A 136,299-nucleotide genomic window follows, 5' to 3' on the forward strand; every position below is an offset into this window, starting at 1 on the left:
GTTATTGATCACAGCTGAAAGGTGTATTGAACTCCTCTGAAATAAACTAATTAAGAACAATTCCAGTGACTAGAAAGCATAAAATTCATCACAGACTTTTCTGAAGCCAATACAGAGAGCTTATGTCTGAAGCCAGACAGAAAGCTTACGTAGCTTTCCCCACGGTTTTTACTGTTCTCCTGCTTTAATTTGAGGACCCATAAGTGGCTGAAGAGGATGTATGTCTGTGGAACTATAATTTACTTTTTGGAGGATGGACATAATTTCAATCATGCAGGAAGACTGTAATAAATGTAAGGAGAAGGAAAAAGAAATAATACTATGCCACAATTAAAAAACGCACCAATTTCCATGACCAGGTTTAGTACTAACTCTATTATTCCAGAAACAGAAACAACTGAATTCTTACCTCCAACTGCTACAAAGTCTGATGCCCAGACTTCACACTGATGTTCCAACAGCACCTTAGTTACATGTATAAAAAAATCAACCAAAACACTATAAAACACACATTGCAATAAACAGCAGACAATCTTGCTTTCCTCTGCATTAGAGTATATGCACCATTAAGGATTTTACTGTGAAGGTGCTTGAAAAAGCCTCCTTATTTGCTAGAGAATTCAGCAATTTCACTAAAGAGCTATCTGATATGTTTGGCAATGCAAAGTAAAGGCGCTAATCCCTGGCAGAGAAAAAAAATATTCAAAAAAGTACTCACCCCCTCAAAAAAAGCGATGTGTTGCTGTTGCATGCCTCTAGCTCCTCTGTGGAAATGGATGCAACACTATACTGTTACGGGTGCGATGGGATGACAATAAATGTCCCCAAAAATGCTTCAGATGAAAGATACAAAATTGAGATGAAGGCACCCAAAACAGAATACCATTCTAGTAGCTAAGAATCATTAAGAATGAACAACCACCCTCCAAACTGGCTAATACTCCCTTGCATGAATTCTCCTAAAGATACTTGGGTTTATCCCTTACTTCTGGGAACGCTACTCTTAAGCATTAACTACTATGAAGAGAAGGTTTTCACATTCTAGGAAGAAAACAAAACCCAGAACTTCCAAATCACTTCAGGTATATATTCAACGCAACAAAGTGACCTTACCTTCAACAGTAACAGGGGAAGTTACTAGTTAGTGTGAGCTAAACAGAACATCCTGAAGGTTAGGATGGAGATGAAACTAAGATGCCAAATCATTAATAATGGCTATTCAGGACAGAAAGCAGATGCAAGAATTAATAATCTGAATTTTGCTCCTGGGAAGAGTCTGCTACAACACTAAGAGGTGTGCTCCATTAGCCTCAGTAAGGAGAGCAAAAGGAAGATTCTTTTAATTAAGGCTGGTATTTGGGATGCAACTGAAGCATGTGGATTTTGTGTCCAACTGAAACCTTGCAAGATAGAAATCATCGCAAGAGTACCTATAATTGACATGGTTCTTGGTATATTCTTTGATTCTCACACATCTACTAAACTGATGTTATTTAGTAGACTGAACTCCAGCACCTAAATCACAATAGGTTTGAACAGTACCAGCTTCCCTTCCTGAGTATTTTTGATTCTCAATTCCAAAAGCTAGGGGAAAAAAACCTTATTAACAGTCTGTTTCCTCCTTGCAGAGCACTGCTTTAAGATTTGAGACAATCTCTGGGGCTGCAAAAAAAAAATCACCTGTTGTGAATTTTGAAGGCCATGTGGTCTCAAGTAATTACCATATTCTTAAATGGATGTATTGATAATTGCTTTCCTAGACTCAAAGTTAGTTCCTCATGGTTACTTTTCCTTAATACACAATTTTTCTGGCATTATATATAGACTTATAGACAGGTACGAGATACTTGGTCTAGCATGTGCAACCATAAACACACAAAGCTACAATTAATGTTTCTCATAGAATTTCTTAAGAGAAAGTAATAGAAGAGAACTTCATGTATTTGTCACAAAGTTGCTTGGTGAATAGAAGCTGAGTAGTAAAGGCAACTATTAGGTCCTACTTATATACAGAATTGACTGCTGTGAAAAAGCTAAATGTTACGCAGGTAAAGGACATTTTCAAATAGTTGCTGACATAGTTCAGATTCATATTTCTCTGTCTGAATCATGGCAGATAGTACAGATGTGAAGAAATAAATTTATGGAGAATGTGACTCAGTATTACAACATGTAGAATTTATCCTCAAGCTATCAAACCCCTCGGCAGCCGCAGATGTCTCTTTTAATGGCTACAGTCTACTCACAGAGTCAGGGCAGTGATGTACCTCACAGGGTTATTTTGAGGGGAGGAAGAGAGCGAATCCATCCTCTAAGATAAAACAAAATGACTCTATCATTCTGACTAGGAGACAAGCTTTGTATGGCCTGAATTTTCAAAAGGTACCAACAAGAGAACAAGACTGAATAAGAAAAAAAATTACCGAGCACACCAAATGTTGGTCACATCAGTGAAATAAAATTTCCAGGTGTTCATGTGACAATCAGTGATTAAAAGCACACTTTTTTTTCAGGAAAACATATGGCCACGGCTGCTATCTCAGTTTTGGCCATAGGTACAAAATGACGAATTCACTATTAGATCTTTCCCTGCTGTCAGTGCTGGCCCTCATGAGAATGAATCTACATGAAGAACAACCTGGCTATAGTGACAGCCTTTGGTCAGTGCTAATACCTCTTAGATGAAAAAGCTTTCCTAAGCAATTAATTCTTACAATTTTCCATGTAATTTATAAAAGTAACTTAAAAAATGACTAACTAAGGTGGGCAGAGGCAATTGAAGAGTTTTTTCCTATACAGAAAAAAAACCATAATGATAAGACATAAATAAATGGAACTGATGGAACTGACTTGGATCTTCCAGTTGTTCTAATGGAATCATGAGAAGTCAAGGCAAAAGGTAATTTTAATAATAAACCGGCCACATTCAAATAAGTTAGTCTACTTAAGACAATATAAATGAAGACTGACAGACACACAGAAGGAGATATCAAAGAGGTGTATTGGTTTAATTTTCTTCATAATTAGTACAGAAATATATGCATCTTTATAAGAATTACATACATTTTATTTAGATTAAGGTATGTAATGAGAAAAGTATGATTCTCTATCATAGCTGGGAAATAAGAAAAGGACAATATTAACAGTTATGTTAATTTTGTAACTTTCTGTCTACAGCAATTAAAACACTGGTGTATTAGCAGTATAATAAATCAGTATATTGATGTTAAGTAGCTTGCAATGTTTCAATCATTGGTTCTGAATTAACTGAAGTTTCTATCTTCTCAAGTTCTTCACTGCTGCGGTAGATGATCAAGCAGTTCAGAGTTTGGCGTAATCTTTCAGGATCATTTCCAGTTTCTGGCTCAGCATGATGTTCCCCTTCACTTTTAGTTTACCAGAAAAGAATGCCTACAAAAAGCAGGGAAAGGAAAAAAAAAAATTAAAAAAAAACGTATTCAACTGTTCACCCACAGAACACCAAACAAGAAGACGAAGATAGGTGTGGCTGTTCAGTGCTCAGAAGAAAGCCCTCAGTTCACAATGCTCCCTGGATTTTCAACACAAAACCATCCAAGTTCAATTTTAATAGCATCCAGAATGACAGTTTTCTATCCAGAGTGCAAGACCGAGTCTATCACTTAGGGGAAGAAACCAAGTACAAAGCAACTTCATTGGCCTCCACTTCTTTTGTAAGTATAGCACAGAGGACTTCTGGTATAAAAGAAACTTCTTCACAGAAGCTGATGGCAAAACTTCACAAGGGCAGGATAAAAAGCTCTGATTCCTCCCCTCCCTGTGCTGTATATATCCACATATCCTTATATGAAAGGAGAAAATGGAAAGAAAAGGTCAGTTACTGAAATAAAAGCCCTAATGAAAAGGTCAGCTACTCATTCAAATTCGTAATAAACCCAAATACGTACACACATGTTGCAAATAAATGCACCAGCTTTATATATGGCATACTGCTACAAACTGGAACTAAAAAAGATTTCATTGTGTTTGCAGAATCAAAGATCAACCAATACTTTCACTGAAATGCTGGTGTATTACATTTTATTGTCCCTACTTCAAAGAGCTGTATACCCTGTTTGAACCTAGTTCAGTATTTTTTAAAAACTAGTTTTGCTTTGCTGTGGCTTTGCAATTTGAAAGCTCTTTGAAAGTTCTGAAACAATGTGCTTTTGCATAGTTCCATTAACTTGAAATACATTCAAATAAGGAATAGAGAGAGCCAGCACAAAAGAATTTGAATAGATGCTTTGCGCTTCTTTAGATGAAGAACTTCACAGGAACTCAGAGGAAATACTAATGCCGAAGAATAGACAATGTTCCTGAATTGCAGTCACTTTTCTTTAGCATTCTGAAGATTATACATCAACAACTTGTTTGTTTACACTTTATGCCTGGTACATACAGAGGGTCACAAAGGATTTTACTCATGTGGTACGCAGGACTTCTAACAAACATTTGCCATCATTATTAGTCTCAAATTTTACAATCAAAGTCTCTGACAACTTCTGCTTGGGATCAAAGAAAGGGAACTGTTTGATATACAATGAGCTTAATTAACATTTTCATTTTCTCAAGCTTTAATCTATAAGCTGACATTAAATTTATGACAGTTTAATTTACTTTTACACAAGGCAGTTTTATTAGTAAATTAGTATTTTTAAGTAGTTGATTAAGCCAAGAAGCTAGAAGTGCAGACTCAGACTACATAACTTTCTTAAATTGTTCTATCCCTTAAAAATCTACCCAGTTTGGGTGAATTTTGACCATTTTCAATGGATCTACATGCCTGCACTGTCCTAGACTTCTCTTTGCTTCAGTATTAGCAGTAGATCAGAATACTGCAATATCAACTTCCTGCAACTTCACCAATCAAAACAGGCTCAATGATCAAACTGACAAACCCCACCCTTGCAAATCATGTACTGTGAAGTACCAGGAAACAAACAACCAACTAACTTTGTACTGCTGGGCTTTATGTCATTTGAGGTATCTTTGTCTCAAGATGATAAATTCCTCATCATGTCTTCTGCCATATTCAGTAAAAGGTAATGGATGTGGCTTTGAGTAACCCGGACTACTGGAAGGTGTCCGTGACCATGGCAGGGAGTTGGAACTAGATAATCTTTAAGGTTCCTTCCAACCCAAACCACTCTACGATTCTACAAATGATGTGCTTATACCTCATCTGATTCTGCTTTGCACTGCCAAAGAGCACTGCAGATTTCAGAATGCAAACATTCAGAAGCAGAGCTTGATTTAAGGGAAATAGTATGACCCCATGTAAACAAGCATGACTGTGAGGCACAGGTTTTTACCTTCTGGGGGTTGGTCTTTTGTTGTACCACATCCATGAAATCCTCATCTGACAGTGTGAAGGTGGTATCAGCAGAACTTCTTGCAGGTCCTTGATATACTGCTCCAGAGCCATTCTTTAAGTCAATTGCTGAGAAGAAGCAGCAAAGATAGTTTTATTCCAAAACAAAGATAAAATTTTCAGTCTAAAAAACACTACTCTCCTTATCGACTATTATAAAGCATCCAATGTGAACATAAATCTTGAGCTAACAGCCACTTAGTAAATAAAAAGGCTTTTTCTTCATTAATAAAAATAATTGAGATTAGAATAGGAAAAAAAAAAAATCCATACTAAGGGAGAGGGGGTTTACAGCAAAGACTGACATTTGAAAAAGATTGCAGAGATGGCAAAAAATTTTTTAAACAAAACTTGGGATGCACAAGATATTAATTGATGTAATTACTGAAAAAATGTCATTTAGTAACAAAGCTCTAATGTTTTAAAACAGCACCCTGTATTCCGAGAAGGCCAATGTGGTGATGTTCAGACATACTGATGCATTTTCTCTGTTCTGCCCTACAGGCAACATAGCCTGTTCTGCTTTATGCAAAGTGCATTTAAAGCCTTGCCAAATAACTGTCTTTCTCTTCTGGAAAGCAAAAAATTCCTCAAAGTGTCTGGAGACTTAAGAGTGTTCTCTTCCTACACTCAAATGACCTGCCAAAATAATCAAAACTAACACTATCAGGTATTGTGTCATTTAATTAGAAGAGTATTAGAAGGATATTTTGACAGGATGTGCTCTGCCGAATCATACTCAGATTTGCAAATTCCCAGTCTTTCCCTTGCCGCTGGATGTAAGTAATATTTATTCAATTATAACAAAACTAGAATCTGGGAATCTCATGTCCCCAGCATAAAAAGTCTTCTAGTATCTGAAGGGGGTCTACAAGGTTATGAGAGAGGGTCTTCATGAGGGAATGTAGTGATAGGACAAGGGGTAATGGGTTCAAACTTAAACAGGGGAGATTTAGGTTAGATATAAGGAAGAATTTTTTTGCTGTGAGAATGGTGAGGCACTGGAACAAGCTGCCTAAGGAAACTGTGGCTGCCCCATTCCTGGCAGTGTTCAAGGCCAGGTTGGACAGGGCTTCTGAGCAACCTGGTCTAGTGGAAGTTGTCCCTGTCCATGGCAGGGAGGTTGGAACTACATGATCTTTAAGGTCCTTTCAAAGCCAAACTATTCTATGATTCTACAATTCTAATTAAGTGTACAATGATGCTCAGACATACTGGATTATTATCCACTTGATTTTAAGGTAAATTTTCATTTCAGTAGCAGGTTTAACAGACATCACAAACTTGATGCAATAAGAGCAGAAGAAAGAAAAATAAGTACTGATCACCAGATGAACAATCTGCATCTTCTGTGTTTGTGGGTAGGAGCTGTGTAACACTCTTTTTATCCAAGCCAGCTTACTCTATATAGTCTAACATCATAACCTAGTGTTTAAACTTTGCTCCTCTAGGTTATGCAGGCACAGTCTATTATTAAAAAAAAAAAAATATATATATATATATATATATATATATCTATATAATCTAGTGAATCATAAAATGCAAAATTCACAGTGGATACCAGCTCCTCAGATTAAGTTAACCAAGGTTAATTGTCAGTATGCTTTTAAAATATACCTCTACTCAAATGCTAGATATGTTATGAACCATTCTGGCATAGCCAAACTTAGCTCCCTTTAAGCCAAATACCACTGGTCAGAAAGCCCCACATAATGTGACTCGGGCAAATTCTGACAACTCCAATATTTTAATCTAAATATCATAGTACATAGGTAATATTGGTACAATCCCTGTTCTCCTCCTCCATTTCCTATCCCAGTCTCAAAAGTATTGCTCATCAATCCACATCTGTAACTAATGGTAAACTCTCAAAGTGCTAATATGCCTGTAAATATTGCATAATCATGGTACCATGGGCAAAACTTGTGTTTAATCAAATCCTTAACTCATCCGAAATTAAAACTTATTAGAAATTCTACTAAAAAAACAACAGAGGACCAACCTAACAGTATATTCTTTTCACAAATATATGAGAATACTATTTCCATTTGCTCTTTATTGTTTTCAAAGAGCATTCATATTTTTTCTAAGGAAGAAAAAAAGAAAAAAAGAAAAATGAACAGAGCAGCCACAAAAGAGAAGAGCTCTGTGGCAACAAATACTGTCTTTTTCACAAAAACATGACGGACTTTCAACTGTTACTTGACCCACCTTTTTTTTTTTTTTTTCGAGCTTTATCATAAATGTGCTACAAAGAGAAAAAAGACACACAAACTTCCAAAGGAACTAGGAGGAGGAAATGAAAGAAATAAAACCCCTAAACTTGGTACATAAGCCCTACTGGGTTAATTCTGGTGAATCACAAGGGAAAGTGATCCAAAATATACCATATGTTGGTATGTTCAAGAGGAAAAGGAACTTCCCTTGTTACAGAGAATGGAAAATTTTCCCAAAACATGTTCATTCTTTTTCTTTGCTGGGGGAGTGAGGGGTGGGGATGGGGATGAGAAAGATCAGAAACACATCACTCGATCATTTTTCTTGCCTCCTGATGTATACCTAGCATAAAGTAGTCAAATGACAACTGAAACTAAACTACAGCACTAGCACACAAACAAATATAATCTAGCAATGAAAGAAATGATCCAAGCACCAGAACAGATTCCAACCTTCAGAGAAGAAAACTTCTAGCTTTCCAGAATGATCAGAGAGAGTACCTTCTTGTGAAATACAACTTTACGACATAAACCTATATAACACAGCTGCTTGCTGTAAGAGGAGATGGTCTTGATGCAGGTCTCCTATACCTGTTTTCCACACTTATCTGCCAGATACACACCTCTACAGTTACAGCTACTATACACTTACATACTGTATACTTATGTACTATATACTATGATTGCAGCAGCTTGATAACGATTTGGTACTGGCATAGCTATGTCAGTGCTCAGCTAGGCGACTACCTCACACACTATTAGTGCTAGCAGTAACAGATGAGTAGCCTAAAGGTGCCTCTGGTGTTCTTTGCTCCTGAGATCATGTAGCCCTTTGTGGCTGCTACAGATACAGCTCTTCTGCTAGACATTCACATGGCTGATCCACCCCATATGAAAACAGAAGTCTAAAACACAACCATGTGTGCAGCAACACAAAGCTCAAGTTCCTTTTAAAAATCAACTTGTTTCTCAAATATGTAAAATTTTTGCATTACACACCTGGCAGAAAAGCAAAATGAAGCCACTTCAGTGGCTGAAACAGTAAGTATCCTTCAAATTTTTGTTTTTACTTTTATACATAAGTGTTACAATACAGTAATTAAACACCTATGAATTCTTATCATCTGTAAGTATGCTGTTGTCAGAGATAAAATAAAAAGGTCAAAAATGATACATATGCAGGCTAAAACACTAGACTTTGACATGCTTAGCCGGTAGCCAAAGAGCCTAAAAATCTAAGATTTGGGCCACAAGTTTTGCTTTGCTTTTGAAGATTGCTTTACAATTTCTAGGAGAGAAATATTAAGAGGTCAGACTATTTTCTGTTTTGGTTTGGGTTTTATCCTGCTTTACAGGGGGTAACTGCAAGACAAGACTCATCCTCAATCAAATGAACAAAGTGTCATTCGCTCTTCATTGCCTGAAGTCATATCCTATTATAAATTATTAAGCAGTTTGGCTGTAATTTGTCAGATGATCACAATCAACTGCACATAACAATTTCTCTCCAGGTCTCCTAACAGAGAATTGTAAAGGAAGAGGAGTATCTTCTTCCTTCAGCAGTATCTTCAGAAGCATGATGAAAAGCAGCAGATGGGTACGGTTCTAGACAGCCATTAACTATCAGGTAACAAATCTCAATGGCCAAGTCTTTTCTCTATGGAAAGAGAAGTTGAAATGAAGTAACATAATCCTGAGGAAAAGATAAATATTTTATAACTATTGAAAACAATGGCATTTCTTTCACAGTAATAAATATGCAGAAGAGAGCAAAGCATGCTTTAGATAGTGAAGCCAACTGGAGAGGTAAAAGCTAGGGGGCTCACAATTAAGAATTTTGTTTACAAATTAAAAAGATAGCTCCAGTACTGCTAAACTTACTCCTTGAGTTTTGATCCTGCCAAAATTTTATTGCTTTATATTCTTAAAAGGATTTTCAGCATCCTCTTAAATTAGAGAATCTTGTTTCTATAAAGAAACACCACTAAATAAAACTAGTTGTTAGTGGCTATAGCTCAACATTGTTCAGACAGCAGATGAGCTGCCCAAAATTTCAGATACTTAGTGCAAGATCAATTGTTCTACACCTCCCCATGGCTTCACACCATCCACACAGAACTACATAAAAGGAAAGGTCATCACTAGTTTAAAAGATTAGCATTACTGATATTCCTACTACCATAAAGAAGTGTCTTTGTAACAAAAACAAAAGCTAAATTCAATTCACAAATCCCACTTCATTTAAGAAACAAATACAAATCTCGGCTTACTGCCAAGATCAAAGGGTTACAGCTGCAATTAAAACAAAACACTAAAAAAATATGAAATAAATAAAAAGAACCACAAACAAAACAAACAAAAATAAACCCCAGCCAAACAAAACCCCCAAATATTCTGGTTCCTGAAAGATTGGGAAGGACAAGAATGACTGCATACATGAGAACAAATTTCACAGCGGCCCTTAATACTGCTGCTTTCTCTTCCAGCCTCCTCCCAGATCTTAAGAAACTCAAGGACATTAGCAGAAGATACTGGAGCTACAATCATTGTGTAAGACACCAATGAGCTGCAGGGCCCAGATTGTTTCTAGGGCTGTCAATTGCTGCAGTTTTCACAACAGCACAAAGCTGTGCAGAAGTGACAAGGCAAAAAATTAAAAGACACATCAGCACAACTATGTAACAAATTTAGTAAGGGAAAGAGGCCTAGCAGGTTACCCAAGAGAATCACAAACACTGCCTGTAAAGGCCTGAGAGGCCCTTAAAAAGAGAGGTCTAAAAAGAAGAGAGATAATAAAATAATTAGCATCAGCTCAAGGCTTTAAAAAAACTGTCCCCAAAATAAACTACTTCTTTACATTTCAGTTGTTTCAATGACAACTCATCAAGAATTTTGACCACACATTGAAGGAGTATGTAATATTTATCCACTGGAACTGAATTCTAAGTAAATTTTAATGTCACCTTTTCCTCCTTGCTTTACTATAGGTACGTACAGTATGGAATCTAATTCTCAAAGCAGTAATTTTAAGAAAAAAGATAATTCAAAATTGTTACAATCTAACTTACCATAACATTTAAAAAACTGATTTAAAATTATTCTACCCAGAATATTTGTAACAATCAAGTCACAAATAGTTTAGCAATAAGATCAAGTAATAATCAGTGGGCAAAATTTAAATGTAGTGTAAAGCAGTGCAATTTCAACGTCAGAGTTGACGAACATCAAAATCTGAAGCAGGCTGGAAAACTGGTCAAAATAGTGACACAGAATTAAATTTAAGCTATAGCAAAAGTAACATTACTGTCACACTCAGTTTTTAAAGTAAAAGAATTTTTTTTTAAGTGTACAGAACTTCCTTTAACAACAGAAAGAGTCAAGCTTTCAAGTCAGCAAATGTCAGTGTTACATATCTAAATTGGCTGTCTAAATCTAATTCTAATCTAAATTGTTCATGTGTGTTACAAAAGTCTTGAATATATGAAGATCTGTCAGAAATCTTTTGCAGTTAAGATACTGTCGATAACCCAAGAAAGCTATCTTCCTTTGAACATACAGCCACAAACTACTCTCTTCTTCCACATTCACTATGCAAAATTAATTATGCTAGCATCTGGTAGAAGAGACAGCATACGATGATGCTCTTGAACACTGAATAATAATGTATGCAAATAAGCAAAAAGAATTAAGTTGGCAATTGCTTAAAAATCTTCAATGCTTGCCTCTGGAAGGTCTTTCTTCTGCTTTGTGTTTGTTTTTTTTTGTAATGACTGAAACATGTTCAAGAAAATCCCAAAAATAAAAATTCCATCATGTACATACATATATATATGCACATATATACACACACACCTCATCATGAGAAATTTACCATCAGAGTTAAACAGAAAGCAACAGTAGTATGCTATTAATCAACATAAGGACAAACTGTGAGAGCTGTCACAACTGCTAACACTCTGTTTTTGAATTTACATAACTATTTTAATATTACAATAATTTAGATTGTTATGGCCATCACTTATATTACACTTAGTTACACATTAAACAATAGACATGACTGATGTCATGTACAAAGTGATCTCTAACAAACACAAGTATCCACTTTAAGTGTTTTGGAGTTTAATCTATGTACTTCTAATATACCTGCTAGAAGTGTAAGCAACAACAGAGGAAAGACTACACAAACTTTCTGCCCAAGTTCTAAGCAGGGCCATCACTTAAAGCACTGAGTGTTAAAAATGGAAAACTGCAGACATTAGGAATAATTAAGAGCATTAAGAAGTTTTAAGACAGATGTTCTGAGTTAAATTATGTAGTATTTGGCCTCCTTCTCATTCTGATGTATAGGTACTCAGCCTGCATAATCTGCGCAGGTATATTCAATATATTGATAAACTGCTATCCAAGTGGAAATCACCCTTTATCCCTCAGAAATTGCTTATAACTATCATAAATATTATAAGAATTATTATTATGATTATTACTGTTACAAGACAGGTAGAACTTATCTTGATAAATCTACATAGGGAATTTTCATGAAACGTAGCAGTTTTGCTACTCAGAATCACTGCTAGTTAACATTAAGAAAAAAGAAAGTGGAATTATGTGTTTCTAAAACTCTCTGTAAAAGAAGTAACAGTTTCTTAACCATAATAACCATTTATTGAGAACAGACATTACAAAGACTTAACAAGAGTTAAAAAAAGTCACAGTCAATGGAACAAAACACTATACAGACCTGCTGACTTACCAATGTCAGCCTCTTCCCTTAGCTCATCAAAGGGCAACCCATCTCATCTGCATCTACCCCAAAACTATTCTTTTGACTAGATCCAACCATTTAGACCAATCAAAATGAAGTAGTCTCAGTTACACACCTGACCCCAAGAGTTGCCCTTTTCCACAAATTAAAGGCCTGGTAGTTACAACCTGACTCTATTCCTTTGGAAAAGCTTTACATTCTGCTAAGATCTTTCAGGACACCTCTGCGGGAAAAAAAATAAATTCCAAAGAAAATTAGATTTATTTCACCACTAAAATTAAACTGCTTTTTTCAAAAATACCTTTCCTTAGAAACTGAGCACAGGAGAATTTAAAAAAAATAATTGAGGAAGTAATTTTGCTCCCATCAGTCCACTTAACTTGTATGATCCATTTCAAAAGGAAACACCATCACCACCACCACCCCATTGCTATTATAAGCTTCATCATCAGTTCATCAACACAGTCGCATGCTTAAATGATGGGTAAGCATCACTATACCTTCATTAACCCTGATCTCAAAAAACTTTATGGGAAGAAGCTGGGCTACATTTTAACTGAAATTAGAAAAACAATGCAGTAAAAATAAACACTTCTTTGTTTAGATTAGTTAGCATGTACATCACCAGCAGACTGATTACTGTAACACAGAGCTCCAAGTAGGTTAATTTCGCCTGCTCATCTAAGTGCAGTGATAATGCATTCTGGAAACTGTAAAGAGAAATGTACTGAAGTTCTAGAGGATGGTTTGACTCTGCCTACATCTAGACAGGCAAGTTACAGAAGAATGTTCCTACCTAGAAAGGTTAGCAACTGCCATTACAGAACTTTATTTACCTCCTTGTCCCTTGTGCTTTCAGTGCGCATTCAGATTTTGAAGTCTTAGTGAATATTCATCCACTATCTTATGCTTATTTTCAAGGTATCAGCTTAATTAGAATGAGCATTATTACTCTCATGTATCACAGTATCACAGTATCACAGTATGTTAGAGATTGGAAGGGGCCTCGAAAGATCATCTAGTCCAATCCCCCTGCCGGAGCAGGAACACCTAGATAATGTTACACAGGAATGCGTCCAGGCGGGTTTTGAATGTCTCCAGGGAAGGAGACTCCACAACCTCCCTGGGCAGCCTGTTCCAGTGTTCCGTCACCCTCACTGAGAAGAAGTTTCTTCTCAAGTTTAAGTGGAACCTCTTGTGTTCCAGTTTGTACCCATTACCCCTTGTCCTATCATTGTTTGCCACTGAGTAGAGCCTGGCTCCGTCCTCGTGACACTCCCCCTTTATATATTTATAGACACTGATAAGGTCACCCCTCAGTCTCCTCTTCTCCAAACTATAGAGACCCAGCTCCCTCAGTCTTTCCTCATAGGATCTTTGTTGCCCTGCGCTGGACTCTCTCCAGCTCCCTGTCCTTCTTGAACTGAGGGGCCCAGAACTGGACACAATACTCCAGATGGGGTCTCACCAGGGCAGAGTAGAGGGGAAGGAGGACCTCTCTCGACCTACTAACCACCGCCCTTCTAATACACCCCAGGATGCCATTGGCCTTCTTAGCCACAAGGGCACAGTGTTGGCTCATGGTCATCCTGTTGTCCACTAGTACCCCCAGGTCCCTCTCCCCTACACTGCTCTCTAACAGGTCATTCCCCAACCTATACTGGAACCTGGGGTTGTTCCTGCCCAGATGCAGGACTCTACACTTTCCCTTGTTATATTTCATCAAGTTACTCCCTGCCCAACTCTCCAGCCTATCCAGGTCTCGCTGGATGGCAGCACAGCCTTCTGGTGTATCAGCCACTCCTCCCAGCTTAGTGTCATCAGCAAACTTGCTGATAGTACACTCAATTCCCTCATCTAAATCATTGATGAATATATTAAATAATACCGGTCCCAGTACTGACCCTTGAGGCACTCCACTAGTTACAGGCCTCCAACTAGACTCAGCCCCATAGACTACAACTCTCTGGCTTCTCTCCTTCAGCCAGTTCGCAGTCCACCTCACTACCTGATCATCCAGTCCACACTTCCTCATTTTAGCCGCGAGGATGCTGTGGGAGACTGTGTCAAATGCTTTGCTGAGGTCAAGGTAGACCACATCCACCGCTCTGCCATCATCCATCCACCGTGTTATTTCCTCATAAAAGGCTAAGAGATTGGTCAAACATGATTTCCCCCTGGTGAAGCCATGTTGACTGCCCCTCATAACCTTCTTATCCTTGATATGCCTTAAGATGGTACCAAGGATAAGGTGTTCCATCACTTTCCCAGGGATGGAGGTGAGGCTGACCGGTCTGTAGTTACCCGGGTCCTCCTTCTTGCCCTTTTTGAAGACTGGAGTGACATTTGCTTTCCTCCAGTCCTCAGGCACCTCTCCCGTTTCCCAAGACTTGGTAAAGATGATGGAGAGTGGTCTAGCAATGACTTCCGCCAGTTCCCTCAGCACCCGCGGGTGCATCCCATCTGGACCCATGGATTTATGGATGTCCAGATTGCTCAACTGGTCTCTAACCCATTCCTCATCGACTAAGGCAAACCGCTCCGTCGACCTGACTTCATCTAAGGTCTCAGGGGTACAGGGCTCTTCAGGACTGCCCGCAGCAGAGTAGACAGAGACAAAGAAGGCATTCAGTAACTCTGCCATCTCTTTATCTTCTGTCACCAGGGCACCCATCCCGTTCATCAGTGGGCCTACATTGCCTCTGGTGTTAGTTTTGTCTGCCATGTATTTAAAAAAGCTCTTTTTGCTGTCCTTGACCCTTCTTGCCAGGTTTAATTCTAAGGATGCCTTAGTCCTCCTAGCTGCCTTCCTACATCCTCTAGCAGCAGCCTTATATTCCTCCCAAGTGGCCAGCCCCTCCTTCCATGACCTGTAAACTCTCCTCTTCCACTTGAGCATACCCAGCAATTCCCTGTTTAGCCACGCAGGTCTCTTGGCCCTCTTCCTTGACTTCCTACGTGTCGGGATGCTCCGATCTTGAGCACGGAAAAAGCAGTCCTTGAATGTCAACCAACTATCTTGGGCCCCTTTACCTTCAAGCAGCCTTGCCCATGGGATTTCCCCTAGCAATTGCTTGAAAAGGCCAAAGTTTGCCCTGCTAAAGTCCAGGGTTGCAATTCTACTTGGTATTCTACTAGTCCTGCCACACAAGATCCTGAACTCCACCATCTCGTGGTCGCTGCAACCAAGGCAGCCCTCAACCCTTACTGCTTCGACCAGATCCTCCTTGTTAGTGAGGATGAGGTCCAGCAGCGCTCCTCTCCTGGTCGGCTCATCCACCATTTGCAGGAGGAAGTTATCATCCATACACTGGAGGAACCTCCTGGACTGCGGCTGGGTTGCCGAGTGGTCCTTCCAGCAAACATCAGGGAAGTTAAAATCCCCCACGACGACCACGGCCTGTGACTGTGAGGCCGCTCTCAGCTGCCTGTAGAAGGCCTCGTCAACTTCCTCACCCTGATCCGGTGGTCTGTAACAGACACCTACAACAGTATCCCCCCTGCCAGCCTGCCCCTTAATTCTCACCCACAGACTCTCAACTCGCTCATCATCTGTCCCTGGACAGAACTCGGTGCACTGTAGTTCCTCCCGCACATAAAGAGCAACCCCACCACCCCGCCTGGCTGGCCTGTCTTTCCTGAAAAGGACATAGCCTTCCATGACTATATTCCAGTCATGTGAGCTGTCCCACCACGTCTCTGTAATTGCCACCAGATCATAATCTCCTGACTTAACACAGGTTTCCAACTCCTCCTGCTTATTTCCCATGCTGCGCGCATTGGTGTACAGGCATTTCAGGGAGCGAGCTGAGCACACCGATTTCACCCTAGGATTGTAGGAGGCCTCCCAGTCTTCATTAATTCTGGAGCGCTGCCCCACTGGGGCAAGCCCAGCTGCAACCCCATCCCCCTTCGAATCTAGTTTAAAGCTCTCCAAATGAGCCCTGCTAATTCGTGCCCCAGCATCCTCTTCCCTCTGTGAGACAAACCTTTCTCACTTGTCATTGTCCAGACTGGTGCCCTATAAAACCAGCCGTTATCAAAGAATCCAAAGCCCTGCCTGTAGCACCAGTCTCGAAGCCAATTGTTCATGAACTGAATCTTCCCATTCCTTCCCACATCATCAGTGGAAGATGGAAGGAGAGAGGAGAAGATCACTTGAGCCCCAGACTCTTTCACCATCCGCCCCAAGGCCCTGTAGTCTTTCTTCATCCCCCTCAGACTGCGGGAAGCAGCTTCCTCCCCACCTGTCTGGAAGACCAGCAGCGGGTAATAGTCTGTCGGGTGCACCAGGTTGGGGAGCGCCCTGGTGATATCCCTGATCCGGGCTCCAGGCAGACTACACACTTCCCTATGATGAGGGTCAACTCTGCATATCGGGCCCTCTGGGACACCTGGGGAAGCAGGGCAGGAAGGGGGGAGGGTTTCCCACGACGTCGACCCGGAACTAGCTTCCAACCCTCGTCGTCTTTTTGGTCCCCTACCTCTGCGCAACAGCTACAGGGCAGGGGCTGCCTCAGGCCATCCCCCTCTGTGTGAGAAGGCAGGGGGTCCTTCCCCTTTGGGGGGTATCTCCCTGGAACCGTTTCGACTGGCCCGCCAGGGAGTTACTCCACCAGTCGATCTCCCTTTCACACTCCCTGATGGTCCTCAGCGTCAATTAAAAAAAAATAAATCATCAGGGTATTATATAAAATCTACAACTTACTCCACTGCATTGCTGTTTTTCCATCTTTAGTGATGTCCCATTGGAATATGGCATTTACTTTCTTTACCAATTCATTTCCAAGCTCTTTTACACGACGACCAATTTCTTCAAACACAAGATCACTCTGCAGTCCTGTAGTCTTTAAAAAGAGAGTGTGAATCATTTAAAATTGAAACTCTGCTTAAATGTACTAAATAGGTTTATTAGTTCAAGTACTGTGTCCAGGAAAGTCTTTACTGCAGAATTACTAAATGCAATTGAGATTTCTTCCACTCTAAATAATCAGCTCTAGCAACTGCCCACATTAAAGAAAACATTCAAGTAGAAAATGCTTCATGGACTCTTCTTGAGAATTACTTCAAATCTTGCAGTTTTTGTCATTCGTCAGTATAATTTAAGATATGTTTAATAATTAGGGCTCTAAGGGCTTCTAAATAGTCATTTATTCCCTCTGGAGGATAACCATTGCCACTTTTTTCCATGGTGGATGCCATGTTAGTTTTTAGAAGACAAAAATGTTTTTATCAGTACATGACTTTAACTTGACATGGAACATGTTCAAAACATACTGCATTATGAACACAGTCAAAACTCCAGTGTAGACACTTACCATTTAAGAGTAGGATTAGCTACAGTTACATTTGCCTTTCCAATGTATTATTTTGCAAGCCTTTCATGTCTTTTTTTAACAAGTATACGCACTGGGTAAAATGCTACACTTGAAGAAGCTGCTCCAGTAACATTTTTCATCTAATTGGAATTGGACAAAAAAGCTCCCACAGCTTTAGTTGCTCTGCTGTATCTACATATACTCTAAGGTGCAATACTCCTCACGCTGCTACCTTGTTACCTCTTTGTTTAAGCCTAACATTTTCCATTACATAACAGAGTTTCCAATGACATCTAAATTTGCCAGTCTTCACTCACTCAGGCTCATCTTCCCTGGTAGATTTCTGTCTCTCTCACCAAACTTTTGCCAAAGCACTTTTTTTCAGAGTAAGCTTGAAGAAAAAAATGCCCGTTCTGCCCATGTTAAAAAAAAAATAAATCTCTGTAACTGTTTCACTGAAAAGCTGTAATGCTTACATGTTTGAACTTCAAATGGAGATCTGGCAACAGTTTAGAATGTTAGAGGACTAAACACAACCAGCAAAAAGAAAAAAAGAGATTCCAGGAATGTATCAGCAGCTTTCTATGAATGTCACTATGTTAGTACCTCATAAACTTCAATGCACTAAAGTTTCATCCTTTGCAGGCAGGAATCAATAGGGGGCAAATGACATTTTATTAAGGCAATGCATTGAACACCCATGTCTTTTAGACAACATTAAGAACCCAGGACATCCTTGGCACTGCTTGTACCATACTGTCTGTTGTCTCAAAAGCCATACCTGAGGCTTAATGAAGGCATGCAGAGGGGGTTTTTAAATATATATAGCAGAAAGTGTGTATTGTGTGTTAGGCCTATCCCTATGCACGAACAGCTGTCAGAGCCTTCCTTCAAAGTGATTCAATGACAAAACTGTTCTTTTCTATGGGTACACTAGCTCATTTTCATTTGTTCTGTTATTCTAATGGATTCCTGCCACTTCCCCATGTCTCTCTGAAAAAAATTAAAAAAGACCACATGCTGTCGCAAGTTACATTGAGTTTGATACTCAACATCTATAAAATAAAAACAAAACGCTCTTTTTACAGGTAGAACCCCAAATTATAGGGACTAATTTCAGTTTTAAGTTATGCCAGTGCTCAAAACTCTCACCGGTGCATGACCTCATTAATTTTGTCACATACATTACAATGCTTATCCTAACAGTTCAACTGGCATCAAGCACTTCAAACATCAACCAACCTGTGTACCTTAAAACATCTTTATTTTTCCCAAAGGAGATCCTTCACCTTCTGTATATACAACCACATGTGTGTTTACATCTCTGAACTTGTATACTCATTTAATTACTGCAAATGAGACTAGAGAGCTAAGTATTTTTCATGTTTTTTTCACGAAAATAAACCTTAACTATTCTGCTTTGCAAGTCGACTTCTATTGCTTCTCCCTACCTTCAGAGGCTCCTGAGCAGAAGTTTTATTCATAGCTGGTACTATATCCACATAGCCTCCTGCAATAGCAACTTCTCCAGTCTCTTTGACCTGTGGTGGGGGCAAAAATGCCATTAACGTATTTGCAAAAAATCACAACAGAATGACAACCAAGGAGTTTGCCTTACATTTTAAAATCAAAGATGAAGACAAGAGCAAACACAAAAGATCCAGAGTGAAAAAAATCCACACAAATGTGTTTTAGTTTTGAAGCCAGTCAGTCTACTATGCTTTATAACAGTTCTTCAATGTAATTATTTGCTTCATGAGAAATTATACCAAAATATATTTCTGTTGTTATGTTCACAAAATGGTAGAAAAAAAACTTATCTGAAAATTTACCTCCAGTGTAATACGTTACTGTTAACATTATTTCATAAACAGTCTGAGAAAGATATCGTTTTCCTTGAGGTAAATATGCACTTGTCAAGAGTTCATTTAGACAGTTTCACTATCTCCAGGTGCCTTACACTGCAACTTGTACTAGAAACAATTTTTCAAGCATTGTAAAAATAGACTCAAGAAGAAAGATGAAAAATAGCTGAATTAACTTCTGCTTTAGTTTTTTAAAATAGTCAAGTCAGAGGATAAAACAAGTTTCATTTTGGCAGTCATTTTAAAGGGTCTGACAAACCAGTCTGACTTACAGCAGCAAAAAGATGATAGCAAAATGATTCATTCACAACGCATAGTTACATGATAAATAGCCAAAGCAGAGAAATATCCAGCTGACCTTATTGCACAGGTGAAATTAACACAGAAAGACTATATAGTAACGGTTACTCAAATAATGCCTAACAGTTGTCACCTGCTGCCACTGCACTTCAGACAACAGTGAAAATGCTTTTAGACCTGCACATTGAAGTCACATATCTACCTTTAGTTTAACTTGAGTTTATTGCAACTACAGTGATAGCTTTATTTCAGACTAATCCAACATGCAGTAAGAAACAGGATTCCGAACAATTCATAACTGCTGAAACAAGGCAGTTTTCCATAATCCTGTTTAACATTGCCATTTCTCTCCAAAATTACTCCACCCTTGTGGGAAAAAAAAAGTACCAAAATCCTACAGAACTCTACATATTGGCAATTACTAACCAAATCCAGCTTTTAAAAACAACAAAACATCCTACTCTGTTTACAAATACCAAAGGGCTTGGAATTTTGTTAAACTTCACATGCAAAGCCTCTAAAATAAATACCTGAAGGCTAGAAATTTTATTAGGACTGAATATAGATATGCCATCTCCATTATAGTAATCTCCAAATTTCATCTGAGGCACCAAACTGTCTAGTACCGAGAGACAAGAGTTTCTACACAGTAGCCTTGATGTTACTCTCATTCAGAAATTCTATAGCTGCTAACGATCACCAGGTCTGCACACAAAATTTACCTCCTTCAGTCAATTTTATTGCTCAAAGCTGTACTGCCGTGGAAACAGCAACCCCATGTCCTTACAATGAGACTCTCCTCATTTGATTTTGTCTTCCCAATCCTGCCTCCAGCTGCAACTATAGTTGCTGCTGTACTCACTTATCAACATTTTTACAGACATAGGGCTGCAAAACATTGGCACTCCAAAGCAATGTAAATTGCATCTGCATAAGCCCACACATATTGACGAATACCTATAGCAACCATAGTTTAAGAAACTGACAGTTTCAGAGAATGCTATGACTGAAGCAAAGGGTATTTAACTTTTACTCGGCTCAGAGTATTTTACCCTTAGCTTCCAGAAAGTATCCTACTAAATGTAGGAGAGGATTACAGGATACCCACACAAAATGCTAACAGCAATGCCAAAAAAAACAGAATAATAAAACCCTAAATTTATAAAACTGTAAATTCTGTTTTCTTGTAGTTACTATGTCCAACTGCTATGAAACTTCAGTTTTTACGTAGGTTGTTCTGTATTGAACAGCTTAAGTTTAATTCAAGCTAAGCTAAATATGTAGACGTTAACCTGGGTAAATTAACTGTCAGCAGATATGCAAGATAAACAGATGTTAAAAAATAAGTATATCCATGGTCATGATTAACTGTACAAATCAAGTACAAACTATGCTGACCTACGAATGACTGCTTTTTGCTCGTCCACAGTGGAAAACACAGAAAATGCAATACAGTAAGTAATATGAGAGCTCATTTCATTGTAACGAGTGTATAAGTTGTAAGTCATATGAGTATAATGGTATTTTTACTGGAATCGCAGTGACACAAAAATATTTCCTTCTATTCACATAATGTCTTTACAAAACCTTCTTCAATGGTGTCCTTGATAAGCCCCTATTTTTGCTTCCCTTCATGCCCCCAGTCTTTTAACTGGCATATCTTTCCCTTAAATCCACAATGGTGAGTGTATTCTGACCTTGGTCTGAAAATTGATTCTATTTCCTTCCTTCCACATTTCCGTTTGTAAAGTTTGCCCTGGAAAGACTGGTTTCGCAAAGCGAACCTAAAGAAAGGCACAGAAGTGTGGATATGAACAAAACTATAATATGTACATGCAAACCTTAAAAGTACAGGCTCTACTGAAACGAGAAAAAGGAAAGAGAAAAAAATCGGGCAACTAGTCAATGTAGAAAGCCTAAACATTTAAGTAACCATACTAGAAAGAGGCATTAAAATGCAAGCAGCAATAAAAAAAAGCAATTGTGACAGTTAAGACAGTGCAAAAGCCTTTTCCCACCCTGAAGATTTTTTTTTTACACTAAAACCAGAAAAATACAGAAAATTAAGTGCAAAGAATGAACTCAGACCTTGATCGCCTTGAATCTATTCACATCATTATCTGCAAACTGCTTCAAAATGTTTCTAGCAGCAAACCCAAAGGAACATAATCCATGAAGTATAGGCTTCTTAAATCCTATTGAAGAAAAAGTAACATTTTGCATTCTTAGTATTAGAAGTTTGCAAGTTGCTTCTCAAATACAGATATTTTATTCATAATATTTTCCTCCAATAATGTTCTTAATACTTTTTAACCTTATTTATCTCACTGGAAAAATATCTGTTACCATTTATTGTCTCCTCTACTTTGTGTCAAAGTAAAGTGCTCACTGAGAACTGGCACCCCAACACCTTGTAAGACTCAGAAGTAGGATTAGTCCCTGTCTGTAGAGGTGACAAAATGAAAAATAAGGAGATTGACCTTTTTAGTATACATGCATAGGCACACCAGATACACAGTTACATGGAAGCATGCATTTCAAGGGTAAGAGGTATGGTAATGATCAGAAAGTGGTGATACTAAGATTATTTGATGCTTCCCATTTTTAATTCCTATTTAAGGTTGCCAAAATTCTTCAAATGTTGTGCACACTTCAGGGTTAACTTTATTAAGGAGTAGAAAGCTGGAAAGATTGCAAACATTTTGAACACGTCTAACGACAACAAGAAACCTGCAGTATTTATTTATACTGGCGTTTTTGGTCAGGTTTTGTTGCAGTTCTGTGCTTTGGAACTGGCGCTGAACCTTGGCAGAAGATAGTCTTTGTATTAGTGATGAATCTTTCTCTAGTTCTGTCAAAGTCTGAAATAATAAACCTTTGAAAACTGCTCTGATATTTGCTAAATTGCATGGTTAAATTTTAAAGATTTTGTTGTACAGAGTATGTTCTGATCCCTTAACAGGTTGCTCTGACCTGACAGGGCACATGAACAGTATTTGATCATACTTTCAACAGCCTAGGGATTCAAGACAGGTCTGTTCAGCTTTGGCTCTGAAAGCAGCTCTTTTGCCTGAAACTCATCTGCCACTCTCAGCTGCCAGTACAACTTTTTCTGAGCTCCAAACAGTACCTCACGGCATCTACACAGCATGAAAATTTGTCCCAAGGGACAACAGCTGGGTGAAAAAAAAAGCAGAACCAAAACCACACCCAAAGAAACAAAAAAAGAGGAGACAAGAGAAAGTCCAGCCTGCAGAGATAATCAGAAGACGTAAAAGAAGAAAGCACCTTCAACACAGACCCAGAAAAGCCACTAGACTTCAGAGCCAGAAAAGCTGAGAATTCTGAGACACAGCCCAAAGGGAAGACAAGGCTAGTAGTATAGTAAGGATGAGAAACGAGTAAGGAAGAGAAACAGGAATTTTCACTCATTAGGTTAGGATACACGACAGAAGACAGGCTAAAAGAAACATAACTCTGTATTCTTGCTTTAACTATTCCATTCTGATAATTTTGGCATTTCTCTCCTGCAAAAAATATTTGAATATAGACACTTTTAATAGCACTTTGTTTTCTGAACACTGTGCAGAAAGCATTTCTGAAAGCACAAAGGTACCGTGCAGTCAATCTTAAAACAGCTTAGTGGTATTGCTGTAACAATATCACTACTATCTTTCTTACAGAATGTTATAGAGACATTCAGTTCTTTAAAAACCTTTGTTCAATTCACCATGAAGAAACCAAAATCCACCACTATTTCCAGAACTCAGAAAAATACATACAGTCCTGTTCTCCCCTTTATTTTCTTTATAAAACTAACGCATACTCAAAGAAAAATCCACAAAGCAATCAAGTTACTTTTATCTAGACTGACCTGAGAACAAAGTGAATGTTGCCTTCACTTTCTAGTATCTCAGAAATACTCAGAAGCTACAGGCATAAAAGCACAAGAATATAAAAAGGTGTTTTCATTCAGCACATCTCCTCTGAAACATTACCCACAAAAAGGCTGAACAGTAATCCGGGAACAACCTGTGTGCATTACACTGACTGGTTGCTTCCAGTCCATGCTGGTGAAAGCCAGTCAAAGAGAACATACACAGAGATTAAAGACAAGAAGGTGTGTGAATATGCCCAAAGAAAACAGCTTTTCTATAACTACAAAATATTTGTGGAATATCCTCATAGTAATATTTGTTGTTTGAACCTACAGTTGGTATAGATATTTGAACAGGATACTGCCAGAGTTCCTATTCCACAAAATCCAGTGCAGCAGTTTTCTGTTCAGGTAGAGACTACCTCATCTACAGAGTTAGCTTCATTTTTCACTGTCTAAGTGCCGGTGCTCCTTGTCTGAACAGGCAGAAGTTTTCTACTTTTCCTCTCTTGTAACATTTTTATAGGATCATTATTTTACACTCTGTGGTTTCAAATATAATCGTATATTTTTCTCCTCTACCATCTTCAAGACTAATTGGGTGATTCCCAATCATCAAAAAATCCCAATCATCAAAATTCCCAAAATCATCAGATGAACAAACAAACAGAAAGGTTTAATAAACCATGGAAATCTCTTTACTGACTGGTATTTGGTTATCATTATTTAGTAACACAAATTTATGTGGAATTATACAAAACAGTTAACCAAACAATTAGTATGTATTCACGAAAGGAGACTATTTGGGGAAGTACATTAAGCATGATATGAATAAAGAAGCGTAACTGCTCTATTTATCTTGGTAAGAACATCATATAGTGATAATTCTGTTTTAAAGTCACTGGAAAACTGCAGACCAATTATTACAGACCAGTATTTTCATGTAAAGATTATGATGATAGCACACTTATTCAGGGAAATTTCTTAAGTAAATAAAATTGCTGTCTGCCTGGAGTAATCACACTATACTACTAGCATGGCCTGAAAAGAACTCTGAAAAATACCTTTACAATAGAAATTTGAGACAACAGACCCTTCTGTAGCAACTAGCAACTCTTCTCTGCAAGAATCGGGTAATGTAGTCTATGGTCAATTGTTCTGGATGTACCGTTACATAAATGAATAAGCTACTGCACTAGCAAGGGAGGCAGTTAAGCAAGCTAAGCATCTAAGACCAACATACTCTCAAAATTATTTACTTAGAATTATCTACCAAAGACCTCATGCAATTCTTTCTGAAGCTTTTAATAGGCAATTATTTCTGCTTATAGGTATTTGAATATTTAAGAAATTAATTTCTTATGAAACAGAGACTGTAAAGATGGGAAAATGGCAACAAGAAAGGTCTAAAAGGAAAATGGGATAGGAGGCTGGTTTTCACTGTAGGTAATGCTTACAGTGAAGTGTCTGCCACACAGAACTCTGAAGACATCTAATGGTGACTCTAAGAATAGCTAAAAAAAAAACCACTTTTTTTCCAAGCTTGTTAAAAGTCATACAGATTAAGTGGGAAAAAAACCAAACTGTGAATACATTTACACCATACTTCATCCAAACATTAATACAGTGGTATCCCTCAGCTCACCTCCAAGAGCAGCAAAACTTGGATCAACATGTAAAGGATTCCAATCCCCACTCAGCCGATATAAGGCAGCCTGCAGAAACAGAGAAATCAAAAATGAGAGGCTAGCTGTGTTTGGCAGAAATAAGCAGGAGTCACTCAAAAAATGACAGATTAACAAACATCACAATTTACTAGCCCTTAGATAACTTACCCTAAACCAAAGCAGGTAAAATAGAAAAATGTTATTGTGTAGCCAAACTGCCAAAACTCCAGGGAAATGTGCCATGAACTGTGTGTGGACTTCGCACATAAGAAAATAATGCAGCTGCTTAGTGGGAGTTAAAAATCACCTACTCTGCTGGCATACAAATCCAGCTTCACTAAAATTTGGCAACAGCAAAGTACAGCATTTTCTAGAATTTGCCCGTAGATTCTTTAGCTTGAAAGGTAATTTAAAGGAGTCTTTTTCCATGACAGATCCATCCATGGCTTAAATAAAAAAAAACTTTTTTTTTTTAACAAACATGCAACCATCCTTTTTCAACATGTGATTCATCTTACAGAGATCAGAAATATCCTTATCCCTTTGCAGAGTAACATGATTGACTAATATACTTCTCTCTTAGCAGCTTCATTGGTAGCTGGTCCCAATATTACAAACAAACAAATAAAACGTCCAAGTAACAGGCCAAGCTTTCTAGAGAACTTTTGCTTCATGTTAAGTATTCTGTTTCACTAGTAAAAAGTAGAGAAATACAACCTCAGTGTCTTGTATGTACTGTCAATGTGAATAAATCTGAGAAATCATGAAGATTATGACTACTGTACTTCAGTTTTCTTTCTCTGTGTGACGTGAACATTTTCATTATCAAGTTACATTTGCTGTACAGTGGTCAACAGACCACTGGTGTGGCAAGCAATCCTGTGTTTGTCTTTCTGGACTAAAAGCTTATTCATCAGATTCCAGTGAAACCCAGTGAATAAATGATTGTAGAGTACTCTCTAGTGCGGCATTCCTAAAAGTACAGAGGAAATCAGTACACATTACTAACACTAGTGAAGATTTAAAGAATTTAGTATTTTTGCATGATGGCATATATAAATTGAATATGAATTTAACCAAAATGAACTTTTAAACCCTTAGTTTAATTGAGTACATTACTGGCCTTTGGAACCACTTATTACTAAACATTTTCTTCCAGGATTTCAGACTGGGATTGTAAATTATTTTTTATTCTTTGTGAATCACTTTTTCTTTCAAAAAGTAAGATGGCATCACTAGATCTGAAATTTCTAACTGTAATTCTACTTTCACCCAAAACTGCTGGGTTTTTTTTTGTAATTATCTTCCAATGGATCCTATACATTCTTAGGAAAATAGTAAAGTCTGGAAATTTTGTATTAATGTATGACTACAGTTCAGATGTGTCCAAGTCTGTTCCTCGAAATGGGACAAAATAGAGGGAAAATAATTGGCTGAAGTAACAGCTAACTTAAATCAATCTTACAACATCATCAAGAAGTAGAAATAGCTAAGGTATCTCACCTGGTGAGAACAACAAAGTCAAAATCTCCTGAAGGCAGTATCCTCCAGTGCTAGGACTCTACAGCTAGCAAACTACAAGTAAAATCAAGAACAAAAAAGCAAGCCAAACTGACTGGCAAACAATCCTGTGCCACAGAGGACATTCTATAAGGGGCACCCAGGTAGTGTGTGGTGAAACACAGTGCTGGTTGAGGGTGGCACAGGAAAGCAAACCGAGATAATGTAAGTATTTACACCCTTGTTACACCGCTAAGGCAGCCGGAGTGAAATGATGAGTGGGAAGAGACAGCTACCAGTATCAAAGTTATATGAAAGAGACTTTTAGTGAAGAACAGACCCTTAGTTCCTTAGGGAAAAAATAAAAAATAAGTAAACTGACAATTTAAAGAGTTGCTCTTGACAGAATTCTACAAAGTAGAGCCCATTACTGAAGCACTTCATCACTGAAGTTTTCTTCCAAGAGATTCTAAATTTTAACAGCAAATTACCTGTCTTGAGAACGAGAAAAATTGCCATATATGAAAAAAAGAATTAAATGACTTTTTAACCAAACCAAAATTCTTACGTCTTGCATTCATTCTTAATTTTAACTTTTACAAAAGCTGTCAGCAGGCTATTTTCACAAAGGAGCTGTTGCAATAACTTTTAATTCAAACTAAATATCATTTAGTTTGAATATCAAAGTTTATTTCTGTATATCAAAAAAAGGCAAATTTCTGTTTTAAGCTCAAATCTCAAATCTAGCTGTTGCTTTACTAACTAGCCACTTCCTTGGGAGACAATACTATCAAATGCTTTTCTAAATTACTGTAGTAAAAAATACTTCTGATTTATTGCTAATAAAATAAACACAGCATTTAGGAAATTATTAAGCTCAGATAACTAAATGTGATCAATGTATTTAACTAAATGTCTGACATTATGAAAATGGGAGACAGTACTTGTCTTTTTGTACTTTCAATACTTAAGAGTGGCACTGGTCACAGATAGAAAACACGGAGGCTAAACTGAATAAGCAGTTACACAGGACATTATTTCAGATTCAGTGCAGCCAAGTCAGGTCCCCCAACAAGATTCTTTTCATTTACCACAGCCTTTGGTATTATTTCATTATATACATTACATTTCACATGAGAACAGAACTGTTTCAAAGCCTCATTGGCTCTACTTTCTATATTCCTTGAATAATGACGTTTCCTGAAGTCCCAAGAGATAGCATTAAACAACAAAAAAAAAGGGGGTGCATCCTTAGAGGTTGACAAGAGTCAATTAATGTGAGATTGGCCTGGGTTCCGCAGTAGCAGTCATTTTTCCCTTTCTTAGTAGCTGATGCAGTTCTGTGTTTTTGACTTTCAGCCTGGGAACAATGATGATAACAGCGATGATTTTAGTTGTTGCTCAGTAACGTGTACTCTGACCAAGGACTTTCTGAGTCTCATGCTCTGCCAGGGATGAGGGGAAGCTGGGAGGAAGGAGAAACAGGACACTTGACCCAAACTAGCCAAAGGGGTATTCAATACCACAGCATGTCATGCCCAGTATATAAACCAGGGGGTAGTTACCCCAAAGGTGTAGATAGCTGCTCAGGTCTGGCTGGGTATGGGTCAGCAGGTGGTGAGCGGCTGCATTCTCTTATCTTTATTATTGGTTGTAGCAGTAGTGGTTCGTGTTATACCTTAGTTACTGGACTGCTCTTATCTCAACCTGTGGGAGTTACATTTTCTCCTCCCCATTCCTCTGGGAGTGGTGGGAGAAAGGAGCAGGGAGAATGAGTGAGCACCTGTGCATGTCTGAGTTACCAGCTGGGCTTAAACCATGACAGAGTTATTACATTGAAGTCAGTCATAATGTGGTTAGATTGTTTTCCAATTAATAACACAAACTGTCAAGTCTCATTTCCTAACAATTTAGGAATTCTGCCAGACCACAAAAGAAAAGGCAAGATCCAACCTGTCCATGCCAATTTTTCAGTCTTGCCTATGGACTGCAATAAAGGTCAGTAGTAAAGCTAACAAAATAGGAAGCCAACTATCCATATATTTCCCCTTCTAATGGGGGAAAAAAGAGCTCTTTTTCAGCTAAGCCCAAGAGCTTATCTTATCAAGTATTTGTATATATATATATATAAATAGGTGTGTCTATATGTATGTGTGTATACTTTACCCAATTTAAGGAAAAGCAAGCAGTCAAGCAATCTTGTGAAGAAACAATAGCCATAAATCTCATCTACACATTTCAATGAGCTCTGGTTTACATTAAGGACAATTAACGTATCCAGTTAAATTGGCAGTGCTGATGCTTCAAAGGCTCAAATATAGCACAGTACTTAAGTAATTCACTGTAGTTAAAATTAAGCAGCTACCCTTTGACTATCTGAAAACCCCATTTGTCATATCTTCTTTTTTAATCATTGATTTCTGTGAGGATAAGGAGACATATTAGGAAAAAGTAACTGGTAAAAAGCAACACATAGAAAGATACAAGGTTTTATCTGTTCCTCCAGATAAGCAACTATTTTTCTCAAAGATGACGTGGAAAATAAACAAAACAGGCAGTTTAAGTTGTTCATAAGGATTTTCGATGGCCTAAACACACTTTGTGGAAATCTGGATCACACATGATTCTATTTTTTAACAAGACTGTAATTAAAAATCGTAAGTGTATAGTTTCCTGAATTGCCTCAGGTTTGCAATAACAAAACCTTAGTGGTCTGGACTATACAAACACTACCTTTTTCCCTCCTTATCACTGACTCCCTCAAGAGGAAGAATTACTACAATGCTCAATTAAAATACCTTCACATACACAGCTATAAACAAGAATAGGTATAATAGATATAAAACAGGACTACATCTTTTCTCCTTCCATACCCCACATTATTCATGTCTTTACTGGTTATCCCTACCACATATTTTTTCAAATCAAAATCAACATTTATATTCTGGCACTGGCTTCACAGAACATTAGTCATTTTCAGCAGCAAGGCAAATGTACATATAGCCTTTCTTTTAACAGTGCCTCTCTTAACCACTTAGGTTTAGGGAACTTCAGGTGGAGTAACAATGTCTGTACCCTTTACTAAGACATGCACAGACAAGTAGGAAACAAACTCTTGGTAATGAAGAGTTAAACAAAATGAGTGCCAGACTAGTATTTTTTCATCTTTTACCACATTACCACACAAAATTCTAGTATAATCCAAGACTTCAACTATTTTTCAAAATTGCCATGATCAGAAAATTATATATTGATCTTCTCAACAGGAATAAATATGGAGGGGTAGGGGATTGTGTATAAGTGTTGAAATTAGCATCACGACACCTAACAAACTTTTCATTACTATTACAAATACTATACAATTTCAAGTGCTTTGAAAGCATCACCTCTGCACACTGAAATCTCTAGACAAATTGGGAAAACATTATAAATCCTTGCAATGGCCTCACATCCATTTGCTTTGCTTGTATCATCCTTTGTTGTTAAGCACTTTTTTTTCTGGCATGCTGCCTGTATCTGTGAACCTACTGCAGCACTTCCATCTTCTCTATCAGGAAATAAATTATCTATGCTACAGAAAAAAAAAACAAACAGAAAAAAAAAATCACCTGAGGCTCTCACTCAGTAAGCTCTCTTGTGCTGTTCTCTGAAGTTAATTTAAATTCACATGTTTTCAGGCAATGATGTACTACAGTCTTTACAGAGAAGGACATTAAAACCTCCCATTTGCCCTGTAACCATATTTTCCACACTCCAAATGTAGATGTTGTCATCACCTTCTCTCTCTTGACTATATTGCACTTACTCAAAAAACAATCTTAACACAAAACACTGACCTTCTTATAATATTTTTCTTCTAATCTGTTTAAAATAAGCATAAAATCTCTCCAGGGAAATAACCAATTGTTTTTCCCATATAATGTTAACATGTAGATATAACTTACTATATCTACACATACAGAATCCTAGAATCATCCAATAGTTAGGTTGAGAAAAACCTTTATGATCATCAAGTCCAACCATAAACCTAGCACTGCCAAATCCACTGCTAAACCACAGAATCACAGAATAGTCTGAGTTGGAAGGGATCTGCTAAGGTCATCTGGTCCAACTGCCTTGCTATGAGCAGGGACATTTCAACTGTAACAGGTTGCACAGAACCACATTCAGTTTGGCCTTGAATCCCCTAATGCAACATCTACATGTCTTTTAAATACCTTCAGAGATGACGACTCCACCACTTCCCTGACCAACCCGTTCGAATGCTTGACAACCCTTTTCATGAAGAGATTTTTCCTAAAATCCAATCTAAACCTGCCCGTTACAACTTGAGATCATTTCTTCTCATCCTATTACTTGTTACTTGGAGAAAGAGACCAACACTCACCTTACTTAAAACCTCCTCTCACATTGTTGTAAAGAGCCATAAAGTTTCTCCGGACTAAACACCTCCAGTTCCCTCAGCCGTTCCTCATCAGACTTGGGCTCCAGGCCCTTCTCCATCTTCACTACCCTTCTCTGGACCCACTCCAGCACCTCAATGTCTCTCTTGCAGTGAGGGGCACAGAACTGAATACAGGATTCTAGGTGTAGCCTCACCAGTTCCGAGTACAGGGGGATGATCACTGCCCTGGCCCTGCTGGCCACACTATTGCTGATAAGGGCCAGGATGCTGTTTGCCTTCTTGGCTGCCTGGGCACAAGTTCGCTCATGTTCAGCTCTGTCAATTGGCACCACCAGGTCCTTTTACACTGAGCAGCCTTCCAGACACTCTTCTCCAAGCCTGTACCGTTGCATAGGGTTGTTGTGGCCCAGGGGCAGGACCTTGCCCTTGCTGAACGTCACACCATTGGACATGGCCCATTGATCCAGCCTTTCTAGACCCCTCTGCAGAACCTTCCTATCCTCCAGGAGATCAACACTCCTGCCCAACTGGTGTCACATGAAATCGTATTGAGGGTGCACTCAATCCCCTCATCCAGACCGCTGATAAAGATACTAAACAGTACTAAGACCTGGGGAACATCACTTGTGATGGCTTGCCAACTGAAATTAACTCCATTCACCACCATTCTTTGGGTTCTGTCATCGACCCTGTGAACAGTACACCTATTATAGCTATGAGCAGGCAATTTCTCCAGGATAATGTTGTGTGAAAAATGGTATCAAAAGCTTTATGAAGTACAGGTATGCACTTTAGCAGGTCACCTGGTCATACCAGGAGACTGGGTTGGTTAAGCAGGACCTGCCTTTCATAAACCTGTGCTGACTGGGCCTGATCACTTGGTTGTGCTGCTTGATGGCACTCAAGATGATCTACTCCACAGCTTTCCCAAGCACCAAGGTCAGACTGACAGGCCTGTAGTTCCCCAGATTCCTCTTGTAGATGGGTATCACATTTGCTAACTTCCAGTCAACTGGGACCTCCCTGGTGAGAACTGCTGATAAATGATTGAGTGGCTCAGTGAGCACTTCAGCCAGCTCCCTCAGTATCCCAGGGTCGAACCTAGCCAGCCCCATAGACTTGTACATGTCTACGTGGTGTAGCAGGTCTCTGCATTTCCCTTGGATTATGGGGGCTTAATTCTACACCCCATCCATGTCTTCCAGAGAAGAACTGGTCTTACTATTAAAGACTGAGGCAAAGAAGCCATTAAGTTCCTCAGCCTTTTCCACCATGTTTCCCCTGCATCCAATAAAGTGTAGAGATTCACCTTAGGCCTCCTTCTATTGCTGCTGTATTTACAGAAACATCTTTTATTGTCTTTTACAGCAGTAGGCAGATTAAGTTCTAGTTGGGTTTTGGCCCTTTTAATTTTCTTTCTGTATAACCTCATGACACAGTTTAGTGGTGGATTTGGCACAGTAACAGTTGGACAATGATCTTAAAGATCTTTTCCAACCTCGCTAATTCTATCATTAAGCTTCAGACAATCAAAGCACGCCCTAACATACAGGGCTACCCCACCACCTCTCCTTCCTTGCCTATCTGTTTTGAAGAGTTTATAACCATCCACTGCAGCACTGTTAGTTGTGAGAGTCATCCCAGCATGTTTCTGTGATGGCAACTACATCATAGTTTTCCTGCTACACAGTGGCTTCCAGCTCCTCCTGTTTGGTGCCTATGCTGGGTGCATTTGTGTAGATGCACTTCAGCTGGCCTACTGATAACACAACTTTTTTTTGCAAGGGAAGCCCTGTTCCTACACGACCATTTTCAGGGGCTTCTGTGGTTTCTAACACATCAATAACTCTTGCATCTTGGCTGCTGCATGGATCTCCATCATCTACCTCCACTGAGATTGCAGACCAAAGGTCCTTGCTAGCACAATGTCCCTTAAACATCAGTGTGCTGCCCCTAGGCTTATCTCTAGAGAGGCTGGTTTTATTCCTTTTCCCCTTCAAATCTAGTTTAAAGCTTTTTTTAATGAGCCCTACCAACCCCTGTGTGAAGATCCTTCTCCTCCTTTCAAATAGGTGTACCATGTCTGTTGCAAGCAGTCCTAGTGTTGTGTAAAGCACTCCCTGATCAAAACCTCCAATATTCTGCTAATGACACCAGGCTCAAAGCCAGCTATTGATCTATTGGCTCTTGTTTCTTCCCTCATCATTGCCCATGTTCTTTAAAAAGAGACACAAATATTTACATAAGCTTAAAATGAAAACACAAATGAAACCTGTGTAGAATAAAAGATGAATTTCCATAGAGAAGTATCAACATCCCAACTAGACAGAAGCTTGTCTTATCACACCATCCTCAAAGCAGAGTACTGACAAACAGTACTGAACCCATTGACAACAGGCAGGAAACATTTCACAGTAGGTTTTAGTTTTATAATTCATTAGGTTATGAAATGTTTCTCATGCATCCCTTTCCTCCCACGATGTTGTGAGTTTTTATTCCAGAGTCCACTCTTTCACAACAAACTAAATTTGTGTATAATCGTCTTCACAGTTTTTTCCAGTTATATTAAGAACTGTAGCTTTAACTGAACTTGACACAGTGAAAAAATAAACTCAGGTAGGTAGAAGACAGCAGTATGAGTGAAAGGGCTGAAGGACTTGAGAATTACTCAGGAAGGTAAGGATGCCTCTGCAGTCTTAGTCACAGGATGCTGACGACAGGACTTGAAACATGGCAGGCGCCAATTATTTTCTCCTCGTTCAGAGAAAAGAACTGCATTTTAGGAAAACAAAAAACCCAAACCACTAAAAGGCAGCAGTTTCTTCACACCCTGTCAGTAGATCTTGATCTATACCTGGAACAGAAGGCTTTACATAGGATTGAAAATACACAGGCTATCTGATTTATCTAGGTGTGAATTTACTGAATCTCTATAAAAATATCTAAATGAGTAAAGAATCATCATATTCTCTAAACTGTTGTTTGTTTTGTGGTTTTTTTTTCATGCTGCTTACCCTATCACGTTCTCAAAATCAATATTGGATGCTATATGCCAATCCTTTAAACACTGTACAATTAAAACGTCTCAAGTATTTAGAAACTTCCTTACTTTACAGACTGGAAATTATAAGGCAGCAGAAATGGTCATAATTTTCAACAGCACAGACCAATTCTGGCTCTCCAATTTAACATTTGAAGGCTCAATTCTTCAAAGTGCATAACATTTTTGAAGTGCACTGTACAAATTTACAACAGAGCTCTTATGAATTTCAATTTCAGCCTGTGATGCTTACACACCCTCCTGCTAGTCTGACTCCCCAGTTTCACCTCCAAAATTCATTCACCTCATCCTCTCCTATCAGCCATCAAATAAGAAGCACTCACATCTGAGTACTTTGGGATACCTGGGTAACAGCTGCCTGCAGACCATAAGAATTTTATAGACAAAAACATATAGATAAAATCCATTGTCAAAGAACTCCTCCAAGCAGTCCCTAACCAGGAGATCATTTTCCTTCCACTACTGATTCCCAGAATAGAACTTCTTGCAAAAAAATAACATAGGAAAACTGACTTCCTACACTATCTCAGCTTATCCCTCTCTTTGCTTGTGGAAGGAGTTCTTGAAGGAGAAGGAACAAACATTTATGCCTGCATGACTGAAAACTATCATAAAGCATTGTATGCAAAGGGGATTAAACTACAAATAAATAAAGCTTTCTTTGGAATTTTTATCTTTTTAGAGATTTTGCAACATTTAAAACATTACTGTAGTTTACCAAATGAAAGCAACTTAAACATGACAGGATATCAGAAAGCTGCTTCTCCAATGGATCAGTTATGAGTCTGTTTCACCAGCTCTAACAAGGAATTTAAAATTCCTGAAAGCAAGGACAGCCAATTTTCCTGACCTTTAAAATGGCAGAGCAAAAAGTATCATATGCTTGAGATACCCAACTTGATGAAGAAGTAGCTCTGACAGAAATTCAAATGTGACAGCTCACATGACAGTGCTATGCAGAGACCTATAGGGGCACAGCTGAATGTACACAGCTGGTCCCAAAACATGGTAGGCTGAGACATCATGTTTTTCAAAATCTATCTAAAAGGTGTTTCTCCCTATTAATGTAACTAACAAATACACATAGTCAGAACTTAAAGCAGAATGACTTTTGAATGAAATATACAATAGTGTTGCAAGTAAATAGATTTTTTCAATTGGCAACCATTCCTTAAAATTATTAGACATGTTACTGAAATAAGCTGACATTAACAACCAACAAAACTTGGAAGTCCTGCAAATTCGGCTTTAATTTTACTGTATAGGCAAACTGGACAGACAGCTTGCAAGAGGGAAGAAACACAGAACAATAAAATTCTTGAAAAAAATCCATTTTATAGGCTACTGCTGTACTGATTATTTATTCCCACAACATTGTGTATTCTGAGTATTAACTGTGATATTTGAAGATAGAGAACAGTTCATTTCTTGGGAGGCAACCTGCACAGTACCAGGATGCTGTGAGATTTTCCACAAGCAAACAAAAGAAAAAAAAAAAACCACAAAACCAAGAAAAAACAACAGAAACCCCCTAGAACCTCAAGACTCCATGTTTGCTTCCTTCCTCAAAAGTGACTTGCCTCACTTGGACATCATCCACTTGAAGTACTCACTGCATCTTATTTTGTGTGTCATCAGAAAATTCATTTCCAAGAAATCAACACACATGGGAAGGGAGCATAAAGAAAAGTCTACAGAGATAAAACTCTTCAGAGATAAAACTCTCCAGAGATACATGCAATTTGCTGCTTGTGATTCTTAATTGCATTATGAACCATTCAGCAAAATCTGTTTGATTAACTTAAGGCTGTGGTTTGAAAACTAGCAGGACTAAAGTAGCCTGGTGAAACTAAAGCAGCCTGGTGATACTAAAGCACTGTAACTACATTAAACATTCCCTACAGGGCTGAAATTGAATGATGTATTTCTTGCTAAATGGCTAATAGTCAAACACCCCCTAAACTTCTTGATGTTTTGTCAAAAGGTCTATTTTACTAAAAAGATTTGCGGCAGTGTATCTAGTAAAGTACAGCTCAGGTTACAGAGAGAGAACAAGCTATAAAAATACCACAGCATAGGCACGTCTCTACAGGGCAAAATGGAAAAAATGTCAGCTAGTTCTTTGCGGAATATTAATGAACACAGAAGAAATATTTTATGTCCTTCTTCAGCAGGACACACATTTTAAGCCTTAAAGCCTTTTTAAAAGGTCAGATAACATCTAAATTTTTTTTAACCATTTTTCATCTTTAAGCAGCTTACACCGTGGTACTGCAACTCATTCATAAGCCCTGGTTAGTGTTTAGAAAACTTCTTAGGAATGGGCACAGATTTTAAAAGGATAAACATTTATTAAACTATCTGCTATTCATCTTTGACCACTAACCAAAAGGATTAGTTTTTTATGTAAGTGACTATTGTTCAGTCAATGATCACTGGCATAACATGATCATTTTTCATAGAATTGTAGGTGGCTGTACCCTCTATTCTGCTAAACACATGATTAAGGGCAAAAATGGTTATTAGCTCTCTGTTCCCAGTATCCTCTTCACTAAGAAGTGCTTCCTCCTGTCTGAATGCACATAAAAAACATTCTTTGTCTTGGAAAAAATTTAACCCAGTGTATATGAGTTAGAAGTAAATATAACTTTCAAGATAACCACAGTCATTGACTTCTGTAAAAGACAGGAGTCATCACTAAACATTTTTAAAATATGCATGATGTATACCCTAAGCATACCTTGCCTATCAGGTAGGTTACTACCTGATTATGCTATGACAAGTTATGGGGTAAAATGCTAATTATGAAGAGCAGTTTAACCACATAACTGCGGTAACATGAAAACTGAGTGGAGAATGTCACAACTGTCATTGGAAATTAACAGAGTAACTCAAAAGCCATCTGCAAATTGACTCTTTCAATCTGTCTCATACTCTACACTAATTCAACAGCTGAATGGCAACAGTCACTTCTGCCAGCATCTTTTCCATTTAAACACTTAAGAAAAAAAAAAAAAAAACAGATCAGAAACATCAATGTCATTTCTGTGCCAGCTTCCATTTTCAAAACGGATTTTAGGCAGTTATGTGACACACAAATGTAAAATCTAGGTAACATTTCTCCAAGCTGTCCTTCAGTTGAAAGTCTGTATTCCTGCCCGTAAAGTTCCCAAGTTCTACACATTCCCCCTCCTGTACACAGGCACCATCACTTAAGCTCAGATGTTACTAAATAATTTGGCAGATAAACCTTCTTGCGATTCTCAAATTTCGCTGGCTGTGGCTCCTGCAAGATCTAATTGGAGAAGAATTCTCCTGTCAGAGTAGATCTTAAAAACTGTGGTGGCTACTTTGTCACTTCCTTTATTTCCAAAAAATCAATTTTTGTAGTAGCAAAGTTTCCAAACTTCTGCATTATACAGCTACTACCATATTCTTTTGTCTCATGAACTTAGCACTTTATACACACTAACAATTCTAGACATAAGAGTTTAAGGCTTAGAAGCTAAGATTAGTGCATGAACAAGGGGATCAAAACCGGCATCAGAACATTGATGGATATGGAATCAATTCTGATATAATCACCCAGAGGAGAATCTGAACTAGGGTTCAAACACTGAAAGTAAATTAATAGGCCATTATAGTTGCTGTATCTTATCTAATAAAGAGCCAGTTGCTAGAGTGTACCTTCTTCTACATTTAAACACCCCCAGGAACAAAGCGCTCTTTCAATGTTCCCTTCTCTTTGCTCAACTTGTCACCTTTCAGTGAAGAATTCAACATCTCTACCTCCTAGACCTATGCTGTGAATTTTAGGAAGCAGCAAGTACATCAGTGATAGAAACCAAAATGCTGATCTGAGGTGTCTCTCCTGATTTAAGTGGGTAGGGTTAACTTGGACTTCAAGCATGTAAATCAGATGGATCAGACTTAAGTTTTACTCTGTATATAAACAGAGGCTAAGCAGACATCACAATGCCTACATTTCAGCTGATGCTCAACATTTTTACTGCATCTCCAAAAGCTACAGCCTCCTGACATAACTGAGTTGCTTTTGAAAATATTGCTGAGTGTCTTAATACTGGTAGCTCCAGACTTACTTGCCTGACACCTGCATATGTTTACCTTCAGAGGAAGTTATATATATTTCCTCGGGTTTTTGCCTATGATGCCTGTGAACCAGTGGGACTGTGGCCAGATGGACAGACATCTGTCAGTATTTCAGGTTTCCTGGACTACTACTACATTACAGAAATTTACCTTTTTCAAAACTGTGACTTTTAAGCACTTTAATGTTTTGTGTGTTTGCTTGCATCATTTGTTATAAGTTTTGTAGACTTTGAACCTCTTTTCTTAACCACAACAGAATATAAACGTTCATTTCCTCCTTCGATGTATAATTTTGCAATCGACAATTATAAAATTGCATAAGCCTTACAAAAAGAATGTTTTAGATGGTACACTGAACACACTGTCATAACTCAATACATAAATATATATGCACACATATATAGATATATACACCAAATACACATAAATACCTGAGGTATATAATAAAAATTTAACTATTAGTGAACATCATATAAGACTCTTCTGCCCAAACAAAACAAACATTTCCACACCAAGAGCATACAAAACTTTACCTGATCAGCTGTTGTTTCATCACAAATGACAGCATCAGGGGGTCTCTTGGGAGGATTCACTGTTACCTAAAGCAAAAGTAGTAGTAGTATTATTTCACTGAAAAAATCTTTTATCCATGCCCATAAAAGAATACGTCAGGTATGTATAAAAACAAACAGCACTTTAAAAGCTGCTAAGGTTCCTCCTATATTTTCTATATTTACAGAAAAAACAGAAAAAGATTATTAGGCCTGGAAAAGTCTTTTATCAAGGTTAGCTTTATAAAAATTAGCCAGATTTTATACTAAGATCTGGCTAACAGTTACATGTTGTAGCTGATTAGTTTGATTACATTTATCCCAAATGATTCATAAAAGCTTAAGCAAGAATTATTCACTCAGAAAAAATAACTGTCTCATAAAACATTAGTGTCTTGGAACACAAAGATTAAAATGAAGCTTTTAAAGTAATACTTTAAAAAATGCAATGGAGTACAAAATTATTTACTACCTCACTCATGGACTATATCACTTCTGGCCTTCAAGAGTTTCCAGTTCTTTCTCTGTTTTGCACATTTTTCTTTTGGTTTGGGTTCAGAATTCTTTTTTTTTTTTTTTTTTTGAGGGGGGGTTGTTGGTTGGGTTTTTTTGCATGCTGCATATTAAGCTCCACATTATTGTAAAAAAGCCATTCCTTTTGCCATCCACAGCCTCATCCTTCAGTTTTGAAGATACAAACTTTACCAACTGAATGAATCCTAGATCATGATAAACACTGTCATGGCCTAAACACAAAGAACACCATAACCAGTTAAAATCTATTAAAGTCGCTGAAAACTTTTTTCCCCTCTCCTTCCTGGGTTTCCAAAATAATTAAACAAACAAAAAGGCCAAAGAAAGAGCTGGCATAAGCTCTAAAACAGAAAGAAGAAACTTGACTCTCACTTGTAATAGTTCTACTTAATTTTAGTTTGCGTAAGCTCTTTACCAAACAAAAGAGACAACAAAAGAAACGGAGTGCTGTGTAATTTCACATCTAATAACAGCAAAAGCTCTTTCTTGTTTATTAACAGCAAGGCAAAGCCACCCCCTGAGCAGAAGACTTGGTAATATCCCTTCTACTTTTGTCACTTGAGAACCACAATGGACCTACACATTAATCAGTTTCATAACTACCTAACATGCTTTAAAAACAAGAACAGCTTGACAGTCTATTTCCAGTTGGTTAACAGAAATTCAAGCTGACCTACTGAGCCATGCAGATGTTAAAATTAATGAATAATTAAGGAAACCCTTCTGCCAGTAATGCATGAAAACCCCAATCAAAAGGAGAGACATACACAACGTGTTGCTCATCATAGAGCTCAATTTGGAAATTTGTTCTTAGCTTGCAGCTATAACGTGTCAAGTGACAAAAAGTCACATTATAAAATATGTCTGATTAGCTTGGGATTTCTCTGTGGCACAGAAGGATGTGAAAGTCTTATGATTGGAAAAGTCTGCAAAGATGAAGGAGGAAAATTTATTGTTTAAAATTGGCTTCTGGCATGCAGAGGCCTCTTGAATTTTTATGTCACTGTGTATGTATGTCTTAACTAGACTACATTTTGTTTTCTTCTATCACAGGAAGAACTGCTGCCTGAAACACGTATCTGTCATATTTTAAAATGTAAAACTATTGATATAGTATTCTCATAATTCACTAAACATAGTGAAGAAGTTGCACTTGACTAAAGTGCAGTGTTTAACTAAAAAAAGCCAAACACTACACTGGACTCAGCGATGCCACTGCTTTAGATTAGAAACATTTCCTGTGAACCATTGGTTTGGCCTTTTTTTACATGTACTATTGTAAAAGCTGACTACAGAAGAATTAAGGGTTCCGGCAAAGACCTTTATACACTGTCTGAAATAACATTCTGTGATTTTTTTATACTGCACAGAGGCTTTTCCCATTTCTGTTTGAAGCAGCATGCATTTCAAGATTTGATCTGTAAAGTTACACAGGGGAAAACTTCTATGTGACTGATAGAGATTTAAGTAAAAAAACTTGTAAGTTTATATCCAAAAATCCCATAAAAAATCCTACAGAACATTACCTACAGTATTACAGATATGCTACTTCACGTATCTGGACATACACTAGGTGTTCATGTGACACTGCCTGTCATTTGCTAACTTTCTCCCAAAATGTAGGACTTCTACTTCACTGGAAGTAAGAAGCCATAATGCTTCTTCTCTTTTCCTCGTTATGCTTTCCAAACCTCTTTCTTGCAAACGCACAGATTTATGAAGAGCTACACCTAGAGATCTCTCCTAGAAATTGCAAGTTCAAATCTAACATCACACATCTGAGTACTTCTCAGCTTTTTACTAAGCTAGTCTTTTTACTAGAACAAAAACCTGCAACATTAACATATTATTATAGTTATTGGCACAAACTTAACACATGAAAAACAAGGTACTAAACAAATATTCACATAAAATTATCGCTAGTATCAATTTATTTTTAAACATAAACAGACCCCCAATCCCTTAAACATAAGCAAAGAAAATGTCTGAGGTGGAGCAGCAGAACACATTATAATGCTAATCTGATGACACACATATTCTCAACTAAAGATGTAAGCACTGAGACAGAAACTGAAAAGTGATCATGTCAAAAGAGACAAGACAGGTTTAAATCAGGACTCTGCTGAGTGGCCATTCAACAACTCAGCAGTATGCCCCTGCACTAAGCACCGAAAATCTCAACCTGTTTGTCACTGTCCTTGCTGTCTATGATCAAACACGTCCAGCCAAAAAATCTGCTCCTCAAGCTATATATGAGAGTTAAAGCTTCCCAAATCTATTTGAGAAAACCGAGACTTATAAATAAAAGCCAATTCTCTGTTCTTGTTCTGATCTAAAAGGTCTCTAAAAATGTTTCACTTCAAAAGTAGAATGAGGAAATAAAATCTTTCCAAGAAATCAGGAACTTTGCTCATGAGCACATTAATGGGGAGCATGACTTGGAGTAGCTAACTAAATAAAAATCAAAACATGAAAAGTTTCATTTGTTTTCAAAGCTTGTATTTGGGTTTCATAAAACCAAGAGTCAGTAAGACTCTTGCCATAGTATCTTCCATCTGACATAAAGAAGTAGGATTTTAATGAATTTGGCACAGCCCAAAATACAACACGGAACAGATTTTACCTCTTCTATTAAATTAATTTGGTTAGACTATAGCCTGCTACACTGGTGGCTTCAAAAGACCCTTCTAAAAGATGTAATACAAATCCCCTAGAGAAGCACTCTGGCCACATCATAATGCGCTTTATATGAATTTTAATTTTATTTTAACTTCAGACATAATTTTCTGCTTCCAAGTCCACAGAATTTAGATTCTAAACATCTTCCAGAGAATCTCCTTTTCTGTTTTCCGTTAGGATATTCCTTATCTGTAATTTCAAGTATTTCAATGTAGGAATACCTCATCAGCTGCACATTTAGCAATTCATTCTTCTCCCCAGTTGTCAAAAGAAAGCCACTAGTTTCCCAGGCCCTTAACAGTACTTTTCACTCAGGGTCTTCAGTGAACAGAAGAATTTAAATTCCATTTGAGGTTGTAGATCCACACTGCCAGCTGATCCTTCCTAGCTGATATAGCAAGTGTTTTTTCTAGCGCTGACAGAAGTTTTTATGTGTGTGTGGGGATTTGATAGGTTGGTTTTTGTGGGTTTGAGTTGGTTTTGTTGTTGTTGTTGTTGTTGTTTTGGGGTGTTTGTTTTTTTCTTTTATACGAATATGCATGAATTTACCTTGGCCTTTTCTGATGTTCGTTTTCCACCAAAACCTCCAGCTCCAACAAAAAACAGAGAGAACTGATTATAACACACTAGGTCCTTTCCACAATAGGTATTCACTGAAAGATAACAAAAGAAGGAGGTCATGTATTACCTTCCATCTCCTTTTTTCATATAGCTAGCATGTGTTGTTACAAGAGAAAAGTTCAGCTTCAAACATAACAAAGCTTATTTTAACAACTAAAGGGACAATGCTTGCACTGTCATGTTTCCCTGTTGCAAGTCACTTCCTGACTACTGACAATTAATAATCTGTTGCAAATAACATTACCATGAATTTTATATATATGAAAGCATCAAAATTAAAAAATGAACTGTCGAAATGTTGATGACATTAAAGGTACTAAAAATACTTCACAACAGAGTGCTGAAGTTAGTATTTCAGCATCTCGCACTACATTAGAATTTAATTAAATATGATAGAACTGTGCCATATAGTACATCAGAAGTTATTAACAATCCCTAGCGTGTAAAGCACATAACCAATTCATACAAAAAATGGTACTAGTAACTTGTAGGAAAAAAGCTTCAGCGTAAGCTTCAGCTTAAGGTCACCTGTTCCTTCTCTTGAAGAACTTCTTACACTGAATCAAGGTTCAGATGTAATTCCTAGTTCATGCCTATTCCACTCCCTTACACCTTTAGACTGAAATTTACAGTACTGTTAATAACATTCATTTCCATCTCTGGAAGAAATTGAAAAACCACTAAGACTTTGCTCACAAAAAGAACTTTTGCGTGTTGCAGAAACAGACAGGCTTAATGTTAGCCCAGTATGGAAGCAAAACACAGATAGGGGAAACACAAGGACAGTGAATACCTTTTTGAAATTTCATCTGTACACTGAAGGAATAAAAGATCAACAGCGTTTATAGATTCACTGCCTATTAAACTACTCTTGCAGTCTAATTCCCTCAGGGACCCTAGAAGATACCAAAAATTCTGAAAACAACTTAATCAACTTCTGGAGGTAATCTGATCTCTTAACTTAGATACAAGAGGAATGAAATGGGGGGTTGTTTTGTTTTGTTTAGAAAAGAATAATGTAGGCTCAAAAAAAGAATGCAGGACATGCTCTTAAAGATGGCTGCTTTGCAGATGAGTCTAAACAATATACACCTATGACTAACTAGCCTTTGTAAAACCACCCCACAAAGCACACACACATGCATACACAATCCCTTGCTGAAGAGTGGCAGAATCTAAAAAGACTGCTTTCAGACAGGACTAAGTATTATTACTAAAGAATTCTGTTCAGATTGCATAGTGCACTACTCTGCCTACACAGGAAAGAAAACAAACTTTCTCTGATATTTTTTTTCCAAGTGTTCTTATTTCAGTACATTAACTGCCCAAGAACAATTACATTATACATTTACACAGCTATTGCTAATTAGCTAATTTCTCCACTCTCATCGAGATTTAATAAGCTAACAGTCCTCACTCTGGAAAGGTTGGCAATTATTGGTACAGCTAGTTAAAAACCGAGCCTGTCAAATTTTAATGCACTCTCCTCCAAAAATTACAAATTTCTTACCATCTATAAGTAAGACTGCTCCTGATCCTTTGTCAAGAATATCAGCAATGGTTGAAACTGAAGTTAGCTGCCCTGTAAAAAAAGAACATCATCTACATGTAAGGTTTTCCTCTGGGAATGAAGCCCACATATCACTCTTTATGTTTCCTTACTAAAATAATAGTCATAGTATTTGTGATTGTAATGATTATAATTAAAGTGCCTGAGAATCTTTGCAAATACTGGTTTGCAGATGTGAGGAATTTTATTTATTTAAGTTTGGGGAGGAAGGGTTAATAGAATCTTGCTACATTTTAGGTATTTAGAGCTGAACACAAATCATATTTCAGACTCAAATACATCTCTAACTTCGAATTTAGCTCAACTCACTTAAGGACTGTTCACAGATTTCAAGAGGGATGAGACAACTACAGTTCTACAGAAGAGAAGCTCAGCTCAGGGCACAGGCCTGCAGGTTTCTGAAGTTTGTGTCTAAAGAGGTTATTGCTCTACAGGGGCACGTAAGCATATAAGTTTACATAAGTAGCCTATGGAATAGAAAAAACAAAAGGCGTTATGAAGTCATGGCAATCTGTTAAGGATTATCAGACCTTTGTGAAGTTAACACAACTTGCACACATATTTTTGTTTCAACGAAAATTATGCCATTTAGCTGTAGTTGCAAGACTCTTTTCTCCCTTCTACAGTCTAGAAGAGTTAGTTTTTAAAACTACTAATGAAGAAAAATGGACACATGCATACATATCCTGTATGCATCTAAGGAGCACCTCTCAAGTGTTGCAAACTCAGAAAAAGAGCTTTCTGCTGCCCTAACTATTTTGAGAATTATGACAAATCTTCTCATCGAGATGTCCATTCCTCCTTTACATAATTCTTCTTATCCACTTATAGGCACACAGATGCAATCAATTTTTTTAGGTAAACATCCCAAAAGTTCTATGATACAACCTTATAGAAAGAATTATAGTTTTGCTAGTTAGTACCAAATTATATGGGTAATACACCAGCAATTAGTGTATTTGCTTATTATATCAAAGATCAAAGATTAAGCATGATTTTACAAATTATCATATAGAAAAGCAACACCTGATCACAAGAATGCAGTTTCAGAATTCCCTCTATAATGCAACAGGTTGCCTCTCTTTTCCCTCACCCCTTGTAAAAACAGTGTATAAAAAAATCCAGTTGGAAACAGAGCTTCCCTATTACCATTTATAGTATGGCTAGAGAAAAATTTGTCTTACTGGAAATCAAATCTGCAAAATAAAAGGACTAACCTGAGGTTGGCAAGGGTTTATAAAGTTCCAGATATTGCTCACCATGCAGCATCTATGTAAAAAAGGCAGTGCTATAATAACAAATCATTACATTCTATTGATTCCCCCATTGCAGTTGCAAGGAAATACAGTCATTTTAGAAAAAGTTCAGAACAAACAAAAAAAAATGCATGTTTTTTTGTTTTGTTTTTCCAATTTCACCTCCAACAGAAAATATTTTCAAAGAAAGTGTTAAACTTTCATGGTTTAATAAAAGCATAGCGAACATAAATTAACAAAAAATTGATCACTCATAACATCTTGGGAAGACACAGGTTATACAAGTAAGGAAATTAGTATTTTCTTATAACATAAGAATATAAAACACTGAATTTTTCTGATATACAATAAAGGGAATTTACTAATATTACAAACATACTAATTAAAATCACCTTATAGTTATCTCAAACACAAACAAAACTAGATACTTCACTCTTCCATACCTTAGCAACATCAATATTTAGTCCTGGAAGAGAAGGAATACCATCAAACATTGAAGTCTGAGCAGGAATTACTCCAAAGCTAGGTAAACAGCAGAACTCTTCACTTCCTTCAAAGAGAAATTTTAGATGATCTGGATCCTTAGTTGACATTCCCACACCAAGGGCATACAGAATAGGCTCTAAGTGAGTATATTTGTACACGTTGGTAGCCAATTCCCGGCCAACAATGCTTGTCTGGAAATTGAGTCAGGATAAAATAAAACTTCTTAATACTTAACACTGCACTTGCATTCTTTGTATAATTCTCATAGCAAACAAAATTCATATTTGAGCATTTTCTTTATAGTTACATGTAAACATAAAGTATGAGTAATAAAGGCATCATAAAATATTAATGTATTTGTTGCAGTACAAGCAAACTCAATGTAATTCATTATATCTTACTGCAAGCAATTTACTTCAGGAATAAGTAATATAACTTCACACATCTCCATTCCCAGCAATGCTTAACAACTTTTCTAAAACAAACCATGTAGTAAGATTGAAATGAGGACTTATATGTCTATAGAGAAGGAGCCAGAGCAAAGCCACATTGCCCAACAAGACCCATACCCTGCTCATTTTCTGAACAATACCCTAACTGAAAAGGCTTACAGAACTTACAAGCGCATGCATTCTACATTATTCAGTCTATTTAGCCTCAAGTTTTCCCATCATCAATAAGAAAAAATAAAGAGTGTAGTCAGAAATGCTTCTTATTCTGCTTCCTCACTCAGTTTAAAACTGAACTTTTCTTCTGCAGACAGCAAGCCAGAGTAGAAAGTTGATCAGAAACATAAGTGTCTTTGTTCAAGGCTTTCACCTAACTTTGACTGCACCTGGTACAGAGCTACTTACTGTGTCAACAGACGAAGAGACCACTGATCCAGAGCTTGTTGAATTCATAGTAACATTCCCTTGAGACTCTATCTGACTAAGAGCATCACTCAATACACTTATGGACTCTAGAGAAAGGAATTGAAAAAAATATCACTCACAAATAGCTGTAAATGAGACACTCCAGTTAGACACACAACAAACATGCCACAAAATGAGATACAGCCTGGTACTTCAGTAAATATACAGCTGCAAGTTGAGGATAATTCTGTATTTTATAGGCATCAATAGCTGATAAGTGATTTCTATACATGTTCCATCAGTTCTGCACCCAGCAGTCAACCATGACATCTACATAATTCAAGTGCCTGAAACATAACTGGTGCTGTACACCACCATTCACGCCACAAAGAATGCATCAGAAAATATTTTTATTCCCTGAAGTTAAGGATAAGTTTGAACTGTCTCAGAAATAAACATTTGAAAATTACTCCTGCCTCACTTATCTGAAAATGATTTGCAAAACAAGTAACAGGTCTCAACTCCTAGTGGTTAACTTCTTTCCCAAGTCACATAAACAAACAAATAAATGGAAAAATGACTAAATAGGTAAGTCTGAGGCTTGAACAATGCCAAGATTATGAACAAGATGATGCATGGCAGAGATAAAGAACTCAGCTATGGTAAAGGCAGGCCATCAAGAACAGCTTACTCCTTGAAACTCAATACGGCTAAAATAAACATTAAATATTCATGTGTTAGAAAGACTTTCCTGGGTTTAGTAGTAGCAGCCATTTTTCTCCTTCTTAGTAGCTGGTGCAGTGTTGTGGTTTTGACTTTCAGCCTGAGAACAGCACTGTTAACAACAATGTTTTTAGTTGTTGCTAAGTAATGCTTACTCTGACCAAGGACTTTCTGAGTCTCATGCTCTGCCAGGGCGGAGGGGAAGCCGGGAGGAAGCAGACAGGACACCTGACCCAAACTGACCAAAGAGGTATTCCATACCACAGAACGTCCTGCCCAGTATATAAACTGGGGGCAGTTACCCGGAAGGGTGACATCACTGCACAGTCAGGCTGAGTATTGGTTGGTGGCTGGTGAGTGGTTGTATTCTCTTCCCTTGTTATTTCCCTTATCATAATTATTATTGGTGGCAGCAGTAGTGGTTTTGTGTTATACCTGAGTCACTGGACTGTTCTTATCTCAACCCGTGGGAGTTACATTCTTTCGATTCTCCTCCCCATCCCTCCATGAGCAGGGGGAGGAAAGGGGGGGGAAGTGAGCGAGGACTGCGTGGCTGATTTACAACTGAGCTTAAACCACAACAAAAGACTCAAACAGAAAGTGGTGACCCAGTACTCCAGGCAGGGTCTTATGACAGCAGAGGGGAAGAATCACCTTCTTTTGGTGCAGCCCAGCATATGGTCGGCTTTCAGGGATGTGAGCGCACACTGGCAGCTCATTTCCAACTTTACATCAACCAGTACTCTCAAGCCCTTCTCCACAGGGCTGCTCTCAATCACCTCAATCCCCCACCTTGTATAAATACTAGGGGTTGCCCTAACGCATTTGCAGAATCTTGCATTTGGCCTTATTGAACCTCATGAGTTTCGCAGAGGTCTGCTTCTCAAACTTGGCCAGGTCCCTCTGAAAGCATCCCATCCCTTAGATGGGTCACCTGCAAAACTGCTGAGGGTGTGCTCAATCCAACTATGTCCTTGATGAGGATATTAAACAGTACTAGTCTCTGTACAGACCCCTGAGAGATACCACTGATCTCTACATAGACACTGAGCCATTGGCCACTACTGTCCGGATGTGATCATCCAACCAACTGCTCATCCACCAAGCAGTACACCCATCAAATCTCTATCTCTCCAATTTACAGAGAAGGATGTTGTGAAGGACCATGTGAAAGGCCTTACAAAAATATAGACAGATGACATCCATAGCTCTTCCCTTGTCCACTGATACAGTCACTCCACCACAGAAGGCCAGCAGGCTGGTCAGTCAGGGCATGCCCTTGGTGAAGCCATGCTGCTGCCTCAAATCACCTCCCTGCCTTGACACGTCTTCTGGGAGGATCTGTTCCATGATCTTCCCAGGCACAGAGGTGAGGCCTACAGGTTGGCAGTTAGCAGGGTCCTCCTTTATACCTTTTTTATAACATGAGACATGTTGCTGTTCACCCTTAGCATCAACAAAATTGATTTCGGTTTTTGTTTTTCTTTTAAACTGGCCTACTGTTATATTTGTAATCAGCAACAGCTGATTGACTTGCATCAAACCAGAATTTAGTAATACTTTCATTGATGTTCAAAGCATATATAAGAGTAAAAAGCTGTCTTTAAGGACTCCTGTCCCTTACTTTTTTATTTTTTTGCATCTGTGACAGACACCAACCGCATGAGACATGCCAATGGCTACAGGCCCAACTTTCTTGAGAGGTATCAGCAGAAAGTACGTTATGTTTTATGTTTTCAGGTGGTTTTGATGCTTTAATATCAAAGTTACTTTTAAGATGTTGCCCCTTCAGATTACCTGAAAAGCTTAAGCAAGCTAACAGAAAATCACAAAATTCAGGCAGCAGAACTTTTTTTTTTTTTTAGTTTTATCTTTTTTTCAGGTTTATTTTTTTTTTTAACAAACGGAAAAAAATGTTAATTTCTCTCACCCGCCCCAACCTAAATCACTAGGTTACAGGACTTTTATAGTTAAGAACCCCAGTGCTAACACATTCCTTTCCTCTTGAGGGCCTGCTAGAACAGCATGCAAATGAAATATATAAACACATTAATTTTTGTCAGTCTTCACTGGTCTTCTGCTGCCTGGCATAAGAAACACCTGGACTAGCATAGCATTAGATTTACAGCAATACTGTAGCAGTTGACTACATATGAATCTTTCACATGACACAGGGCTACATCTTCAAAGAAAGAGTAAATTAGATTACTGCATCACAAGTACAAAGGTTATGGTAAATACACTGCTATGAGCTATCAAAGCGATACGACATTGTCAAAAAAAGAAAGATGAAAACACTACAAAAATCACTGATAAGTGAGATTTGGACACTAATAAGAATGATTTCAACAGTCTTCACTTTGCATTCACTTTGAGTACTGAAAGTAAAAGAGATGGGGAGGGGAGCACAGAGTGGTACCTGAGTTTTCAGTCATGTGAACACACACAGATGTCTGAAATTAACGTTTCAACAGTAGACTTAACTGCGACAATTTGTACTTTTTAATACATGACCTTAAAAGCTGTAGCAAGGCTCTTTTAAGATCAAAAAAATACCTTACTGGGTATAAATTTGGTAGAAAGAAAAAGTAGGATAACTTTTATTAATACAATTATTTTTAAAAAATACTCCAAACATGTATGAAGTTGTCATATATCTATAACCTTAAATGCCCATTACCACAACATGATATGCTATTACAGAGTAAATGACCAGCAGATGGCTGGGAAAAATGAACCTGAGGAGCAAAGGCTGAAAATAATCATAGCAAAGCCTGTCTCATTCTAAAAGTATTCCTCTCACTTTTCAGTTAGTGAACATTGTATGTGAACCATATCCCTTAACTGTGGAGAAAACAGCACCAATGTTTAAACTCTTTTTAAACTAATATGAAGTAAGTTGAAATGACAGCTGGAAGTTTTCTTCCTATGCAGAATTTTTCTTTATATGCATACATACATGCACATCTTCTATATGTAGTATAAAAACTTGCTCTGTACCAGAGATAAGCTTTTGAAATGTGCCAAAAGTCAGCCAGTGAGAATACTAAGCTGTTTTCTGTACCTTGACATCTGAAATAGTATGCAGTAAGGTAAAACTATTATTCCATCTTAATTATTGGTAAAAAAAAACATCATAATGCAAATTAGGAAAAAGTTCTAACATAAACCCCTGCAGATTCATTGCCGCCTCACAGGCAGTGAAATTTTCATGTTGCATTAAGTAAATGGTTGCCTTTCACTCCTGGTAAAGAGAATGTAGGAGAATGCATGCAGCAAAACCACTTTTTCAACTTCTAAGGCCTAAATTACCACATAGCTTCTAAAAAAAAAACAAAAACAAACAAACTAAAAGTAGTCTGAGCTCTGCTCACAGATTTTTCTGGTATTAAAATGACATCATGTAGTAAATGCATAAGTAATGGAATCTTTAGCTAGTTAACAGGACTATACCTGAAACTGTACAGGAGTACAGAAGAACTGCAAAAACCTCAAAGTACATTAAGTACTAAGCTTTTAAAGCTTACGGAGTAACTACAGAGAACATTCAGACACCTGAGGCACTAAGAGGGAAGTGAAAAGGCAGAAACGGTTACTTTGACTGTCAAGTAGCCTTCAGGATAAGGGGATGAATTTGGGCGAAAGACTGTACTACATCTAGAAACATGCAGGACAGCTGACAAGAAAGACTGTTTTACTGAGCACATTTTCTTAATATCTGAGGAACTCCATGAAAACACTGAATCAACATCAACTGCCAAATTAAGTAACAATTAGCTATTTCCTATAAACTAAAATTGGACAAACCTTACAAAGTCAAATTCTGGTATACAAGCAAGAGTTTTTTAGCTTGATTCAGTTTATGTACCAAGCTGAATAAGTGCCTAAAAAACCCCAAACAAACAAACAAACCAACCAAAAAAGTGGATTTTTCTACATAAGCTTGTTTTAAGTAAAACAATTCAATGTTTTTATTTTTTAAAAGACCACCACTAAAACATAAACAAGAGACAGTACTTCCATTTAGTTTTGAAGAGTTCAGCATCCTTACAGAACAACCTTGGCTAAAACAGACAACTATGAACATGCTCTAGTTAAACATCAAATGAGTGCTTTGCTAGGCAGGGCTCTAAACACATGTTCATTCATACATTACATGCGGAGCATTTAATTTATTTCTCTTCAAGAGAATAAACACTCCCTATGCCTATGCATTCAGCATATTCAGTAATGTATAACTGTTATACATGTAAGACCAATCAGTTAAAAAAAACAAACAAAAAAGACCACACCAACAAATGATGCTCATACTTTTTTGTAATCTAGAATGAATAAGTCAAACTGCTCTTATCACTATGCCCAATTATGAAAAAGATTAACATCTCCAATTATCAGATTTCTACTGTATTACAAGCAAATACTTTATCTAATTGTTGGGGTTTTTTTATAATCATACATAATCGTTAGTACATGACTGCTCTTCATAGCATCAAATTACTGAAATTAATGAAATCTTCTGGGAGAATTTTAACTTGCAGATATCGGGTATTGTAGCTTTTCATTTTTAATGCGAGTACTCTAATTAGTTCCCCTTATTTAACAGTTGAATACCTTCAAGCAATACAGTGGAAACTCCAGCAGCAGAGAAAAGACTTAATATAGAAATGAAAATCCTATTCAGCTAACTTCTATATTTTCCACAACCCTTCTGCTGATTCTCATACAACAAATTAATGCAAGAATTTTCATTCAGACTGGCAGTATCTATGGTTTGATGTCACTGAAAGGTCAGCGCTATATTTTGGCTAAATTCATAACAAAAGAGAGGCTAAGATATGTACACTGCATGGGAAACTCAGACTAATGTAGTATTTTACAGTTTCCTCACTTCAGAAACCTGCTGTTTTACTGTAAGCACATTTACGCCAGATATCCAAAATCTTGTGCAGTATTTCCTCATGATAGTGTCAAGAGGCAGATGTAGAATATAATGTGTAATGCTGCAGCAACTTTCAAAATAAATTCCCATCTGCAATTTTTTTCCTGCAACATTTTTCTGCTACCAACCCATAAAAATAATATAGTACATGTTGGAGAACAGGTCAGAAACTATAAGCCTGGAGTTATGTTGTTATAAATACCATTCCATAGCAGGACAGAGAACACTGTTATCAACTGACATACATCTAGAAATAGGATATTTGTAAGCCAAAGACCAGTGAAAACAGTAAGTTAGGAGATACAGAACTACTGCATGGCTGGTTACATTTTTCTACCAAGATCTGAAGGACAGGACAAAGCGTCTCCTATTCTGGATTTGGTTTAGGCATCTAAAATGTACCCCTAATGGATTTCAGAACCAACAGCTTAAACATCTAGTGTGTTTCTAAGTATTTTTGAAATTCAGCTGGCACTGTGCGTAAGGATGCCTCTTACTGTCCTCCACAATGTTGGCATTTCCTAATTTGACAAATTCTCAATCTTTGACTTAATTAACAACATGCATAATTACAAAATATCCGTCAATGTTACTAAGCAAATGTAACTCACACTAACAAACTAAAGGTAACATCTTGAGAACTCTCGGAAAGCAATCGGGAAATGTATGGTTCATCTATGACCTATGACAGCTATGGATCAAAACAGAGATGTAAGACAAAAGTGAGAAAGCTTAGAAGATGAAAGAGAAGCAAGTATGGCAGCAGTCAAGATCAAAGTAATTTTGGAAATTATATATTGTGAAGGAACAAAGAAAGTAAACAAAGCATTGGAGAAGACAGCCATCTTGGTCACCAGCCAAGGGGGTCATGTCACCCAGGAACATATGGCAGTAAGGAAGAACTTCTCTGCTGTGCGACTTTACAAGACTTAACCAGAGAGCTTTTTGGTATGGAAATGTTTATGAAAAAACAAGATTCCAGGACTGAAAGGAAAACACAATCTCTCTACTACACTGCTATTATCTGTATGTAGTTGCAATCAAAATAAACAGTACCATTAGCCTGGCTGTGATACATAAAGTGAGCGTTGTCACTTCCCTAGAAAGTCATAAGAAGATAAAACTCTTAATTCTACACAGAATTAATACTTAATTCTATGCAAAAGGCTTATTAACAGGACTTGACCATGCTGAAACAGTATATGCTTAATGATACATGTTTACAAAAGAATTCACTGGTTCTGCAGACTTGTAAAGTTTCAGCAAATGCCTGACAAGAAAGCATTCTCTCCCAAGCTTTGATTGCCCAAACTATCTACATTATTGCAGCCTCATTTACCTTGGATACTTCTGGGTTTGCTGGCATTATCAAAGTCACAGACCTTCTCCCATTTATCTCTCACTGCTTCAGGTGTCATTGGCTGATTCTTCTCTCTCACAATAGCACCCAAGGATCGCTCCCAGCGCACTAATGGGAAACATGAGCCAGGTTCAAGTAACAAAGAAAGAAACTTTTAGTTTCTTTAGATCATTTTCATCTAGGTCACTACCTTCAAGACAGTGTAAGAAAGGAAAGGTTATAAGTACCCCAATTTAATTCACCAGTAAAATTTCAAGCTGGACTAAAAGTCTCACTGCTAAACTGACATTTAGTAAAGGAATAGCCCAGGGTTTGTATTTCATTAACAAGATGACAGACTAATTGCTCTCTGAAAATATTACATAATTTTTTAATTCTGCCTAGTGAAAAGCTGTAGCTACAGACATTCTCTTCTGACATGATTCTGGCTACTAATGCTTAGGAAACTTATGAAAGCCTTGGAAAATGACAGGGAAAATCTGAAAACTACTTGTTACCTACAAAAGAACGTTAATACTAGTAGCCAGCATCTCCAAATGGTCCCCGACGTTGTAATTCAATACCCCAACTTGAGAGAAGCTGGTAAGGCTAATGTGAAGTGAAATCAGTCCTGGAAGGATACAGACTTCCTGGATTGCAATTAATCCTTAATCTGTCATGTTGGTTTTGCTCTTAATTAGCAATAGACAATGAATAAGGACATACTGCTACCTCATTTTTAAGACTTCAACAGTAGCCATTATAATGACGAAAAGTGGTACTTCATTTTAGCTAGAGAGGAGAAGACACAGATTTTCAGCTGTATTAAAACTCAACTTCTCGTGAAGGGCTTCAAGGTTTTATGCTGCTGCCCCTATTTGTTTAGTCTGTCTAATGGGCTACTTGTGAAAAGCAACCTCAGTGCCCCCAGAACACTTACAGTTAGTTAGAAATGTACAAAACCTTTATGAAGTGGGGGAAAAAAAAAAAAAAATATTTTGGCAGAAGAGGGAACTATTTCTTCAATTAAAGGTCCTACTTCCAACCCATTACTGATATTCACCTAGGCTGAAAAGTCGTTGAACAGTTCAGGAAAATAACGCTGGCATTAGTTTCAATATATTTAGAAGTTAAGACACTTCACACACTGAATCCAGTTTCTTTCAGGATTATCTTCGAGTTTTCTTTTTATTCATTTTTAAGCTAGTTACTGGTGTCACCTAACACAAATACTTAGCTAGCATACCTACTGGTTATTAAGAAGGCTAACTGCTTCAATACATCAATGCATATTGCTAGTATTTTTATAGAAGTACAAAGGTGGAAAGCAACTAAAAAGCAGTCTGTTTACCAGCATCTGCTACTTTCATACCATGAAAAACTGAAGTTATCAAAAATTATTCTTCTTGATTTCAATTATTTGGCATCCAAGAGCTAAGGTTCCTTAGTTACTATTAGTTAGCTCAAAGACATAACAAAGCACATACCTAGTTTACCAGTTTTCCCCCATGCTTAGTGAAATTTGTGACTTTTACTTAAAAGCAGTCTCCTCAGAACCCTAGGCTTTTGCTAATCATGTCTCTTGATATAAAAATTTCTTGAGCAGAGGTTAACTGAAAAGATTTGCACACTTTTGTTGTCAATTCAAAAGACAAAAATCCGTCCTGCAACACAAAGTACTTACATTTTCCAATCCATCCAGCTCCCACCTGCCAAGAAAAAAAAGAAAACCATCAGCTTACCACATGTCACAAATTGAAGCTTTGATAATGCAGACAAACAAAACTTCAGCACAATAGAAATTTCTGAACTACTGCTGGCTGTCTTGAACAGTTTTGTTAAGCACTGGAATCTGAGCAACATAAAACTCAAAGATAACTGCTTTCATCCAATTTTTAAGCTAGAAGTTTGACAATACTTACAATGTATTCCATAACTAAGTCATTCATCCTTTCTGCAAGTTGCTGTCTGCGTTTGAATGATTTAGAAAACAAGAACTTCTTTCAAAGTACTTGCTTTGGTATGTTTTCAAACTTATAAAGGTACAATAAGAATTCTAACAATCAAATCAGTTGTATTTTCAGCACACACCAGAATTTTACAAGGTTCTTACTGCCTGATGTCACATATAGCGCAAGAGGGTCAGTATTTCTTCTTTCTATGCTGAGTATATGTAGGACCTCACTTGACAATTCAGTTTCAGAAAAAAAGGTTAAAACTGGACAGGCTAAAGCAAATTACTGATTTTGGAGTAAGGGAGGGAAAGAGGCGGAAGTAAGGGAAAAAAATTACCTCAAACAGACTTCCATTCTCTGCACAGCTCTCGTGGCAAAGCCAAATAACTAAGGGAGCAACATACTCTGGTTTGAAAGCATCAACAAGATCTAGAGCAAATTGGAGGGAAGAATCAAAATAAAAATACTATATTATTTCACCAAATTAGTCTTACTCTAACACCTTCTGATGAACAGCAGAGCCAGGAAGAATTTAACCAACAGTTTTCTGCCATGAAAAGACAAATTAAGCATTTGAAGATTCATTGAATGCATACAACTCACAAGACACGTGCATGCCTCCAAACCCAACAGCACTGGCTCTCAGCCAGACAGATGAAAGACTGTCTAAATGATGGAGACACCGAAATGTGCAGACTGAAAAGCAGGTACCTTCCTAAACTTGCATCTTACAGGCAGCCTGAAACAAGTACAAGCCAGCTAGACATAATCCTGACGGAGACATACTTGAACAATTTCGCTTTTCGTTTGCTAGTCAGTTATAAAGACAAGACAATATGAAAAGAATTGAAGTTGCTGAGTATTTGAGAAACACCTCATTTTAAAACACTGATATTTCCAGATGTGATATTGGGAACTATCAGCCCTGCAAAATTTATATACCAACAAAATACAAATGGTATATTATAAGTCGTATTTTGTCATCTGGTACAAGAGTTTTCTTGAAGCAGTAACTCAGAACCACACAGCCACTTGCTCACAAACCTCCTTCTTCCTCCCCACTCCTGGAGGGATGGGGGAGAGAATCAAAAGAATTGGAGGGAGGGAGGTAAGAAAGAAATTATCAGTGCTGTAACTATCTTACAGGGAGACCAAAGGATCTCACTCTTCTTAAAATTACTAAGAAAGAAAATTAGGAAGTAGTTGCAATCACTCTAGTAAGTATCTCCAAGAAATCCCAACTATTCCAGGAAATTCCATCTGAACTCCACACCATGCTTCAGGAACTCATGGCTACAAGCTTAATGTATTTGACCCTTCTCTAAGTAAGCACAATAAATCCCTGAAATCTACAACCTACAGAGGTACCAGATTTCCTGATCACTTGGATTTTTTAGATTTAAAACAGGATACTTTAAACAGAACTCAATTAGTCAAACTGTGCATTCAATCCATGCACAACCATACAAAATGTATTACTTTTCAATATCTTGTATATCAATCTGATAAAATTAATGATTCCCCTGGCTTTGAAATCTGCCTATCACTAGGGAAAAAGAAGAGCAAGAAGGAAATGAAACAGGCAGATCACGGAATCATAGAATGGTTTGGGCTGGAAAGGACCTTAAGATCATCCAGTTCCAACCCCCCTGCCATGGGCAGAAGCACTTTTCACTAGACTAGGTTGCTCAAGGCCCTGTCCAACCTGGTTCTGAAAACTGCCAGGGATGGAGCATTCACAGATTCCTTGGCCAGCCTGTTTCACTGCTTCACCATTCTCACAGTAAAGAATTTCTCCCTAGAAGACTTCCTGAGAGCAATTTGCTTTTACAGATTTTTATTTCCAAATCCTTTTTGTTTCTTCTTGTCATTTGCCAAAGTAATTATATTTATCCTACATTTACACTTTATACAAAGCTGTCTCCTGATAAGTTCTTTATACTGACTTCCCAGTGCAGTGCCCTGTTAAAACATCCAAAGATTAGTAAATGTGCAATAAAAGTAAAACATATTAGGAAACTCAGTTTACTGTCATTTCCTTCTGATCATGTAACAAAGAAGTACACACGTAACATGTTGTGCAAAAAATAGTATTTTGCAATTAGACAATAGTATAACAACTGTAGAGACCTTATGCACATACCCAATTCCACATCTGATGAAACAAAGAAGTCTTGCCACTACAACAGGAGGATTAAAGAACCTTACCACATGAAACAGTTTTTGTGAAAAACTGCTTCTTACCTTGTGGAACAAAGTAAGAATTCCTTAGACAATGTAAGCTGACAATTCAAAGACAAAAAGACAGTAGATATCACAAATTAACAGTGCATGAAATGTAAAGGATTTGCATTATCTAAGAGACAGGAAAGTTAGCTGTGCTTCAATTCACTGAAAAATATCAGTACATGTAGACCTTAAATGATTCACCTTGTGGCATGACAGTCTGGGTCAGTCTGGATCCAGCAGTAGGAGCAATTGTGTTGCTGTGGATGTTATACTTCCGACCTTCAATTGCAATTGTGTTTGAAAGACCCAAAAGGCCAAGTTTTGCAGCACTGTAGTTTGCCTGACCAAAGTTTCCATATATTCCAGCAGCTGAGGAAGTCATAATGATTCTTAGGGAAGGAAAGGGGAGGACAGGGAGAGGAAGAAAAGTGCTATTATTTATCCAAGTTTTTCAATTCTACACAACAGCTTTGGCGTCATATTCTCCACATTTCACAAAACAAAACTGTGCAAATAAGAAAACATTACATACTGACTTCGCTAACAAACAGATGCCTTTTTTATGTTTGACTGATAGCAAACATCTGACAAATCCTGAAAGCATTATCACAATAGCAGAAAACTGACAAAGTCATGAGCCTGTTTGCGTTATAGTGCAAAACAAGAACAGGCATTCTGTGACAAGTGCGTATAGCACAGAGAAAAGTATTTCCTTTTCATGTTCTAACTGCACTTCAAGTGGCATTATTCTTATAACTATCAATTGGCTTGAGCAGTTAGAAGAATTTATTTTACTGAAAATTACTTCAGCTTAATATCTACCTGGTAATATGTGAAGACACATACTTACAGAATTCACATTCAAAGAATCCTGATGTGTGTTAAACACATGAAGGAAGCAGATAGCAAAGTCTTGCCATTTGCTGTCCCCTAATGTTATTGCTGTGGAGATGAACTCCTCACAAAGAAGCTCTAAAACTACTGCAGTTCATAGCTGGTTTGAGGCAAGAAAACGTACTGCTTGTCTTCTCATAAATTAGAATTCAAAAGAAAAGAGTCTACACCTTTTTAAGAGAAGGCCTATCAGAATCTGGTCCATTTTACTATAAAAACACTGTATAGCTGGGATAAAAATCTATTTAATTTTTATTCTTATTTGTCTTACTGTCAAAAATCCAATGTTTTTAAACTAAAGAGATGTGCTACAAGCTCAGTGTGATTAAGATGAAAAAGTTACAAACTCTATGCAAAGCAAACATTCTGTAGATGGCACACACTTATACATAAACTGCAGAAGAACTTGCAACCATTCATCTGAGCAAATACAAAAAAGAAGCCATTTTCTAAATGGATGCAACTCCTAGACTTGAACCATGTATTCCGCCTGCTGATCTCTTCACCTGTCCTTACAGTTCAGTTCCCTGGATGAGAATGAATGTCAGTTTGGCCACAGAATCACAAAGTTCATATAGCTTTCAACATGTAGGTATGGTTCTTAAGATTAATATAATCATGTCAGTGGTTTAACAAGGAAAACCAGCAAAAAGTGAAAAAACTTAAAGGTCTGAATTCAGTGCACTTTTTTCAGTTAACAGTAACACATAACCAAAATAAAAGTAGGAGTGTTCTTAGTCTAAGTACATTTGTACAAAGGCAGGAAAAAAAAATAAAACCCCAAGACTCACAAGCAAACACACGTACTTGTCATTTGAATAAAAACAAGAAGGCCACAAATTCCTCAGACTTACAGCAGCATACATTAGTGTATGTGTATTACAATAACATACATTGCAATAATATACACTGTAAACATTTCTAAACACTCCTCATGAGAAGAAATAGTATTCTACAACCCCAGTGCTCCTCTCTGGGATATTTGCATCTACATGGAAAAGGCTTTTAAACATTTGGCTTGGAAAGCAGAAAGGGGAGCAATACTGAAAGGATAAGGCTTACACATTTGGACTGTTTCACCCCAGCAACAGTGAAAGTAAAGGACACAAAACTCCTCCGTCAGTGAGAGGGCATGCATCAGTCTGTTTTACTGAAAAAGTAAAAAAAACCCAATCAACCAACCAAAACCAATTTTTTACCTGCCAAATTTCTGATTTTTCATATGATTCCATGCAGCTCGGGTGACCAGGAAAGATCCTCTCAAATGAATTCTGTGAATTATATCTAGGAACAAATTCATATCAGTTTAATAATTCCAGGAATTTGCCTCCCAACTTGAAATATACCATTTGTTTTTTCTTCATGACAAAAACTGCACTCTCTTGAGTGTCTCAAACTGTTACTAAAAAAGGGGTGGGTGGGCTTTTTTTTTTTCCCCCCCTTCATTTTTATAGATCATTTTGAAGTGCTTGCCTGAAATACACTGATTGCTTCTTCTTCCTTTTGGACTCTTGCGTATAGAATTCACATGCATTCATAATTCCTGCACTTAAGCACAGTCAAACAAGGACTACAAAAGGTAGACCATCTTTGCAGAAGTCTGTTCAACAGGCTTATAACTACCTACCATCTCACTGGAAGTTCCCCCTGTTCTTCTGTCCCTTGGCATATCAGCTTACTTTTTTCTCTGTTAACTAGTTTTGGGGGTTTTAAGCCTGTTAGTATTCAGGCAGTCACTAAGAATGTGTTCTGCTCACAAACACTATTGTGTGTGAGTCAGATGGCTCTTTTTTGCATTCCACTCAGCAACAAGGAGTGGCAGCTACAGCCTTTCTTCCCCTTTGGAACTACATACACCTACCATGCATTCCAGTACAGATCTGGTTTGCACGCTGAACACAAGCAGCCTACCACTAAACTGTCAGGGCAAAAGATAATTCTCTAAACTGTCATAAAGAGCCTTCCCCACCTTCTCTTGTTCCTTGCATCAATGGGAGGGATGTACCTTTCACCTTTCATACAGAAAGTGCATTTCAAAGTTTATCAACTCACCCCAATCTTCATCACTTATTCGAACAAAGGAACGGTCTCTTAGGATCCTAAAATGCATCATTAGGAGAACAAAACAAACAAACAAAAAGATGAACAGATGTTTACACAAAAGTTGGCAGCCCACAATCAAACAGGAAAAAGTCTTTAAGTTTACTCACCCAGCATTGTTTATAACAATATCTGAAAAAAGAAAAAGAAAAAAAGAAGAAAAAAACCCAGAAACTAAGTGAACACACTGATAAAACACATGCTTGTTTCTTTTTCTCCCACTTCTAAACACACATAGTGTCAAAACCATTGCACACATACATCATATTACTATTCTATAGTTCCTTGTACCTAACAATGGAACTCTACCATTGGACAAGACAAAGTACTTCAGTGCAGGAAAGTCTCATCCTCCCAGTGGATGAAAGCTTGACGGGAAGTATAGCTGAGAAATGCTGGCTACCTAGGAACACAATACTTCCAGGATGCAGCCATCCTGCACAGCTGTGCACCTTGAATTCCAGAGTGCTCTTGATTATGCAGTTTGTGTTACCATCTTTGCTGCAGTAAACCCAAATGATAACTGGGAGAACCACAGAGTCACCAAGCCACTAAAGTAACCTGGATCATAATTTTTTGTCAAATATTTAAGCTTTGATCATGTGTACTTTTAACCATTTAACACCGAGTTAAAATCACATATACTTCACAATTAAGGAGTGGCAATCATATGGTAAAGAGGAACATTCCTTGTTAGACAAAATACCTCAAGGGTTTTTTTTTATTTTTATTAAGGCATTTTAATCTTCACATATGCAAAAGAGCTTCAAAAACGTAACAGAGCATCTCTGACTCTTCACCAACATTATTTATCCTAATTTTATGAAGCTGCTATAATAATTGATGAATTCTATATATTAAGACTTAAAACGTTTACCATTACTTAAGTATAAAATGCTGAAGGGCAGGAAAACAACAATCATATATTGAGCTTTAAACTTCTGCTAAAAACTAGGAGAAAGGCAGTAAAGTTGCCCATGCAGATTAAAAGTGGAAAACCCCTGATTTAGGTTTCACTAAGGGCATCAAGGATTGGTGAGTTCCCATTATCACACTGTACTTCATATACTTGTGAATTGCACTGTTTATAATGGCTCTGCACCTGCAAACAAGTTACAACAAGAATTAAGCAATTGTACCTATCCTCCCAAATGCCTCAAGCGCTGTCTTTACAAGCTTTTCACCATCTTCCACTGAATCTGTAAGAAAAAAGTATGATTTTTCAAGTCAAATTACCTTGATACATTGCACTTCCAGGTTATTAACAACTAATTCCAGGAAGCTAAGAGAAATAAACTGGATACAACCCCAATATAAAATAAATTCAAATTCAGCCACTATTTGCATATGGCCTAAAGCATATCCCACACACTAAGTCTAAATGACACAATGTTTGCCATTGCAAAAAAAAAAAAAAACAAGAAGCAAAACTAGTCAGAGTCATCCATTCCCATCTTGCCTCTGACAGCTGCTGAGATACAATTTCTTATTATGTCCATGTTAAGAAAGCATATAAAAGGGTATTACTAGACAGGTATTAATTAAAAATGTAATTGATTAACTTGATTTTAGCATCAATGTCTCCCTACTCCACATCACATTTAACTTATTCAATTTATATACTATTGGCAAGCTGGAAGTAGTTCTACATTAAACAACATCAAAAATTCATTCAACAGGTCCACTATTGCTATAGATAAAGCATTACACTAGTCTGGAAATAACATACCATAATTAGGGACGGCTTTCCCTCCTTTTGCTCTGATTTCATCAACAACTTTGTCAGCAGCTGAGGAGCTCTTCCCATATCCCCTGAAATCACCTCCAAGATCATTCACTGTGCATCACAAAGAAATGTATTTTTCATTGTTAATACTCAGACTTAATGGCCTCTTCTTACCTCATTATCACACTGGAAGTTACAAGGAGTATTACTGAAACCTGCTACATGTGGCTCATACTGAGAATTGCATGTGATTATTAAAAAAACAGTGGGTTGCTTTATTTTTATTTAGTATGACAACACACAGTATCAGTTTCTAAAAGCACCATGGGAAACATGTCTTTATTTTTGCTCTCTCCACCATGCAATCAACTTGCTTGCCCTGCCCCAGCTACCTCTCTAATTGTGTTACTCTAGTTCAGAGATTAAGATTAAGATCAAGATTACACATCAATCACTGGTCTCCTGTCAAACTGCTATAGCTACTTCATGAACCTTAAAGAAGACTGAGAAGACTTTGTTCCTGTTCAACAGCTTAGTTAAAATGTTACTAGTAAACTTCACTAAAGAATAGATTGAGTGGTCTGAACAAAGCGAAAAGATCTTGCTTCAGATCCTGCTCCTGTGGGGTAAGGCCACCTGACACAGCTGCATTGCTCCCAGGCTGCTCTCTGTACTGGGACATGCATCATTAACGGTAGCTGCACAGGACTGATTCACTTTGCTGCAGTGCTGTATTTGCTTGCCCCCCAGTTTCATAGAATCCACAAGGGAAAAAAAAATTCCTCAAAAATCCATGCACACATTACATTTAGACAAAGAATTTAAAAAAAATTCTAAGAAGTATGTTTAAATGGGTGTAAAATGAAGTTGTAAGAAAAATATAATTGACTGTGGGTTTATATATGATACTGGTATTTTGCTAAACAGTCTTTTGCTCTAGTCAGCTCCAGCTTTTTGCCTTCCTTTAAGTCTTTAAGAAGCCAGCAACAGCAAAATCCTCAGAAATGTATGAGACATTCTTGCTGGTCCTAACGGTAAACAGCAACTGTAAGTCTTCTGTATCATCACAAAAGGAAATAAATTCATATCATGCCCCCTTTCTCCCCCCCGCCCCTTTTTTTCCCTGTTGGTTTTTGGGGGGGGGGGTTTGCCGTTTTTTTTTCTTTTTACTGTCCATGTTAAGAGGAACATAACTTGCAGGACACATGAAAAAAACTGTTCTGTATTACTTAAACCAAAAAGTCTCATCTGAAATCCTGTATTCAACTTCACGTGGAGCACTGCAAGAGAAATGTAGAAAAACTGCAGAAAATCCGTATCAGTAAATGAAAATGCCAAAGCCCAGAAGTGACCCATGTAAAGAATGCAGAAGGTGTGGGGAGACAGCAACAAAACAAAATCAAGAACCACCTAGCCTGAAGCAGGAAAAATTAAGACAGAATATGATGATACGCTCAAGCACATTAACAGACTGATGCAAAAAAGAAAGAAGGCAAAATCTCCAAGCTAAACAGATTAATACCTAACAGTTTGAACATGCAGGTAGCACAATTCAGGTGAGGCACTAAGGAAAACTTCCAAGTGTAGTGAAGCATTAGAACAGGTAGCATGGGCAGACTACTCCGTTTGCAACATCGAACATGTTCAATACAATATTAAAGAAAAGCAAGTCAGGATGAGCACCAGGACTTCTAATCTGTCCTGTGAAAGAAGAGTGGACATTTTTGTGGTAAATATTTCTAAAAAAAGCATTCAGTGAAGTCTTGTTAAGCCATTACAGCTCTCTACCAAAGAGATGCTTATATACCTTTATCCTTCAATGGTAATTCGCTGAAAAAAGCTTAATTAAGTATTTGGGAAAATAAGCCAGGCACCTTAGGCTGAGTGCAAGCACTAACAGAGTTGAAGCCAAAGTGAGTATGCAAGAATGAACACAGCCATTCCAGGCTTTGAAAAATATAAAATAACGCTACAAGAATAATTAAAACAAAGAAAAACAAACAAAACAACATAAAAATGACATTATTTTAAGATCAAGATTTACATTATGTAATTTCCCGCTGAAAACATCCAGTAAAAAAGAGCGAGAGACTGCAGCAGTTGTGGTAGAGCACAGTTATAGTCTGAACCATAGACAAGAATTTCTCTAAGTCTATAAGTGCATTACTAACAAGCAGCACAGCATAGCAGAAGCAAACCTGTAGAGTGAAACAGTTGGTGCTGAGGACCTAATATTTACAGTACACAGTTGGGTTTGGTTTTGTTTTTTTTGGGTTTGTTTTTATAAACCACCTCATTTCATGCCCTTGCCTGGTGCCAGACACAAACTGTGAACAATCTCGGTGCACTGCTAAACTGTCTCTTCCAGTTCGGTTTTCTAAGGAATACGCACATCAATACCATCCCACAACACAAAAATACAGATGCAAATCAGGAGAGATGCTTCAAAAGTATGCCTCCAATCTAATCTAAAACAGCAACACAGAAGAGCCTTCAGGCAGACTGAAAAAATAAAAAAATAAAAAAAAAAAAACAGTGAGGTCTGGACATAATACAGGTTGCAATACAAAACCAAAGCATTCCCTTCCTCCTCCTTCCAGCTTTTTCTGATAAAAGGCATGAAAGAGCCAAAGCATGACAAAAAAAAAAAACAAAAACAACAGTGGTAGCAGGCAGCCTTTGGGTGACAAGAAAAGGTGAGTCTAACCACACCCACAGCAATTCATTCAACAAAAGGCCGCACACAGAGATGTGGAACCAGACAGAGAAAGCTCCCTTGTTGGGACGCACTGGTCCCAATTTCAGCTACAGTATTTCATCACTGTTCTTACAATGTACCTTTAAATTCCGTAACTTAAAAAAGGGAGCTTGTTTTTAAGAGATAAGATGCGAGTCTTATATCTGCTTGAGTTAAAAAAAAAAAAAATCATCTTTACACAAGTGTAGTGGTTTAAACCCAGTCAGGCGACTTGTTCACTCACTCCGCCCACCCCCACCCCCCCCCTTCTTTTCCTCCCCCTACTCCCGGAAGGACATAGAGGAGAATCAAAAGAATGCAACTCCCACAGGTTGAGAAGAACAGTTTAGTAACTAAGGTATAACACAAATCACTACTGCTACCACCAATAATAACAATGATAAAGGAAATAACAAGCGAAGAGAATACAACACCTCAGCACCAGCCAACCAATAACTCAGCCCCGCAGCCCGACCAAGCACGAACCAATACCTCCTCCAACCCCACAGTCCCCTAGCCTTTCCAAGTAACTCTCTGTTACCTCCTGGGCATGACATGCTGTGGTATGGAATACCTCTTTGGCTAGCTTGGGTCAGGTGTCCTGTCTCTGCTTCCTCCCGGCTTCCCCTCCTCCCTAGGGGAGCATGAGGCTCACAAAGTCCTTGGCCAAACCAAAACATCCTTGTTATCAGCTCTGTTCCCGAGCCGAAAGTCAAAACACTGCACTGCACCAGGTACCAAGGAGAAAAATGACTGCTACTGCTGAACCCAGGACAAGAAGTAACTTCTCAACAGTTTGAAGTCATAACCATAAGAGAACAAGAATAATAAATACAGGCACATAGAGGTAACTGCAAAGCACTACAAGAAGAGGTGAAGTGCAATTTCCAAAGGGAAACAAGAAGTTTCCCTTACCAACAGTCAATTCTTAATTTACCGATTTAACTATTGTGCAATGAGGCCACGAGATAAATAAGTACTAGCTCTGATCACCCCATATATTTTCTTTCAGATCATTCTAGAAAGTCAGAATACCACTAGCTATAGAGAGTCCATAAAATTAAACATTTGGGCTGCTATAGTACCTAATTTTTGTTAAACAAGAACTCAGACAAAGTATTCATTTCCTGGTAAATAAGGCATCAAGGTGGCAACCAGCAGTGTCTTTTTCTCCACAGAGACTTTCATATTTAATCAATAAAGTAAAAGCCTACAATTCTTATGAAATTTTGTACACTGAGATTGAGATTTTTCTTAGAAAGCTACTAAAAATCAAGTAGGTTCTCGTTCACTATTTGTTTGAACGTGTAACTTTGAACTCAAAAACCACACCTGTACAAAGTAATTCATAGCAGTCAAATCATAGAATAATCAAACTGTTTAGGTTGGAAAAGACCTTTGAGATCAAGTCCAACTGTTAACCTACCATTGCCAAGTCCACCACTAAACCACGTCCCTAGAGTGTCACATATACACAGTCTTCTAAACACCTCCAGGGAAGGTTATTCAACAACTTTCCTGGGCAGTCTGTTCCAGCAGTTGACAATGCTCTTGGTGAAGAATCTTTTCCTAACAACCTGTCTAAAAATGGCAATGCTAACTGCTGCAGAGTGCCCAGGAATGTAATTTAACCTTCAAAATTAGCTTGTGGTACAGCATTTTGCACAACTAAGTATTCACTGAAGTAGGTTCAACCAAATGACTACGGAACTATCAGAAATCCTTTACTGAGAGCTATTTGGCACTGTCATTGAGACCAGATGGACCTCCTGCACAATGCACTGCAGAAACAATGCAGTGTACTTTCAGTACATTCTGTGCTTTCTACGTTTCAGTAACTTCTTTCCTGCAGTAAGGTAACAGAAGGTAACATACATTTTAGATGGTGACATTAAAAGTTTCTGAACAGTATTCACCCAAGATAACACACTCTCTGGCCACAACCCACAGTAAAGATTGGTATAAACGGATGAAAGTTAAGTCCAGGAAACTGTTTGATTCAGACTGGCTTCCCAGCAAAAATGAGCCCTTGGTCAAACTTGGGCAACTTGTTTCATAAGAAAATAAAGCTTAGAAGCAAAAATAAATGCAAAAGATAAAATAAATATTACATAACAAAGGTTACTGTCTGAAAGGGCATGGACTGTTGAATGCAAAGCAAAAAGGCAAAGGTTATTGTCTAGATCAAGTTAGTTAACATAAATAAAACTTACCAACTACTGAAGCTCCTCTTTCTGCAAAAGCCAGAGCATATGCTCTGCCCAAACCTAGTTCAAAATAAGAAAAAAAAAGAAAGGTTAAAAAAAAAAAAAAAAGAAAAAAAAGAGTCAATTTGTCTCCTGGATCACAACTCAAGAGAAAACACTACACAAAAATGAACCACTTGAGGAAAAATGCACCAAATCAACACAAACATTGAATGTTCAAAGTAAAACACTGATTGCCCCAGGAGTTAGAAGTTTCACATAAAACATGAAAGTAAAGAAAACAGATAAATTGTACAAAAGCCTCCAGCCAGAATAAGGAAAAAAAAATTCCCCGTGCTTACTCTTTGTTATTGCACTGGACAGAACCATCAGAGAAAGCTGTCTGCTGCTGACTTTGTGGTTGTGATAGAAAAATACATTTGTAAGGCAGAAAATTTAATGTCTTGATGTAACCTTGAAGAAGCAGGGGATGTTTCAAGTTAATTAATTACATTCTAAGTTAATAAGATACATCCCTGGTTAAAGTTTGTCTTCAAGATTTGAAGAAGAAAGTGAATAAAATTTAACTGCCAGTGAAGATGTACTGACAAAACTCCTCCAATTATTCAGATATAAAGGAACCACTTAATACCACAGTTAATCAGATGTACCCACAGTTTACCTATCCTAACAGAAGACTCTCATTTTTGCCCCACATTCAAAAGCAAGACTTGTGCACCTCTACTCCGGCTTAGATTCTAGGCGTGTTATATATTAGTTATTTGTTATGAGAAATAATCTTCCACTGTATCATTCAAAAGTTATTGAAATCAATAATTTTTTCATTCCAAAAGAAACTGAGATTTGATTGATCAAAACATGACTGGTCAGAAAAAAGTTTCTCCAAGTGCAACAGTATCTCTTTGGCTTTCACCAAAACATTCACTGCTAGCTCTTAAAAGAAAAACTGGGGGGAAAAAATCAGAACTATATAGCTTGCATTGAAACACACTAATCTCACACCAACAAACCGGAATTTTCCTTAAGACTCCAAAGAGTTTCTGCAATGGAATGTACCACATGAGGTGCAGCCACTGCCTGATGTTAACTAAGTCCAAGAAATTTTTTTTGTTTTGTAAAGCTACACAACTGAGAAGTGCACAAAACCCAGACGACGTTATATATGCTGGTATTCTCAATTAGCAAGCAAGGAATGAATGCTTAAGAACCGAAATGAATCTTAAAATAAGAATTAGCTTGCAGCAGCAACGCTACATGACAGGCTGCAATACTTCACAGGGGATTTGCCCAAACGGAAAAGAAACACGCATTTTTAGATGCTTGTTTATGTGAAAAAGGGCCTCACTTTGAAACACACTAGTGATCAAGATGTTTCAGATAAATTCCAACTCTGAGCTGCTCACTAGCATCCAATTAAAAAAAAAAAAAAGTGTTGACAATGTCTTTGTTTTGCTAATACCTAACGTATTAATCTGTTCTTCAGTGAGACTTGTTCCATAGAGAAGCACATAACTCATAGGGCTGGTAAAAGCTGAAAATCAACATGCAAAGATCTGGCCTCAATCATTTTCTGGTTTGTCAGCTGCAGGTGACCCGAGTCACACAATCTCATATTCATGGTCCTTCTCTGCAAGACATCACATAATCTAGGCCTCCAAAGCGACTTCTCTATAGGCAGCTCCACAAAAATAGAGCAAAACTTCACTGTGGGAAGAAAGAACCTTCCTAAAGAATGGCAGAACAAGCTCCTTTAGCAGCTTATCACAACAACAAATTTTGCCACACTCTTGGCCACACTCAGCTCCTATCATTGCTGGAAGTACCAGAGTAGCCAAAGGTCAAAGCATGCATTCAAAGTAAAAGTGGAAAAATAAATACAATCAAACAAAATATGAGGCGAAAAAAATAATGAAAAAACAAAAGGCACACCACAACAAATACAAACACATTTCCTGGCAAAACCAAGCATTCCACTGCAGAAACACCTTCCCTGTTCCGGGAGAGGCCAGGCCCACAGCCCACCAACAACCCAGCCCAGCCCTCCTGCTGAATGAAACCTCTCCCTATCCCTTGTCCTCTCTGCTGCCTGCTCCCCTGTGCCTCCAGAAGCCCCCCCCCCCCGGAGATGGCTGGGAAGGCAGCGGCAGGCTGGAGGCTGCTTTGTGCACTGGCACAGGTGAAACCCCTCCTGGAACAGCACTGCGTCAGACCCCCCAGGTTGCAAGCGTCAGTCACTGTGTCCAAGGCGAAACTGGAAGGAATTAGGATATCAAAACAGTATGTGCGGCGTGACATCCACTACTGCAAGTGGTGTGACTTCTACCGTGCATTTAAACAGAGAAAACGCACAGCGACAGTGCTGGCAAGCTCATTTTCGGCAGTACGGAGCTCATATTGAGCTGTAACAGCTCAAAGCAAGTTAGACGGTAACCCCTGTACAGCCTTGGCACCGCCGCAGCGAGGGCCGACACCTGGCCGGGCCGCCACAGGCCCGGCTGCCTTGCAGCGCGCCCCTCTCCGGCCGACACGCCTCTGCCTTCCCAAGGAAAACACCCCTGGTTGGAAAGTGAGGCCCTCACAGACGGCCCCGGCGGCCATCGCCGGGCATACGGGAGCCTGTCCACACCCCCCGCCTCCCACTGGAAGCCCCACCACGGACTCTGCCGCTGCCCGCCACACCGCACCGCGCCGCGCCCTAGGACAGAAAGGGACGGCGCTCCTCACCTCCTCCGGCGCCGGTCACCAGGACCACCCGCCCGTCAAACCTCAAACCCGCCGCCATGACTCTCCCCTGCCCCGCGACAGTCTATACTCCGCGGCAGCTCAACCTTGCTGTCAGGACACAGCTGGGCAGGACAGGGCAGGGCCGAGAGGCAGAGGCGAGGAGGAGCCTCTCCGCACATGCGCCGCCGCCCTCTGGGAAACGTAGTCCGGGCTAAGGGGAGAGAGCGAAAGGGAAACGCGGCTCTGGGTGGCGGGAGGTGCCTGTCCCGGGGAGGGGACATCCCATTTGCACACTTTTACAGAGCCGCTTGTGAAATACAGGGCTTGAATACTGAGCTCGTCTGTCCTGACTTACCGCGGGCACGTCTTCACGGGTGTCTGAAGGTGCCGCAGCTGGGTTGGGTGGGTTTCAAGGTGAGGCTGCCTGAGTGTAGGCATCACCCCTCCATTTGAAGCTCATCTTTATTTTCTTCATAGAATCACAGAGTAGTTACAGTTGGAAAGGACCTTAAGATCATCTATTTACAACCTCCCTGCCATGGGCAGGGACACCTCACACTGGACCATGTCACCCAAGACTCTCCAACCTGGCCTTCATAGTAATCTTATGGTTTATGTTATGGTAGGTTTTTTCCTTTACTATTTCCCAGTACAACTCACTGCTTCCAGCTGTTGCTTCCCTGGTTGTGGGAGTTCATTAGATGGAACAATTCATGTGAAATATGCTACCTTTTTTTCCCATGCAGATTTTGCCTGTGTGTTGAAGGCACTGCTGGTGCAGGTGCCCAGGGGCTGGCAGGAGGCTGCAGGAGTTGCCCTGCACCAAATGCAACCACCCACCACAGGGCACAGCTGAGCCCCACAGCCAAGGTGGTAGGGCCTCTGTGAGAAGAAAGGGTAAAACCCCTGTGCAGCAGCTGTGGGAGCCAAGAGTGAGAAATCTGTGAGAGCAGCAGCCCAGCAGACACCAAGGTCAATGAAGGATGGGAGAAGGTGCTCCAGAGGTTCCCCTGCAGCCTGTAGTGCAGACCATAGTGAGACAGACTGTGCCCCTGCACCCCATTGGGGTCCACAGTGGAGCAGATATCCCCCTGCAGTCCATGGAGGTCCACACTGGAGCAGGGGGATGCCCAAAAGAGGCTGTGACCCCAAGGGCAGCCCATGCTGGAGCTGTGGAGCCATAGAGAGTGGAGCCCATGCTGGAGCAAGTTTGCTGCAGGACTTGTGACTCTGCACGGACTCATGCTGGAGCAGCCTCTTCCTGAAGGGCTGCATCCCATAGAAGGGACCCATTCTGGAGCAGTTAGTGAGGAAATGTGGCTAGTAGTGACACCAGAGTGGAGCAGGGGTACAGTACAGGAAGAAAAAATTTAGCAGAGATGATGTATTTTGTGGAACCACCTGGTGGGTTAAGTAGGAATGAACATGCCTATTCATTGTATTATAATAAGCATGGTGTGATGTGAGACAATGTCATTTACAATGTAACTGTAAGGTATGCCCAAAACTCTAAGCAGCTGAGTAGCTTATTTTGCTGGGGGAAATCATCTATATACTCCTTCTGTACAGCTGAAATTTAATTTACGACTAACCTTTCTTGTACAGTTCATACAGTCTGGATTATTTCTGGAGCTAGTAGAAAGAAAATACAGGTTTGCTGCAGATTATTTTCATGGCTGGTAGTGCTTTACTGTCTATACTAAAAGAGCTGATAGTTACCCAAGCATTGCCTATTTAGAGACTTGCAAATTGGGAGAAATTGGCATTTATGACCTCAACTGGTCTGTAACATGAGAAACAGAACACGAGTCAGCAGTGTGCGCTCACAGCCCAGAAAGCCAACCCTATACTGGGCTGCATCAAAAGGAGCATGACCAGCAGGTCAAAGGAGGTGATCCTGCCCCTCTGCTCTCATGAGACCTCACCTGGAGTATTGTGTACGGTTCTGGTTTCTTCAACATAAAAAGGACATGGAACTGTTGGAACAAGTCAAGAGGAGGGCCACAAGGATGATCAGGGGACTGGAGCACCTCCTGTATGAAGACAGGCTGAGAAAGTTGGGATGTTCAGCCTGGAGAAGAGAAGGCTGCGTGGAGACCTCATAGCAGCCTTCTAGTTTCTGAAGGGGGCCTATAAGGATGCTGGGGAGGGACTCTTCATTCGGGACTGTAGTAGTAGGACAAGGGGTAATGGGTTAAAACTTAAACAGGGTAAGTTCAGGTTAGATATAAGGAAGAACTTTTTTATTGTGAGGGTGGTGAGGCACTGGAATGGGTTGCCCAAGGAAGTTGTGAATGCTCCATCACTCTTAAGCATTCAAGGCCAGGTTTGACAGAGCCTTGGGTGACATAGTTTAGTGTGAGGTGTCCCTGCCCGTGACAGGGGGGTTGGAACTAGATTATCTTAAGGTCCTTTCCGACCCTAACTATTCTATAATTAGGAACAGAGATGTATTGGCTGTGATTTTATTACATGCAGTTATTTTTTAACAGATAAACGGCATTGAACCCTGTAATTGCAATGGACAGTTTGGACACTAGAGGGAGTACTGTGCTATAATAAAACTGACAACACACCACGAGAAATATGACAAACATAAAAAAAGCTTATCCAAGTCAAGTCAAAGGGACACTGCTTTTAGTACACGCTGGTTTTACTCAGCCAATAGATTCACTGTTGGGGTAGCATTTCTTCTGACTGTATAGGCATGTTATGTGTATGCACTGGAAACGACAAAAAAATGTTCTGCAGTCAGGTAAGAGAACACAGGGCAGATAATTAGTGAAAAAAAGAAGTATGATAGATAATGTTGAATGCATGCAGAAGCAATCCCTTGCACTGGAAGCGTGTGTTATTCTAGCATTCTATTAATTGGCACAAATTACCTTCACAACTAATTACACTTTCAAAGTTTGCCTATTTCATTTGAATGCAGCTCATCACAAGAGCAAATTTCCCAACAGCGAGTCACTGCAGTTGGCTGTGCGTTGCAGAGAGAAGTGATTATGGTTCGTCTGTACCCAGTGTTCTGTAGTAGGAGGAAGCTCTTTCCCGGGAGTGCAGGGCTGTGAGTCAGTTGCGATTGATGTTCCTGAGGAAGTGTCTGTTCAGCCTCCACACTCAGTATTTTCTTTGTTGTTGCTATGCTGTGAGCTAGGGCTTCTGCCCAGGAGAAGACAGGGAGGTCTGCAGGACGAGAGCAGTGCTGGCAGCTGTGAGAGCAGCCTGGCTGGCCCCCCAGCACCACCCTGGCACATGGTGTACCTCAAAAGGTACAGTGCACAGAAGAGAGCATTGTATGGATGCAGTGTGTAGCCATGGTGCTGTCTGCTGAGGACTACGTACCCTTATTTGTTCCCATGCATTTGTTAGAGGTGTTAGGGTCTTGCTTCTGTACTGTGCAGTAAATTCGGATGTAATTTGTTAGGGTAATTTGTTAGCTCAGTCAGCTGTGCATACACTCCTATAAATATCTAGTTTTGAGTGGAAATACTCACAGGAACTAATGTGGTCAACCCTACACTACCAAACAGATTTTCATGATCCTTTATATAATTGTATCTATCTAAAGCAGCATAATCCTGAGTGCATGGCTATAAAGGAGTCCTAGGAGAACTTGTTTCATTTTCAGTGCTGGTTCCGGCCTCTTACATCATCTTGAACTGGCCATTTCAGCTCTCGCCTGTCAGGTTCCATAGTCTTCTGTGTCCTGGTTTTGGGTTGGAATTTTTTAGATGATGGTCAATTCAAGGAAAGAACTCTACATGCCTCAAGTAAGGTCAGGCCCTGAGGTACTTCTGTAGCGTAATTTGTACTTTAGGTAGCTAACAAACAGGCCTTGTTAACAAGCCTTTTACAGCTTCCACATTGTTGTGGTTTAAACCCAGTCAGGTAACTTGTTCACTCACTTCCCCCCTTCTTTCCCTCCCCCTACTCCCAGAGGGATGGAGAGGAGAATCGAAAAGAATGCAACTCCCACAGGTTGAGATAAGAACAGTTTAGTAACTAAGGTATAACACAAATCACTACTGCTACCACCAATAATAACAATGATAAAGGAAATAGCAAGGGAAGAGAATACATCACCTCACCACCAGGGAAGAGAATACATCACCTCACCACCAGCCAACCGATAACTCGCCCCCCCAGCCCCGACCAAGCACCGACCCATACCTCCTCCAACCCTGCAGACTCCCAGCCCTTTCCAGCTAGCTCCCTGTTACATCCTGGGCATGACATGCTGTGGTATGGAATACCTCTTTGGTCAGTTTGGGTCAGGTGTCCTGTCTCTGCTTCCTCCTGGCTTCCCCTCCTCCCTGGCAGAGCATGAGGCTCACAAAGTCCTTGGCCAAACCAAAACATCGCTATCAGCTCTGTTCCCAAGCTGAAAGTCAAAACACTGCACTGCACCAGCTACCAAGAAGGAGAAACATGACTGCTACTGCTGAACCCACGACACACATTTTGGTGCATAAACTGGGATTAGAATCAGCAAAAAGCTCACACTTCAAAACAATAAATAAAACCAGAGTTTTCTCAACAGATTTTCCTCCCTCCCTCCTACCCCTCTGAAAACACAACAGGAAGTGCACTGGAGTGAAAGTATACCGCTTTTATGTTTTTTAAACTGAAACCTGTCTGTATTAAAAAGATCCAAAATACAAAGAACCACTCCGAATGGAAAGGGGTTTGATGGGTTTCATTAACAGTTTGAAGTGATTTGTTCCAAAAGTTATACAGTTATCAGAAAATATTTGCATCAGTCTGAAACAAGGTATGAGGGCAAAACAGTGTCACTTAACCAAAGGGGGGTGACATTAGGCGGAAACTTGGAGTAGGTGTCAAGCCACAAATCCATAGCAGGTGCCAAACTGAGTTTTGAATGAGTGAGCCATTGTGGAAGATTAACAGTAGCACGTCCAGATTCCAAACTGAGCCAAACAGGGTTTAAAGTGGTTGAAACTGATAAATAAATGAGTCAAAAAGGAAGACCAAATATACTTTATTTTGTTTCTTAGTGAGAGACTAGGTGTGAACTAACAGCTATTTATTATTAACCCTTCCTGTTCAGCAGGCTTCTTACACCAGAAAAAATACACCAAAAACCCAAAGCAGTACTGAGTACTGAGTATGATAATGCTTTTTTTTTCTGTTACACTTCAATGCCTAAGCCAGTTCTTTTATAAACTGTGTATTTTCATGTTGTGCACTGGACAAATTAGTTGTATGTTCTAAAGGCATTCTTTCAATTGACAGACTAGATAAGTGTTTGTTTGGGAGGGGATTTTCTCTTGTAAACTTGAGGCTGCAGGTGGTGTGGATACTATAGGAGTCTTAATCCCATTTAAAGTGGTTTCTGCCATCTGCTGTAGTAGATGGTGAGCACCTTTGAAACTTTTGCCAGCAGCGGATAAAAGAATTGACTGATTTGCTTTACCCTCCAGTTTTTAATATCACTGTAAGATGTTTGGATCATAAGGTTTATTTTCAAGTGGTTTCTTTGCTTTCTAAATGGTTTTGCTCATGGAGATTTGTAGAGGCCTGTTCACTTGGAACAAAGATTTCTCTACAAATGCAAGTGAAGAGGGCAAGCGGATGGTTTTTTCCATGACCAACAGCTAGATACTGAATCCATATTAAAAACTGTGATGCAATTCACTGAATACTTCATGGCCTGCAACAGATGGTATCTCCCCACAGACTTAGTGCTGGGGAGGGTTTTGAAGGTAGGTGTTTTCTGCCATGACGAAAGAGGCCTCCTTTGCAGCCAGGTCATCGTCCCAGTTTTCCCTCTCTCTCTGCAGGCACACTCTGTCTGCCAGTGCAGAGAGTTCACTGAAACGTCTTGGCCCTGAGCTGGTCACAAATGTTCATTGCATATAAACCAACTGTATGGCCCACCACACTCTACTAGTTACTCCCTTAGTAAAGTAGTTAAAGAACTCTACATAATTTGATTAGGTATACAATTTATGTGGTAGAAACCCTGGCTGAGGAATTCTTCTAGGTAGCATATAGTGTTTATACTGATTTCTTTCATCTGAAGGAACAGCAAATAGTATTACTTACCTTCCAGTTCACATTCCCTTGTGTTCTTTTGTTTTTCTGTGAGCCTACAACAGTTAGTAAGTGGGGATTTTCTTGCCAGTGAATCCACTGTCACCCTCAGAACTTGAAAAGCAGCTTTCCTGATGTGACGTTGAGGAGCAGCCGACTGTACAGTTAACAGTGAATATCTTCTTGTGAACCAACTGCAAGTGTAAATGCAAACATTTTTATAGCTCTTGTCAACTACCCACATCACAGGAGGTCTCATGTCCCTGTTGTGGCAAGAAACGTTAATTTTGGCATTTGTAGCACATAACACTCAATTAAGTAGAAAATCCATGCTGGGGGCACAAGCAGAGCACAATGGAAGCTCGCCATTTGATTCCATCAGAGACGTAGAGTTTAAGGGAGGCTGAAGCCCTGGGTCAGTCAGGGCTTGGTAGACTGCTGAGCTGGTATGTAGTAACATGTTAGTAGAACAAATTCATTAAGCAGAAACTAGTTGCTTGTGCACATCTACAGCTTTGAAAATATGTCCTGTGGAGAGATGTTAGGGAGGTGCCAGCAAAGGGTTATGGTGTTGCTCCTATAATACAACCACTCCATTTTATCAAAAAAGAATAAAACCCACATGGACTAACATAAGAAGTAAAAAGACTAACAAATAACCATATGTCACAGTCTGTGGAAATCAGATGCATATTGGCACTACTACCAAGTTATGAGTAAATAGATTTTGCAGATGAGCTGAATCTTTAATTAATAGATGGAAGACTTGAAATATCTCCTGAGAAAACTGATTCAATGCAGTTGCTTTCTGAGTTAACAGCCATATTAAGCTTTCAAACAATCAAAAATTCAAAGAGGTTCTGCTTATACAATAAATGTAGGTGGCTCCTTTAATAAACAGAAACCATGCACAAAAGGTAGATAAGCTACTCTTAAATTGTGCCTCCTAAAATGGCTTCTTCCCTCAAGCTGCCACCAATGGCATTCTATAGTGCTGAATCGTGATGTTACAGCAGCTTTCTCTGCACAACAGCACACATTAATTACCCCAAATAGAGAGCAGACTTCTAGTTGTGTCTCTCAGAAATACCCACTTTGCCAGATTCCATTCCAACCACCCCAAAAAAGCAAAAACAAGGCAAACACCACAGGTTCAGACAGACTGTGGCAAGAATTCCTCCCCAGCCTGCAGTAAAGAGCAATTTTATTCAAGAATACATGCATTATGGAATATCACACTAACTGAGAAGCAAGACGGAGAACAGCTACTTAACTAAGTAACAAGATAAACACTTTTTCCTGTAGGAGGTTGTACTCATCTTCAGCGTTTGCTTTGCTAATCAGGTGGGAAGTCTGAATTCCCCAGTCAAGATTCTTCCATCCTGAAACAGTACCAAAAACTAGTTTTCATCAATACTGTTTTGTACAGGGCCTCCTTCCCTGTTTCCATATTGTCAAACTGATCTTCTCAGTTCTAGCTTTGGAGTAAACTGTAGATTGCAGTGTCATAGGATACTGGAACTGTGATCTTAAATATATTGTCTTAAAGTCAAATGCCTATGCTTACAGTAGGCAGTAGACCTTATCATAGTGAGGATGGCAAAGCAAACTTAATGAGATCTTTGTTTGATCACAGCCCTTTCTCCCAGAAAAGTGCTGAACTTTGCTTGTTTCCCTAATAGTTTCTCGTATGATGGCACATCAAAAACACCTTTGGGAGTGTCCATACCATTGAAATCAAATTAGGCAGCCTGTAACTGAGACAGCTTTTCATTTGGGCAAAGAGTCACTTTAGTTGCAAGGGTGAGATAATTTTTCTGTTGCTGAGTTATCAAGATCCTTGAGATACAGAACCAACTTTCTTTAGAGTAACAGCTGATCTCATGTCATGTCCCAGGTCGCACTCCCCGCACCCCTGCTTAAAGCACTGCCTCAGTCTCTTTTTATTTCTGCAATCTCTTAGCAAGCCCAGCAGATGATACACAATTGTAAGTCTTGACTCTCCACAAAAAGAGACCAAATTCCAAATAAATAAAGAACAAATCCCACAGTATCTCAAGTCCAGTCAGTGAAGTAACCTGAAAGCATCAGCTGAGCACTTCAGGAATGGGGAAAGGCTGGCCTTTCATGTCACAGGAACCCTTAATTAACGATAATCTATCAACAGCCAAGGGACTTTCTTCACAGGACTGAAGCCAAGCCCGGCTACTGAAACAGATTCCTCGAGTAAAAGGAGACTAAATTCTGCTCAAGAAAGCCAAATAATTTTTCAACTGTATTTCATAATGCCATAGAACTGTTGCACTGCAATCCCCATCCAAGAAAAGGGGGGCAGGTGACACAGGCCTCGACTGCTTCCAGCCCAGCACCACTCACTGGGAGTGAGCAAGCTGTCTGGCTGGGTTTAAACCATGACAGTTCTTTTTGGCTCCCAGCGTGGGGCACGAGGGGTTGAGATAACGACAGATCTGACTGGATTAATAGTCACTTGTCACAATGCTGATTTACTGGCTCTCAAGGTCGTTCCTCTTGATCTCACAGTTTCAGTATATCATATCTTACTTCCATCCGGTATTTGCTGTATTAGTGTTTTTCAAGTGTGCGGCTTAGGCTAAGGTTTTTGTCTCACTGTACTTTATGGTAATGACTTGTAATACAATAGAATCATTGATCATGAAACTGATCTGGCTTATGTTCCCAGTGTGGTCACCACCTTTATACTTTGGGAGGTATATGATGGAGGTGCTTAGCAATTACACATCTTTTTTCTCCTTCTCAGGTGCTCAACCTGTGAAGGAGACATCCTTTTACCCTCTCAGTCCTCCCCCCAGACCATTTACATTTGAGAGTTTTGAAGTTTTTGAACGGCCTTTTAATGCTGTTGAGACTTGTTTGCTGATCGTGATGGGAATCACCATGCTAGCACACATACAGAGTGTGGTTTGCCCACAACTGATTTCAAGAGTTAAGCAGAGTCAGGTTTGGGTCTTGTCTGGCGTCAAACGACGATGTAGGAGGACCGAGAGATTTTCCCTAAGGCTGGACAGCCATGAGTGGCAGGGTGTGTGGGATAGTATGGGCAAGTATCTAGGTCAGTGGGGCCCCTCCAGTACTTTGGAATTTCACTACTGAACAACTGCAAAATCCAGAAGAATTAGTAAAAGACTTAAATGAGGTGTGTGGTCATTCTGGCCATATCAGAGACGGACAAATCATGGCAACGTGCTGGGGCTTGGCCTATGCTTACAGGGCCTTGTTCAACACTATCCAGCACCTTCAAAAGGAAAAGAATGTCGGTGCATCTGAGGGCAAAGCAACAGTCAGCGCAGCTACTCCAGCTCCAGGCACAGCAGCTTCACCACCCCCAGCAACAAGTACAGTCGCTACTCAAACCACAGTGATAATCACTGCAGCCAAACCAGAGGACCAACTCGTACCATTATCGGTTGTCCCTGTACGCAAGAGAACAAGCAAAAAAGAGGCAAGAAGGGTAAAGCGAGATGAAGAAACAATGAATTCACCACCCGGTCCAGAATCTGATCAGGAGTCATCATCACATGACGAAGAAGAAGAAGAAGAGGTAACTTCTCGACCTCAGACCTCAACCAAGCTGCGGAATATGCAAAAAGATTTTACCCATCAACCAGGGGAGCACATCATCACCTGGTTACTCCGATGCTGGGACAATGGGGCCGATGGTCATGAACTAGAAGGTACAGAAGCCAAGCAGCTGGGATCACTTGCTAGAGAAGGGGGAATTGACAAAGCAATTGCAAGAGAGAAAAAGTCTCTCAGTCTTTGGAGGCGGCTCTTGGCAGCTGTGAAAGAAAGGTTTTCATACAAGGACGATGTTGAGTCTTTTGGCCAAGTGGACTACTATAGACAAAGGCATCCAGTCTCTGAGGGAATCGGCCATCGTAGAGATGATCTATCACATCAAGCTGAATAACGGGGATACACCCATAGATCCAGATGAAGTTGAATGTACACGACCCATGTGGCGAAAACTTACACGGAATGCACTGTCATCATACGCCCATTCATTGGCAACAGTAACCTGGAATGACATAGTACCACTAACAGTGGATGAAATGGTTCATACTCCAAGAGTTCGAAGACAATCTCACCCCTTCCATCATCTCAGCTGTGGAAAAACTGTCCCAGGACCTCAAACAATTGAGGGAAGATCGATTTGATTTATCCAGCTCCTCATGTGTACCAACACACGTCTCAGCTATTAACAATAGGCATCCTATTGTTCAAGAGAGGAGATACAGGAGGTATACGCCATGGGGTACCCTATGGTTTTACCTGTGGGATCACGGAGAAGACATGACAAAGTGGGATGGAAAACCTACTTCAGCTTTGGAGGAACGGGTGAGTGAACTGAAGAGGGGAGCAAGGGCCAAGACTGATCACCCCATGAGAGCTACGGCTTCAGTCTCTGGTGAGCAGTTTCCCAGATGGAGTGGAAGAGCTGATTTTACTCCAGCTCCTGTGATAACGAAGAATAATCCCTTTCAACACGACTTAAGTGTCCAATGCTGTGACGACCATTAGAGGGGCCCTGCCTCCAGCCAGGTGGAGGTAGGGGACAATCGGATTTACTGGACTGTGTGGATCAGATGGCCTGGCACATCAGTCCCACAGAAGTATCAGGCTCTAGTAGATACCGGTGCACAGTGTACCCTGATGCCATCAAGCTGTCAAGGGGTGGAACCCATCTATATTTCTGGAGTGACAGGAGGATCCCAAGAGTTGACTGTGCTGGAGGCTGAAATCAGCCTGACTGGGAGGGAGTGGCAAAAGCACCCTATTGTGACTGGTCCAGAGGCTCCATGCATCCTCGGCATAGACTACCTCAAGAGAGGGTACTTCAAAGACCCAAAAGGGTACCAGTGGGCTTTTGGTATTGCTGCTTTGGAGACTGAGGAAATTGAGCAGCTGTCCACCTTGCCTGGTCTCTCAGAAAATCCCTCTGCTGTGGGGTTGCTGAAAGTCGAAGAACAAGTGCCAATTGCGACCACAACAGTGCACCGGCAGCAATATCGCACCAACCGAGACTCCCTGATTCCCATCCATCAGCTGATCCGTAGACTGGAGAGTCAGGGAGTGATCAGCAGGACCCGCTCACCCTTCAATAGCCCCATATGGCCAGTGCGAAAGTCTAACGGAGAATGGAGACTAACAGTAGACTATCGTGGCCTGAATGAAGTCACACCACCATTGAGTGCTGCTGTACCGGACATGCTAGAACTTCAGTATGAGCTAGAGTCAAAGGCAGCCAAGTGGTATGCCACGATTGATATTGCCAATGCATTTTTCTCCATTCCTTTGGCAGCAGAGTGCAGGCCACAGTTTGCTTTTACTTGGAGGGGTGTCCAGTTCACTTGGAACCGACTGCCCCAGGGGTGGAAACACAGCCCTACCATTTGCCATGGACTGATCCAGACTGCACTGGAACAGGGGCAAGCTCCAGAACACCTGCAATACGTTGATGACATTATTGTGTGGGGCGATACAGCAGAAGAAGTCTTTGAGAAAGGGAGGAAAATAATCCAAATCCTGCTGAAAGCTGGTTTTGCCATAAAACGGAGTAAGGTCAAGGGACCTGCACAGGAGATTCAACTTTTGGGAATAAAATGGCAAGATGAACGTAGATAGATCCCCACAGATGTGATCAACAAGGTAACAGCAATGTCTCCACCAACTAATAAGAAAGGAACGCAAGCTTTCTTGGGTGCATTGGGGTTCTGGAGAATGCACATCCCAAATTACAGTTTGATTGTAAGCCCTCTCTATCATGTGACCCGAAAGAAGAATGATTTTAAATGGGGCCCTGAGCAGCAACAAGCCTTTGAGCAAATTAAACACGAGATAGTTCATGCAGTAGCCCTTGGACCAGTCCGGACCGGGCCAGATGTAAAAAATGTGCTGTACACTGCAGCTGGGGAGAACGGTCCTACCTGGAGCCTCTGGCAGAAAGCTCCAGGGGAGACTCGAGGTCGACCCCTCGGCTTTTGGAGTTGGGGATACAAAGGATCTGAGGCCAGCTATACCCCAACTGAGAAAGAGATACTGGCAGCCTATGAAGGGGTTCGAGCTGCTTCGGAAGTGATTGGCACTGAAGCACAGCTCCTCCTGGCACCCCGGCTGCCCGTGCTGGGCTGGATGTTCAAAGGCAGGGTCTCCTCTACACATCATGCAACTGATGCTACATGGAGTAAATGGGCTGCACTAATTACACAACGAACTCGAATAGGAAATCCCAGTCGTCCAGGCATTCTAGAAGTCATCATGGACTGGCCAGAGGGCAAAGATTTCGGAATGTCACCAAAGGAGGAGGTGGTGCGTGCTGAAGAGGCCCCACCATATAATAAACTGTCAGAAAGTGAAAAGCAGTATGCCTTGTTTACTGATGGCTCTTGCCGTATTGTGGGAAAGCATCGGAGATGGAAGGCAGCTGTATGGAGTCCTGGACGACAAGTTGCAGAAACTGCTGAAGGAGAGGGTGAATCGAGTCAATTTGCCGAGGTGAAAGCCATCCAGCTGGCCCTGGACATTGCTGAACGAGAAAAGTGGCCAGTACTTTATCTCTATACTGACTCATGGATGGTGGCAAATGCCCTGTGGGGGTGGTTGAAGCAAGGGAAGCAGAGCAACTGGCAACGCAGAGGTAAACCCATCTGGGCTGCTGCACTGTGGAAAGATATTGCTGCCAGGGTGCAGAACCTGGTGGTGAAGGTACGTCATGTAGATGCCCATGTACCCAAGAGTCGGGCCACTGAGGAACACCAGAACAACCAACAAGTGGATAAAGCGGCTAAGATTGAAGTGGCTCAGATGGACTTAGACTGGCAACATAAAGGTGAATTATTTTTGTCCTGGTGGGCCCATGACACTTCAGGCCATCAGGGCAGAGATGCAACATATAGATGGGCTCGTGACCGAGGGGTGGACTTAACAATGGACACTATTGCCCAGGTTATTCATGAATGTGAAACATGTGCTGCAATTAAACAAGCCAAGTGGTTAAAGCCTCTTTGGTATGGAGGACGATGGTTGAAGTATAAATATGGGGAGGCCTGGCAGATTGACTATATCACACTGCCACCAACCCGCCAAGGCAAGCGCCATGCGCTTACCATGGTGGAAGCAACCACCGGGTGGCTGGAAACATACGCTGTGCCTCATGCCACTGCCCGGAACACCATCCTGGGCCTTGAGAAACAGATTTTGTGGTGACACGGCACCCCAGAGAGAATTGAGTCAGATAATGGGACTCATTTCCGGACTAACCTGATAGATATTTGGGCCAAAGAGCATGGCATTGAGTGGGTATATCACATCCCCTACCATGCACCAGCCTCTGGGAAAATTGAACGGTACAATGGGCTGTTAAAAACTACACTGAGAGCAATGGGTGGGGGAACTTTCAAGCACTGGGATACACACTTACCAAAGGCCACCTGGCTGGTCAACACCAGAGGATCTCTCAACAGGGCTGGCCCAGCCCAGTCAGAACTTTTACATATTGTAGAGGGGGACAAAGTTCCCGTGGTGCATATGAAGAATTTGCTGGGGTCATTGTCTGGGTTATTCCTGCTTCAGGTAAAGGCAAACCCACTTGTGGGATTGCTTTTGCTCAGGGACCTGGATATACTTGGTGGGTAATGCGGGAAGATGGGGAAGTCCGATGTATACCTCAAGGGGATTTGATTTTAGGGGAAAACAGCCAGTGAACTTAATAGTATGCTGTTCCCTGCTGTGTAATACTTTTATAGCTCATCAACTAGATGTCTCCAGGTCACCAGCGACTAGCCCTGACTTCCCTCCAACCATCATCCCAACAGAGAATGAACTTTGATAGAACCGGATGAGTTCCACAGTAAAGGAATGACCAGCATCAGCAGGCAACGATCCAATACTGCACACAGCCTTTCCTGCCCTGAAAGAGTGTTACAAGAGATAGAACCTGACATCATGGACTGAATGGACTCGGCAGCATTATAGGGATTGGTCCATGCACTAAGAAAATGATCTTTTTCTCTTGGTCTGTGTGTATATGGATGTATATATGTGGGAGAGCGATGGCGTATTGAAAATGTGGGATCTGAGCATGACGTGAATGGTATGGAATAAGGGGTGGATAATGTCCTGGGTTCAGCAGTAGCAGTCATGTTTCTCCTTTGTGTTAGCTGGTGCAGTGCTGTGTTTTGACTTCCAGCCTGGGAACAGTGTTGGTGAAGCCGATGTTTTCGGTTGTTGCTAAGTGATGTTTACCCTGACCAAGGACTTTGTGAGGCTCATGCTCTGCCAGGGAGGAGGGGAAGCTGGGAGGAAGCAGAGACGGGGCGCCTGACCCGGGCTAGCCAAAGAGGTATTCCATACCACAGCACGTCATGCCCGGCGTAGGGGGGTAACTGGGAGTTACCCGGAAGGACAGGGGCTTCCAGGTGGAACTCGCTTTCTTGGCCGGTGGTATCGTATTCTCTTCCCTTGTTATTTTCCCTTATCATTGTTGTAGTTGGTGGTGATTTGTGTTGTACATTGGTTGCTGGACTGTTCTTGTCTCAACCCATAGGAGTTGCCCCCTTTCGATCCTCCTCCCCGTTCCTCCGGGAGTGGGGAAGGGGAGAGCCCCAGGGTGGGGGGGGCCTCGATTGTTGTCAGCCCGGCACCACTCACTGGGAGTGAGTGAACAAGCTGTCTGGCTAGGGTTTAAACCATGACAATGTGATGGTAAAAAATAATTCATATCTAAATCACAGTAACTGTAGGAAGCTCCACCTTTGTCATCCACCTACCACACCAAGACTTTCCCACAGGGGAGAACAACAAATAGCAAACAGGTTTCGGTTGCTTGGGAAAGCTGGGCAAGTAATGTGCCTCCTAAATTCCATTATTCTTAATCATTATAGTCTGCTTCTCTGCTTGATACTGTGTAATTATGGGATATCCCAAAGCTGTCAGCTGCTTCTTTTCACTTCGCTCCCTAATAGAAAGAAATGCCGTAAGGGATATTTCTCCAGAAACTAGTTTTGTGATAGCAAGTAGAAATTTACAGATCATTAAAGATATGTCAGTTCCTGTATTTCCCAAGCTTCCAAGAAAAAGTGATTCAGGAATGTCCTGCTCATAAATATCAGCTTTAAGACTGGAAAACAGCACTGTAAATATTAATCTGAGTACTAAGAAATGAAAACACAGCAATTTGTGGTTTAAAAATTAAGAAATCTTGATATGTGATATAGATCAAGCATTGCTGTAACAGAGGGAGCTCTTAAGCACAGCCTGTAAGAAGATACTACTCCTTTATTTTTGTACAGGGAAAATAAATCACATGGTAGCTACCAATAAGAATGACAAAGCTGCAATATAATTTCAGCTGCACTGTGCAAACTTCAGCACAAATAGATTACTAATTCAGTATGGATCAGGTTTTTAGAATTTCTCTGTAAGAACAAATGCAAGGGTGGGGATTTTTTAACAAATTGGAAATAACAACTACATTATTTAGTCTAAACTTTCTGAGTAACAGCCACAGTGTGGGATTGGGTAGCTTTTTTTTTTTCTGAAGATAGGAAAATTTCACAAAAGAACTTTCATTTATGTGCAAAACATAAAAATAAGGTATTACAGAACTCTTCTGGACAGCTATAATCTCCTTTGATGGTTGTTTAATCCAGAGCACAGGCGTTTGCCACTTAACCATGAATGTTGGCTGACCTTGCCCAAATCTCAATGAAAAACAGTTGTAAGGTTTCTCTGCAAATGCTTACGCAAACGGCAATCTTCATTTCATGTTCATGATGAAGTACAGCCTCTGTAATGCATTCAAAAGCACTATTTTTTTTTTAAGGCTCAAAAACACATTTAGCTGAAATCACAGCTAAATGCTTACTATGCTTACTAATACTGATGAGGGTATAGATTATATCCTAAACAGTATTAGCAACTAGATCAGGATGTAGATTATTCTTTCAGGTTTAAAATTACATTTAAAAAAAAAAAAAAAAAGGAAACTGGTATTTAGCTCTGTTTTAGGTTTGTTTGGTTTGTTGGGTTTTTTCGCCATTAGGTGAAGTGGGTAACATATTCTATCTACTGTTCTCTTCGGGTGCATACTCAATATAGTATTATCGTGGGGACTAAAATGGTAAGGAGTGGACCTGTCTGAAGAGTAGTTCTGCTGCTTGGAAGGGCAAAAAAGGCACGTAAATTGCAGTGTGCGACTTATCTATCCCTCTCATAACACTGGCATCTTTGACAGTGAGGGACTTATGAGTAGTGTGGATTTCTACTTGCTAGACCATAAAAGCAAGCATGTTCTAGTCCCTTGAAGAGTTAAATGCAAAATTCCAGTTCACCTTTAAGTAGCTATTTTATAAGTGTTACAGCTGTACCAAGGGGCTGGAAGCAACTGAAGCCAAATGCCATCAAAATCACATCTCTACTTTACTGGACTAATGCAATCGTTGCACAAAGAGATGTGAGAAAGCAATTGGCCATCTCCTCACTCCTTTATTTTATAGGAATTTGCTTTATGGGTTGGGGTTGAATCTTTTTTTAGAAGAAACGTAATTTGGATTTTTTCCTAAATAAAATAATAAAATAAAAAACAACCAAAAATGTCAAGACCACACCAGTTGTCGAAAGCTTCCAGTCTCTTGATAATCTCCTACCTTCTAACTGGAGGTAAATCTCAAGAGATCGTAAGGACAATAATGCTTGTAACTTATCCAGTTGTGTCTTTTTGTTTGTCTATGCACACACACAAATGAATACAAACATAATTAAGGGGTAGCCAAAAGTCCTAGTGAATCTCTTCTAAAGTGACACACACAAAGTGGCTGTGATAACCTCCCTCTTTTTTTCTTTATATGGCTTATATCACAGTTGCCTGTGTCTTGCAAAAGCTATCCAAAGGCTGACTTTCCATTTTTTCAACTCATCTGGAGGGCTGTAACACTAGTTTTAACTTCCACAACTTCATCAACATGCATTCTGATTGCAGTAGATGCTACATATTAACTGAACATTGAAAGAACGTTACAAATATGAAACACTTAAGGTACTGAGATTAAAAAGCCTATTTTAAAATGAATCCATGATGATTGGACTTTTAACTTATTAATTTTTACCTTATTAAAACACAGTGTTGCCTCAATTTTACAGCACAGAATAACAGCATTATCCTACCTATAATTAAACTGGACTTTTCTTAAACTCTGGACTATGTCAAGTCAGTGTTTTAATACGAGAAGTGTGTTACAAAGAAAAATGCTATCAATTTATTTCTGATTTTTTTGTAATAAAAGCCACTATTTATGTGTGCTGCAGGAAAAATAAATTAACTGCAAAAGTATACAGCTTGAGTCATGTTACTTATAAAGGTAGGTCTTTGGAAGTCCAATACAGTTGCTTTCTTTGATCATTACAGAAGTCACTTCTTGGATTGAAAAGGAATGCCAGACAAGAACTATTGTTACAGCATCTCAGAAGAATGTAGCTAGATGGTGAGGTAAATATAGCTTCTCCCAGTTTTAAAGTTTTTAGGTTTATAATCAAATCTCCATGAGCCATTTTCACTTTTTAAAAAACATAAACGGCCAGATAATGCAACTGAGTAAAGTTACTCTGTTACTGAAAATACACATAGTTTGACGACAGTTTGGCTCATATAAATGTAAGTAGGTGTTTGTTAACAGTGTAACAAAGGCCACTTAACCAATTTTTGTCCCAGAGAAAACTTGAAGTTGCACAGTCAAAATATTCTGGGTCATGGCTAAAGAAAATCTTTCGTGGTTTATGCAGCAAATGTATACATTATACCTGCTTCTAAACAAGATACTGTCCTGTCCTCCATTCAGTAACTGTTACCATTCATTCTAAACTATGCTATCTTGGAAAATGAGAATACGATTTAGAAATAGGATTTATAAAGAAAACTGTTTCAGTTTCTAGAAGCTGTCTCTTAAGAGGTGTGAAAAGAAAAGGAATAGGTGGAGCAAATACATCAGAAACTATACTCTGCAATGTGCAAGATTTTCTTCATGATGATGACTTTGAAGGACCCAAGTACAATGAATTTTTCGTTTAAGTTAAACACGGGAAGGGATCTTAAATGATATTCCTTCAGATGTCAACCTAATGTATTTCTTGGCAAATTCTGGTGTAGTATCCTTACATCAGCTTCCAGTCCAGTAGTACCTTACTCTCCTCCCTCAGCTCGAGGCTTGCATAAAATGAAGTCACATTTTGAATACACATTTCTCTGTCATACTGCTGGTAATATTCAGAGCCTAGTGACCAAACAAACATGAAAAAGAGTTTGTTTTTTTTTCTTAAAATATCACAAGTAATGCCGAAGCCATATGTCAGGGGCTGCAATGCTTTCTTTGCTGGCACAGGCCAAGTCTGCTTTTTTATAATGTAAACTGTAACAAGGGAAAAAAAAAAAAACCAACAAAAAACCCATGGCAAGTTCAGAGTGCAAATATTCTTTGGTTTACTCATTAAAACAAAAGGACACACCAAACAGCAAAAACACTGGCAATTAAATAAACAGCAAATTCTTTATATGCATCCTAACAAAAAGTCTTTGGGTGTTTGAAATGTATTAACTTCATGCTTTTAAGTACATTACAGTGTCTATAAAGTCACATTTTTTTTTATCCCCAAGGGTAAGGCATGAATGAGGGAGAAAAAGAAGGACAAAAGGTAGGAGGGAAGAAAAGAAGGGGGAAAAAAATCATTAGAAGATTCCATTTTTCTATTAGTTAAATAGTATATAACACAATGATAAAACTAACCTCTATTTCTAGTTTCATAGTACACAAAGCAAATTGGCTTGGAATTTATTTTCAGATGATCAAGCTTTCTGAATTCACATCATCATACACATCAGCCTAGTGTATAAAATAAAACTGACTTGCACCTTTTCAAAAGAGAATAATGAGCCTTCCAAACCAAGTGACTGATTCTGTGATTCTAGTAGCAGGATTCTAAATACCTTAAGGAATTGCACAGATAGGTCACTATGTTTTACCTCCTCACAGGCAGAGTTAAAACCACGTACCGCAAGTGGTTTATAGGGAATACGCTTCCCAAGTTAGGCTATCTTACTGTAGCTTATTCCTAAATAATCCCCATATAATCAAAGGAAGCAAGCATCTGTGCAGATCTGTGAGGATCTAGACTAGACAGATCCTTCCTTGTAGACAGGAAGTTTTCACTACTGAGCTGGAGATGAACAAGCCAGTTAAGACTCTAAGTGATGGCATCACTGATACTATTCAGAACTGAATGCTTCATAAGGATAACACTAGGAAGCTATGATCTGCGCAGAGAGCATTAAAGACTATAAACGAGTCAAACATATTTTACAAATAAGTCAAAGAAATGATAGACTGTACCATCACCATAGTAATCTGTTCCCAACATTCCTGAACTCTGATAGTTTAGAAGTAATTCTATAAATCTATGAAAGATACGGATTTTCTGATAGCATATTGTTTTATATATCTATCTTGCAAGACTCACTCTACTTGGACCATTCTTTTTTATTGCTGTTATCCAGCTGTTTCTGTAGGCAAAGCACAGTAAAAAAAAAAGGCATGTGCAGTATTCTTCCAGGTAGACTGTGAATAGCAACAAATAGCTCATAATAAGGAATCAATTTAATAAAGATATTTTGGAAACATTTTTCATAAGGTAAAAAACCTGTTTGACATGCTCCCTTATTCCTTCATAAATCAACAGTGTTCCATCTACAAAATAATGCATAGGCAACCAACTTTAATACATGTACTTATATGTTTCCCTCATCTAGCATTTTGTTGACACCATCACAAAGTTTCTGCAAATGGAGTTTATAAGGTCCAAAGGGGTTGTACAAGGCAGCCAAAAATTCACAATCAGAGAAGTGATCAAACACATTGTTGACACGTCCATGTGACTTCGCAGTTAGGTGACGCTGAATGATTTCATGAAGCAGTTCTCGACAGTCATTTAACAGTTTGGACAAAAAATTCCTGTCAAAGGTGTAATCCACCTGATGGAAACTGACCACGGTCTTAGCCAGATGATGAACTTTCTTCTTGAATTTCTCCATCAATGCTATTTCATCCTGATTAAATTGGTTGTTCCTGTAGAGAATTGCCAACTTGAGGACTATCTTAATGAGGTTTTTGATTATTTTCTCTGCTTCCTTTTTATTTTGTGTATATTCCTTTGTCACTCTGTAGAGCTCATCTAAAACATCACTGCTTGTATCATCGATCAAAGTAGTTGCTATTGATTTGGATACCATTTTTCCAAGGATCTTCTTCTGGGCCTGAATGGCCAGGCTTTTGGAGTTGAAGACATCTGTGGCCACTGGGGGGGGAAGGGGGAGAAAAACAGCATATAGTCAATAGTTCGTAACAAACACACCGTAGAGAGTAAGTTGAGGAATATTTCCATGTCTACCCATTCATGTCAGTCCTACTAAATGCCACAAAAAAACCCCCACAATTTTATGTATGTCGTTGCAGAGTAACCCATTTTTTCAATGCCTAAAATGCTGTTACCTTTAGGTTTACATTCTTTTAGACTTTTGCCTTTGAGAAAACACAAAATGAGATAGAACTTGCTCAAAAGTGGTTTAAAACATCCCTTCACATATGGATTGACGTGATTTCAAACTGAGGCAATAAACCTGCCCTATTCGATTAGAAGAATCATAAGCCTGATCCAATTCTCACATTCATAATGAAATCTGAAACCGTGACTATCCTAACATCATGACAATTACCACTGATACTCAATTAGACACCAATTCCATGAACTGACTGCTGCAAAACTTTCTCCTCCTTAACATTTTACATGATCCATGAATTCAGATCCCACGTTTTTTTTTAATGAAAGAAACAGAAAAATCTTTTTTCAGCAAACAATACAAAGATTCTCTGGATGCAGTATGAAGTTAGTTTTCAGAAGGGAAGCAAGTAAAAATGAACACTTCTATTGTCTTACATAGACATGTAGAAATAGCCAAAAATAGGCATTGCCATAACCCTTGCTAGCATAACCTTATAAAGAAATCCTCTGTGACCAAAAATGTAGATTCTAGAACACATTTCCACCTCCAGAACTATGCCTGCTTGCACCAATATACCAAATGACTGGTTTTCAATTTCTTCAAATACTTAGGAAACTTGTTTTGTGGAGTGTTTCCATTCATATTCTGTTTCCAGTGACAACTACTTGCAGCACATTTCTTTTGCAGCACCTTCTCCACTAAGGCTGATGTGAATTTGTATTTCTAGGTTGAACAGCCTGGGAGACAGCTGCCTCAACACTGCAGCTTTCCTGGACGCTCAGACAGGCTGAAGGAAAGCTTCATCTGTTTATATTCACTTTGCATATGGAAGATTTGCTTTGCAGACACAGATCCTGGAAATTTTTTTTTTTCTTTTAATGAAAACATAAACTCTGCAGATGCCAAAAGTGAGACCCTGAATTTGGAAAAGGTTTCCCTTTAACTGTTTGTGTTTGGGCAGCTGGGTGTGTTCAAACAATGGGTGCCTCCGGGGTTCCAACAAATAGAAAGGGCTTGTCCTTCAGGACAGGAGATACAAATCTGCATTTTTAACAGCACTTTTGACAAACTTAGTAACAAGGTCCTTTTCTGTCACCTCAGAAACTTTCAAGCATGTTTGTTTGTTAAAACTTTCAGCGCATTCCTGTATTTTGTTTTGAAGCACGAAGTGTGAGAGTGCATTTCTTAAAATCTTTATTACTCAAGGACACTCAAAAACCGAAGAAACCATTGTTACCCATCTTGGGCAAAGCACTCAAGATCACAAGACAGACACATTTCTCAACCACAAAGATACTGCGACTGTTAATAATCAAATAAAGCTAATCAAAGTATTTCACAGAGTGGTCAAATACTAAAACTTAGCAGCCAATGCTTTAGAAAAAAAAAAAAAATCTACAGATGATGATAGCTTTTCTTCTCCAAAACAGGAATACTGATTGTTCTTTCATATGTTTTATTTCTTAAAGCCTTCCAATTTACTAATTGCTCGTGATGTCTTCTTTCTGACACTTCACAAAGACACGCAGGCATTCATACTATTAGCAGTTGCTGTTTCAAAGTATCTTCAGGTACAGTTCTAACAGTTTACATGTAATAACCAGCAAAGAATCAATTTCAAGAAACTGAAAACATGGGCAGTTTTCTAAAAATTTCAGTTTTTCAACAAAAATCAAAACAAAACAAATACCTTAGAGTATGTAATTTAGTATATGACAAAGTGGAGCTTGACCTGTAATTACCATTGCTAAGCAAAACAGAAATTGTTCAATTACAAGAGGTGTTAAACTCTTAAGGGCATTTCTCTAAAAACTGTCCAAGTTTTGGGACTACTCAGCATGGCCCATTATCTACCTGCTTTGCAATATGCTGTAAGCAAGCTTCATTCCCCTGTGTTATTACATGGCTTCTAACTTAATTGCAAATTATGTAAATTTCATACTTCAGTATTTCAATCAATCAAAAAAGAAACTTACAAACTATTTGTATTTTATAATCAGAATTTTTCCTCAGAAAGACCAAAAATATATTTCACAGTCAACTTCTTTAATAAAACTAAGTTTAAGCAGTAAGATTATAGACCTTCTTCAGATGGAACACATACACTTCATTAAAACACAGTAGAATTACTACTTACTTGTTCATCAAATGGAATTGCAATTGTTAATGCTGACACCAGAGAGAGGCAAAGTAACCTGAGCTGAAGACAGGCCCGAGCCTTATTTGTTCTGCTAAATCCAGCACACACTTTATCATGCACTTTGAAAAGCCATCAGAAGCTATCACAGAGTGAACATGGGGTTTTCCCCCTGACCATAACAGCAGCTCTTCTCAGTTACCTTTCTCTCCTGTTTGCAGTGCTTCATTTTGTTTTGGCACCTCAGAATGCAAAAATACATCGCAGTGGTTTCACTTCCTTGAAAAGAGAGCTGAAAGAAAATTGCACTGCTGAGCAAGCAGCGCAACACCAATAGCTGTTATATCAGACAGCTGGAACAATTAGCAGATAGAGGAGAAGAAAGATCCTGTGACTCTTAAGGGTAGGGGATGTGTCTAGAAGAAGTTAAAACATTTAACCTGGTAACTGCAAATGCAGATACTCACATGTATTGGAGATGCCTGATTCATGGGTCACAGGGTGCCTGCACCTCCAAGCTCCCTGTTCCCAACATGAGGTCAGCCCAGCATCTACTTCCAAACTGCTGACCTCAATTTCAGACACAAGCATCTGAACATAAGCCTGTAAATCCACGTTTAGACAACGACTTAATGCAGCCCCATCTTCTTAGGGCTGACTGTATATAGGCACTTTTTAAGAGCGATTACAGTACCTGACCAGGATGTAGAAATCTCTGACCATACATATGGTATTGACAAACTCCATCCTTGCACTTCAAACTGAAGTAGTGCTGTTTCTCCAGTGGCCTGCAGTAGACCCAGAATTTGGAAAGGTAATTCCACTAATTTTAAGCATCTCAAATATAGTATTTCCTCATGACAACTCATTATAGCTCCTATTTCTTTCCTGTGCAGTTTTACACTTCACTTTTCAAAGGTGTATCATCAAAAAAACACCCTTCTGAAATCAATGTCATTTTCTGTACAAATCTATGCAAATAAACATGATTATGTTTAGTAATGTCACCTATCCCCAGAGGAGAGGACTCCAAGGGGAAAGTCTCTCAGAGGAAATCCTGCCTCCATTACGTGGAAATTCACAGGATCTTAGGGAAGATGGGGACATCTGCAAAGTCTTATAATTTATTATTTAGAAGGGCAAACAAATTGTTGGAGACTGCCTCCTGTGAAAGCTGGGAGCTTAGTAATCATGAAACATCTTAATTTTTCCAACCAACAACATGTCTGTTTAACAGTCTCTTGTGTTAGAGTCAACAAACATTGGACACATGAGCATTCTGGGTGTGTTTTCCCCAGAATATTTGACTTTACACATATTTTCCTTAAAACTGTAGAAGAAGCATAAACTTTCAGTGAAAATTTGGAATTGTGGGGTTAATAAGCTCCCAGGAGACTAGTATAAAAGTACAAGAAGGCTACTACTTATGGCTGTGATGCTGGCTTTTCCTTGACATGGCAGCTAGTACACCTCCATTCATACTGTGGCAAATGCTTCTATTTCTCAAGTCTATTTAAAGTAAAAACAAACAACAAAAACAAACAAACAAAAAAGCCCCCATGCAAACCAACCTAAAAAAAAAACAAAACAAAAAAACCACCAAGCCCCAAAACAAAAGCCAGCAAACAAAAAACCCCACCAACCAAAAAAAAAAACACCAGTAATGTGGGAAGGATTGAATCAAATTAATTCACTGCCTTAAATCAAAGCAGCATGTTTTTTTCCTGCAAGATAACAGTTGATGGTAGATTCAGTATCACTTGCAGTTGAGCACATTCAATCGTGTGTACATTGACAATGAATACTTGAGTCACTGAGTAGGTTTAAGCTTGTTGAAATAAAGGACCAGGAAAAAAAAAAAATCCAGTAAAAACTTCCAGTGAACCATGCTAAATGCCATCTGCAAGTCAAGAGTTGAGCTTTCCGACTACGAGTTGCATTTCTAGTGTACATACTTGGTATGTTAATACAACAGTCCCAGTGGAAGAGAAAATGTGACTGTAGAGCCATTAATAACAACGCTGCTTCATGAGACTGTTCTCATTTTAGCAATTGGCATGCCACGCACTGCACTAGTACCTGGTGAGCACAAGGTCCAAAAACAACAGGGGGGTCTGGGCAAGGCACAAAGAACGCTAATATGGGATCAGGAGGAAAGAAACAGCACGAATGCTCCAGGCAGCGTTTAACGGACTGTCTCAAACAGCTTTGAGAAATGTGGCAACCTATTTCCTGCCAGGCATCCTGTGTGGACGAGCGTGTTTGCCTCTCTACAGACTGGGGGTGAGAGCTATAGCTAAAAGCCAACACGCTGTATGAACTGCATGTTCAGTCAGAGTCTCAGACTGAGAGAGAAGAACAAGAGAGGGAGGCAACCTGAAATGAAGTGGGACTGATAGAACTCTCCACGAGTATGCCACAGTCTCTGAGTGTATGTGACCGTAACCTGTGCACCTTCAAAAATCATGAGATCACACAGATAAAAGGGATAAAAAAAATTACTGATTTCTTACTTTTTCTTGTGCCCTCTGCTTTCAGTCTCTACTGAGCTACCCCAGTTTTCATGAATGACAAAGTCCAGAAACTTTAAAAAAAAAATAAATACACTGAGGCCTATAAATATATAACTTCATGTATAAACGTGTGACTTCAGTAAGGCAGAACTATGACAGACTGCAAGACCTAGCATCAGGGAATGAACAAATCCCAAAGTACAGAACAGGCAAAAATAAGAGTCATAAACCTGCTACCAGGCCTGTAACTATTTTCACAATGTACTTACTACATAAGACTTAAAAAAAAACAAAAAAACAAAACAAAAAAACAACAAAATGCAGTGGTAGGACTCAGACTATGAATTTTTCAGATATGAATAATGTGAGCTGATTTTTCTAGCTGCCACCACAATTTATAGCTTCGTCTTAACTGAGTGAATCATGGTTTCAAAGAGTGGGGTTTGTTGGTATCTTGTTGTTCTGTTTTGTTTCAGTTTTTTAACTTAAGTATCAATGTTTCTATTCTTATCTACATGTTACAAAGTTTCATGGGTAAAAGGTGTGTTAAATTTAAAGTTTTCAAAAGCACAGATAAAAGTCCTTGCAATGTAGAAATAATTCCAAAATCACAGCAGTACCCACAAGGCCACTTCAGTATATTGGCCAGTCTTTGGGTTTGTGGGTCTTTGTTCATTTGTTGGCTTTTTAGGTGATGAGGAAAACCAAAGCTCGTACCAGGCATGCAAGACATGCACTCTGACAGCTTTCACTCTTCAGCCTCAGACACTGGGACTGCAACTTCTACACTGGCTGATGGCACTGGTGAGAAGAGGCCAGGGCAGCCACAGAGTTTGCTGGGAAGAGGACTACAACAGGGCAGATAGCTTGGGCAAGCACCGTCAGGCAGTGGAAAACCCAAAGGGCAAACAGCTAAGCACAGAAGGAGGGGAAAAGTAAAAAAAAAGGCAACAAACAAAAAACCCACAAGAGGTCTATACAGTACTTATTTCTTCCACATATGCCTCTACTTTTTTGATTCAGGTATACAGGGTCCTTATTTGAAGAGCAAATATTTTATTTGGCACCTTGTTTTTAAAAAGGGAGATTTACGTGAATATAAATTTTAACTACGGAACAGTTTGAACTAAAAGTTTCAATGCGTACAAAGCGTTCGTTCATGAAGATAACTAACCTTTTCCTACCATTCTCTTAATGGGTTCAGTAAATTGTACTGAATTCTCACTCACCATAATCTTTACCAACTGAACTCACTATGGGAAAGTTAATTAGTCAAGCAATGTGTACCAATTTTAACATTCACACTGGAAGACCTTCAAAAGAAAAAACACCCAATCTGAAGCCAAGCCTAATGCATGTCAAATATTACATGAGCAGGATTGCTGGACTTGTAAGCCAGCTCTGAGGCTGAAAGTCACTCTGAAGCAACAGTTTAATCAAGCAATTTTGGAAAAAATCTGGCTAATCACACATTTTTTAAAAAAATAGAGCATGTCTAATTTGCATGTTGTTACCCAAAAGTAGCATAAAGCCAGTAACAGGATCACAGGACAAATTAAAAGAAAAGCTAGCAAACACCACTGGGAACACCTTTTTTTACTTAATGAAGTGCTGAAGAAGTAATTCTCAATAGGTTTGCAAAATGCATATGATATTGCTATATGCTTCCTCATTTTGCTATTTATTCTAGCTTTAGTGTTTTGATCAAAAGATGAGAATTGCCAAAAAAAGTACCTGGAGGTTAAAGCTGTGTAGTGTGGCAAGGAAAGACGCTATTAGAAACAAGAATGTATGAGCAGAGTTTTGTACTCCCATGAGAGCAGCCTGTGCCAACAAGTTATTCTGGTTTTACATGCCTGTGCTTCCCACAGCCACCCTGCGCATCACATGATACATACTGTAACTGACTTAGAAATTTAAAAAGCCTTCTGAAAGCCCTTCTTTCTAGAGCCTCTGCATGTATTTTAATTAACAGCACAGCTTTAATAATAAGGGAAAAAAAAAAATCAAAACAACAGATTAACTTCTAATGGCTGCTTTTAGAGAAGCGCATTTTGAAATGTGTTGAATATTAAAACAGAGAAAATGACAGTCACACAGAGCAGGGTCACGAACTTGAATTTCACTGCTTTGCCACCATTTGTTATCCCTGCCGGAATTTAGTAACAGGTGCTGTGGTATGAAATATGAAGCCTATGTATTTCAGCTGTTGGCCACTCCAGGGCTGTATCAAGTTCCTGGTTATCTACCAGGTGTCAGTGCACAATCAAGGGTAATTCTGCACAATTCATAGCTTCATAGCAAATTAAGTGTATCTTTGGTCATTCCTTTGGATCAAACAAAATGAAAGCAGGTACTGCATTTTTTGTCTAGCCTTAGAGACATGTATCAAACTGCAGCAAGACAATAGTGCCAAGCTCCCTAACCCAGGTCACACTTGCAATAAAATAATCGGTCCATTACACCTGAATGTTTTACCAAAAGCTGCACTCTAAAGAGTTATCTAATTGCTCTTACAACCATCCTTACAAATGGAATGTCTCCTCTCCAAAAAAAACTTAGCTGTAGGCACAGGGCCTAGGATAATAATGGAAAAGCTTCTGGCTTGAATGCAGAAGGAAAATCACTGAGACCAGCAGCCCTGAGGAACTTTGAATCCATTGAAGAGACTCAAATTTGACATGGGGACAGGGTGAGGAAGTTAAAAGGAAGCTTAAGACACACGTGATAAAAATGTAAGGAACTGTAAGGTTGAGACAAGATGGCAATCTGGCATGAAAGGAACAGGGAACTAATTACAAGGACAGGATAGCAACCTGGCTACCAAAATGCAAAGGGCATGTATTTTGAATAGCATGTAAAGAGAGCCACAGAAGAGGCTTCAGAGAGTTCAAATCAGAGAGTTCAAATGGCAGAAAGGTTTGTGAGTGATCTTACAATGGCTTTGAAAGTAGTTAATAATGTTTTTCCCGTATTTCTAGTCCTGCTCTTCTCAGTGCCAATCTGTACGCCACCCTGTCTGCTCCTTGCAGACATGAGAGGAGTCCCTTGGTATCTCTCTTTCAGTGTAATGTTGAAAGAAGGCTGGATTGCTAGTTTACTGTTTGTTTATATATATATATATATATATATATATATATATATATAAAATGTTCCTCCCACATGCATAGTGCAATTCTGTCTTCTCCTTTCTAAAGAAACTCCTGAGGCACCGAAGATTGCCACAGCTACAGGCCAGATACACAGAAAAAATCAGTAGTGATTCTCAAGACACTCAATTATCACGTCTGGCCAGCATATTCCTTTTTTCAATATCAACACTGAAATGTAGATTATAAAACACAAAATAGCCATCTAAGAATTTTACTGATCACTTACTGGCTTTTTCTTTAGGCCTTGAACACTAATGACATCCTTCATCTCTTTTGCAGTTTTTAATTTTTCACTACCTTTTTCCTGTTTTATAGCATGAAGGGCAAGTTTACTGGTACTAACTGAATGGCTGTACATGGAATATATGCTTTGTCTATGCTTTTGCATCAACCATTCATGGTACCATGTATATTCTGGAGGACTACACTTGGTGGCCATAGTGGTCTTTTCCATTGCTGCTGCTAACATGCATTTCCCTTACTTTCCCCTTCCACAAGCAGTGAATTTTTTTTTCTCCCAATATTTAGTAGCCACAGCTACTAAAGGCTACTCTCTGTATCCACGCTACAACTACCAGGACTTTCATCCAAAGTTCCAGCCATGAAATAGGATTGTAACAACCTATCTCTAACTCACTGCTACTGCCTTTTCTTTGTATTCAGTCTGCATGCCAGGCTGGGTGGGGCTTTGAGTGACCTGGTCTAGTGGAACATGTCCCTGCCCATGGCAAGGGCTTGGAACTAGGTGATCTTTAAGAACTTTTCCAAACCACACCATTCTATGATTCTAAATCAATGATTGAGAGTATTATCTCTTCCTCATTCCTTTACTACTCCCTTGCTGTTTGTTCTGAACATTATTCAAATGCACACTATCTTTTGGGTGCTTTTCTTTGACTCCTATCTGTTTCCACTTAATTTGCTTTATTCCTGGGATATCCAATTCAAAACCAGTGCTCAAAACCGTGAAAAGTATGAGAAGTATTTCTATACATAGCACTTACTGGAAAAAAGAAAACCCACCAATCTTTGACTTGACAACACCCAAACTTTCAAGCCTGAACTAAGATTGTCAAAACACGGGTCCACCTTCCCACATATCTAAAAAGTTTGGGTTTGCCTTCATCAGTCAGAAAATTCTAGTCAAATATAAAGCACAAGAGAAAAAATAGGCCTTTAATACTGTTAGCAACTTGCTCTTCTGTAAAATTAAATCTTCGGCTTAAACGCCATTGTGTATGACACTACCATTTTCTTTTATGTCAGGAAGCAGTATTATCTGGATACAAAACTTCAATACCTAGCAAAGCATTAGCGATCCTATTTATTTTTAAATGTTGCAAATATATTTATTGACTAAAGGTAGGCAATTTCCAGCTATCCCTCTCAGCTTCAGCTCCTCTGTGATTCTGCGAAACCTGCATCTCTTTCATAGTTCACTCCTTGGGGCAAGGTGTGGGAGACTGAGTACACTGGTTTTTCCAGCTGTTGATTACTGCAGAATTTAAATGTCCAGCTTTTTTATTTTGCACTGGCATCAAAGGGTACCTTTAAGTAGGTGATTAAGAGCACTGATCACCTACGAAGGTATTTCCACCATGAGAAAAGGTTGTCTTAGCTTGAGATTTTCAGGACTATTACCCAAAAAAGGTAAGAAGGAAGGAATGCAAATCTGAACCTGGAGAAGAAAAGACCTCATGTGGTGAAAATAAACACCATTAATCTAAATTTCAAATTAGTTAGATTCTGTTTAGGCACATTTAAAAATGTGGACAGTTTCTCTTCACCTTATGGTGATACTGGTCTCCTCCCACAACAAATGGGTTGTCATCTAAATCCACCGTAGATTACATCCGTTTCAACTGATTACAATACCAGCTGCTTGTTGCAAAGAAAGGTAAGTCTGAACACACCTACACGAGAGTGATGTCTTGCATCCCAGACTTCAGCAATTCTAATCTTCAGCACTGAGGACAAGGCTGCAAGCTCGGTGAAGACATCTTATCACAGGCGTAGACACCAGAGCCAAACTTTATTCTTACTCCTTCCTGAAGCATCCACTACTTCTGATCATAGCCGCTCAAATTCACAATTCACTGTTTCAAATTCTTTCTTAGTTTCTGAAGTCTATCTCTCTATTTCTCAATGAGTATTTTCAATATAAATGCTTTTAAGTGAACAGAAACATTTACTCATTTCCTCTTTTTGCAAGCAGGAAAAAGTAGCCCTTGGAATCAGTGGCTGAAATATTCACCAGTGTCATTTACTTGTTTTTGTTAATATTAAACAAATACTTTTTTTCCTTCTATAGATAGTTCTATCTTGTACAATAGTTTGGTAAAGTGGACATAGTAAAGGAAAAACAAATCTCATGAAAGCTTTAACTTTTAAAACAGTTGTATTTCTGCATATTTCTAAGTTAAAGTTCCCTACACACCTCAATGAAGTTAATGAAGTGGAAGCTTGCCTGTGCATGCAATGATTCAGTGCTTTAAGTCCTTTATGAAGTGAGATGCAAACATTTTGGGATCAAGACTCAAGGGTATCACATTCTTAGAGGTCCACTGAAATCACAACTACCAAGGCCTTAGAGAAACCTTCAAGTACTGACCTTCATAGAAACGTAAAAGATACGTCAGAGTGCGTTCTTGGATCTCAAATTTCAAAATTTTCAGGGTTAAACATTCTCAAATAAATAAAATGGTAACTCCCACTTTACTGCAATTTATTCTCATTACTGTAAACTGCCAGCAGGAACAGGACTCCCTGCAGACACCCCAACATTTGTGTACCATATGTCAACTGAAATACAGGTTTCCTCTACTGCTATGCAAAACAGATCTCTGATGTTTCATTACTGATCTGTATAATTACAAATACTGCTACCAAATTCAGCAAAAGGTAGGAAAAATAGATTAACTTATACAGTATGTATTCAATCCTCTACATTGCTTATGCTTCTGTGGTGAAGATTCTGAATCTCAAGTTCTCCACATTGAACTCACCATGCTGTGACATGGGCTCTCTACTTCCCATTCCTAGCCAATCAAGCGCTAGAAATAAACCACAAAATAGAATCCTGACAGGGAATCAAATGATGAAACTGAGTCAAGCCACACCCCAACCCAGGCAGGGAATCTTACAAAGCAAAACAAAATTAATGAGAAAACATCCCGAAAGGATGAATGTAGAATAAAATTCTCAAAGCACAGGTTTTCCAGTTTCTATCCTCCTTGCTCAAAATAATGTGCCCAAATGAGAGCAGATTTAAGGCCGGTTCAGTAGTCATGATGGCGATGTGTCCACAAAACTGTACACCTAACATTAAAAAACACTAGTAACTCAGCAAATCTACTGATGCAGACAGAGAAAACATGGAAACCTGTGACTTCCAGATTTCCCACAGCACAAAAAGTTAATGTCAATATACATGAGTAATGTTCAGATTGGTGGTATTTATTAATGCAAAAACAGTTTGAGCACTCAAAGTTCTTAAGTCATATACAGCAACTGTTACTGCTAACAGCATGACCACTGAATACTACTGTATCTATGAAATATGTACCCAATACACAAAAATGAAAAATTAATCCTTAAACATGAAAAAAGATTTTTTTTCCTTTAAAGCTGTTATGAAGTAGATGAAACTACTTTTACCATGCTACTTCTTCTATTGAGCATGATGCATGGAAAAACAAAACCAGAAGCTGTTCTACACAGCAGCAGAAAAATCAGTAGCCCTTTCACACCTCTTTATGAAATGCTCTCCTCTTACCATATTTTGTAATTTAATTGTAAAAAAATATCAGTCCAGAAGGTTGAAATAAGACCTCCAGTACAGTTTTTATCTGCTTTATTTTTTTAAATGTGCTTATAGACTCTAAATACCTGAGGAGAGAGAGGGAATGGGAAGCAATTTGCTTTTCAAACTGCCAAAAATGTGAGAGTTTCCCTTTTAAAACTGTCACATTTAACAGAAGATTTGACCAAAAGATTAATTGTTGTTGACTAAAAGAATGATGTGTGGTTTTGAATAAAAATGACAAATTACAATTAGTATGTGAGTGTTATATTTTCCTTATCCTTGGAACATGCATTAGAAAATACTCATTATTCTTAGAAGCCATTCGTTTAGCCTTTTGCTATACTTGGAAATAATGCTGTTAAAGAATACAGCCTTCCCAAATGTAGGTGCAAGGCCCTTCTCTTACCCAAACAGTTCTTTTGATTCTCCAGAGATTCAAGATTTGCTCCTTGATCTCTAACCTCTGTCTCATTTGTAACAGCGCACAGTTTGCAAATTCCTCAAAGAAAATAACCCGAGGGTCTAAGAAGTACTACAATACAGCAAATGCTGTCACCAGCCAATAAAGGGGAGGAAGGCTGGTAAACTAGGTCTCCAGTAAAACAACCAATTCTGTGAGATTAAAAAAAGACTGGTAGAATTTGAGAACAAAGCCACCAAGTGAGCTGTAGCACATGGTAGAGGCTGAAAGGACTAGGTTGGCTCAGGTATCTTTTTGAAGATACACAGCAGAAGAGCAAAGGGCCACAGACACAAGCAGCAGCAAGGGAAATTCCTGTTAGGAATGACCACTTGAAGGTGGTCAAATATTGTAATATGTTGCTATAGAAGTTGGGAGACCACCACTTTTAAAGGCAATATCAACTCGACTGTAAAAAGCCTAAGCAACATCACCTAACTTTGAATCCAACTTCAAAGCTGGCTCTGCCTCAAGTGGAAGGCTGTGCCTGATGACCTCTAGAAGTTTCCTGCAGCCTCAATTACCCTATGATTCTACCAACTAGATAGCTGAAGGGACTGTATCTTATTTGAAATTAAATGCATGAGTCTTCTAGTTCACTACGAATTAAAAGATTTGATTGCATGAGTATAATAAATGGATCAAGCCACAGCTTGATGCAACAACCGCAGCTAAATGATTAACTTGCTAAGATTTTCAGTGATTCTCTGAAGTAACCTACCAGCTACATCTAGTGCTTACTCCATACCCTCTGCTCAAATTACCACCTAGCTTCCTGATCTGCGAGGAAGAGATTGCTAAATATGAAGTGTTCTGCTGACGATAATTACTCCATATGGACTTTCAAATGTGGTATACAACAAAAAGCCCAAGGGTTCTCCCACTCAATTCTGAGCCTGCAGAAGAAGCAAGGAAAGTAGCACCTAACACCTTCACAGAGATGTTATCTCAAATTCGACCCTGATTTTGCCAGGAAAAAGACACCCAACCATTCCTTTGACTTTTTAAGGGGAGAAACAAAGAGCTGCTTCCAGAGTCTTACAGTTGAACAGCCTTAAGCCAATGCTCTTACCAGGACAGCCAAGTACCTGCATCTTGTTGGAGCTGCAGCAGCTGTACTACAAACCATGGTAACTGTATTCCTGTTCTCAAAACCCTTTATTCATTTCCTGTATCTTGCTTCATTAGACATACAATCCTACAAACTACATTAAAAATCTAGCTGTTCTGCCTTGCCGGTGTACTGTGGCTGTCTTTCCTCCAGATTTTCCATTGCTCCTTCTTCACTAAAGTGTTAGTTTCTTGCTTTTCCTTCCACCACTACTATTTGGACCACTGGCAGTGCTTTCTCTGTGCATATGTTCCACAGTATTACAGTATCTGGTTAGTAACAATTCTTCCTTTATTATTTCTCATAAGCTTACTTCCTTTTTTTCCTTCCTTCCTGTACTAAAGTGAAATATTTTGCCTTCAATTTGTCCTATTACATCTTGAATTCTAATAATGTATAGAAGGGATTACATGAAATGCAAAATTGTTAAGCATTGCTCTGATTTATAGAGCTGCATATATGGTATGTACAGCCACAGTGATCTTTTGATTCTTTTCATCAGCAGCAAGTTAACTGCGAAATAAAAAAGCCTCAAACTGACTGCTCTAGATTTCTGACACATCCGCTGAGGCCAGATGCTGCTTCCTGCTCCTGAACTGTTCAGACTACTCTCAACAAAATGCTTGTTTCTTGTTTCACTGGCTTTAATGTTTTATGGAGATTGTTGCTTTGAAAAGGGAGAGCAGACCAACGGCAGGTGAAACAAAGGAAGCCCACAGCCCATGTCTTGTAGTCTTTGGGGTAAGAGCAGAAGGTGCGTCTCTTACGTGGGGGTAAGTACTAATTGACTGTATGGGTAACTCTCCATGTGCATAGTTTGGATCTCTCTGTTCACTGTCACAAAAGCACAAAAGATCCTAACAAATGCTAGTTTCGGACACGATGGAGTTCCATCACCATTTTGGATAGAGTAAGTGGTCTGTAGGAGCATGACAGCAGACAATTTTCTATCTAATGAACGCGAGTCCACCCTGGAAAACCTTCACACAATCAGAGGTGACTGAAAAATGCCAAAGCAAATCCATGACTATTTATAGGAGGGAGTACTGACTTTTCAAATCTATGAGAGCTCTGTGATTTTATAACCTCTATGTCTCTGTTCTGAGCTCTAAAAGGAACAAAACAGGTGAGCTCATTCCTCAGTAATCTCATTTGGATTAACAAATGCTAATTGTTTCTAAAAAAACTCTCAGCGCTTGGTAGAAATGCAGAAATCTCTCTCATGAGATGTGTTACTTAAAACTATGCTAAAGGTGCAATGCAGGCTCTCACTGCTTCCGAGTTTGTAATACAATATCCATCGCTTCATAGGCTATTACATTCACTCTGGTATCTGCTACTATGTTACTTTTCCTTTTAGACATGAGATTTATCTCCTGTTGTTTTCTAAATATACAACATGAAACCTGTAGAAGGAAGCTGAAGTTCTCTAGAGCTTTACACAAATCTCTATTTCCTTCTACTGAAGGAATGCTATGTAAGGAATCCACTACCACCACAATAATTTTAACCTGTACTGGCACGTATTTAAAAAGGTATATTTATGACACATTTTTAACATGACAACATTTCCTTCAGATCTCAGGAACCAAGTAAATCAAATAACAGTCTGAAACAACTTGGTACCTTCCTTGGTATGTGACATGCCACCACGGTAATTTCAAAACCAAGCTGAAAATACACCATACAGTTAAATGCTACAACCATCTTCTTGACTTTACCATGCTCTTTGTTTCATCCAGGGCAAAAGTAACTACAGGAAAATGTTCCAGGGTTATTTATATCATGACAGTTGTTGGGATCTGTAAATGCAATACAGATTGATGTCATACACACACATGCACATATTTACCGCAGCACTGTGGTATACAGATGAATACAGAGATTGTTGTAATGTTACTAAGCAGCATGATGGGAGAAAAAAAAAAAAAGCAAAACTGTTTCATGTTACTATTCTAATACAGACCATGCAGAGATCAAAAGCAGAAGCTGAAAAGCGCAGATACACTGCTGAATAACCCCATATCCAGCAATTAGTACAAAATACAGTGAAGTAATGATTATCTTCTAACATCTTTTTACTCCCAGTTCCTGCTAAAAAAAAAAAAACAACCTAAAATTAGACTTTAGGTCAAAGACATCAACTTTATTAAATTAAAAAAAAATAAAATAAAATCTTCAGGAGTTGCCATTCAAAATTGACCCTGATTTTTGGTTTCACTGTAAAAATGGTTATGGTTTTGACCTTGTTACGCACATTTTAAAATAGTTATACATATTAACCCATAAAATCTACTCTTACAGACATCCCACTGTTTTCCAGATACTGAGACTAACTTGTATAAAGTGGCTGGAAGTGAAGTATTGCTCACTTCAGCAACAGACCACTGCCAGAACATACATGATGTTCTGTGTTACTATGCCCTCAACCTTCCTTTTATTCAGGCTGACCTTCCAATACATAGTCCAAGAGACACGCCTAGCAGCTGCAACCGTATTTCAGAGCTCCTTATACAACTCTTCATATCACCCAGTCAGTGATGCTTCCCTGGCTGCTTGAGCATCTTTCCTTTAAGGAAAACAGAAAAATTCTGCCTTCACTTACAAACAACAATAAAATAACTTTTTTTTTCCCCTGTAGCTTTCTCTTCACTTTTTAATATGCAGCAGATGAACCACTATGCTTTCATCACTAGCCTTGGCCTTGAAATGTACATAATCACAGAACCCAGTAAAACAAATATGTAGTCGAAGTGTACCCTCTACCTTTTCTGTAATCAGTCACAGACCTTTATTTACTAATTCCCTGACTAAATCTCAAATTGTGGGTAAATCAGTTTTTCTTTTCCTTTTTTTTTTTATTTTTTTTTAGAGTGACATTAGTCTTGCACCTAAAGGAAAAATCATCCACCCTCCCCTTTGGTAAACCACATCAAAGTTTACATATACCTAGTGTCAATAATCTGAGCCCAAATTCAGTTTGAATTTGTGAAGTGTTCATTTTCCTTATGCAAAAACCACACTTTCTTGATCAGAGACTGAATGCCTATTTTATGCCACATACAGTGGACCACTACTAATCCACAAGTATTTTCCTGTATTTTTCATTATTTTAATCAGTGATCTTTCATGTCATGTTCAATCAAACAAGGTAACACTACAGTTCTACGTATTTACCTGTCTTTATTCACCTACACACTGTTTTCTCATGCATTTTCTAAATATACTTCTGCTGATTGGAGTATATTACCAGTAATACATCTACAGACTGACTGAAAACCAGTCTCAATGACATCTGTATCTCACTTTCCCATAATGACTATTGTTCTTATTTTCCATTCTAACCTATTAAAATTTCAGGACAGCAAAACCCAAATTTTTCCCAGCTAAAGTAACTAACCAAAAAGCTACCCTTTTTTTTCCCGTCTCAGCCACCGGCTCCAAATGCCTTTTTTTTTTTTTTCTTCTATTTAATAGCATCATAGAATCACAGAGCGGTTTGATTTGGAAGAACCCTTGAGGATCATCCAGTCCCAACCCCACTGCCACAAGCAAGGACACCTTCCACTAGACCAGCACGAAGATCCTGGCATCTCGAATTGTTTCAAAAGAAATTAACAGAAAGATACTATCTTCAGAGAATTTTAAGAATCTAAGTCAGCTAAGAAGGTAAGAGGTTTCTTTAAACAAGAAAATCCACATTTCAAATACAGCCAATTTGGTAAAACTATCTGGAGCTTCCTGGATAAAACCAGAGGATCTTTCATGCTATGGCAAGCATCTTGATCTCTCCTGCTGTAAACCTGAGGGAGAACACTCACATTGCCACATTCTTATCACATACTCTCTTTTCAAACAGTTTCTATAGATATTTTTTCAGTTTTGTTTTTAAAAAAAATCTGTCCTACAGAATCTTCTTGGGAAACAGAAAGAAAAGCTGCCTTCTAGCTCATGTGTTCTTTTGATAAGAAACTAAAAAAAACAGGTATCACTGCTGCAATTTTTATCAAATCATAGGCTATCATGCTTCATTCCTAAGCAGGTTCTATCAGCACTATTAGCATTAAGTTTGATTCAGTCCAAGCAGACCTTTCTGCAAAACAAAATATTTTATGCAAGTAAGCAGAAAGAGATCCCTTATAACGTCATTCTTCAAACGGGGGAAGTTCTGCAGAACGTGAGGGGAAAACCATCTGAAACATTCCGAATTCTTTTCACCAAATACAGAGTGCTTTGGTTGCCTTACGTAGCTGTTGGGTTTTTTTTAGCTACTCTTCTGAGCCATACTGGACCTCTGTACATTCGAGTCTCCCTAAGGACTATTCGTAGCCATGAAACATCAATTCCGTTCTAAGGAACCCAATGTATAACCCCATCGCTGCCCTGTTCCCTCTTCAGTATAAATGCTCTTTTGTATATCGGCACTTTCAGGAAATTGCCCTCCTCCTCCCCCGCTTGCTCCCTACTGTCCTGCCCCTGCTCGCACCCCCTCCCAATCAACACTAGGGAATAACTGTATTTTTCTTGGATCGCCGCCAGCTCCTCCACACCTTCCACTGCAGCAGCAGTAAATGAAGACCTGTAGCTCTGGCACACTTCTCGCAGCTTTAGCACAGGCATGCACGGCACACTCATTCGGGCAGGGAAGTGCGTGCCATCAAGCCGATTCTCAAAATAATGGCCTTTCACTTCTCCTCCATGCAACTTCCTCTTTTGCTGAAAAATACAGTGCTTCCAAATTCAAGAAACCTTCCTCTTTCGCTACTCTCCTGCCGGTGTTTTGCAACACCGCTCCTTCCACTTACTGGTATTCCACGTGTGAGTAAATTACCACTGGCAAGGCAAATACATATCCCTGCGTGCCAACGCTTGGGTCATTTCATACCCAGAGAAATCCGGAGGACTTCAGCTGATTTCGCCAAGGCATTTTCCCCTCCCCTTTGGATACCTAAAAGCTAAAGCGAGAAGAAACTCTCCTCCATGCTCACAAAAGCAGCGCTGGCAATGCGAGCCTACTTGTTTTCCTCTCCTGTGAAAACAGTTAAAACCCCTACCTTCCTTGGGTTCATCAGCTTCCAAACTCATGGTGTCAGCGCAAGGCACTGCGGACCAGACTGCAGCTGACGTGCACACCGAGTAGCTGCTGCTGTCGAGAAGCAGCCGCAAGTTAACTTCCCAGAGAAAAAGTAACGAAACCTGGGGGCGGGTAAGAGCGAAGAGTGAGCGAGAGTGAGCGAGGGCTGGGATTTTAAGGGGAAAAGTCTACGAATTCAGCAAATCACAACTGAGCTACTTGAAAAGGATCCCGCCCTTTTCTCAGCTGCACACCAGCGGCTGTCTGGAAAACCAGCACCTTTACAGAAACCCTCATTTTACTCGCCAGCAGTCACCTTTTATGCATTTTATTCTCCCCAGTCCGTAGGAAGGGTGGAGTTTTACTTGTTGCAGCTTGCCAGCGTGGTATGAGAAAGTAAGCAGGGGAGACCGAAAAAGCCCTGAGTGCGGAGCAGTGTCTGATTGCGGTAGCCGACAATCAGATTGGAGCTCTCTTAACTTGCACGAAAATCTAATTTAAATCAATTATTTTTTAAGCCTAAATTGTGCATTTCAACACTGGTTACTATCTGGAATTAGTTCTGTAGGCTGCGTAATTATACTGAGTAATACAGGATGACTAAATGCATGCTTAAAGGATGAGAAGCAGCAGCTTTCTTTCAGGTAGTTTAAGCTAAGTAAATTTTTTTTTTTCTTTCACCCTTGCTCAGTGCATACTGCCGTCTTCTCTGAAAGGAGCAATTCACCTTTCCTTCTCGGAGAAGCTATCCTAGACCACCCTGCATCCTAGATTTTTTTAGGTAACTGTTAACACAGACTTGGTTTACAGCACAGCAAGAGAACACGGGTCTTTTGCAGCCGCCCAACAACTTGCCTTGCGTCTTTCATGCATGCCTTCAGAGCAAAATAAGGGGGATTACTTGGAAGCGTCTTCTCCGATTGGTACAGCTTTCAGTAAAATCACCCTCAAAAGGAACCACCTTTTCCTACTTGTTTAATAAATTTTTAGTACAGTGAACAGGACAAAACCTCGGTGGAAACGTGACTGCTCAGGCAAAAGGGAGAGGTGTGATTTCCCTAGAGAAGTCCTGATGGCGCTGCCAGATCTGACATTCAACCAAATTCGCACCTACCTCCCCCTCACAGGGTTACATGTGTGCACCTTAAGGGTTGTGAGGAGCTTTGTGGAAGAAACTCTATTAACAGCTATTAACAGTCAGCAAGCCTGTTACTGGAGTCAAGTAGAAATAACTGTATTTCAAGATTGTCATGGTTTAAACCCACAAAATGACAGAATGACTGCTACTGCTGAATCCAGGGCAAAGATGAAGTCAAAAAGAACCAAAGCTTGTCAGCAGCACAAAACTGGGGCACATATGAAAGAAAAAAAAAAATACAACAGCCCCCCCCCAAGCATTTTAGATTGTAGCATTCAGCTGTATTCACTAATGCTCACGGGAAGACTTAAGTTGGTAGAGAATGGTCTTATAAGTAAAAGGTACAGAGTCAGGAAAGATGGTATGAATTCTTCAGCCCTGGAAAAGTTAGCAACTTTTGTCCTATTTTGAATGATTTTATTCATGATAAGGACTGTCCTTTGCCACGTACTTCTTCCATGCCTAAGAAAGACAGATCTCATTTTAGTTAAAGGCTCTTGGTGACACTGGCAATTTTTTATTTTGCAATATGTGCAACTCCATGAGTCCCTTAAAAACATTCCTTGAGAAGCTAGATGCCTTCTACAGGCCTCATCATCTCCTGCAGTGTAGCAAAGCACAGCAGCTGCATCCTTCAAAGAACAGAGTATAAAAGCAAGTATTACCCTAATTACAACACTGGTATAGTTAAAGAAGCCACATTTTCAAGTTAAAAAAAAAAAAATTAAAAATTGCTGTTTTAGGGTAATTACTGTTTAGTAGATTGAAAACACTCAAAAAATCCCAGACAGAATAGAGGAACAGGAAGAAACATAATGTTAGTCAAGGTGAACTGCGATAGCCTTTGGGGTCCTTTAATCAAAGGGAGTGTTGGTAGAGAGATAAAATAGCCAGAATATATTTAAGGATATAAGAATAAATAAGCCACTATCAAGAGACCTGCAGAACAGATTTACACGATAGACGGATGCCTTTCATTTAGATGACACACAGACACTGAGAGATTAAAAGCCTTGTGGTTAAATGTCAGCAAATTCTGCAAATTAAGATTTCTCAGATCTCTCAGAAACTTCAGACTTCTCTGGACAGATAAGAAAAACTTGTTTTTTTATTGTTTCTCCCCTACAGACTCACTCAGTCTTGTTTCTTCTGCATACAGGGTCTCAATTCAGATTCTAGAAATGCCGGTTTATGTCTGATTGTTGTGCTTCGTGAAAACACGTGCATCAGCTGAAAAGACTCTAACCAGACCAAAGAGTGTTTAGGTAGGTAATTTTCTGATCTTAGGTTAAGCAGCAACTTTTAATGGTATTTGATCATGAGGATTATCACCTTCTTCAGAGTCTGCACCCAATGAACTCCAATAATTTTACTTCCAATCTAAAACTTAAACAGGGGAAGTTTAGATTGGATATAAGGACGAAGTTCTTTACTGTAAGGGTGGTGAAGCACTGGAATGGGTTGCCCAGGGAAGTTGTGAATGCTCCACCCCTGGTGGTGTTCAAGGCCAGGTTGGACAGAGCCCAGGGTGACATGGTTTAGTGTGAGGTGTCCCTGCACACGGCAGGGGGGTTGGAACTTGATGACCTTAAGGTCCTTTCCAACCCTAACTATTCTATGATTCTGTGATTCTACTTAGAAGGCCAGTAAAAGTAATGGAATAAGGCAGGTGAAAATTAAATGGAGTTCATGGACAACACCAGTGCCCAGTGATGTAAACAGCCTGAAAGTTTAAAAAAACCCTCGTCAATCAGAAATTGTGCATATGATATGGAATAGGAAAAACAAAAAAACAGTGACAAAACCTCTAAAAATAGAATCAGTAGATACAGCTAGATTTCATAGGGGAGATTCTCTTAGGGAAAAGAAAAGAGAAGTAACTTTCTAAAATGAAGGGCTTAAAACCCACCCTGCATAGGGTTTTACATACTAAGTTTCAGTGGCTAAAAGTCTAAAAGTCATAAAGCTGGGTAAGACAAGGGGTAGAGTGAAGCATAGCCCTTTAGAATCTGAAACAAAAAACTTCTGCCTTTACTTTATGAAAAATGTAGTTGGTTTTGGTTTGGGTTTTAGCACATAATTTATAAATTGTCCTAATTTCTAGTAAAAGTAAGGCAGGGTTACCACAGAAAGAACAGGCTGTAGTTAGGCCTTGGCTTAGTACAGCAATGCGCAGGACATTGTGAAAGGATGGGCAGCTGTGTCAGCACATCCCAGGCCCAGCTCAGAACCTTGCTCCTGTTTTGTGTCTCAGTGCATGCTCAGACAGTCCTGTTTACAGAAGCATTTTCTTATTAGATACACAGGTGACAAATCCTATTATATATAAGTATTTTAAATAAATAACTATAATAGTCAATAAAATGGTGCTAAAATTACTGCTAGCAAGATTCTGAAGCTCAATGCCAAAACATCAAAAAAGACTAATGTTTTGGTTTACAAAAAAGAGGAAGCAGGACTACTACATGAAAAGTACCAGGAAGAAACTTTCAAGAGGAGCTGTCATGGAATCAGGAATACATCTCCTACTGAATAAAACACCAAACCAAAACCTGCACAGCCTTAGAACAGTTCTAGAGAAGAAAGTGATAATGTGAGACTTCAGACATTACATATTAATGGAGTTTTTCAAAAAAGAAAAAAAATCTCCCCATGTTTGGTTAACATAATTAAAGTTGTCTGGTGATAAGTTCTTTTTTTCCAGGATGTCACATTCAATGGATTGCAAACATTTACACAATAAAAACAAGGTCCATGATAACTTCATGTATAATCTATGGATTATGTTAACTTTGCCTTTTAGCAATCATTCAGTAATATAAGGAAAGCTTATGCCATCTCTCTTCTGTAGCCCAATCAAGTTCTCCCCATTTCTGAAGCAAGGGGTTGGAGTTGACAAATATTCAATTTATGACACTCTTCAGTGGGTGTGGATTACAGGCACACAATGCAAGTTTTCATCCAGGACAAGGAGAACATCGGATACATAGTTATGAAACACTACTCACACATATTATTTCTTTGCATGTATCGTTTGCAAAACATACTGAGATATGATGTGATATACCCATCACTGTAAATGCATTTCACCAATTCACAAATATTTGAGTTTTCATCAAACTAATGTTCTGAAAGGGAACAAGAGGTAAGCTGGTTATATTTTAATCCAAAATTTCCCAAGCAGAAATAAATGCAGTATGTCTATGACATCCCCAAATATGCTGCCCTGTCAGAAGGGCAATGAGACATTTATATAGTACCTCTGAAAAAAGATACAAAATAATAGTTCATGGAAGAAAGAGGACAAATGGTTAAATTCAAATGCCTGGAAGCCACCTTGAAATAAAATTAGGAAACTAACTGCAGCTACCTCTTCTGCAAGTAATGCCATGTTAACTTGTAGGTTTTACCAGAAATACCTTTTTACAAAAGTTACTGTTTGAGTATGCAAAGACAGCATACAAGCCTGCCCCCAACTTGTTCCACTGGTCGTTTTCTGTACCTATTCCAGTACCACTACAACCTTTTATTTTTCTTTTAGGCTGATGGATCATAACTGTACTGAGTTTCAAGGTGCACAAGCTTGTAAAGCAGGAGACAATTTTGTTTTCTAGCCCTTCCCTATTAGTTTAGACAGGTGGATGAGCTCTTTGTTATCTCTACAGAGCACTGAGACCTTGCTGCACAAGGCAAGGAGCTGCTGCCAGCTCCAGCACTGCTTATGTCCCAGGATGCAGAAATCCACCAGCCAGGCATCCTCCCAGGTGCCAAACAGCACAGCCCTGGCGTGCTGAAAGTGCCTTCTGCTGCTGCCACATACAGACAGCACATGCACAGGGACACACGTGTATGCAGTGGTGCACAGGGAGAAGCATGGTGTGAAGGAGGGGTACAGAGTCACGGAAAACAGTAAAATACCTGTTTTCTTGCATTATGTTTTAAGTTGTTCTGCTTTCAGTTATGCACTTCAACAGTGACACATAGACATTCAAATTAGCAAACCAAGAAGCTGTTTTAAAGTTATTTCCTAACCCAGAGGTAAAGCAACACCATCTGTAGTTGTGTTACTTCAGTTATTGCACAAGAGAGTGCAACAGGCACTGTCTGTGCAGAGAGTGTAGCAAAAACAAACTTGAGCTCTTACGCAACTTTGTTAATTTGGTGCTTAATATTATTTTACAGTAAAGGAGAACTTTTGATTAGCTCTGTGATTTTAATAGTACTGTTTATGCAGTTATGTAACTAAAAGGATTAGGTATAACAAGCCCAGCTGTTGTTGCTGCAGCCAGACTTCACTTCTGATTACTATTTAATATTTTCTACCATAAAGCACACAAAGGTCAAGATAACCTAGACAGTGCTTAGGTTTTGATTGATGTCAGAAATATTGTTTTCAGCATACAGCATTCAGGGTTTTCACGTAACAGCGTAACTCTAACATCTCAGTTACAGATGTCATCTACAAAAGTTTTATTTATGCAAATGCAGGCACTGTTTTCTGCTTAGGAAAATTCAGTCCACTGAAAGCCAGACAGCCAAAATAAACCACAACATTAGCAGGTTGATCTATGAGATGGACCTGAAAAGTACAGGTTTTGGCCTGATTGTCACCACTTGGTATTCCTTATCCTAAAGTCATGTTTTCCCCTTTGCAAAACAAGCTTCAGGCTAATCAGACAATAATGCTTGAGGCACTTGTTGAAGCACTTGTTGTGCTTCTACCTATTGGCAGACCCACAAAAGATACTCTGGTGTATGTTTCTACCTTGTGATTAAAGAATTATAGAAAGTCCAGCCCAATGGACTGGGCGACCCTCAACAGCTGCTGCACCATGCTTGGCATCCAGCACTTCATCTTGTTCTCCCCCCTCCCTTGTGCTGTCCTTCTCGTCTGTTTCTGTACCTTCCTGTTTAGCATCCATTCTCCACCCTGCCAGTGGTTTATTCAGGCCTGCCCATTTGTTTAATTTCCAAATGGCAAGAGCAATATATGGGAAATTTAATATTGTAGGAACCCCACACCACACTGCCGGTGCAGCCTTCAAAGTAAGCAAAACCTAGGCTTCACCATAGAGTAAGCTGTGCAGAAGTATGTATAAAGACTTCGTTTCAGGTAATGAACTGGCAGAATAAGAAGCAATATGGGGTGACAAACAGATTCACTGTGACCCAACCAAGCCAGGGATAAGAACAAGCAGCATGTAAGGCACAGATCCTCTTTTCGGCCTCAAGATAAGCATTCTTCATCACAGAACAGCACAATGCTGGGAATGGGATGGCTCTCAGCTCAGAATGGGTGTCACTGGCTTACCTTTTTTCTTTCAGAACAGCTCTGCAAATTCACACACAGAGCAATGCCATGACTTCTGAGATGTGAACCGTGATACAACTCTGTTGCCTTGACTGTAGGTATCATGTTGCGCAAATCCCCTAATAATAACAATGGTTTTATCATACCATGCACTTAGAGGCACTTACTTATGTAGCAGCTACAAGTTACTGAAGACAAGGTTTCAGTGCAGGTGCAAATATAAAACAATTTCTTACAAGCAAACGTGACAAATAAAATTCAAGGATGTGGCTGCTATCCACAGATACATGATAATCAGTGACGGTTGCTGAATGTTCAGGAATTCATCAAGGACACGATGGAAATTAAAGACAGTCAAGGTTATCTTGTGCTATCTTGCACCAAGGACAGCAACAGATACTGATACAGGCTTATTGCACTGTTTCTCCAGATACCAAAAATTTCACTTTTTTTTTTTTTAAAGGAGAACACACAGATTGCTGCTGCCAACACAGCTGTGCCAAGCAAAAGGCAGCGCTGAAGAGAATGAGACAGTGACAGAGACCTGCATGAACAGACTTAGGAAGGTGCAACCCTCCTGTTTGGGAAAGAGTGAAGCAGATCTGAGCTAGTTTTGTCACACAGAAAAGTAAATTTCCCAGTGGTAGTTTATGATAAAATTATTACAAAATGGTTGTGTTATTGTATGACATTGCAGCCTTTGCAAAAATGAAAGAAAAGTCTAAGAAAAAATCTGACAGCCAGATCGCCAAATATATACAGATGAAAAAAACCCTGCATCAGGAACAGAAATCACACAAAAGCATCACACAAATGAGGGGGCAGTTAATACACTACACAGAGACTGACAGCATCACCACAGGCCATGGGAAGAGATACCCCAGATCCACTCTCAGCGAGACATAAGAAAAGAGGTATTGCCAGATACTTATGCCTCAAAACACAGTGCTGGAGCAATTTCAATTTAAAAGGGGTATTTTAATTAAAACCAGAAAATCTAATATCACAGTGCCAAAAAGAGCTTGAAAACAAACGGCATGAACTAGTGTTAAATACAGTATGTTTTAAACAGTGCTGCTGGAGATATATGGCTAATAAGGTGGGGGGTGGGGTGGGGCGTGTTTGGTTGGTTGGTTGTTTAAAAAGGTATGTCAGTGATGCTGACATAACACAAAATTGAATATTGCCTTCAAAAAGGAATATTTTTATTCATATAAAAGCTGTGTACATAGGCGAAAACACATGTGTCTTAGTTTGCAAGGGCTGTGTTCCAGTCCCAAGCAAACAATCCAAGTGTTTGGATATAACACATAACAAACTGCTCTTTTTCTTTAAGACTCCAAAGCCATTAATCATGCAAACAGCCAAAACACCACTTGCATATCAAATGCAAACCTTATCCAGATAAAATTTCAAATCAAACAAAGCTAGAAAATACCAAGCTATGAGAACAATCTCATTTTGGTTCAAACTTAATTAGAAGAGATTAAAAGAGGAATTTAAATGGCTATTAAACCTAAGCTGAGTTTGCTCTTTAAAAATTCAGTTTAGGTAGAGTTTACATTCACAAGCCAGATGTACCTAATTATGTGGTGTACATTCAAAGAACCATATTGATTTCTGCATGTTCCAAATCGGTTTTAAATCAGTTTATTATTTGCCTAAAGCTCTGACTTAAGCCACATTAAGAATCTGGAAAAGTACTTGCAAGAACTGGATTTCTTTTGGGGAAAATACCGACTAACACTGTGCTGAACACGTGCTGAAAAGTTGGTTCCCAATACCAAAACACATTTAAAAACTCACTGTTTTATGTCTTAGATGAAAGATTTTTAGTACTTGCTTTCCCTGACCTACAGTAACATTTTAATAATCAAAGCACACTTCAGAGATCATCACTTGAGGCTGGTGGAAGTGACAGCAGCATCATCTCGTTTTCCACCTGCAATGCTAGCACAGGCATGTGGAGTCAGCTTAAGGAAGATCCCAGTTATAGCTAATATTTATTTTTTGGCTAGGACAATTTTAACCTAAAATACCTCTGATTCTTTTTTTTTTAATTCTTATTTTATAATAAATATCTATTAAATTAATTGCAGCCAAAAGAATTTCCCTGAGAAAATAAGGGCTTGGATGATGTAGTTATGACAACTCAAATCTGTACCTTGCTCATTCTCCCCTGTATTAAGCAGGCTTATGCTAGTGAGCAATGCAGGGAAAATCCAGGTGTAAGCTCTTCAGCATTACATTAAAAACTCATTGTTGGGGTTTTCTTGATTGCTATGAGTTCCAATTAAAAATACAAACAAACAAACTGAGAATTTTTGCTGGAGCCCAAATGAGTTTATTTAGTAGAGACATGTCTAACCTTTCAGGTATTTTATCTACGGCAAATTCTCAGCTCTTAGAATGCTTTAGCAACAATAAGAGCTGAGCCTGTACTCTGGGGTAAGGCCAAACTGAATACCACTTGAGAGGGTTCATGGTTGTTGCGAGACTTTCATAAAACTATTTCAAGAATTCATTTTCAACAAAAAAAAAAAGGGGAGAGAGAGAAGGAGAGGTGAAGATGTGATAACAAGAGCTGAACAAGACTTCTCACTCTTTTAGCTCAGCATCTCGTTTGCTGAAAGCTGAATCATGGTACATACTTCAGATGATTTATTGTCGAGGCTCTGGTCTGCTGGGGCTACTGCAGTTCTCCTAAAGGCTAACAACTCTGGAGTGTTCCAAAATCTGAGGCTCTCTAGGGACAACAGCTAGCATCATCTTTGCCCACATTAGAAAACAAAGGGAGCAAGACAAAAAATAAAGGCTGCCAGTGACTCTGCCACCGTTGGCACAGAAGGGATGGGGCACTTTAATCAGAAATCCCACAGAACAAATTTCTGAGCGTTGCAGAGGCAAAGCCTCAAAGGAGATCCCACCCGCCGCACCTCCCACGTCCGTCTCAGCAACGACATCTATCGACAACTGATGCAAATCACGGCGCATTCGTTGCTGGTTTTGGCCAATGCCACGAGGTGGCAACAGCACCCTGAGCTAAAAAGAGGATGTTTTGCGCAGGACCAGGAGGGAAGGACAAAGAAAAATCTCGCGGCTACATATGGCCTCGTGTTAGCATTTCATGCTGCAACTCGCACAAAAAGGTTGAACTTGTGCTGTAATGGAGAATCTGGAGAACAAGACGCTTCTGAGGCAGTGGCCATCGCCTGAAATCGGCTGTCAACAGGCACCAGCAGAAAACGTTTATCATTTTTCCCAACCCAAACCCAAGATGTGCTTGAAAAAAGGCTTAAATCTGCCTAGAAGATGCTTACTTTTTTAAAGACAAATTAAATTTGCCTAACTGGAGTCCAGGAAAGCCTGTGGTAAGGGGCTAAACTGAAAAGAATTATTTCAAGTTGAAAAGATGCAGATCAGTGAAAAAATAAAAATACAAAAAAGGTAAAGAAGCTACTACAACAGTCTGGAATAAAAAAAAAGGAGTCCAGCTTCAGGCTAGACATGAGGGAAAAGTTTTTTACAAGGTGGGTCATAAAATACTGGAAGATGCTCCACCCCTGGAGACATTCAAGGCCAGGCTGGATGTGGTTTTGGGCAACCTGATCTCATTGAAGATGTCCCTGCTCACTGCAGGAGGGTTGGAACTAATGACCTTTGAAGGTCCTTTCCAAACTCTTCTATGATTCTGTATTAAGACAGCAGTATAATGGATGGTATAGTGGTAACAACTTGGCTCCATGAATTAAAGCCATACTAAAATTTTCAGTATCACTTCAAGGTATGGATACCACTGTGCTGCTCATGATGCTTGGTCCCTGCCCCCAGTTTCTGCCTGCAATGACTTGGTTCAGCCCTGATGTGCCCGTATGTTTTTCCCTTCCCTATCCTTCCACTGCCTTGCCAGAAACGGGATAATGCAACCTTCCCTTTCCTTCCCCCACAGAGAGGAGATTTTGAAATACCTATAATGCACTTTCCCAGCTCTCAAGTCAGTGGCAGCCTTTCTGCTCACCAGACATGCAGGATTGTTTTGTGTGTGGAGACAGTGGAAAATCAGGGGATAGCAGATAATTCAGGAGAATAGTGGGTGAAAGAGGGATGTGGATGTAAGTCCCCCTAATTTCAGAAATTCAAACAGAGTAAGGGGGACTCTTGATGCTGTAATCATCTCTGTGAAGAGGAGGTCATGCAGAAGCAGGTCCAAGGTCCCCAGCAAGGTACAGACAGGGTGAAAGAGCAGTGAGGAGGTCAGTGTGGGAAGGAAGAGATGAACCCCAGCCCTCAACTAATCATTGGGAATTCTGACAGCTTCTTACTTGGTGTGTAGCAGTGATACAAGGTCTGATGCCAAGAAGCACAAATACCACTGCCACACAGAATTGAAATAACCAAGGAATCCCACAGATAAAGACTGCACATAGAATCTGCACTAAGCCTGCAAAATATTCCCAAGCCTGCAAAAAGTACCCCGTTTTCTCTGTGTCAGTGCCGAGAAAAGACAAAGTCTCAGTAATTCCGTGAGAATTCAAAAATTCAAAAGATTTTTTTCTGTTGAAAATTAAAAGCAACTCTAATGTTGGAGAAAGGATAGTTTACCTAAGATTAGACAATAGTAGACATTTCTATGTACACTAAAACAACAATTACCTGGGAACTAACCTTTCCATAATATTTTTTCCCAAGTATTAGTCACTGACATTTTTCTGAATGCCAGTTAAAACCTTAGCTGACATTAAAAGAAAATGCAGTTAATATGTAGTAACAGAGATGCAATAAGACTAATAAGGATATTTTAGCTTAATCAGTGTTGGGTAGATACACCTGCCTGTCAGGTTTTCAAAAGTCTAAGACAATAAAGCAAATACTGAATCTACATTTCTACTTCCTGGTTGCCTTAAAACATTTCATCCTAAATGTATATAGAAATGTGTTCACATTCCTCCTGAAAAAAAGATGAACAGGAATTGCCACCACTGAAAACATTCTCATTAATAAATGCTACCTCAGCAGCTAAGATTTCCCCCAAGATTCTTGATCCATATTTTAAGCCAACGTAAATTTATCAAGTTTTTCATCTCTAAGTGAAATTGAATAAATGAATGTCCATTCTTTCTCAAATAGCAAATATAACATGTTTCTCTTAACTATGAAACTAAAAGAATGGTACTAAAGTACACATTAACTGAAAGCAGTAAAATGTCGTCTACTCAGAAGAAAGCTCATATGTATGCTTGGCTATAAAGCTTCTCCATCAAAGTTTTATTTCCAAACAGGCTTACTTGATCTCAGTGCAGTTGACTGTGGGTAGAAAACAGTAGCAAGTCTGGTTGATGAACGGAAAAGTAGAGGTGAAATGTAGCATTATGAGGTCAGACTACAAATATATTTGACTCAAAGATAATGCAGTGCCTTCCCAAAACAGATCGTTTCAGCATTTACATAACACAACTTATTTTTAACATCAGGAAAAAGCCAGCAGAAGCTTACCTCACAGTAAACAGTGAACATGTTTGGGCAACATAATACTAAAGCCATCATGTTTCCCCATTTCCTGAGAGTTTGGTTTCACAATCCTCTGTGGTTTCTACTCCACAGTTTGTACTGTAAGTGCATACTGACCTTCAAGCTTGTGACCAATTCAAGATAGCTCTTCAGCAGTGCACAAGTAATCTAATTTCTTTAAAAAATTCCTACGGAATTCAAACACAGCACACACTATGTGGACATACCTGGAAATCTAGAAAGGTATCAGTTTATCAAAGCAAATCAGGGGTAAAGAAAACTTCACTGCAAAAAGGACAGGTGTGACAAAAAAGCACAGGGATAGCCATCTCATCAGTAGTAACTACTGTAGTTACTGACTAGTTTGTCGTACTGGGTTTCTGGCATTTATTCCAGTACTAACCAGAAATAGGTGAACTAAAAATACTTACTAGTGTGTGATTAGGGAAATAATGAAAAGAAATAAAGAACCACTGCACTAAAATACACAAGTATCACCAATACAGAAATATAAGTTAATATAATGTTTGGAAAAAAACAGTCATAAGTTTAAAATAAAAACCTAATCAAAACTGGTATTTTTGGTGACAAGCACTGCTGCCTTGGCTTAGTTGTGAAGTAGATTAATTTTCTTATTTCTCTAGTTTTTAAGAAGCATGCAAGTACACTCAACATGAAGTGCTGCATCTTTAAGTGATACGGTACAGCAAATGTCAGTATCCCCTGCATGACTGGGCGACACAGGATTCTTGGAGTCTTCACTGATGGTGTACACATTCATGCACACACAGAGCACCTGTGGGGTACCTACTGTCTACCTGTTTTTCCAGATCCTTTGAAATATGGTATTTATGAATATTTAAATTTCAAAAAAATGTTACACATCAATGCCACTTCCTTCCTTTAAATACAGCTTAAAAATTCTTTGCAGAACTATAGATGTACACAGGCCAATGTGCACATCAAAAAACTAGAAACCATAGTTAATAATGTTTGTGCAACAATGGCCTGAAAGTAATGTGTACAACATGACCACAGGGACTTGTGCTGATCTTACCTGATTCCAGCTCAGATCTACTTACAGCTTTTCACCAAATAGTTTCTAAATGAAATGAGAATTGAACTGAGTTTGAGATGCTGAACACTCAGACTTTACCTAACTTCAGTATATGACACCCAACTCCCCCAAAAATAAAAAAGCAAACCAGCAGCAACAAACCCCACCACAGATATTTAGTCTGAATTCATGTATTAGCAACCTCTGTGCATTGAAAGGCCTTGTTTCAGAGATGAAAGCTCCAGGACATGAATTTTGGGGTGAAACAGGTACTGCCTTTCCATTTGAAGTAGGGTGTCTCTCTCCAGGGAGGAACTAGTACCTCATGCATGACAGCTTCTCCTACAGATGCTCCACCTAACCTACTGGTGTTTGTGAATGCAACATAAATTAGCCAGCACTTTCTAGCTGTCCTGATGTCAGACCCAGGGCTATGTGCATCTCTCAGTGAATGAGACAGCAGCTTCTTCCTCCTCAAATCTCTTATGGTAAAACCCTCAGGTATAAAGCAACAGATTTCACCTATTACTGGTTTCATAGGGTGTAACCACAAATACCAACTACAATTGGCTGTAAAGTTAATTATTTGCAGGTGTTTTATACTAAAACTCAAACTAGATATAAATCTTATTTTGGCTAAATATGACAGATGAAACTGTATCTTCTGTATCTGAGCAGAACTGCCAACCCCCAACAAATAAATACCTGTTTCTGCTCTGAACCAGAGACTAGCTGTTGATCAAAGTGTCTGATGTGCCTCCATTAAAAACAAGGTTAGCAACATTGTGAAAGAGAAAGTCCCATGTAGTGACAAAAATCATCAACAGTTCACATCTGTGAAGTCACTTGCAAGGCTCTTGTTTACCTGCATTTCTGATGCCTGATACTCCCTCAACATGAAATAGGTATTTCTATCTGTGGTGAGGTGATTCTCCCCCTCTACTCTGCTCTCATGAGAGCACATTTGCAGTACTGTGTTCAGCTCTGAGGACTCAACACAAGATGGACATGGAGCTGCTCAAGTGAGTCCAGAGGAGGACCAGAAAGATGCTCAGGGCACTAGAGCACCTCTCTTATGCAGACAGGATGAGAGAGCTGGGCTTGTTTAGCCTGGAGAAGAGAAGTTTCCAGAGAGACCTTGTAAGTCTTCCAGTGCATAAAAGGGGCCTATAAGGAATCTGTAGAGGGACTTTTTGTAAGGGCCTGTAGTGACAGGACAAGGGAGAAAAGTTTTAAGCTGAAAGAGGGTAGATTTAGACTAGATATAAGGAAGAAATTCTTCATTTTGAAGGTGGTAAGGCACTGGCACAGTTTGCCCAGGGAAGCTGTGGATGTCCCATCCCTGGCAGTTCTCAAGGCCAGGTTGGACGGGGCTTTGAGCAGCCTGGTCTAGTGGAAGGTATCCCTGCCCATGGCAGGGGGGAGGGTAGAACTAGATGAGCTTTCAGGTCCCTTCCAACCAAAATTATCCTATGATTCTATTCTATGATTCTATTTTTACACGCATTTTAGTGATTACAGAGTTTGGGGGACCAGTTTCATAGCAAAAATTAAGGAAATTTACTCTTAGGCCAAATGCTTGTTTCAAATGGTAACACTCAGTGAGTATATTCAGCACCCTGTCCCAAGCCTGTGCTTGGTCTGAATAAACTTTGATTTATTATAAAATGAGACAGAACTGCCTACCTGGTATACAGTTGAAAAATATTCCTAAAAGATGCACACTTCATCCACAAATCACAGTGCTTTCCAAATCCGACTCTGTTATATTTCTGAATGTGTATGCTACCAGTAACCAATAACTTTAAGAGATACTGTCACTCACATCATGACTAAGCATGACTGGAGCTGCTGGGACAGATGTGCTCACATGTCCTCCCTCCAAGAGAGCACGAAGAGCTAGAACATGCTGCTGCATTTTCAGTTGCTTTACAATATTTGAATCTCAAAATCAGTTGACAGCACTTGAGGCAGAAAGACAGAGGATTGTGAATGTGAATACAGAATATATCTGGAATAACCTCTAGTGAATAATAAACAGCCTTCATGTCTCCTTTAGGCAAGTGCTCATGCATGTTTGCTCTCCTTTTACTTCAGAAGAAACCGCAGACCACTCAGGGTTGCAGCCTTGAAACGCTCCTTTTCAAAAGACATTGATGCCTGATTAGGATCCCCTGTGAAACTCTGTCCTGATCAAAGGAAAGTACTAAGAAACCCAACTGAGGCCTGATAGGAAGACCCAGGATATCATCTGCATAGACTAACACTAAAACTGACAAGTGCACCTCATGGGGCTTAGGAACCCACACGTTTATGTGGCTGAAACTGTCCAGATAACAAAAGGGGAAAGATTCAGGATGGGAAGCTGTCCCAGCAGTCCAGGGATTCCTGAGCTTTTCTGAAGAGGAAGATATGATCAGTAGAAACACCCACTTTGAACTGAGAGGGGAGGAAGGCATCCAGTTATGATGGTGGGACTCAGGAACAGAAAAGCCATCACTTCTTAAGTGAAAAGGAAGGTAAGCCTTAGGGATTCCTCACTCAAAATGTGTTATCTTGAACCTTTTGTCCTATGCCTCTTACTAGCAGTCCTGATGTTTCACCAAACTGAGTTATCTTGTAAGACAACCTCCCGAAAGCCAATGACTTCCTTATATGAGAAAGATCTCATACTTCTGTTTATATGATACATTATGGTTGTTAACTGTCAACACTAAAGTGTGACAGCTCTTGATTCAGCAGGAAAATGCTACACATCCCTCTGTACAGCATGGAGCTCCTGTGCAGAGGTACACAGAAATGCTGTGCCTTAGCCATCCGATTGTGCTACCATGCTGAGGAAAGAAACATCTGAGTCTGGATGGATAGTTCCCAAAAAAAAGTGGTCTAGCTTTGCATTGTTCAGACATAATTCAAAATTCTCAGAATGCTGTGATCATAGCTATCTTCAGGGATTGTTGATGTCTTGCATCAGTTTATGTGGAGTATGGCATGGGATACTATGTCAATCGATGGCATCACACATTCCACTATATTTAGGCAGAATATCATAAACATATGAAGTGATGTTCAGGGCAACACTGCTGGAAGTGAAGTGGAAAGTGTACATTCTGTGTCCAAATACAGAAGAGAGGAAGAAATAAAAAAACCCAAAACATACCACTTCTGGCAGGTGCTGAAAGATGTGTTGGTGAGATACAGTTGGAGGCAAAGACAGGAAGACAGTCTCTATAAGCAACAGCACTGCTTCCTTTTCTGAATATATGGATGAGTATGAGTAGTCGCAATGTTAAATCAACAGGCAGAGTTTGCAGTTCTAGAGAAGGTTAAATTCTGTTCTACCTGCTTTCAGACAAAGTACAGGAAAATCAGTTCAAGATAGAAAAAGAAGAAACCAGAGTTAAAATAATAAATAAATTTTAAAAAATCATTTAAAACTTGTGTTTTCCTAGAATTTTGTATAGGTGAAATATGACGATATTCATTGCTTCTGACATCTGGCAGCAGCCAGCCCAACCTCTGTAGCAATCAGATAGATCAGGAGAAAAATCTCAGAGCCTTCATCAAGTTCATCAGACTTGTCACCATACATTTCAACAACTTCAGGAAAGGCCCCAAGATCTTCCATGATAGCAGCAGATGCTGGAGGAGTATGCCACCCTCGACTGAGGCAGCAGGGAGGACACTATTTGAGATACCACTGTAGTGCAGCAGATGGAGAACAAAAGCATGGTAACATCCTTTCTTGTCCCTTTATAAGGGAAAGCATCTTGAGGTTGTATGAGTAAAACTGAACCATTTTGTTTGTTTGTTTGTTTACTATTTTTAAACAGAACAAGGCTGACTGACATATGATAGTAAGGATCAACAACCTCTGTGCCTGGATGTTTGGCTGGTTTTCAAACCTCCTCACTATGCAGTCATTCAAGTGGTACTTGGTCAGTTTGTCCAGGAGGATGTTATGGGAGACTGAGTGTCAAAAGCCTTACCAAAGTTGAGGTGAACAACATTCGCTGCTTTTCCCTCACCTACCAAGTCACCTCACTGTAAAAGACCATCAGATTGGGTAAGCATGGTTTCTGCTCTGTAAATCCATGCTGACTGCTCCTCATTCCCTTCTTGTCCTTCATGCGTTTGGAAATGCTTTACAGGATTTCCTCCATCATCTGCCCAGGAACTGAGGTGATGCTGACCTGCCTCTGTTTCCCCAGATCTTCCTCCCTGCAGCCAGCAGTGATATTTGCTTTCTTCCAGTCTTCAGGAATCTCTTTGTGTTGTCATGAAAGAATTTAGTTGAGACTGGCCTCAAAGTGGCATTAGCGAACTTTCTTAGCACATGTGTGTGCAAATTCCCAGGTCTCATGGACTTCTGTACATTCAGTTTGTTTAAGTGCTCCCTAAACTAAGTCTGGAGTGAGAGTAGATTACCTCAGGCTTTTCTTTGTCACCAGTTCCTCTGCCCTGTTCAGCAGTGGACTCACATATTCCCTGACTTTCCTTTTGCTGTTTATGTACTTGCAGAAGCCTTTCTTATCACCCTTCGTATCCCTTACCAGATTAAACTCCAGGTCAGCCCTGGCTTTCCTAATGCTATCCCTGTATGCTCGCACAGTAGCTCTGTATACCTCCTTGGTCACCTGTACCTATTTCCATCTCTTGTACACTTCTTTTTTTTAGGTCATTTTAATCTAGAGCTCTGGGGTTATCCCTGCAGGCCTCCTCCTGTCTCTGCTGATTTCCTGCTTGTTGGGATGGGTCTTCCATGAATTTGGAGATTATCCTGGAATATAAGCCAACCTTCCTGGACAGCTTTTCTCTTTATGGCCACATTCTGTGGGATTCTTCCAAGCATAAACTTGAAGAGGTTGAAGTCTGCTCTCCAGAAATACAGGACTATGCTCCTACTTTTTTGCTCTGTTCTTTCTTCTTATGATTCTTAACTCCACCATCTCATAGGCACTGCAGCCAAAGCTGCCCCTGACCATGAAGGGGGGATGCCAGATACCCTGAGGTTAGTCAGGATCTCAGGAACCTTTGGCTGCACACACTTACCCATTTCTCAGGTGGTTCTTTTCTACCACCATCATCTGTAGGACTGGTAGGATTTGTAATGAGGTGCTCTAATACAGTTTGTGACATAGGACAAGTCAGGGTACTCTGCTGTCCAAGTTTCTCTTGCCTGTCCTTGAAGGAGCTGGAGAATCTTCTCCATGCACAATTTTTGTTTTTGTTTTTATTTTCTCTCCTCATGATAGTAAGAGATCCAGTGGTATCTGTCAGTCAGCATCTGTATGACACTGCCACGAGGCAGGCTTTCCTTCACAGTTTGCTTACCTGACCTTCAAACCTCAGAATGCATAAGGCTTTTCATTAGAAAAAACAGACATTGCTTACAGCACTAGAAACCTTCCATTTCATGCTCTATCTCAAACTGGAGGGTCTGTCTGGGTGACTGAGAAGTTAAGGCTACTAGTGAAGCATATGTATAGCTTTTGCCACTGTGAACTTAATTTTACTTAAAATGCAGCTAAAAGCTTTCCTTGCTTTAAGTAATCACCTGCAAACATAAAGAGCAGTTTCAGCAGACCAGACCAAAGATTTTCCCAGAACTCTGCTTTCGACAGTAGCCAAAATCAGGAGGACCACAAGACATCTGCAGTGGTACTGCCACCAGCCACCTTCCTGACCACCTGCAGGTCAGAACCCACTGGAGGCAGAGATGGCTGGTATATAATCACATACAACACAAAAGAATTTGATAAAACGGTGGAGTCAATAAATAAAAATAAAGTAAAATATAAACAGGAAGGATCACAAACACATTTAAGAGTTCATAAATCTGTACCTTGGGAAATACATTCCATAACTCATAAGATTAAAGCTTTTAGCTTGTATAACTAGTATGTAAATAACAGAGGACAACATTATATCGATCACTAAGAATTATGACAATGTTTACTTGAAGGATTTAGATGGGAACTACTTGTACACCCAAATATCTGTCAACTGCAAATTCATTGTGTTTTAAAGTTATAAATGATTTATTTGTTATTTGCTGGATCCAGTCCCATGTCAACCTATTTAAATTCCTTAAATATAACTCCTTGGTGGAATTAAGCAGAACTACCTATTAGAGGACTAGACCAAATTTATTCTTAGCGTTTACAGATGAGTAGTTAATAATTTGCTTTAATTTCCAGTAATTGAGGGTCCTAAAAAGTAGGAGTTATCTCTTTATATTGTAAAAGTAAACCTGAAATTAGAACAAAGGTTATATTAATTCCTAGATCATTCAAAAGATGTACTTTTGTTCATTTATGTAAGCCAAAAGACAAAGGAAGCTATCAAAACTACTATGGTCCTGACTGTTTTTTTGCTTTAAAAAGAAAACTGGTCCAGACACTATCATGATATTATATATTAACTCAGTTTGTCAGAGGGCTGTGCTGCAATTGTTACAATTGTCATATCTAGCTATCTCTCCTAACTACTGATTAAACACTGTGGACCTCCACAGTGTCACCATATTTATCTTGCACATGCTTCTGAAAGGCTCCAGCAACCTTCCATAAGCCTTCCTTGATGGGTAGCAAACCTGAACCTATTCTTCTCAGATCTACTCTTCAGAAACAGCACTGAAAAATAATTCTGGGTCCCCTGAGCTTTGGGGTAATTCACTGACAAATCTCCTGGGATCTCTGAACCCCTAAAGAGATACAACCACCCTACCATGCAAGTGCAGTGAAAAAGCACCACAGACACTCCAAATACATCTACAGTTGCTAAAAATAACAAGCAAAACATTTTCTTTGGATAAGTGGGAGCTTCTGTTTCCCATGAGTTTCCAGGTGTTTTGGTGGACAGCAAGTAAACCATCAGATTTCTTTTGAAATTGACTTTGTGCTTCAGGTAGCTCTGGGATTAAGGGCTCCAAAACACATGTCCCCATAGACTGAGTATATAGTCTCTTCCTAAGAAGCATCTGTTAATCACAGAAATCTATCAACAGCTTGTAGAACAATCTGGACCATACTATTGTAAGACACTTCTCATAGGGCTTAATTCCAGCTTTTGCGTCAAACCAGGCTTACATCCTGTCACTTTGGAGGATGGCACATGCTTGTTTGCTTACAACTGAACCTCTCTATGGAAATCCTTCACAATAGTCAGAGATAAGAGCTATTTTATGGAGATTTTATACTGTCAATCAGATACAAGTTTCCAAAGATACAACCAGAGTTCGGATCCAATTCACAAAGCTGTTAATTGTTTCACTTGCATTTCTGCATTTTCTTTGTATTATGAGACAGTCTACATGAAGGGTTTTGTAATGCAGGAGAAGGTTGAGGGTTAACACTCTAAGAATAATTTCTCCTTTAACAAATTTCAGTTGGTCTGTTTACGGAACAGTACAAAGTGGTATATAATGGAAGGTTAGTAGTTCACGCCCTCAGCAGAACGCTGCATTGGAAGGTCATTAGCTGTTTACTCATAAAAAGATGAGTAAATTTAGAGAGACAGAACATATTCAACATTTTAAAGAAGAACATGAACCAAAGAAATGGATTAAGCTTCTTCAAGAACCATTAATTAATGAGCAAGAAAATAGAAATTTTAATTTTTAGAAGGAAGATTCAGATACTTCATTCATAGCAGTTTTCATTGTTTTAATTTCTTGAGGCTTCAGATGGGAGGCTTGAGCTTACGCAGAAATTAACTGGTAATTGACAATAAGTTCTAGAGAAATCTACTTCGGGCATTAGAATTTAATCCTTAATTTGGAAAGTAAAATTAAAAAGTTTGTCATACAGAGTGCTACCTTTACCATGAATCTATAGAAGAGTTAGATTATCAGAGCAAAGTTAGCAAACCCATCAAGATATACTGTTCTTGCTGCCTCACAAGTGAGTCAATGTAAGTGTCCTGGGTCTGGCTGAGGTAGAGTTAACCTTCTTCATAGTACCCCTTATGGTGTTTTGGGATTTGTGACCAGAACAGTGTTGATAACACCAATGTTTCAGCTGTTGATTAGCAGCATCAGGGCCTCCTCTGCCTCTCACTCTGCCCCCCCTACTGATGTATAAGTTGGGAGTGGCAAGAGGTCAGGAGTTGTCACAGCCTGAACAGCTGACTCCAGGTGACAGAGGTATTGTCCATACTATATAACTCAGTGATCAGCGTTAAAACTGAAGTAAGGGGAAAGTTTTTCCAAAGTAGACATTGTTCTGGGACTGGCTGAGCATTGGTCTGCTTGTAGTAAGTAACTGGTTTTGCAATACTTGTTTCTTTTTCTCTTCCCTGTCCTGCTCCCCCCCTTCCCTTTTACCTACTAAACCATCTTTATCTTGACCAATGAGAGTTTTTTTCCACACTTTCATCCTTCTGGTCCTCTTCCCTCTCACTGGGGATTGAGCAAGTGACTAGGTGGTGACTTACCTGCTGGCCAAGGTCACCCCACATCAAGACGGAAAGCCCAAAAAGCTCCATTAGTAGGAACTAAATTTATTACTGCTATTTTCATCCCCTTCACTGCTATGGATCAGATCCTCAAGGCTATGCTTTCTGTGCCAAAATTCACCCAGTGGAAATCTCCACTGCCTTCCTTCCAGGGCGTATGTCCTCCTTAATATTTTTGACAAATAAGTTTAGGTCAGGGTAGATCAGGATTCTTAAGATAAATTAAGTTTGTGTAAAAAGGGGGAGATTTTTTTTCAGCACAATATTATGTACTACCAGATAATTGTTCTTAAGAATTAGGGAGAAAAATTCCACAGGAAAACACCTAAAAAAACCCAGACTGTTCTAATCATCCAAACCAATTCCTGTTATGTCATTTATTCTTTTATTTTACCCGAGTAGTGATAGATGAAACTAGCAATGGAAGTCTATGCAGCAGCATGAAAAAGTATGTATGTTAATCCCACTTTTTATTCTGTACATTACATACTTTCTACTTTCTTTTCTACCCAAGAATATCAGGTCCGAAAACATTAATCCTTGAGTTTGATTACAGATGCTATGACCTAGATATTCACAGTTATAACTGTGTGTGCAGTCACACCCCCCCCCCCCTTTTTTTTATGACTGTCATCAGCAAATACCTTAACCTGCTCAATAAAAGCGTGTTACAAATCCCTAAACAACACACTCTCCAGCTTTCCCTTGAAGAAGTTGAAAAAATCCTAAACAGTAAAATCAGACATCTATGACTACCAAATTTTCACTACCCTGGTTCGGCAGATAATAAAATACAGCTGTAATAGGGAAAGCAAGTCACAGCATCTTGGCTTCTGTATATTGTCATGATCTGTCACAGCCAGTGCTTTTTTAAGGGATTCTGTGTATTATCACTTTTAGAGACGCACAGAATGCAGCAAATAACTCAAGATTCAGTCTACAGGTTTAAGAAATATCATTTCAACTTTTTCAAGTATTTTGAAAAAGGAACTGCAGATTAGGATTAAATACTACCAGTTTTCTTCCCTTAATTAATATTTCAAATATCTTTTTAAAATCCCAATGCTTCACTGACTTGCCATTTGCATTGAAAAGCTATACAGAAACATACAACTGCTAAAGAAGCATATTTTTAAAACTCTGTATGGTTACTAGTATAAACATAAGAGTATTTTGATGCACATATGTATGTCAGCTACACATTTATTTACTGAGATGTTTATACAGCAAAGGATTTATCTAAAACACAATACACACACATGTGGATTGCAGATGCTACATCGACCCTTCTCATATACATCCTGGAATACAACCCCGCTGCTGCTGACGCACTGAGACGACAGATATTCGTAAGACTTAAGTACAACATTAAATCCCTGAATGTAGCTAAAGAAATGCTAATATTAATGAAAAAGGTATCTGTCCACCATCTTTTCTTTTCTATACTTAGACATTCCTGAGTCAAATTTCCTTGTGTTCCAAGGAAAAGCTCTCACTTTAGTGTGGCAGATTGCACTAACAAATGCCAAACACTACACTGGCACAACATACACGTTATGGATAATAAGCATTATTCAAAGGCAGCTTTTTCAGGTATGCAAGTTTACATTTGGGAAACAAAGCCAAGCTGTTTTTAAATACTCAATGCTCCAATAAAACAATAACTGTCTTAAAGAGAATCAAACATTTCCTAATTTTTTCTGATCCTAATTTCCTAAGAATACTGCAGAATCTGAACACCCTACAAAATTTCCTAAAAATTTCTTGCACACAGATGTTTATTATATTGATTTAAGGCTGAATAAATCACACTTGTAATTTAGGAAAACTGCAAAACAGCAAATAACAAAACGGAACAGAAAAAGGAAAAAGTGACCTGACTGACTACAAGCATCATAGTTTACAGCAGCATTCTGGATTATGCAAAGCTCTTTAAAGAAAGAGAAGTTAAAGAAACTGAAATGTAATTCAGAAGCAGTTATCTCAAAAGCAGATAATGTGAAAATAGCCTGCTATCTTTCCTGATCAAGACTTATTATATAGAAAGCTACCAGTGAATGACTGAATGACTATTAGACATAGGTGGGCAATGGACTTGATAAAGGAAAAATGATAACAGGGAGTACTGGAAGGGTAAATATCAGGCTAAAAGAAGGTTCCTTCTACAGTTCAGGTAAGGCTAACCATTGCAACGTATTTAGCCAAAACTTGTCTCAAAAGAATGTGAGAGTTTGTGCACTGCCTCATAAAAAGCTGAGAGACATCCTTAATGCAGAAACAGTGAACAGGTCTGAGCAGGGCTAGTGCCAGTGAAATGGCATACAGACTGGTATTTCTAAGTGCAAAGTCAGGCTGATAAAACGCAATGTACAATTCCCAACCCTCAGACATGTTACACCAACTCTGTCTTCTCTTCCGACCCCAGCCTGAGAGGAATCTGTGGTAGCATAAGCATTTGTTCAGCTGTACAGCATACCAGATTGCAGAACTGATTCACAGAAAAAAACTGCTGGGTGGGGGGAACAAAAAGAAGCTAACTGATCTCATGATCGAGTTCCTCAGTCTGATGAACATGAATGTTTCTGCTGACACAAGGAAGAAAATAATATGAGCATGGGAGCAGGGCTGAATGACATTTTTGGCAGCCAAAAATGTGTGTGAAATTTGTGCTTACTCACTTGCATCCTTCAGCAAAGAGAGGATATCATCAACTGGAAACAAAAGGAAAAGGTCCTGTGCCACCAGATCATGACAAATCAACCAATCTGTTACTGTTTGGGAAAAGATAAGACAACAATGGTGGGATGGACACTCTTATCTGCATACAAAGGATCACACAGACACTTGGTATGTAATTAAACAATAAAGCACAGCTTCAGCTCTTCTACAAAAGGGCATGAACTCTGTGGGCTTGAGGATGCCTTGTTTCTTACTTATCCCATACCAGTGGTAAGGGAGTATCATAATCTTCTTAAGCAAATAAAGACCACATACATCAAAGGACCAAAGGTTTCCAATCATCTCTTTCTGTTCTAGGGTTAAAATTTATTAGCTCGCATTACAGTATTTCCTTCAGTTATTCAGCCCTTGACCACAGCTACCAGTCTCATGCTTCAGTGGTATGTGTCATGCCTAATCCTTCACTGCTTGATTACACAGGGATTCCTGCATTTGAAGTAACACACACCACACTTTTCCAAAAATGCCACTCTTGGATAGTCTATTTCTCAGCCCAAATTTACATTACATTCCCTCAGGATGCTTGCTAAGTAAGAGTCATCACCAACCCTCAACAGCTTTTCCTAGGTGTACCACATTCCTTTCTATTTACTCCCCCTGCACCCAACCTGCCAGCATTTTGACCGCCTCACAACCCAAATTCAGGCCTGCCGTGACAATGCCCCTAGCATGGCTGTCATTGTATCCTACCTGCCTTGTCAGCATTGGTGGCTGATCCCATTTACTCCAGCAACTACCTCTTCACTGCACAGCACCCAGCTCTTGTGGAAAAAGGCAACAAGATGACACCAGAACCACTCCTCACAACAGCCTGGAATCACACCAGCGTGAGGCTCACCCCACAGACTTCTTTTGAGGCCCACATAACCACAACCTTGACACCTATTGATGCTTGAAATGTATGATGAAATACCACAGAGCTTTTCTCCTGTTGACTGTGTATTTATCTTACTGAACTGGGACATCTTCACTCTCAAGCTAGCTGTAGATGAGCAGCTACCTCAGCAGCATGTGCTGAGACCAAATGCTGTTTAACCTTCTTTGCCTGACAAAAGGATAACTTCACCTGCCCACAGATTTTCCATCATTCTTCTGATTAGCTCAGATAGATGTATCCTGCCAATGTCTGATAATGAAGTGGTCTGTACTGCTTCTCACACACAGAAAGAGAAGGGTCCTAGCACAGTGAGTCGCTTTTCACGTCAGCCAGGACTTCACAGCCTTGAGGGAGCACCAGGGCTGAATCCACCAGAACCTCACAGCCCCACATGCCCTTGAACTTGAAAAGCATTAGCTACGCTACCACATGCACATGCACAGGCCGCTTTCACAACTGAGCACAAAGAAAACCATGCCTTGCCATATGTTTGCTAATAAAGTGCACAACAATCCAATGGTAACACAGCCAGATGAGCCTCACATGTTGATGATTAGTCTTAGAATCATAGAATCGTTCAGTTTGGAAAAGACCATTAAGAACATCGAGTCCAACCGTCTTCCAAGCTGTACTAGAAATGCTGCCGCAATACAGTGACAGTTAACGCTAAGGTGTATCTACATCTGTGGCACCATGAAACCGTTAGCAGAGGAGCCCACCAGTCTCTCTCCAGTAAGAAGAGAAAATTAACTCATGAGAGGTAATTCCAGCAGTCAGAACTCTAGAGATGCTATTTATGACAGACACATACGTATGTATGTAAACAAAAGTATGTCCCTACACTGTTCAGGAGAGCGGAATTCAAACCAGAGGACATGCAAAGGAAGAGTGTAGCAGTCGAGGGGAGGGAGTGCCCATCCTGCAGCAGCAGGCAGAAGAGTTTGGCATATTTACTCTTGCAACAAGGAAGCTCATTACAGAAGACCTCAGTCTGTAAAAACATCCAGGGGCTAGAGAGCAGGTAACAGAAAGGATTATTTCAGCTCACAGACTGATATGAAAGCAAGTGAGTACAGACCAGCCGCAAAACCCCATGTAAAACTTTAAACATCAGAAGCCTCCAGTGCTGCTGCAATCCTCCCCCTACATCTCTAGAGGGGGCAAGCAGCTGTGTACAATTAAAATGAGGTTTGACCGCAACAGGAGATGCAGTTGCTAGCTAGGGGGACTGGGAGCCCATTATTAGTTTGTTCCTGATTAACTTAATATTATGAATATCACCTTTTTAACTTAAATTTATCTCTTTAAAAAGAAAAAAAAATCAACACTTAGTAAAGTCATAGACATTCTTCTATTTCTGCCATGTCAAAAAATATTTTAATAGGCTTCAAATATTATAAATTTTGTTTCTTTTGGGGGGAAAGAAGCAAGGGAAGGGACATTTTTTACAGTTCCTATTTGAAAAAGGATGGAAGAGAAGAACCTGAGTGAAAGTGGGAGAGGACTGCACCATGAGAGCTGGTTTCTGTCTGTGACTGGAAAAGCTTATGCTGGTTTTAACATGCATCAGCTGAAGCAGTTTCTTAACAGTTCAGATTCCTGTCTCCAAGCTCTCCAGCAAGGAAAGCAGTTATCAGTCACCAGGGGATTCATGTCCTTGCACAGTCTGTACAACAAATGTATTCATTATTTTGCAAGAGGGCAAACAGCTGCACTTCCTGG

General features: G+C 39.3%; 2 protein-coding genes across 5 annotated transcripts; both read right to left on the reverse strand.

The window, feature by feature from the left end:
• Window positions 1-2,983: 2,983 nt before the first annotated feature.
• Window positions 2,984-70,698, reverse strand: HSD17B4 (hydroxysteroid 17-beta dehydrogenase 4). Of its 2 annotated transcripts, none has more exons than XM_057416672.1 (24): window positions 70,598-70,698; window positions 67,880-67,933; window positions 62,933-63,040; window positions 62,343-62,402; window positions 61,314-61,335; window positions 61,156-61,202; window positions 60,303-60,387; window positions 58,411-58,598; window positions 56,318-56,409; window positions 55,710-55,734; window positions 54,026-54,154; window positions 47,025-47,131; window positions 46,128-46,361; window positions 45,646-45,697; window positions 44,369-44,440; window positions 42,787-42,890; window positions 39,007-39,072; window positions 25,376-25,445; window positions 21,942-22,048; window positions 21,551-21,637; window positions 19,140-19,229; window positions 17,079-17,217; window positions 5,334-5,461; window positions 2,984-3,411 (listed from the first exon to the last, which is right to left on the reverse strand). In XM_057416672.1, exons 1-24 carry the CDS (start codon window positions 70,653-70,655, stop codon window positions 3,322-3,324), a joined length of 2,214 nt encoding a protein of 737 aa, XP_057272655.1. In that variant the 5' UTR covers window positions 70,656-70,698; the 3' UTR covers window positions 2,984-3,321. The 2 variants fall into 2 exon arrangements, with proteins under 2 accessions (XP_057272655.1, XP_057272656.1); XM_057416673.1 differs by lacking the exon at window positions 70,598-70,698 and adding an exon at window positions 68,215-68,348.
• An 18,443-nt stretch (window positions 70,699-89,141) lies between these two features.
• On the reverse strand, window positions 89,142-121,327 carry TNFAIP8 (TNF alpha induced protein 8). Of its 3 annotated transcripts, none has more exons than XM_057416676.1 (2): window positions 121,225-121,327; window positions 89,142-91,033 (listed from the first exon to the last, which is right to left on the reverse strand). In XM_057416676.1, coding segments are annotated over exons 1-2 (567 nt in total). In that variant the 5' UTR covers window positions 121,226-121,327; the 3' UTR covers window positions 89,142-90,467. The 3 variants fall into 3 exon arrangements, with proteins under 3 accessions (XP_057272659.1, XP_057272657.1, XP_057272658.1); XM_057416674.1 differs by lacking the exon at window positions 121,225-121,327 and adding an exon at window positions 109,471-109,736; XM_057416675.1 differs by lacking the exon at window positions 121,225-121,327 and adding an exon at window positions 93,376-93,548.
• Window positions 121,328-136,299: the final 14,972 nt, after the last annotated feature.

The sequence above is a fragment of the Pezoporus wallicus genome, unplaced genomic scaffold (genome assembly GCF_028554395.1).
Source record: "Pezoporus wallicus isolate ANWC-B61680 ecotype Strahan unplaced genomic scaffold, APGP_CSIRO_Pwel_v1 contig_3019, whole genome shotgun sequence".
NCBI lineage: Eukaryota > Metazoa > Chordata > Aves > Psittaciformes > Psittacidae > Pezoporus > Pezoporus wallicus.

Excerpts from the sequence above, each read along its gene's own strand:
- HSD17B4 (XM_057416672.1), bottom strand. The coding sequence starts at position 70,655 with ATGGCGGCGGGTTTGAGGTTTGACGGGCGGGTGGTCCTGGTGACCGGC. Across the intron at positions 58,599-60,302 it reads AAAAATCAGAAATTTGGCAG|AATCATTATGACTTCCTCAG; the intron begins GTAAAAAATTGG and ends TCCTTCCCTAAG. Across the intron at positions 45,698-46,127 it reads TAAATATTGATGTTGCTAAG|ATGCTGCATGGTGAGCAATA; the intron begins GTATGGAAGAGT and ends TTTTTTACATAG.
- TNFAIP8 (XM_057416674.1), bottom strand. The coding sequence starts at position 109,501 with ATGAGTTTGGAAGCTGATGAACCCAAGGAAG. Across the intron at positions 91,034-109,470 it reads AGCTGATGAACCCAAGGAAG|TGGCCACAGATGTCTTCAAC; the intron begins GTAGGGGTTTTA and ends TTCCCCCCCCAG.